The sequence below is a fragment of the Drosophila navojoa genome, chromosome 4, assembly GCF_054131105.1.
Source record: "Drosophila navojoa isolate 15081-1374.11 chromosome 4, UAZ_NAV_1.0, whole genome shotgun sequence".
NCBI lineage: Eukaryota > Metazoa > Arthropoda > Insecta > Diptera > Drosophilidae > Drosophila > Drosophila navojoa.
This window is the reverse complement of record NC_142892.1, coordinates 4,038,499-4,182,677: the sequence shown is the minus strand read 5'-3', so window position 1 is coordinate 4,182,677 and position 144,179 is coordinate 4,038,499. Positions and strand designations below refer to the sequence as shown.

The 144,179-nt window shown below is 39.9% G+C and overlaps 3 protein-coding genes across 3 annotated transcripts; all 3 read left to right on the top strand.

Moving 5' to 3' along the window:
• The first annotated feature begins 56,231 nt into the window (after positions 1-56,231).
• Positions 56,232-59,458, top strand: t-Grip128 (testis-specific gamma-tubulin ring protein 128). The gene has a single exon (XM_018102429.3). The coding sequence runs from the start codon at positions 56,346-56,348 to the stop codon at positions 59,043-59,045; it is 2,700 nt and encodes an 899-aa protein (XP_017957918.1). The 5' UTR covers positions 56,232-56,345; the 3' UTR covers positions 59,046-59,458.
• A 16,758-nt stretch (positions 59,459-76,216) lies between these two features.
• Positions 76,217-76,963, top strand: LOC108652284 (ubiquitin-conjugating enzyme E2-18 kDa). The gene has a single exon (XM_018102428.3). It carries the CDS (start codon positions 76,376-76,378, stop codon positions 76,913-76,915), a length of 540 nt encoding a protein of 179 aa, XP_017957917.1. The 5' UTR covers positions 76,217-76,375; the 3' UTR covers positions 76,916-76,963.
• A 3,614-nt stretch (positions 76,964-80,577) lies between these two features.
• Positions 80,578-134,887, top strand: Con (leucine rich repeat protein connectin). The gene is made up of 5 exons (XM_018102427.3): positions 80,578-81,033; positions 98,626-98,709; positions 107,715-108,734; positions 112,751-112,967; positions 133,285-134,887. Exons 3-5 carry the CDS (start codon positions 107,748-107,750, stop codon positions 134,169-134,171), a joined length of 2,091 nt encoding a protein of 696 aa, XP_017957916.1. The 5' UTR covers positions 80,578-81,033; positions 98,626-98,709; positions 107,715-107,747; the 3' UTR covers positions 134,172-134,887.
• The last annotated feature ends 9,292 nt before the right edge of the window (positions 134,888-144,179 follow it).

Below are 144,179 nucleotides of genomic sequence, written 5' to 3'. Positions count from 1 at the left end.
AAGCTTAGCAAAGCTTGTCATATGTAATATTTGTAAGATGCATAATTTATTTGTTTTATAATTGATTTTTTTTAAATTCTTTTTTCTTTTAATTTATATGAATGCTAACAAAACTAACCTATGAATTTAGTATTCAATTTGTATATGTAATAGCTAGCAATAGTTGGCCTATGCGATAAAATAATTCTTGTTGAGTCATTTGAATATTATATATTTATGGGTTACCCATTTATATAAGACCTCGATGTGCCTGCCGTTAGAGCTGTAAGAGTGGATAAGTCGGCCTCTATTTATTCACTTTCCTTATGTTTGCTTGCACTTACTAAATAAACACATTATTAAATAGAAATTCAGCATTTAACGCCTGCTGTTGAAAAATTGATAAACATAGGCTTAACACTAAGTTTTGTTATCCTTATGAACTGCGCTGGGCATAGAAACTCAATTAAATTGTTTACACTTCAGTCATTCATTCCTGGAAACTAAAAATTTAAATGGCAAAGAAATGTTTTCCAAACAATGCCAGCCAGCTCAAAGCTCTCCTGTATAAGCCAATACCTTTCAGCAACTCGAAATGTTTCACACATCAAACAATCAGGCCGACAACAACAACAGCAACGGCAGCAAAAACAAATGGAAATAAAGTTTCATTATTGTTTCAATCAAAGTACACTAAGCGGATCAAGACGTAAATGAGTGTATCGAATATCGAGTGAATATTCATGCGCTCCCTCACTCTTAGTTGTCTACATTACATTTTACATTACACAAAAGCTGTGTAATTGTTGCTCTTACCTTAGCTAAGCACCTTGCCTTAACTTCAGTTACGCCTGCACTCAAACAACTAACCTCCGCTCTTCATTCAGCTACTTTGTAGTATTTGTTCAAGTATCGTATTGGTTGCGGCTGTGGCTTAGCCTCTGTTGCTGCCTGTGTGTGTGTGTGTGTGTGTGTGTGAGTGTGCTGTGGTTTACAAAAAGGGCGAAAAAAGAACGGCAATTCAATTAATTTCCATTGCTGTTTAAAGCCGTAATGAGCATTTAAATTGCTTCTGAATGGGGCTTTTGCGGTGCCGACAATTGAACAAAAGGCGCATTTCGCATGCGGAAGCGTTGTACAAGTCTTTAGCTTAAGTATATTGAAAGTTATTTACAAATTAACTTGATATTATCAGTGAAACATATTCAATTTGTTAAGCGTGAATATTAAGAGAGTTGAATGAATATAATGTGGCGAATTAAAGCAAAGCAACTGCTACGCATTTGATATGATTAATCATGGTATTATTTGATATTATAAATCATGTTTAGTAACTAAAAATATTCATATAATTATAAAAATATTTTATTTATTATATTATATTTAATTTTCTCTACTCTTAGCTTCACTTTATATCCAGCCTCAAAATATCTTTTAGGCTCCTGCAACAGCTCTGCTCAATTAGGCCTGCTGACAAATGAGCTGAAGTCGAAATCTTTGACACAAATCAAGCCATGGACCCATTTCATTTCTTACTTAAGAATCAACAGCCAACTATAATTGTCAATGGCAAACTGTTGATCAGCCTGAGCTCGAGTTGGGGGCTGAAGGGACACCTGTCAAGGTGTAAGAAGTTGGCTTGACCAAATAAGATTTATGGGCGTCAAAGCGAATTCCATTAAGTCAAAAGGCTGCTGGACAATGCGTGCGTAACCTTTTCACGTTTTATTGAAGTTTATTGAGGCACAGCAGGCACAGGCGACCGCAAGCGCAGATCCTGGTCGCCATTATTCAATAGTCAAAGAGATAAACGTGTGTGTGTGTGCGTCGGCGTTTGCCTGGGTGTATTGTCAACAAATTAATCAATGTTTATTTGCTAAGTAAGTTTGCCCTCAAGGCTGGCATCTATCCTGGGAGCGAGAGACGGACAGACAGACAGACAGACAGACAGCAAGGGCCGACAGCGCGGCGCGTCGGGGCTAATGTTTTGTTTCCTTTTGCCATTTCCTAGTTCCGGTTTGTGTGCGTGTGTGTGTGTGCGTTGTGTGCTGCTTTGTTCCTTTGAATTTGTGTAACTAATCGTGTTAATAGAGTGGATAATACGCCTCAGGTATGCGAGAGTCGCCGTTGACTATTCAAATGCCGTTGGCAAAGCGCAAACCATGCCAAAACCTCATGCAAGTGTCAGACAGCCTGAGTGTGTGTGTGTGTGTGTGTGTGTTTGCGGGTATGTGTGTTTGCGCTGTGTGTGTGTGTGTGTGGGCCTGTATCTGATTAGTAAAGAGGCGTAACAGCTTTAAGTGCTGTCCCTGGTCTAGATGTTAACACGGCGTATGCGTAATATTCAATTTATACAAATTACAGGGCACGCAAAACAATTTCAATTCCATTTTCTTATTTTATTTCATTTTATTTTTTTTTTTTTGTACTCTACTGAGCTGCGTTGAAAGGTAATTGCATGCGATTAACACAATTGATTGTTATCGATTGGTTTCACACAAACTGGGTCAGTGAAGCAAACAACTAGTAGAAAATTTAATAACAGCCTTGCGATAATTGAGTTATAAGCAAACGGCAAATGGGCATTGCCTCCGCAGTTAGCTAGGAAGCATAGTTTGAATTATCATGTGATATCGATATAAAAGCCAGAGTCAGAGCTTTCTTTGACCTCGCCTTACATCCCTAACCCCTGCACTTTCTAGTCGTTTGGGTTTCGAGGCAGCTTGGCAAATGATGCAGCAACATTGTCAAAGCAATCGTAACAAATGAAGTCAACAGCAAAAACGACAACGACAACGACATCAATGTCGATATCTATGCCATCATTGTCCTTTGGCCTCACATTTACTCGATTTCCCTCCCTCAGGGTTTTTCTGTTTGCTGCTGTCCATTTTATGCAAGTCTTCCTGCTGCCTGTCGTACACCTCAAGCATGCTCGAGTCATAGAGATGGTTTGTTTGCTTAATATATATTTTTACAACAGGTTTTATAATATTACAGTTGCGTATATGCAGTTTCACTTGAGATTTTCTCATGTGGTTAATCAATTTTACTCCTGACTTTTATTATAAGATATGGGAGAGAACTGTTAGTAAATTTTAAGAGAATCACGGATTCTGGGTATCAGTTTTATTAAGCTTCAATTGAGTACTTTTTATATACCTAATCAATTTTAGTTCTTACTCTTATCCAACTCTGAGGGTATTCAAGCTACACCTACTCCAGCTCCCACAGTCGCATTATTAATATGACGCTTAGCTTTAGCTACTCTGGCATCGGTTTTCACTCTACGCCCACACGACATATGCACGGAATTGTTGTCCGACCTGGCTTCTGGCTCAGCCTTCAAGTCTGAATTTATGGCTAAAACGGATATGCGAGCCGCCTGCCAATGACGCCTTCAATGGCAGCAGGCAATGCATGCACTGATTATGAAATGCGCCTCATTAAAAAAAGGCAACGAAAAAATAACATCCACAGCTGGAGAGCTGTGCAGCTGGTGCCACTGGTGTCGTCGATGCCACACTCTGACCTAATTCGCTGCGGCACCTAAAAGAAGAAGAAAAAAAAAACTTTGTCGCATGTTATTCAGGCTGCGGTAAAAACATCATCAACACTCGCAATTTGTTCCAATCTCCAAGTGGGCGACTGTCACACGCCTCACAAATATTTTGATATGCAGCTACTGCTGTCTCTCTCTCCCTCTCTCCCTATCTCTCACTCGTTCTCTCGCACTGTTCAGTCTACTTGCTGTAGCAAACCCAAAAAACACACACAAATTGGCAGCACAACATTTTTGCCACAATATTTTTACAGCTGCGTCCGAGACTCCAAATATTTGGCTGGCCCACATAATTGGCAGCCCGTGCGCTATCAACTAATTTGGACCTAGGGCGCAAATCATAACTGGGTTGAGCAAAGAATTGCATATGAATGAATTATATATGTATGTATATATCTGTATATACATATATATATACGATATTTAGTAAATTCGATTGTTCAAGATTCAAGTATCGACATTTTGCAGTTCAATTCAACTGACCCAAATCTGTCTGCCAAATATCAGAGCGAAGCAGTCATAGGCAAAGGACATGCTACTCCATGCCAGGGCCAAGGGCCACTCACAAGCTGCCACTTGCCACATGGCGCATGGCACATGGCACAGTGTGTCGCCCACTCCCATGGCTATTTAACACTTTCATATTTCGTCGTCAGCTTGTTTGCTGCCTTGGGCTAGACTTTAACTTTACTTTACGTTACCTAAACAGTACATATGTACGTACATTTATGTATGTATATATGTATATAGTTACCTGGGCGCGTTTATAAATTTTGTCTGACGGCGTCTGGCAAAGCCGCTGCCATATTTGTGACTCCCCGGGCGGCCATTTTGGGGAATGACAACGGCACAGTTAGGGTTTGCTATAGGGAATGGGCAAAGCACTCACAGCAGTAACAGCAGAAAGATACCCTGTATCAATTTAATGGAGCTGAGCAGCAGCAACAGGCACAAAGAGTTAAGTATAGGAATTTGTGGGCAGCAAAGCTTCATTGAATTTGTTGCAGAAAGATATATATATATATATATATATATATATATATATATATATATATATATATATATATATATATATATATATATATATATATATATATATATATCTTTCTGCAACAAATTTAATGAAGCTTTGCTGCCCACAAATTCCATATATATATATATATATATATATATATATATATATATATATATATATATATATATATGAATGATAGATAGATAGCTATAAGTCAGGGCTGGTAATAGCATGTTGCAGAAAACTTAGTGGGCACATCAATGGCAAAGGTGTGGGCATAGATCTAGGGTATATATTCTAGTTGAGCAAGTTTATGCAAGGAGCAGAAACAGAACAAGGAAAGAGAGCTTAGTTGTCTGAAGCTATACAAGCTCAGAGATAGCTTCAATCAGGAGCTATATATTATGATATACAAGCCAATAATTGATTAAGCAATAGCATAGCACATAAAGCTGCATAAGCAAGAGAACTAAAACTCTAAACTCTAAGTTTGACTGCTAGCTACAGGGTATCTATTCGTTGGTGCCACTCTTTAGCTGCGCTTCTGCTAGACGCGGCTTGGAACGCGGCAAACAATTTATCAAACAAAATATGCACTTGAAATACACGTAGCTAGGAGCACAACATGGCGACCAGCACATTGCACGCTGAGTGCAAATTTTTTTTTTGTATTTCTTTTTTTTTTTTGCTATTTTTAGTTTAACTCTTTTGCACCACCCCCCATACGTACGGCCCATTCCCTGGTGATAAAGAATGGCAGTGAAATGAATTCGTAAGTGTCAGAAAACTTGGAATGTGGCCCAGTTGCGTCAACGAATTTACTGTCAGCGATATTTAAAGAGATTTAGCTAAGGCCACGGATAGATATATATTTGAGCTAAGCCAAATTGAAGCAGGTGCAAATGGTTTGGCTGAGGGTGCAGGCTATACATATATACATATACATACCATACTATATTCTGATGCATAAATATTCAATTGAAAGTTTTGTGTGCAGCCGCAACAAGTTTAATTAACAATTTTTTGTATATTCCATAAAATTTGTTATTAACTGAAGTTTGTTGACACATTTTAGTTGAGGAGCAGCGGTTTGAGGTATTTATTTTGCAAAAACATTTTGCCCTGTTTGGCAACAAAAGCGTCAACTTGCAGCTCAACGCCAATTAAAAGTTAAATTATTCTAAGTATTTTGATTTTGTCAAATGGCTGCTTGACATGCAAAGTGCACGGGCGGGCGCGCCCACCTAGCGTCAGGTAGCGGAAACAGCAACAAGCAGTTATGTGCACATTTTTCATGTTGCATGCTGCGTTTGCTTAATGTATTAAGCGAGAGTGCAGTGATCAGCCAACAGATACCCTGAATTGGATTGAGAGATAAGCAACAACAACTGTGTTGCTTTCTGTTTTGTTTGTAGGTGAAATTTTTAGCTTAAAATGTGGAATTAAAGCAGAGGCAAACAGAAGTAAAGTATAGCCAAGTATATAAAGTAGGTTAAACTGTTGATATTGATCAAGAACAAGTATATTTTATGAGCTATACATCTATATTCAACATTGAATTCCTTCAAGTCAAGTTAAACTTCAGCTCGAGATACATTTGTATCTTTAAGATACACACATCCAAGCCGAACACACTGCGAGCATTTTATTGATTTGCGCTGCTCTAATGCATGCCAATAAATCTACCGAATGAGTCGATTTGCAGGAGTACCAACAATTTGGGCCTAATTTCGGGGCCGATGATAGCAATGAACTGTTGCCATTGTTTGTTATTAGTTTTTATGGTCCCATGTAATTTGTCTCCATTTTTATCATTAAAATAACAATTAAAGCTATGGCTCTTGTGTCTTGTAAATGTGTGCAGCGTTTGCGGTCTATATATCATTATGAGAGTGTGTATGGGGAGTGTCAGTGCGAGTATGTGTGTATGCCAGTGTGAATGTGTGCGTATGTCGTTTGTTTTGCTAGTTTTATTGCTTGTAAACATTTATACCTATTGTTATCCATTCACACGGACAGCTACAAAGCGCTTGTGCAATTGTAGCGCATGTTTAAGTTTTGGTCAGCCGACAAATTGTATCATAGCCGCCATAGTCAATCAATACGTTACTTAATTCATGTGTTTATGGCGCGCTGAATTATGCTAATTACATTAGCCGCACACAGGGAGAGAGCGAGTGTGTGAGAGAGAGAGAGAGAGAGAGAGAGGGAGAGAGAGAGTGAGAGTGCGAGCGCAGGCAGGGAGGGAATGGGAAGCCACCAACTGTAGCCTAATGACACCCAAGAGGCGCATTTAATTACTCGGCAACTATGGCGAGAGGCCTCGGCCTGCTTCATAAGTTCGCATGTTCAAAATGCATAAAATTGTCTATGGAGCATAACATAAATATACATATGTGAACAAGCATATCGTATTTGTTGTAGTTGCTGCTCTCTCTCCGTCTCTCTCTCTCTCTCTCTCTCTCTCTCTCTCTCTCTCTCTCTCTCTCTCTCTCTCTCTCTCTCTCTCTCTCTCTCTCTCTCTCTCTCTCTCTCTGTGTGTGAAAATGTGGACATGCTTTCAGCAACATGAAAATGCTTTATAGCCATTAAAAACGACAAAACATAAATTGTAATCTCTACCATATGAACACACACACGGCAAACAATAAAAGAGACACAAATACGTACACAAAAATAGTTCAAAATAATCAACAACAAAATAATGTTTTCAAATTTATATTTTTACATTTTCTATTTTTTTTTTTGTGCTTTGCCTCTGTATAAAGAGACAAAAACTAGTTTGAAATTGCAAATGACATGATGCCAAAGCAATTTGTATTCCATGAAACGATTTCGCCAATGAAAACAACATTCAAACTGAATCACAGGCAAACTAAAAACTCTCTTGTCGAAATTGAGCGGAAAACGCTTTGTGGAATGCGGATTTTCTATCATTTTGTGTGTGGCACAAAATGTCAATTTGTAGGTAAAGGCAATTGGAATTAAATGTCAAACGAGCACACACGCACACACACACACACACATACAATTGTTGTTGGTGTGGGAAGTGGAGAGCTCAATATGTATTTAGTATATTCGCTAGACGACAGTTAAATGCCGTAAATATCCCATGTACTTACATATGCAAAAGTATTTGTGTAATGCCAACGATAAGCTCATGTATTGATCCACTCGCACTCTGGGTGGCTGAGTGGTTGAGTGGTTTTGGCGGTGTAGTCGTACTTGCGAAGCGCACACTCTAGAGATTTGGGTAAACTTTCAGTTAGTCGCGCGACGCCATTTTGGTACATTTTCATAGACCATTGGACAGAGTCTAAACAAATGAAGCGACAGTGGGCAATGTGTGAAGGAAACTAACTATGTCTGGCTGTATCTGTACATGTGTGTGTGTGTGTGAATTGTATAAACAGCAATGCGCTTCAATGCCAATAATGTGCACAGAAGCCAGGTGTGTGCAGGGGTAAACGAGCTACTTGACAGCTGCAAACAGGGCAACAATCGTATGGGAAATACTTTGCATAATTTGACTAACAATTAAGCTCAAGTGGACACACACAAAGTAAAGGCACGTACGTACTAAGCATACAGAGACACTGCAAACACAAGCACTCACATACAGACAGGCAAGCACACACACATACATGCGAATAGGTGAGTTAATGAAGCACTGCAACTTTGTTAATTTCTGTTGCCCACTTTCGAGCGCCGGCGTCAAAGCAAACTAAAACTTTTTCCTTTTGGTAATTTGATAGCTCATTAGAGCGTCGAGCAAATATTACTGCAAAAGGCAAAAATGGAATAGAAAATATTTCCAGTAATTTATTAGAGTTTTATATGGCTGTTTGAGTTCTTTAATATTTTATTTTATTTATAAATAAATTTATTTCTTTTGCAGGTTTGCGCAAGAAGGTGAACGACTGAGCAGTCTATAAAAGAACAGGTAAATAGTTGTTGATTGTAGCTCATCTTAAGCTATATTAAAAATGGGGGAAATTATATTAAATATACTCATTAAAATGTGGTGGAGCTTTAGGGTATATGCTACTCAAAATGGAATACGATATACTATGTAATAAATTGCTAAGTGATAAATGAAATGCGATTTTATTTTACTTCTTGTTACATACAATTTAATATATTTATTACATAAAAACCTTTTTTCACCAAGTATTTCAATTTTTTCATTGCTTCCTGTTCACACTTCTTCATATACTCTCTCGCTCATAAATTCCTTTAAATAGACTCCAGGCGATCTAATGGCCGACAACTAGCCAATCGATTTATTTATGTTCATAAAAATGAATTTCTTTGATTTTGTGGCCTTCCACTGCTTTGAGAAAGTCCTTTGCAGTGCCCGCAGAGTTCGTGTGTGTTTGTGTATGCACAGACCCCTGCTGTGCTTGCAATTTGACAAGAGCAGTTTCAAATATGCATTTCATATTCAATAAATCACACTCGAAATGAAGCCTTTTTGTTTTTACATATTTGTTTAGTGAAATATTTGCTAGGCTGTACCAGATGAAAAGCTACTTGCTGCTCTGTTTGCCTTTTGCCGCCTGCAGTTGCAATTGATTTTACAAATTGCAAATATATTTGCCGAACAAAGCAAATAGAGCACTAAATTGCTGTCTACCATTGCAAGCATGCCATCAAAAAGATTTTTCATAAATATTTTTCATATATACATGTGTGTGTGTGTAAGTGCAAGGCCCATATTCAAATTAATTGAAATTCCAAATTCCCAACTACGTTTCATTTCAAGTCGTCTCCGAAAAAACTTTACACAAATTGCCAGCTCTGTCAGTTATCTCGTAGCTTATTAAGAATGCCTTTTCGTCTTTTATTTTGATTTTTTGTTAATTAGCTGCCCAATATTCGTGTGGGAGTGGCACTAGATTTTGTATAGCAATGGGAAACATTAAAAAAAGAACAAAATTCATATTGCTTTTGCTTTGTAATGCAAATCGTACGCAAATGTTGGCCAAAGAAAATATGAAATAAAGTCATCCCCCGTCTAAGAGACTCGAACATCCACTCAGACTTACTTTGAGAGCTGATACGCATGCCAGGCAAGGGGTTATGCAAAGTCAAGCAACCTGAAAAAGACACATTTGGGATGCAAATTTGTAAGAGACGCTCGAAAGGATGTGTGTGGGAGAGAGAGAGAGAGCGAGAGAGAGAGAGAGGCACATTCTGGCAGGCACCCATTGGTTGCTTCTCTATGGCAACGTGTAAATCAGGCTAAGTACGTGGCCTTTTTGGTCTTTTAGCTGCCACGCTGCAGTGCTTGATAGCTGCGTCCTTGTGAGCCAACCCGAAGCCCAAGCCAAAACCAAAACAAAAAATATGCAACAATTTTTACCTTCGCACCGGAGTGTTTGCCCAACTTTGCAAACGGGTTTTTAATATGTGCCTTGGCAAGCAGCAGCAGCAGGAGCAGCAGCAGGAGGAGGAGGAGAAGCAGTGCCGGCTGCAGCAGCAGGTGAATCGCAGTCAAAGCTTGTTTGCCTGGCGCAAACATTTTGGCCGACATATGCTCGGCGAATCGCTTTGCTAGCCATGGAATAATTACATATGCATGACATGACAGACAGTCAAAGCCAAAGTGTGGGCGTTGCCAATATCCAGTGAATAACTCGATATACATGTATATAAATAAACCTCTATATATATATATATATATAGTATATATCTGCATATATATATATATATGGTGGGATCACTATTGATATGTATTGTGTATTCGCTCTGGCTGCTCGCTTCCCTGAAGCGTTTACTGTCTGCTCGCATCGCGTCGCGCGAAAGGCGAAAGGGCGGGTGGGCGCGGTTGCCAGCCAATTGTTGTTTTAAATTAATTAATTTCGTTTTCATTAGCAGCAACAGCTAAAGACAACAACAATAGCAAACAAAACAACGGCAGCCGCGCAAATAATAATAATAATAAAAGTAAAAAGCTTTTGTTTTTAATTTTATATTTTCATTTGCCATTATTTTTACGCTATTTGGCAATTTGGCGGCGTTGTTCCATTTAAAGCGATTTTCGCGCCGCTAATTATTATTTAAATTTTTGATATGCAACGGACCGACAAATGGGATTATTTTAATAAATAAATGCATGCAGGAAAATCAAGAAGTTAGCGATGGGCGCATAAAAAGCATTGCGCCCAATTAACGGCTTACAATGGCGCCCAATATTGATGGAACATAGCAAACGGTGTCGATCAAATAGTGCAGGCAGTTGGTAACGGTATGATTGATAAGGGTACATATATATATATTTATATTTATATTTAATTTTCTATATGATAAAAAGTTATTAAATTGAGTTGGAAATTTAATAGGGAATATCATAAAGCTTTAAACTTTTGTCTCCATTTTTAAATATAAAGAAATTAGTTTCGAAAAATTATATATATTAATTTACTTTTCAGCTCTTCAAGGTAATAATACTCCAGTACTCCTTAGATCTATATGTTGTATACCTTTATTTCGCTTTACACCCTGCTCTATTTGCTGTCCGCATTTAGTGTATATTCGCTTCGGCTTTGCGCAATAATCATGCAAAAAATGTGGGATTTTTTTTTTTTTTTTTGGTTGTGCTGTGCCCAGTCAATTGCAATTATTTTTTATCTCTTTTCCAATTGGCGTTGTCAGCCTGGGCATTGTTTATAAACTCATTTCGCATTGTAATCCGCCCAATTGGCAAAAGGCCCTTTGCCCCGGCAGCTCGTGCCCCTTAACTTGACTGCTTGCTAGCATTACAATGTAATTACAGTAAATGCAACTTTGTCTGCGTGGCACACTGCATGGGAAATTGCAACCAAAAATGCGCAAAGTTGCACAAAGAGTGTGGAAGGGAGAGAGAGAGGGAGAGAGAGATGGAGTAAAGGGTTGCTGCTGCGTAGGCGAAAATGTGCGCTGAGCGTTGATTTTTAAAGCGTTGGCCCAAACAACAAAGTGAAATTTTAATGCAAACTAATGCAAAATCTTTCGATACAAAACAACAAACAAAAAGCAACAGCAGCAGCAGCAGCAGCAACAGCACAACAGACAGAGGCAGGCAGGCGGCAGGCCGACAAGCGGGGGCATCAACAAAATAAATTGAAAAGCAAAATGCAAAGTGCGCGCTCGCACGCCTTCTGGGCCACGCCCCTGTGACGCTCGCCTCCGCTGGCATCCTGTTCGCCTCGCAACGCACCCGCGCACGTCCTTGGCGCAGCAAGACAAATGAGTCTGCATCAATCTTAATTAATTATTTAAACGCAGCGGGCATGGAAATGGCTGCCACGGCATTAAAGTAGTGTCTACGGCCAACTCGTGGCTCTCGTCTCTCGTCTCCCGGCTCTGACTCTGACTATGACTTCGGCTCTTGGCTCTGACTTGGTAGCCGCAGCCTTTGCTGTTGCTTGCCTTTTCCATTTAGTGTTTGTGCTTTTGTGTGTGTGTGTGTGTGTGTGTAAGTGTGTTGCGCGTAATTAAAACGAAAGCCTTTTGATATTTAAATTATTTTTCATAAATTGCATTGCAACAGCTAAGACAACAAGCGACAGCGACAGCCGCAGCGCAAGCAACAGGAAACCCTTCAACAAGATCGAATGTCATGTACACTAACTGAAGCGAGAGTTAATTCTGATTCTGCATGAATAATAAACAAGTTTGGAATTTATTTGAAAATATATGTATATATTTTGGAATAAAAGCTGGCATTGTCTTTGCTTTGTTTGGTTTCTTTTTATTTTATTTATTCTGTCAAACTTTAAGGATAAGCTCCAGCATGAAATAGATATCATTTATTTACAATTTTTCATACTATAGATACTTTTGTATCTTAAACTAGCTTGCGTACTTCAATCTTCAGTTCTTACTTTTGTATTCCTACTCTCTTTTAGTCAAATAAAAGACTTTGTTTTTTAATTCTATCTGCTGTTCTTCAGATTTCATTTAATTTAAGCTGCGACCTTTGAATTATGTTTGTGTATCTCATAGATACATTTGTATCTTCAGCACACTTGAGTCGAATCTCCACACTGTATGTCTCTTCTTCTACTTTGTGCTCTGCTCAACTGCTCATTTCAACTGAAAGCAAGGTATCTCTTATACTTTCAGCTTCTTTCCACACGCCTCTTTAATCTTTGCAGAAATTCCACGTACAATTCAGAAAAACTATACCCGAAACACTCCTTTGCTAAGTACATTTCACTTTAGTTTAACTACATTTGTAATGACGGCATGTTTAAGGCACCCTTTAAGCACGTATGCTCTCTCTAGATGAAGGGTACATAAAGCCATGTCAAGTTGAGTGCCGACACTCGCTGTGTTTGCTCGCCTCATTTTAATTCAGCTGTTGGGTCTCAGCACAAACATTAGTTTAATTTGCTGTGGCTTGCGTTTAAATTAACTCTCACTTGCAGTCAAACTGAGGTCAGAGGCGCAGCACTTGTGTGTGTGTGAGTGTGTGTGTATATATATGTGTGTAACCAAGTGTCAATCACGGCCACGAAAAACCTCATACGCCAACAAGCCCAAGCCCAAGCTAAACTGTCACAAAAATGCATGACATAAAAGAGAAGTAGACCCCACACTGCTCGCTGTTTCTTTGCTGCCTGGTGCTTGGTAATTATGATTAATCTCATTTAAATTAAATGGCTTAATTGTGTGGTGCGCGTCTTGTCATTAAGTGATTTTTATCAGCACCACAAAATATGATTGGCTGGTGTGTGGGTGGGCGGTCGTCTACTCTTTGTCTAGTTCATTTCGTGATTACCTGCTTTTTTATGTAAGTTCTAGTCCGATCTCATTTACAGTTTATCAGTCAAGCTGCAACAGTTGCTATTTTTACGACTTAAACTAAGACAAAATGACATTTGTGGCGATTAAATGCATGCTTTTAGCGCTTAATCCTTTAAACACTGGTCAACAAAATGTGCGGCTGGCACCGGAAAACTGGTCTAACTGCTGACTGCATTGTTGTTCTTTTGATACCCTGTACTTTGTTTGAGATGAATAAATTGGTTTAAAGTATGTGCATTATTTAATTATTATTTTAATTTGGAAGTATCTTATATACTTTTAATGTATTGATATGTTATTTCTTCTCTTTGGCTTAAAGCTATCTCTCTTTCCCTATATCAGTCAGAAATATTTGCTCTTGATTAAGTTAAGTTGACCTTGCATAATTTTAAGCAATTTGTCAAGCAATATAGAAGACGGCAGCTGTCGAGCAGCATCTGATGCTTCAACTTATATCTGTAGACATTTAATTCTAATAAATACATCAATATAGATCATTGTCCATGGTTGTCCATGGCACTGCAATGGAAATAGTTCTTAAAGCAGGTCTGTCTTGATAAAGCAAATCGGCAACAATATCTGGCGATTGTCAAGCACACTTAAGCTACTTACGAGGTATCTATCAGTCCAATTAGTACTGCACTCAGTTCACTTGGCGCTTTGTTTTAGTTGCTATGGCTGGCACGACTAAAGCCGCATGAAGCGCATGCAAGCACGACGAATAAGTAAATCCGATTTGCGAGTGCTCGCGTTTTACACTAAAACGTGCATTGTCATTGCCTCAGCCAACGCTGCTGGCTGGAGGTGGCTGGGCTCCTCGTTAGCTGGGTTGGGTTGTTGGTGCTAGTGAAATGAAGCCATTAGCATGGCAAATATTATTTTATCAAAATTAAAATGCAAAAGTTTGCGGTGCGTCACGTAGCCGTAGTCGTAGTAGTCGTTGCTGTTGCTGCTGCTGCTGCTTGCCAAAAATCTGTTGCATATTTTCAGGGGCAGCCCACAACTGCTCTTTTGGCCTGTTAATAGAGCAATTTGCTTATGCATACATTAAATGTGTCATGCCGCCTCGTTTTTGTGCGCTTAATTTAATGCAATTGTGACAGACAGACAACAACAACAACAGCAACAGCAACAAAAAATACAAATAATAAACAAAATGGAAATAATCGTTGCGCTCGGTGCCAAAAAAATAAATTTCATACTTGATGCGAAGTGCAAACACTCTGCACTATTGTTAATGGAATATATTATATCAATATTTCTGATTGCATTAATTAACTCTTAGCTGGAAATCTGACTTGCTAAGAGTCTAATCGGCTGCCAGCTGTCCGCACTGGGCATTATGTGGACAATGAATTGTTCGACCATGTCTAGACCCATTGATGATGTTGTCTGAGCAGTTACCATTCATACACACACACACACGCACACTCTCTCAATTTATGACGCGTCGCAAATCTGCTGGAAATACCTCGTAATTGCAAAATGCGATGACATTGGGCTTGGGGTGGTGGCACTTGGCTAGGGAGTTGGCCGACAACAAAAGTGGATAATATGTGGATATTTTTGGTCACGTTTGAATTTATTTGATTGCTAGCACTTTTAGCACATTGTGTTGTAGCTGACGTTTTATTTAATGCCTTGCCAGCAGCAGCAGCAGCAGCAGCAGCGACAACAAGGACATAGAACTATACAATGCCAACTGTGGCCAGTTGCCAGTTGAATGTGGAGCAGGAGCAGGAGCAGGACCGGGAGGAGTAGGAGCAGCATGGGCATAGCGAGTGCATGGAAATTGCTCAGGAAACGTACAATTTATTTGAGTTCATTTCTTTTTGCCACCGTTTTTGGGCGAAACGCCCACAATTGATGTTGATGTTGCCTACTTTCGATTTTGGCATGTCGCGACGCTCACGTTTCACAATTGTCCGTGTCCGTGTCCGTGTTTGTGTCCGTGTCCATGCATGTGTTGAAGTCCGTGTGTTTTGTTTGCCTTGGCTGCCATTTGACGGTCGTCGTCCTCGGCATAATTTGAACAGCTCCAAAAACAAAGCAAAAAAATTAGAAAATAGAAAATACCGTAGCTGTAAAACAACGGCAACGAAAAAGAAATGGAGAAAACAACAGAATTGTAAAACACGCAGACAAACACAAGTTTGCCAAGTTATCAGCCAGACAGCCAACGATCCACCTGGCCGAACCAATGGCAGACGGTCGAAAGGCAGCGACAGCCACAGCGAAAGCGGCAATGGCAAAGGGAAACCCAGAGCTAAAGCCAAACAAGCCATTTGATGTTTTCATTTGGTTGGCCCCATCAACTTTGTGGTCGCTCCCCCATTGCTGCCAAAGACCCTTTTGTTTTTACCAAATGGCTGCCAAAAGCGCCCAAAACACGGGGGCGCCGCCAAGCATACCGACACATAGATGCTCTTTGCACAAATGGAAAATGATTGCTGCTCACTCACTAAGTTCCAAAGCTCTTCATATCTCGTAGTTAAGCGGATTAACTTTAAATAACTTAAAAGCAAATAATTGCTAGATGCTAGCAACAACAAATTTATTGAAACTTTGAATTCAACTAGAGCATCAAATCAAGAATTATTTATTAGTAAATATGATTTTTTTAAATATTGATATTCATAATATTTATTTATTCAAAATTATAATAAAGCTCTTTAATTTCTACCTTCAAGGTAACTTTATTTCTTACAAGTTTTTATGTAAACTTATTTATTTTTTTTTTTATTTTAATTCCTAGGTTTTCCTATAGCTACATGTATTTATTTTCTTTATTTTTATTACATATATTTTTTTTAAATATATTTTTAAGCAATCTTTGCATTACTCTCTCATTTTAAGTTTCTCCCAGTTTTTCAAAAACTCTATCAAAATCACATCAACTCTAAATAGTCGAGTGTATGCTGCTAGGCAGATATAATAAGGTTTGTTAATAATTTCCGACCGGTCTGAGTCTGAGTCTGATTCGCTAAGCCTCACTCTCGCAAACTTTGCGCTCACTCTGGCTCATATCTTTGGGACTCCATTCGTGACAAAAGCAAATAAATTGCAGCGTTATTTGCATAAAAATGCGGCAAGCCGTAGTGCGAGTGACAATGAAATTTAAATATTTATGCTATACGCTTAATATTATTAGAGTTGCTCAAAACTTTGTTGTTCGGGGTGGCTCCTTTCGAACACAAATTTTTGGCTGACGGCAGTTTACGCTACATGCCTGAACCAAAAAGAAGAGGAACAAGAGAAAAAAAAAAAAAACACCAAACTTATATTAAAACATATTTCACGGATTTTTGTGTTGTGCGTGACGAGACTTTGTCTTTGTTGCTGTTGTTGTTGTTGTTGTTTTGGCTGGCTTTTCACAATGGCGCATTCGAAGCATGAAACGAGCATAAAATTACCAAGAAATTGAGTCATAATTTGGCTGTGAGGATGTTGCAAATGCAACTTTAAAACCAAAATTGAGTGCGACGTGTCCTATTAATGAGCAGCAGTTGGAGCAAGAAGTGAAAGCAGTAACAGCAGCAGCAACAGCAGCAGCAGCATGCACTGAAAACGAAAGCAAAAAAATGGCACGCAACTGGGACAGACACACGCTTCGCTATTTTACACTACACACAGGACATGCAGGAGCAGAGTGTGAGAGTGCGAGGGAGAGGCAAAGAGAGTGCGGGAGACAGATAGAGTGTGTAACAACTAAGCGCATAAAAGTCAAAGCGTCAAAGCAATGAATCACCAAGCAACCCACTAGCCAGGCGGCAGCCAGTCCGCCAGTCCGCCAGTCCGACAGTGGGGCAAACGCTGCGGTGCCCCACTTGGCCCCAGCAAACAAATTCAACTTGAAGTGAACTCGACTTCGAGTTGACTTTTGACCGTCAAACAAGCGCTGAAACTCCGGCGGAAAAGTGGAAAGTGAGCAAAGTGCATGCAAGCGAAAGTCGAGCTGCAAGACGCCAACTGACCTCCAGTTTGATACCTAAGACCCCATCGACCCTGCCTCAAAAGCGAAGCGCGTCGTTTTAGTTTAGTTTTACCAAAAGTTACGAAAAGTATTTTTCAGCGCAAAACTGGAAACTGATAGCAGCCAGTTAATAAATGGACTCGATGCTACACCACGAGAAAGAGCGAGAGAGAGAAAGAGAGGCGTGGCAGACATACGGAAAATGAAATGGAATCTATGGACTGTCGATGATTGCCTTGAGTTTGATTGAAGGCTAGTTAAACTGAGCACATGAAATATGTTTGCATTCTGATGAAGCTGCAGAGAGTAAACGCAGAAGAAGATAAAGAAATAGAGAGAGAGAGAAAAGAAATTGAATCAGCTTCGTATGCTACGAATTGAAATCTTGTCTCATGTGCTCGCCAAAATGTTCGGCAATTAATTTTTGGGTTGCTAATTGCTTGCAATATCGAAGAGTTTCAGCAGTTGGGCTCTTAAAGTTTATTGAAGCAATGAATTTAAACCGATTTGCTTCAATTGAAAGCTTGGGTAGCTATGAATATGGTGTAGAACAAAGGATTTCAATTAACTGAACTTGAATTGAAAATGGCAATACAATAATATTATTTCCTAATGTTTTTGTTAACCTTAGTATAGAGGCATGAGTAGAAGTAGCTTTATAACTACTAATTTAACTAATAGTAGTAGAAATAGTACTTTCATAAGGAGTAGTAACAATAAAAAATGTAGTATTTATATATTGTCTATATTTATGTATATTTATTTACATTATGCCTTTCGCATTCCACTTTCATTCGCCCCACTCCATTATATTTAAGTTCGCTCCATCAATATACGCTGAGATTCAATTATATTTGAGGTAATTTAATATAGATAATGTGCTCCATTTAACACAATTGCCTAACTGTGCTAATGCGACAAATATAATTATTATTATTTGCCTAAATAATGGAAATTTGAATTGAAATTGAAGCCGTATTAACAATTTGCGTCTCTCGCATTTCTGCGGTTGGCTTTCGAAAACACAAAACTCGCGCTACTTTGTGGTTGAGAGCATCTATTGCTGTTCGGTTACCATGAGCAACCGCTGGGGATAGATGGCTGGTGTTTAATTAATTAAAAAATAAAGTGCTCATGTGTAATTATGCTTATGACAATTAATTCTGATCACATGAAATATGCGCATTATAAAAATATTATAATAAACAGGCATTTTTTTCTTTTCGTTTTTTTTTTTTTTTTGCATTTTGTTTTTGTTTTGCTTGCTGTTGAAAAATTGACTGTTAATGTAGCTCGTCATCAAGTTACGGCGTGAGGTTGTTGTTTTTCTATTTTTGTTTTTTTCTACGACTCCTTTGCCAACTAGTTTTCATAATTAACAGGAAAATAAACAGCTATTAAATGGTTTAAATAACTGCAAGCAAAACAAAAAAGTAAACAGAAGGCAAACAAAATAGGAAAAAAAAAAAACGAAAGTAAAAATGGAGTTATGAACGAATGGGATATATTTTGTATACAAACAGGAGCATTGAGAGCTCCCTTTGACATATATACCTGGTCGCTCACTCCATTATAGGGTATCAAAAAGGGCAAACGTTTAGGCAAAGGCAAATTTCATAAATGCTAAAAAAAAGGTTTGCTGTTGCAGCTCAACTTTGAGAACGGGCAAACCATTCAGAGTCACATTCACACACACACACACACATACACAGAAGAGTACACACACACACACACTTCGGTACACACAATTGCAAGCCGCAAAAGTCGCTTACATAAAAATGCTTTTAAAATGTCAAAGCGCGTAAAAGAAAGCCTAAAGAGCGACAGAGACAGCCTACGCGACGGCGGTGCGCTGGGGGAGCGTCCTTAACGAACGTCGGGCAAAGGATTGATGGCGGCGCTTAAATAAGCTCGGCTTGAGGGCAAAAGTTCACATTGCGTATACGCCGCATAGGCTTTGTTTGTGCGGCGCTGCACAGTCGGCGCCTAATCAAAAATGCTTTGCGTGCCGTTTGAAGTCGTTGCATACAACGCACACCAATAAGCGAACACGCACGCACACACACATACACAGGCATACATCTAGTTTGGTTCAGCTTTGAGTTGCGCGTGCATATCAAGTATACGCCACGTTGACTGCGCTTTATTTGCGTTTTAATAATGCTAAACGCTGCAGCTGCACAGCTCACAATGGCTTAACAACTCCATTGATGAGCCGCACTTCATGAAAAATATAGGAACTCTTTCCGCTTGTTTATGACGGACGAAGTTTACGAACAGAGTTGAGGAGCAAAGATTTGCTTGCATACGCTACGTCGCGACGCTGCTGCGACTTTACGACGAGCTGTCAGAAACAACGCGCAAAAAATTATTTATACAATGTGAACGCTGAGCTGCTGACATAGCTGCCATCAACTCATCAAGCCATTATTTTACCCCTGTCCTGACCCTATTCCCATTGCCCAAGCGCCTCGTCGTGAATAATTTGGGTCACTTGGCGGCAGTTAGTCAGTCAGCTGCATTGTTGCTTCTGCTTCTGCTGCTGCTGCTGCTGCTGCTTCTGGTGCTTCTGTGGCTGCGGCTGTTGCTGCTGGCGCTGCGGTCGCGTTTTTCATTGTCGGCATGCGGCAATGGCATTTTTCAAGAGTATCAACCCCCCCGCTGTTGCCGCCCAGTCTTAAACGCCTTTAAAGCCCAAAGACGACATAATTAATTAAGCAAGTCGGCCTGACTGATGTCCCAGCGTCCGCTGCCTGGCGCTCGCATTGTTATGCGTGTTGCGAAAGGGTCGCACATTTAGCCGGGCGCCTTCTCAAAAATATGCGAACGGTCAGTGTCGCAGTCACTACACAGAGAGAAATCTTGGATACTTGGGAAAAATTTAAATTGCTGCTAAAAATATTTTGCTTATAATTAGTTAAGTGAAGCTGAACTTAAATTTATACGAACAAATATGAGGAAATCAAAGTTAAAAAAATTAATTAATAAATTAATAATTAATAAATTTGTTATATTTTTCAGTATTTTTTTTATAAATTAAATATGGTAAATAATTTTTTTATATATATTAAAAAATATTTTCCAGTTCTTACAAAAGAAAATTCAGCTTCAATCTTTTCAATTTGGATACATTTGTCGATTTGACACTTACTCCAGTCTTTCGCTCAGTGCACGCTGACCCGTAGCTAGTGACGCGCGTAGCTCATTTACAGTCGTAGCTCTGTAGCACAAAAATTTATGCTGCCCAACTGGCCAAAACTGGAGGCGGCTTATGACCCGCCATACAAAAGTTTCAGAGCTGCGAGTGTGTAATAATTTAATAAAACGCTCTAACAGCAGCACTGGATGTAAATGTGAAAAGTTTTCAAATGTTTGCTCAGCCAGCAGCCAAAAAAAATTTAAAAATAAAAGCCGAAACGACGAAGAGGCAGAGCTGAATGCAGCTACAAAAACGTCCAGTCCGGAAGTGCTTCCAGCGCTCTCGCTGTGATTGCCAACATGTTGTTGCTCTTCATTTCTATACACACGAGCGCGTGTGTGTGTGTGTGCGTGCGTGTGTAAGTGTTACTCTTGTTGTGTGTTAATTTTTAAAAACTGCCCAACAGCACCAAAAACTGCAAAAAACTTTCCACTGCAAATGAAATAACACAAAAGCCATGGCTGTGATTACTTTCCTAGTACCGCTCGCTCCGCTCCCAGTCGAGCACTGAGAGCGCAGCACAACTGAATAGCGCCCAATTTTGTAGCTGGCAGTGATTCTACAAAAATAACTGGACATGAACTGTTGCAATTTTAATGCATTTCCCGGCTACTTAGCTTTTATGCTGCTGGTGCACTGAACTCGAACTGCAACTTGAACTCGAACTCGAGCTCGCATTCGCACTCGATCTCTCACTTGAGTTCTTTTAACATCAGCTCAGCAGTTTAACATCTCAAAATGTTTGTTATTATGTTTGCATTATATGGGGTAATTTGTTTTCAAATTTAATAATTTATAGAAAAACTACAATGCTGAAGAAATGAAGTAAGAAAATTGGTTGGGCGCTGCTTGCAGTTGGAAGTTAAAATTACTGTATAGTTTGAGGAAAGCGCCTTAAAGTGGATACATATTAAAACAGAAAAGATAGTTCATGTTGTAGTTATAGAAAAGTCTGAGGTAATGCTCTTTCCTATATATATATGTTAAGCTAAAGGAAGTCATTTTTTAACTCCCTTTCTTAACTCTTTAGCAACTTAGTAGTTTTCTTTTGTGAACAATAGCTAAGTGATCAAGCATTTGCTTTTAAAAAGTGAGTTTTATTTCGATGAGTGAGTCTCACCTTAAGCACTAGCAGAAAGAGGAAAAAGATTCATCAATTTTTTTTGTCTATTATTTGGCTAATTTTAAGCTACTGCTCAGACTTTCTTTCCAGCTAAACTCTTTTTTCTCTTCCCTCTCCGCATTTGTTGTTAGTAAAATGCACTTTTAAATATCTAAGAGTAGCAAAAGCTTATGACTATATTGTTCAGGCCAGAATAGTGTTTATCTAAAGCAATTCTAAGGCTCTCTCTCGCTCTCTCCTTCACTCTCCTTTTTCTTTTCCTCAATATTTAGTTTAAAGACCTTTTCCTTTTTGCTCGTCTCTCAGCTTTGTTCCTTCTTTATGCCAAGTTTACCATCTATCATCTTCACTTTTCTCCAAGTTTAACTCAAAGTTAAATCATTTTGTTGCTCCTTTTCTCATTATTTCATTCAACTTGCCTTTGTTGCGCTTAATGCGCATACAATTCGCAGTCACCGTTATAATTTCTTTTGCACTTAACATTTGCATATTTAACACCGCGGAAATTTGTGTTAATGACAAAGGTAATCAAATATGTTGAAGCTGTCATCTTTTGTTTATTGGCTGCTTGCCGCAGACGACAACTTCAAATGCCAGGCCGTGCAGTTAACACCACAGTCAATAAGAAGTTTAATTGTATTTATTTAATGCACGCTCGTTTCTCTCATTATTATTGTTGATGTTGTTGTAGTTATTGTTGTTGTTACTGCGGCTGTCAGCAGCCATTGAAGCATTCCCCCAAGTATTGTTGTTGCTGGCTCTGGTCAATGCGATTACGAGTACTGTTTGCATTGATTGCAGCCCTGACAGCCCTTGTCATGGCTCGGCGGCTCTTCTCTTTCATACTCGATTTTCGATTTTCAATTTTTGATTTTCGGCTTTATGGACAGATATCTGTATATTTATTTTAAGTTGATAATACGCTGACAGCCAGCGCGCACTGTGCCACTCATTCAGCGATATGGTTAAGTGTAAATTAATTGCATAAATTAAGCAAATGAAAGGTAGCACAAAAAAAGAACTGAATGTCGATCCGGCGTATGCGTAATGTAATGGGAATACATTGCCAGGTGCAGCATCTTTTCCTGCTGCTGCCGCTGTTTGTCCCACTTGTAAATGTGCAAATAATTATCTAAATAATTGAAAAGGGATACCCTTAAAGGGCAGCAAACGAAGCGAAAACGCAAACAAGCCATCAAACAGACGAGCGATGAAGACGACGATGACGACCACGACGAGGGGAAGAGCGCAGAGCAGGCCAAGAAGCGTGCTAAAAACATCTTGAGCGTAATGCTAATGCGGCACTTTGGCCCTTTGCACTCGACTGTCAGTCCCTGCCAGTCCTGCTGTTGTTTCCTTTTTAATTATATATAGCTATATGTATATGTGTGTACAACCAGAGGTCGGCTATGGTGAAGGATCTCGCTGCTGTTCTTGGCATTTTTTTATGCATATTCGGATACTCTATAAAAATGTTGCGAATGAGAGTTGAAGGTAGATAAACGATGCTATGGACGATAACCTATAGACTATATGTGAGGATATGGTTTGCCTTTCATGCAAATGGCCGCAAGTCAGAGTATCTCTTAGTCAGTCATTGCCTTGCACTTTTTTATGCACGTTGATGTTAGCTCACACCTCTTTGATTTCTTGGTGGAACAATTCATTTCGGCGTGTGATCTCTGCCAAGGATGCGGCAAAGTTTAAAGTGAAAGCGGCTTTTGAGTTGCACGCAGCGTTCCCTGTCTCACTCTCTCTCCCCCTCTCTTCGTCTCTCGTCTTTTAATGGCTGCTTTAGGTTCTGTAAGCCAATTAGTTCTTAATTTGCAATTTGTTTTGCTGCAGTTACCAAAAAAGGAAGAGAGCAAAAAAAAGTGAACGTTGAAGAAATACGAGCAGCGCCAAAGGAGTTAAAGGCAAAGCCAACAAGCAAACGAGCATATTTAAAAAGTTTTCCCTCAAACTTTGCCACTCGCTCTTTTTTGTGCCCCCCATTGTTGTTTCACATTTATTTTCTGCTCTTTTTTTTTGTGCGCTCTGTGTTTTAATGCGAAACTTTTAACTAAATTAATTCCTTTTGGGCTGAGACGCTGCTTATCTACGGCAACAAAAGAGCAGCGAGCCGTTTCGTTTAATCTTTTCAATTTCATTTCACGTTTTTCTTTACTTTTTCCCTTTTTTTCACTTCCAGTTTCATTGTTTAGATGGGAGGGAAAAGGCCTAATTGCACCGGCTGATAAATACCTCTTCAATCAATGTATATAAGTATGTATTTCTAACATAAATTATTTGTTTGTTTGTTTAAAAATTTTTGTACTTTGCTGTCATAAATCATGCAGCGCAACATGCGGCGTATACGCAATAAAATTGCAAATTAATATTTCAGTGGGCTTTCACGCTTGCACAAGAAAAGGGCCCAGAACACAAATATCCGCCATAAAAGTAAATGTCATAAAACGACGTGTGGGCGTCTAATACGATGCAAGCAACGGGGTGTGGCAGGTGTTGGCACCAAAAAAAAAAAACAACAACAACAACAACAGTACAAAGTGTGAGACATTGTGCTCGTCTTGTTGCTCTGAAGTTGATCAGAGTGCGGAGGCGAAATGTCAGTGTAAGTGAAATATTTCCAAACAAATAAAAAGGAAAATGCGCCACAAAGCAAACGAAGGCAAACAAAAGGCAAAAGTGAAATAAAGCACAAATAAAAAGAAAGAGCACGAAATGAAAAAAAAAGCGAACGAATAAGAGAAGGTAACATGACATAAACATGACATTTGACTTTTGTTTTGCGCCTTTTGGCTTGCCTGCAGCCTAGCTGCTGGTCTGACAGTTCCTGGAAAACCCGAAGAGAGAATGAGAAAGACAGTGGGAGAGAACGGCAGAGAGTGGTAGAGTCAAAGCTGAAGCTGAACTCAAAGCTTTGGAGCCCGTCCCGTCTGGCACGTGACTGGCCGCGCTTAGCGGCTAAAAGCTCTGCAAATTATATGCACCTTTGTCAAGAAATTATAAGCCCGTCACCGCCAACTTGGCACGCGAATCAAAAATGCACGAAACAAACGCACACTAACTCTGGCGTAAGGCATATTTCATTAGGTACTTAGGAGGCGAATGATGAAGTAACTTATGGTAATAAATTAATTAAATTAAACAAAATATATATATTACAAAAAATTGAATATAAAGGAAAACATTTATATTTACTTAATATTAAATAAATGTAACACATAAATATTAATTAGGAGGTTAGAAATATAGAAATTCAAGAAATTCATGATCAAAATATAAAACAAAATATTTTAAAAATATTTAAAAAATTAAAAACATAATTAAATTAATTTTTTAATTACATTAAAAAATAAAAATAAAATTCTAAAATGATTTTAAAGTTAGAGAACTTAGCAAATCATTATCAACGCTGCCTTTTTTACCTACAGTGTATTTAATTGCTTGACTATTTTATGGCATAAGTTTTGGAGATTATCTTAATAGCGACTACGTCTTAACAAGTTTCTTAATCATGCCTTGCCATTAATATAAAAGCATTTAGTCAATAAAAACATGGGACTTATGGCTGCAGTCCCCTGCTTAAGTAAACTCTCTATAGTTTAATTTACTAAATTCTAAAGCGAATGATAAATTTAAAAAATATATATGCATATCTAAGTGCATTGCTTCATCTTCATAAATGATAAATTCTATTGACCAATGCAAACAATTTACTCTGTAAATTAGTCAATATATTGAAAATTAGTTTTATACAGCTGAGTAACTCGATTGGCGTTGTTGATGGTAAATGATAAATGCATTTATTTATATTGTATAAATCAAACTCGCATTATTTGCTATCTAAATATATATTTGATATTCGAGAGCATCAATATGTTCATTATACATACAAATATTAATTTCATTGGTAATTTGGTAAATTGTTTGCACAGGGCAAGAAAAAATAGGCAAATTATATTAGAATTTGCTGATATTTATGTGCTTGACAACGGCAGCGCATGGAGTGGATGGGTCGATGGGTTTTAGGTAAATGAGCCGATGAAAAAACCATAACAATAAGCAAAGCCGGCCAAAATCGAAGAAGCCAATCAATGTGGCTCTGCAAAGCAATGTCCATTCAAGTTGAATGCATTTCGATAAGCAACAAACTCCGTACTTCTCCTCACAAACCAGATGAAGTCCACACTCAACTTGTCCTTCTCGACCGTTCAAAATGCGAAACTTTGCCGACATTTGGCAATCGACAGTTGCCATAATAATTTGCCACATCATTAACAGCTCAGTGCATAAAAAGCGATGGCAATGGCAATTTGACATGGAAACGTTGGGGCTGGCGGGCGCCAAATCCCAGTAGACGGGGCTCAAGATCAAAGCGGCCAGCGACTTTATTAAGCCAGCCAAACAGTCAGTGTGAATGAGACAGGGAGAGAGAGTCGAAGTCTATGAAGTAAGTTTTATACATTTTTGAGTACAAATTAAAATGACGTTAAGTGTAAGTGAACTGGATTTGCGAGACGAGAGTTGGCACACAAGTTGGTGGAAAGCGAAAGTCGACGCTAGGGACATTAGCATTTTTAATTTCCAATAAAAATGCAAAAAATAGCCGCACAAGTAGGCGATAAAAAATTAATAAAGCTGCGATTATACAGAGACTACACAGGCTAAAGAGCCGTGAGATAGTCAGATAACGGGAGAAAGAGACAGAGAGAGAGAGAGAGAGAGAGAGGGAAAGAGAGAGAGCGAGAGCGAGAGATAGAACAAGTCTAGGGGCGTGGCAAGTCAAGTAGAGAGCTGTGAAAATAATTTGAAATTCAATTTTCGACAATGGCACACAAAGGAATCGCTGCCGAGCGTTTTTTTCTTCGAGGAAGAAGGCGACGGGCAACGGGCAACGGACACGGCCACGGCTCGTTAGAAAGTGGCAAACGGGGCTAGCTTGCAACAGGATGAGGCACCTGTGGCAATAGCGCAAGATAGCGAACCAAAGCTGGAGTAGATAAAGACAGAGGCTGAGGCTGAAGCTGAAGCATTTTTGCGAACGCTTGTTGAATGGCCAACAATTGCAATGCCCCAAGGCAAGTGGGCAAAGCTAAAGAAGAGGCGGGGGCAAAGGAGCGGGTTGTGGCAACGTGGCAGCGTTTCAGCGCATTCACTTGTAACGTGGCACGGAAAATTTACGATTTTATTACTCAATAAATGCAAAAAACTCGCCACTCGTAAAAATCGTGTTGCTGCTGCTGCTGCTGCTGCTGCCACTGCTGCCGTTTGTGCTGCTGCATTTGCTGGCAAGGCAAAAGGAATGGCACTCGCCCTTGGCGCTATCTTTAAGTCTCGAATTTCTACGAATTTAATTCGGCAAAGAGACAGCGCCAGCTCTTTTCACCCTCACCCGCTTACACGCCGTTAATGTTGGCAGGTGAAAATTTCGAAATCCCTGGCGGTTACCTGGGCGTGCCGTCACTCCTCCACTTACTCTTGGTCATGCATAATTTAAAATTAATTTCAGTTTTTGGGGTCGAGCTGTACAAAAACAATGGCAAATGCCGTGAAATATTATATACATATACATAGTATATATATGTATGTAGGTATATACCTCCCTGTATATTTGTGGGCCAGAACAAAAACGTTCTTGGCATTGTGTCTTATTAATAGGCAAGAAATTGAAATTTTATGGCCAGAATTCTTGATGGCGATATACAGATGGGAGGATAGCTGTTTGATTTTTGATTTGGCCCCTCCCCAAAAACTCTGGCATGGTGTTTGCCCTTTGAGGCCATTCATCAAACGCCAAGTGCCAAATACCGAAATGCCAAAGTTCACAGTTCGCATTATTAAAGCGGCCATTTAACCTATACCCCGCTCAAGGTGTCTCTCGGCTACCAAAGTTTCGGCAAATATTTGCAGGGCTGCCAAAATTTTCGAGCTGCGGCAGGCGAACCCACATATGCGCGGAAATAATTATGAAGTTTGCCCAAAAAGTTTGCGCTCAAAAATTGCGGATCGTAAGTTTTGTGCCAGCTCCTTCTGCTTCTTCTTCTCAATATACTTTTTTTTTGTGTTTGTTTGTTTGCTTGGCTCCATTGCCAATGAAATTTTACGACTTAGTTGGCAAAGAAATGCAAGTGTAATAGGATCGCAGTCGAGTGAGTGTCAAGACTTTTAATTGCAACAAAATAATTATGGCGCCCCTTGGCAAATTCCAAATTGCAAATTGCAGATTGCCAGTTGCAAGTTGCCAGTTGCCAGTTGCATAGTCTGAGATGCTAAACAGACGCCCGATGCTGCACTTAAAAACTTGTGAAAAGCAAAATTAAAAGCAAATAAAACAATAGAAACTATAACAAAGCAGGCAAAAGCCAAAAATAAAAGAAAAATTAAAAAAAAAAGTAATAATAAAAATGGATAAGAAAGGATGTAATCATAAATGCTAAAACTGAGCTGTGCAAATACCCAGTAATCGCTTGTTAAAAATAGAAAAAAAAAAAAAATCATTAGACAACAAGCTTATATTAGATACAATTACAAGGAAAAGTCTTTTATTATATTAAAACTGTTGAAATCTCCATAATTATCTTTTCCCAAAATATTTATTAAAACATCCTTAATTTTTTTATTTTTATTTTTGTTTAGTATACATGACAGAAATACTCTATAAATACCAAAAATATTTAGTAAATCATCCTTAATTTTTTATCCTTATTATTTATTTGTGTTCGTGACAGAAATACTTTATAAATACCAAGAATATTTAGTAAAACATCCTTAATTTTGTATCCTTATTTTTTTTTACATTCATGACAGAAATACTCTATAAATTACAAAAATATTTATTAAAAGAGTTTTTAAATAAAGCTAACAATTTTTCGCAGTGTAATGTGCCCAAGTGCTATAACAAACTTATTCAACCATTACCTTTAAATACCTTAACAGCTTTACCTGCAGCTAAAACTAGAACGAGTTTAATTTTTGGCAGTCACAAATGCAATAGAATACCACAGAAGATTACATCTAAAGCCTGCTCCAAAAAAATTATTTTCAAAAGCTTCTTCCAGCTGAATTACATTCGAGCGAACTTAGCTACCCTGAGTTCAGTCTCTGCTAGGGTATAACCGCTCAAGACTGCAAACAATGGCCCCAATGTGGCCAAAAAAGGGTCGCAATCAATAGCTGCTATTCCTTTGTGTGCGTGAATGTATGTGTGTGTGTGAGTGTGTGTGTTGAGCAGAAGTTGAGCTACTGCGAACAGCTTGGCGAGATCTTAAAGTAAACTCAAGGCCAGACAATTTATTAGCCAAAAGTGTGGGCCAAGCGTTTCGACTGGGTCGACGGGCTCAAATGTTGCGTACGAATATTTAGTAATTTTTAGTGCGCATTTGGGAAACTGAAAAGTGGAAAGTGCAGCGGGGCGAGGCGGGCCAAACCATTTTGCAGTTAGTTTAGTTTTGGTTTTAGTTTGGGTTTAGATTTGGGTTAGCAGTTTTTTTTTTATTATTTTATTTTAGATTTGTTGCTGCGCACATAGTTTTACTTATTTTTTTTATGACTGCGCAAAGTGCGGCCAAAGTTTGCACTTGCCTTGAATTTTTAAGGCACTTTCGTGCAGCGGGTCGGCCGGGCTCGGTTCGAGTAAAACAAAGGGCAAGTGCTGAAAACGATTTGGCATTCGGTCTGCTGCCATTTCATTGTGCGTGACGCATGTTGCCAGCTGCCATGCACTTCAAAACTTTTCACAATTCCCGAGCACTGCATACATACTACAACACTATTGTTTATCTATGGCCGAGCTGCCAAGTGTTGTAGAAAGTTTCAGCTGCACACATTGTTGACTCGCCACTGCTGGCCGAAATGTGTGCTTAACTGTTGTCGCCCATACACACACGCACACACACACACACACACACACACACACACACACACACACATGTACACATGCAGGGAAACATGCAGAAAACTATATGCAGAGATTTGTTTATAGTATTTTATACTTAGTTGCAGAAAGTTAAATAATTTATCATCTGAAGCAGCTACAAATTATTATTGTGTCAGTGGAAAATTACTCAGCTTTGTTCGACTGAAAGTATTTTATTTTATTTGGTTTTATTATTTAGATAAATTTACTTTCTAGTTCTTTTCCTTTGCAGTTAGTCGATCAATGAATGCACTTTGTAAATAATTCAGACTAAGCTAAAATATACAAAAAAATTTAAATATAGTTAAAACAAATTTAAATTCGGTCAATTAAATTAAAAAATTAAATTAAGATTTATTCATCATTTAAAAAATATTTCAATTAATTTTTCACTTTCAATAGTTCTATATAGAGGATATGAAAATCAACTATCTTTTCACCTGTATGCCTAAATACTACATAGACTTTCAATCAGCAAGTCCCTCAGTCAACTCAGAGAGCTTTCGGCCTGTGCTTAGTTTGCCCACATGATTTAACTATAATGGTAACAAATGGCAACGCTTAACGCTTTATTGCCTAATACCTCTATTTCTACTCCAACAGGCACTATTATGGCCATGAATATGCTCGAATGGAATAAATTACGTGATCTTATTAACTGTTGTTGAAGCTGCGGCCATAGGTATAGCTGTAACTGTAACTGTGGCTGAGGCATAGACACGCACGTCGTACTCCCTAAATATAAGTTTATTTGGCCTGACTAATCGCAACTAAGATTAACTGTTGCGCGGCATATATAAATGCTGCACCTTTTCGAACTCCGTCCCAGTGTGGATGAGCGGGCCGAAGGGTCGACTAAAATTAAGTGCCCGGTCGGTAGCTTGAAATTTATATCAAAAAGTTAACGCAAGCAAAGGCCCAAAAATCGAGGGTTGGGGAGGAGAAAGAGAGAGAAAGAGAGAGAGAGCCACCCTCTTCCCGCACACAGACCAAACAGACAGAGAGATAGAGACAGACGGACAGACAGACAACTTAGCTCAGCTGCTTTGTTCTAGTCCATTTGAAAGTTGGCCAGATGCAGGAGCTGGATGCCTGCTTCCTCTCGGCTTTAGCTGCTGCGGCTATGGCTGTTGGTCTGGGCGCGTGTATAAATCTTGTGCCGGTTTTATTTGGCTTAATGACCAGACGTGCACGGCTCCATAATTTACGGGGCGGCATGTAGATGAGTGCCAGACAAAGTAGGCGATGTCTATGTCTGAGCCCAGTTTGGCCCATTCGCTACGCTACTTGAGGCAACATGTTGCGCTTTTAGTGCCACAGCCAGAGTTCCGTTCACTACTTTGTCTTACTTTGCGGTACTTTGTTGCGGCTTTTAATAGAAATCCTTTGCGTAGCTCAGCGCAAAGCACCTGAACGGACGCGAGGGGGCACGCACTCTGATTATCCCACAGTGGAACCGTAATGCCACGCGAGGGGCTTATGCAAAAAGAAGAGGAAAGCAGAAGAGAAGAAAAAAAATTATAAAAGATGCGTCGTCCGAGTAAATCTCATAATTTATTTAATTGTATTTTAGTATGTTCAATAAATTTCTATTAGTGTCCGTGTCACCAACTGGCCAAGTAGCAGGCCCTCCTGCCGCTGCCTTTGCCCGCTTAAGTCCGTGCCCGACCCGCATGCAGGCAGCAAACCGCAGGCAAACGAATATAAAGAAAAACCAGAACCAGCACAGGGGGTGTCAACTGGGCGACAGGCAAACAGGGAAGAGTACAGAAATGAGGACACCAAGCGTAACAATATAATAAAGGAGATTTGGTCAATGGGCAGGGGCTCGCTCAACTGCATGCGCGAATGCGATGCCGAGTGTGAGTGCGAACAATGACTGACCAAATATTGACATAAATGTCAAACTCAAATTAGAGCTCAGGGTCAAGGGTCGGCCGGAGCAGCCAGAGAGAAAGGCGAACCAACCAACTAACCAGCCAGCCAGTGCGCCCAACCAAAGCAACCACCAATTTCTTTTACTTAGAGTTGGAGTTCGAGTTCGTACCCATTTTTTTTTTTGTATTTTTGCGGACAGGGGTTGCCGGCATAACCAAAAGGCAAACATACGAGTTAAACTTGTGGACGTGCAACCCAACTAATCCTAAATAAACAGACCCACGCACAACGCACCCAAACACTTGAGCCATTATGCAATAAAACAATGAGACAGCTAAACAGATACCAACAGACAAAGAAAGAGAGCGAGAGCGAGCGAAATAGAGTGAGAAATAGGCGGGGAGTGGGACAAAGAGATTATGCAGCAGAAGAGTGGAAGAGTGAGTGAGAGAGGGAGAGGTAGAGATTATGCAGGAAAAGCATATTGAAATTGTTTGAAAAATAAATGCAACGCGGCAATGCGAAAGAACAGACAACGCGCGCATTGGATTAATGCAACACTGAGAGAAATTCATGGAAAATAATAATAATAATAATAATAATAAAAATAAAAAATAAATAAAAAATTTAATGAGGAAAAATATGAAAAATAAAAAAAAATATATATGAAAAAAATATATATAAAATTATATAAATGAATTAACAATTATTATTTTATATAAAATTAAATAACATTTTTTCTTATATATTTTTCATTACAAGTAATTTAAAAATATAAATTAAATTAATAATAATTAGTTTCATGAAAAATTTAAATAATTTAAAGGATTAAAGTTGTACTCAAAATTAATTTTATATATTTATAAATATATTTTATGAAGAAAACATAACTCAAATATTTTTTTTTTGTTGCAACACTTAAAATAAATTAATAAATAAATTAGTTATAATATCTTCAGTAGTTTCTGTCAGTGTAATTGACTGCGTGCCTGGTGGCACTCAGTGGTTGCTGCTGCTGGCATCGAGGGTGGGCGACTGTGTGGCAGCCGTAAACTAGCTGCCAGCAAATGAGCAAATTGTACACTAATGCAGGGCATTATTCGAGCAGCGGATCGGTCTGAGTATTGCTTTGGCCTTGCCGTGCGCCAAGCGACTGAACGGCGGGTGGTGCAATTGGGTGGGGTTTTAGTGGGTGAGCTGAGTACTGCGTTATTTCACCTTTAATCCGCACTTAGCCCAAGCAGCCACACACACACACACACACACACACATACAGCTGGCATCAACAGCAGTAGCAATAGCAGCAACCAAATGCATTCATTCCATATGCGTGGCACTAAGTTCGCGCTAAGTCGATTTCAGTACCACATGGCTCTATAGCATTGTGAAATATACGACTGCAGCACATCCGGCAGCAATAAACTTATAATTTATTGCATTATATACATATATGTATTTATCTGAAACAGTTTAGCCTCTAATTAATTTTTGGCCAGATAGCCAACTAGCTTCGAACTGGCTCGATTGCAGACACTGATTGAAATTGAATAAGCCTCAAGGTAACGGACGGACTGACAGCCGTACAGATTGTTGAGCTGTGCTCCTAATCACAATTGGGCATTGCAAATTAATTGAGTTGTATTATGTGAGCTATCCCCTAATATACATAACGCAAAACCTCAACTATCAATAGCAGCAACAAAATATTTCATATCACTGAATGCAGCAATACAATAGAGCTCAATGACTGGCTTACAGATATACATATATACAGATGCAGCTAAAGTTACACTCATACAGATACATTTGCAGTTACAGAGCTGCTAAATATTGCAAACATGCGTACATTGTGTCCATGTGCCATATAATTATGGCATTAATATTCCAATGCAAATATATGCACATTGCACTGTAACACGAGCCACACACACTTTAACCCTTTGGCTATGCTTGGCTGTGTGTGTGTGAGTGTGGGTGCGAATGTGTGCCTATATGTATCTGTGTTCATTAATATAATTATAAGCCTGGCGAAACGCTGCTTACTTCTCATTAAGTCTTATTAATTTAGATCAATTTCCATTGTTGAAGTGTTAAACAAATTTATTTTCGATTTTAGCTTGAGGTGCTGTAAATACGATTTTACGTAATTTACGCCGGATATATAATAAATGTGATTGACTGTCTACATTGTATATAGATGTTAGAGTGGATCAAAAGATTTTATAGGCAATCGGAATAAGAATGAGAAAACTCAGACAATAATATATCATTTTCATTTTCAATGGATTTATGATTGTATATATTTTAGTAGGTCTATTCTATATAGGCTAATATAAGGCAAATTTTAGCAAATTCTCGTGCCTCAACCTTCAGTTCGAATATACTTGGAGCTGCTCCGCCTGCACTGCAGTTGAGTTTTGAATTCTGATTGAATGCAATTTGGGCATTCAAAATGAATTCTACTGACCCAGGCTTTTATTTCGAATTTACTGTTTACCTTTGGGTTTTTGCGGCATTTGCTGATGGATCTGCATCACACTCCCAGCTGTCAGCTGGGAGTTGGCCCCAGCTGCCGCCTTCTTCAGCTCATGTTGTAATTAACCATGTGTCCGTTGCTGTGGTCGTTGCCAACAATTAGTGATAGATATTTGGCAAGTTAACAATGCATTGCTGGCAGACACAGCAACGGCCGATACAGTGGGGGTGGGCGGTGGAGTTGGGAGTTGCGCTTTGGTTATGGATATTGTTACACGAGCATTATGTGCCTGCTAATAGGACTTGGTTTCTCTTGCTGTTGCTGCTGCTGCTGCTGCCTTTCTTGTTGCCTATCCTACATGCTGAAATTAGTTGCCTGCGGTAGCTGATGGGCTTTAATTGGAATACAAATACGCGAATGTGAGCAGCTGTAGCTGCAGCCAAATGAAAATGCATTCAACAATTCGCATTTTCAAAAAAGCCGGGCCCAATTAGAAGCCTATTAAACGGGGCATCCTTTTATTAGCTGCTGCTGCTGCTGCTGCTGCTGCTGCTCCGATTGTAAGCGCCGCTAATTTCGCTGCCTGCCCCAGAGCGAGGCAACAAATTATTGCGCCGACTAATGAATAAATATATACATAAGCTTCGCTCCGAGCTGCACATAATTAAATGCATTTTTGTAGCCAGCCAAACTCTGTCGGCAAGCTCTCTCTGTTATCTGAAAGGATACTCTATTATTATAAGCTGCTTGCTGGATTAGCAAATGGGGTATATTAAGTTGCTGAAGTGAATTTTCCTATAAGAGATGAAGTATTTCAGCCATGATTATCAGAATACGTTGATAATTTAGCTGAGCCTCTCTTAATCATATGGAAACTTTCTTCTATAAGTTTAACTCTCTTTCTATCTCTCTCTCTCTCTCTCTTCACACGCTTGACAGCTACAGTGCATTGCGCAGTCCTTGATACCCGTTCCAAACGTTTTTAGTGCTTTCAGTAAGCGCTCTGCGTGGATGTGTGCATTAGGTTCGATATATCTCGATATTAAATTAAGTTTTCCTCTCGTATTACCCACTAATGTTGTTGCTGTTGTTGCTATTTTTGTGGTGTTGCTGGCGTTGAAGCTGAACTAATAAGAATGAGCACACACGCAGCAAACACTCGCCAAATTTATAGCTAAAAGGCGGTTATGTGTGTGTGTGTGTGTGTGGGCGTGGTGAGAGTTTGAGGCGTGCCACATAAACTTGCTGCTATTATTGCAGTTGTTGCCGCTGTTGCTGTTGCTGCTGTCTGATATTTAAGCACGTTGCAGTTGCGTTTGTCTGCTGACTGCGATATTTAAATCCATGTCGATGTTGTGGGTGTGTTTGACGATATGCCAAACAGGAGCACAACCAGAGAGAGAGAGAGAGAGAGAGCGAGGGAGACAATGACAAAGACAGAGAGAGCGAGAGAGAGAGGAAGAGTGAGATGGGTTGGGAATTGCGCTGTTGGCTTTTGTATGCGCATTAATGCAACGACTCTCATGTTTATTCACACACAAATTTGCAGCAAATGCAACGCACACTAACTGCGGGCGATAGTAAGCGGATGCGGATACATTTGCACACAGATAGACGCACACGCACACCCACACACACACACTCTCACATTGACAAGCTGCTTTCGCCCCTGTTGTGGCTGCTGCTGCTTCAGCTTCAGCTTCAACTGGCAATGCGCTTTACATTTTGCACACGCTAATACAATTTAATGGTCGCATTAATTTGGCGCATCTGTTGCATTTTAAAATACACACACATGCACACCCTGTCTCTACAAGATCTAACCGCAATTGTGCGACCTGCCTTGTCGTTGGGTGCTTAAAACATTTGCCAACTACAAATAAAGTTAAATGCATTGAAAAATACAACTAAATATTAATACTGGCATTGGGTACAAGCACACTACGCCGTAATCTAATAGACGTGGCCGCGGGCATGGCAGGCCCACCCCAGCAATTTTAACAGCAGCTACAAATTGTTTTGCTAATAGCTGCTGGCTTTACCAACACATAAACGAGGACAACTTTTATTGGCATTAATTACACGAGTTTTAGCTGGAAGAAACCTTAAACTACTTGATCTCTATAGCTACAAGCTAACAATTGTTCATTATGATTGACGGATTGAACGATTGATGCGCGAAAATTGCATCGCACATTGAAGTGCTTCGAGCGGATTTTTTGACAGGAGTTAGAGTTAGAGCTTAGATTATGAAATTTATATATATAGTCTATAACATAGTAAATATTAAGTTACATAATGTTTGATTGATTGATTGATGGTTGATAGACAATCTTAACTTGATGATTTCATAATTATATATGTCTAATAATCTATATGGCATTTGTTTCATGTATAAAACTTTCTCTTCTAATGGATTGCCTTTGTGATTGACGCTGATTGATGAACGTATATGAGCTACGGAGCCATCATATTTGATTAAATCCTAAAAGTTAACAACTTTTAATAAATATCCAATAAGAAGTGACTCGCTTCGCTGCTCAAGTCATATCAGCTTGAGTGACTGACTGATTGAAGATGAACGCACGCCCCAAACTCTAATTACCTGGCTCTGATTGATTGACTAATTAACTAATTAACGATGCACAAACACTAGGCCAGCTCAAAGGCTTACATTTTCACATTATTACCTAATTTAAAATGATCTCAATGCTAAGCATTAAATTTGATCCAAATGTCACGCGGCCCTAATCAAAATTTGTATTATGATTTAATGACGCTGCCGCGCGACAGGTGCTGCATGCGTTGTTGGCACACACAAATATTATAATTTCAACTGTGACTGCTGCCAATTAGGCCGCTTTCACATTTTTACTGTTAATGCTGGCATATTATTTCTGCCCAATTGCGTGTTGATGCAATATTTTGGTATGTATGTATATATTGTTACTTCCCCGCTTCCCTCTCTCATTTGTTGTGTAGCTTCGTAAATGTCAAAATTAAAATATTAGAAGTGGCTGGCAACGGGCAACGAAATCAACTCCAACCAGACTCCATTGTTGCACCGCCCCGCCCCGCCTCTGTGGCATGCCAGGCGTGTTGCACTAAGCGGATAAGCGCTTGTTAAATTTTTAATGCGTAAAACTTGAAACTGTTTTACGCGCATATTTGCCATAAAATATTTTAATACAAATTGTTGCTGTCCGCGTGTGTGTGTGTGTGTGAGTGTAGCATATGCAAAGTGCAGCTGCTTTCGGAAATAAGCTTTATGCATGCCACATGTCACTTCAGTTGCCATGCTAAGTTTTGCCTCACTTCGGTTAATGCGTCAATGATGCATTTATTTGCTGATGGCGAGAAATCAAATAAGAAACTGAATTTATATTTATTTTATTTATAGCCCGTATTGCAAGTGGGTAGGATTAAAATGTATATTGTTGCTGTTGCTGTTGTGGACGAGCATGCTGGAGTAAAGCTGGAAAGTTTGATCTGCAGCATTTAAATGAGAAATTGTATTTATATGCATTTAATTTGTATACCCTATTGGGAGAGAATGGCGATGATGGTGATATGATGAAAGGTTGTTCTTTTTAGCCCTAGGCTAGCAATAATTATTATATTATTAATAAATTGAATTGAATTTGTTCATAATGAGATTCTAGCATGGGTAGCTCCACTTGCTGCTGCCTGATTATAGAGTATTTTCCACTCTATAAACTTCCAACTCTCTCTCTCTCTCTTCGACATTTTCTTTCTTTCTTTTCCTCATGCTTTCTCTATCTATCTCTCTCACTCTTTCTCCCGTCAGTTGTTCAGTGCATGTTGCTGCCTGCGCTGTGCATTGTGCATTTTAATCATAAAGTCCTTGATAAACATTTTTCAATTAATTTTTATTTGCTGCTGACGACATATCTTCCTGCACAGACACACTCTCTCACATACTTCCCAATGCACTAATACACACACACATGCAGTTGAGCCTCTCGTCGTGTTGTTGTCGTCGTTGTGTGGCTGCAGCAACTCGCTCCTTTATCTGTTTTACGTATTTCTTTAACGAATTTCCACTTGTCTCGCTTTTTGAGGCAACTTGTCATGCTGACGTACGCATTGTCAAGCACACTCGCACACACATTCGCACGCACTGCCTCTCTCTCTCTGACTGTGTGAGAGAGTAACACATGAGCAGGCATGCATGAATATATACTTGTTCATATACTATATATACATATGTATATGTCCATGTTTGCAGCACTTGAAAACTATTTGGCAACTCTTTGTTAAATCTATCTTGAAATGAATGAATTTTATATTTATTTTTAATTTTCTACTATAGTAAAATTGTTATAATTAGCGTAAATAATTTTCTAAAAATTAAAATTTATGAAATTAATTTTTTTTGTAAGCTTTTATGTACTTTAAAAATTATACAAAAAATTCTCCACAACTTTGCGCTTGCTTTCCCAAACTTGGTGTTTCTCTCAGTGTACTATTATGAGTTCGATACACATACTCACTCACGCAAGCACACACTCACACACACACACGCGCGCACATTTAACATTTTAAGTAATACCTTAAACAACAGGTCGCCATTGCCAGCAAAGTCCTTGCATTATCCTCTGCCTCATGTTGCTGTAACTGACGCTGAGTGGCACTCAGGCGCGCGCACACACACACGTATACACATGTAAATTGAATATAATGTCGTATGCCAAAAAAAAAAGAAAAGGAAAACAGAATTGAGAAGAAAATGAAGAAAACGTCGAGAAATGTGCGACGCACAAATAAATGTACAGAAGTACATAAATTTAAATTATTTTTTCGTGGTTTCATTTGTTGGTCCGCCTGCGTCTTTTATTTATGCTTCTTATTTTATTATGCCTGTTGCCCAGCCTCTGTCTGATCCTTGCTGCTCGTCGCTGCTCGTCGCTGCCCGCCGCCATGCTTCGCCTCGCATGCAATTCAACGCGTCTGGAGGCGAGGCCAAAGACGTGGTGCCCGCATCTGCAGCATGGCAAATGTATCTGTAGCTGTATCTTCAGCAGTAGCTGTATCTTTTAGCTGTAACTGTATCTGTATCTGCGGCTGTCTCTTAGCCAACTATGCGACCGCAGCTACAAGCACACACACGCACATACACACTCACTTGCATATCCTATGTGTGCCTCCTGCTCGTCGTTTGCATAAAGCATGTTAACTGGGATTTGACAGCTCGTAAATAATATTTCGCTTGTTTGTTGCGCTGCTCTGTGAGAGCAACGACTTGCACAAGGACAGCTGCGTACAGTGGTACCAAAAGCTAGCACGATTTTGGTTATATTTAAATGACAAACAGGTGTAAAGCTTTATATGCATTGTATCTCTGTTGGTATAGTATATATGCATAAGCTTATGGTCTCTTTGTCTCTTGACTGGACCACAAATTCTCGATTCAGTCCGTCATCCACCATCCATCACTAAAAATTGAGTTTGGTCATTGCTCAATACACTTAACATTTAATCTATGCATTAAAATCGTAGCGCATTCATGACTCTGCATTTAGTTTCAACATTTTAATTCAATTATAAAATTTTCGATTAAAACTCTTATACTTGGCCCACTGTGCGCCTGCCGCCCACACCTGACAGTCAAAAGCATGAAACGCATTTTATTTTTAAGTTTGTTGTTTTTTATTTATTTTATTTTTTTTTTTTTGCGTTGCGTTTTCTTGGTTCTTGTTTAAGAATCTTTTTACATGACACATGTGAGCTCAGGGGATGGGGTGCCGCTGCTGCTGCTGCTGTTGCTCTGAATGTCTTGACATGTGCCTGGTCTGTGAGTCCCTCTCTCATCATCGGCAGCAGCAGAAGCAGCAGCAGCAGCAGCAACCACCCACTCGCATATCCACATCCATTTTCACATCGAGTCGCTATAATGGCGTGCTGCTTATTAAATTTTCATGAGGATGTCGCGTGGGTATCTCATTTGGTCGTTTCTTATTGCTGAAGTGGATTAAAATTAAAGGCGCAATTGGTGGGAAACTTCAAACGCGACTTTAATTGGATCCAACGAAATGGCATGAAAACTGGCCAACAATTCGATTGCCAAACTGAATTAAAACGTGGCCAAGACAAAACGAAAATCTAAAGCACAGCTCAAATGGAAAATGTTGGAAACCAAAAAACCGATAGACAGAGAATGGCAGTGAGAGAATGTGAGGGCGAATGCGATTGCCAGACGGACGATGGCAAGACCAAAAAACCCGCAGACGCGCTCAGCTGGAAGAAGCAGAAGACGAGCATGTTGAAGACGACGATGAGGCAGATAGATATCGAAGGTCGTCCCGTCAGGGGCATGGGCGTGGCCATTCGAAAGTCCATGACATGAGGCAGAGGCTTGTGCAGCAAACGAAACGTGGACGATAAAAATAATACGAGAGGCAATTTCGATTTATTGACAGGTGCTCGACTTTATTGAAACGTTTAACTTGAAAGCCCAACCGAGTCGAAGACACACACACACACACACACACACGAACACACTCCCCACACACAGATAGCTAGCAGCGACATATGCAAACCAAATTGTGCAAATCGATAAAAATTATGCGAATCTGTTATGATTTATCAAAAAGGTAACGGTATTCGCATAAATCGGAGGCTCTGTTTACCCGACTAAGCAGGAAACTGCCAGAGGCGTGGTAGAGTAAAGAGTCATCTTCCTGGGCTTCAATTTAATTACAATTTTTGCTTAGGACACGCACTATTTGACAGCGCCAAGGAGTCGTGGCGTGGATACGTGAACAGTGCGGCACGTGCCACACACACTAACATAGCGCTAGAAATAGTTGTTGTTGTCGGATTGCTTTTATCAATTCGCCGGCATTATTTAATAATCAAAATTGAATAGTCCTAATTCGAGCCGATGACAGGGTGCAGCAAAGGCAGCAAGGACAGCTAGGACAGCAAAGGCATAGACAGCGGCAGCAGGTGAGCAATCAATAGGCAGTCACATATGCGAGCGCCACGTGTCATCCATACACACACACACAGAAGTAGTGGAGTCTCATATAAGAGTATACTTCACACACACACACACACACACAGAATTGTGGTTTTCCTTTTGTCGCTTCCGTTTCCGCATAATTTTTGCAAACGGAAGACTTGAGAGCGTCGCGCTAACAAAACATTTGTTAAAACGGATGACGACAAACGCAGACAAAAGCACCAGAAAGAGATGGAAAGCAATGAAAAGAAAACAGGAGCGAAAGAGAGCGGAAGAGCGGTAGAGGTAAAACACTTGCTTAATACACTCAGAAAAAGTTATGAAATTCAATGTAATAAGACAAAGTTGCTAAGAGGTAATATGTACAGCAGAAATACCTCTCACTAATCTAAGAATATTTCCCTTAAATTTGCCTTGATCTTTCCCTATGAAAATTCTCCTTCATTTAAAACTCTAACAATTCATCTGCGAAGTTTCTCTCGCTTACATTCTCCAGCTTTCTTCTTAGTTTTCATGCAACTCGCTGGCAATTTCTTCGAGTGTATGCGACGCACACTAATTCCGCCTTAAAGCTTACATAATTTTGTACCTTACGCAACCTTGGGCCAGCTCATGACCCGCACCTGTCCAATGCGGGCACGTACGAGCACCAAAAATGCGACCCCCATCTGCGTCGACTTCTCTGGCGGGTTGACTGGTTGGTTGGTTGGTTGGAGGAAAAGGTTGCATGTGATTTGTGTCAGCCGGGCTGAGCGAACGAAGCGATATGTAGCCATGGATGCCAGGATGTGGCACAGACTATATATTATGGGCGCCGGGCGACAGTTACAACAATAAAACATTACGGATGTCTTGTCGCTCGTCTTGTTGGCCGACGCGTCGCTGGCACACGAGCCGTGCCCGGGCCAGGACACGGTAATGAAGGATGCCAGGCATTTTCTTGTTATTTTCGTTTCTTTTCTTTTCTTTTCTTCGCTCTCTTTTTTTTTTTTTTTTTTACTTTTTGTCATGCCAGTCGCGGCGGAATTATCCATATAGTTAATGCGTGTTGGCCGCATCGCATCAGCTTACAAGCCTTTTGGCGCACACACGCACAGTGTGACGAAATGCATTTACAGTGATCGCTGCCCGTACTGTTAGTGCGGGTAAGCGAGCATTCAACCACTGTAACTGTTCGGGCTGGGCAGATAAATAATGCCTTTTGTCGGCTTGGCTTGTCGGTTGACTTGCAAATATCACGTTACGCATACGCCACGTACGGCGCACACCACACCGGCAGCTGGCTACAGCTACAATGACAATGCATTTAAAATTCATTAATTGAGCACATTTTCAGCATGACAAAGACTATCAAAGAGGGAAAAAAGGCAAGTGTGGCCATCGGAATACTCAACGAAATTTCAGATAAATTTCATATAAATTTCACTGAAATTTCAGCTCAATTTTTGCTGCACTTCATTTGGTGAAAAGTGCGACGCCACAAAGTTGACTTCACGCCGCATAAATTAATTGAGCGCTCAAACAGCAGACTGTCTGCGTGCCCGTCTAGCCATGCTCAAAGCCGCACTATCAAAAACTTGTGTGTCACATGGCCGACCGAAGTTCCAGTTGGAGTTCGAGTTTTGGGCCTTGGGCCTTGGGCTTGGCTTGGCTTGGCTTGCCGTCTAATGCATTTTTCATGGTGCACGCTCGTCGAGCCGTGCATCGCACTCAATTTGTGTACGTGTGTGTGTGTGTGTGCGGGTGGGCTTACTGATGCAATCGAATTAAAATTTATGACGAAACCATTAACAAAGTTGCAGCCAGTCAACCATTTGCCAGCCTGATAGATAGAGAGAGAGAGAGAGAGAGAGTTTCTCCAGCCAACGAGGTCACATGCAAAACTTTGCCCTTTTCATTATGGCTCTGGAAGATCTGAAAACTCAAAGTGCTGGGGATCGCCTTCAGTTGCTGTTGTTGCTCAACTTTGTAAGTAAATCAAAGTCGCGCAACGATTTAAATGTCGACTGCAATTAGCTTTGGTGAGCTCAGTGGGTGTTGCTCGCAAGCTATTTAGATACTCTATAGAAATATGTAGGGTATATGGCACTTGTAACAGGTGGTTGATAATAAAAAGGGAAGAGCACTTAAAAAGTCTCTCAAATCTAATCAAAGCAACTCTGACAACCGATCTGAAGATCTCAACTTAGTGTTTCAGCAAGATTTCTAAGGTTCTCTCAGCCCTTTGCTGCCTATAAAGACTCAAATTGTTAAACGATTTAAATGTACGCTCTTCTATTTGTGCATACCTCAAATAGCTTACGACTTGGTCGGAGACCAAAGAAAAACTGCCCGCGTGCGCTGGCATCTCAGACATCTCGGCCAGGCGTTGCTCCCAGTCTGGCCGGGACTTGGGAGGTCTCTATCGTCTGGCAATTGCGATAAAATGCTTCAATGTTCACTCTTATTGGCTGAGCGTGAGGAATTTTTATATTAATTTATTGCTGCGACTCGGCGCTGTTCACGTTCAGCGGGCGGGGGAGGGGGGCGGCAAAGGTGGGCCGCCAAGGCGTAGACTGGGCAATCGGCTCTGGCTTTTAAATTATGAATTGAATTGGCAGCGGCACTTGGTGCCAGGTTCATGGCAGCCTTTGCGGCCTGTTTCCTGTGTGCCGCCTGAACACAGTTTTTTTTCTTTTTTTTTTCTCATAATATTTTTTTTTTTTATTATTACGTTTGTCGGATTCAGTTTTAATGGCTTTTTAAATGCCAGCTGATAAATGGCCAGCTGCATGACAAATGAGATTTCCGCTGCAAAGTGTTTGCTGTTGCCTACTTCTTGATGCAGTTTGTTCAACTGCTGAATGCCGCAGCAAGCTCAAGCTTATTAATAATTTTGTTTGACTACTTGTTTCAATTGCGAGAGTGTGGCACAGGTGATGTAATATATAAAAAATTACTAGCTGGCTATCATATTGCGCACACACACACACAGATAGCAGAACTCACAAACGTTTTGGCATCAAAATTAAATGGCATTTGTTTCGGGACAACGGCAGCTAACAAGCTGCCAGCCAGGCAGCCGAGCGAGAATCGGGCAAGACACACAATACCATTTGCAACGGCTCCCTTTCAGTCCCAAAGGCTTTGGCCGGCGCTCGAGTTGCCTTTGGCGTCGCCTTGACGTCAAATTCTTGAGCACTGACGGCCCGGGGGCGACCGGGGGACGCTCACAGAGACAGAGACAGAGAGAGAGAGAGTCAGACAGTCAGCCAACTTTTCGCGTAATTTCACGTATTTTGTGCAAATACACTCAAATATGCCACAACAACAACAACAACAACGACAACAACAACTTTGAGCAAACAAAACAAGCAATTTTTTGCGCATTTGCCTTTAGTTGTTTCTAGTTGTCGCACACACAGACATACACATACACATACATATACAGATACAGATGCGGAGGGAAAGAGACTTTGACTGGGGACTGCTTTGTCAGTTTTTACGTAAAATTAAATTTTATTTATTCATACATTATATTATTTTATTAATGCGTCTGCTAGGCAATTTGCAAATCAAGCAAAAAAAAAAAAAAATAATAATAAAAATAAAATAAATAAATAAGAGTTCTCGCAGATCAACAAGAGAGCGAAAAGGCTTGCTAAAAGTACTTTACGAGCATTGTTTAAATATTTGCACAAATAATATTGATTGCTTGGGAAATGCACAGCGTGCGTGTGTGCTTGTGTGAGTGTGTGTGTGTGTGGCGACTGAGCTTTTAAACTAATTGGGTCACTGCTTGGAGCTGACTCACTCGGACCCAGGACAATCACATCCTTCCGTCTGCTTGGCCTTAAAAGGCAAACAGCAAATTGTCTGCGCTTGAGCAAAAAGCGCAACTTCATGCGTATTTGTTGTCCTTCATCGAGCAAACGTTGTTTGCTTTGAGCAACAATGACGCTGCACTTTCTCAAAGCAAACATCATACAGCCAGATAGCCAGCCAGTGACTGCCCTCATTCAATATTGATAATTCCAAAAAGGGAACGAAAGAAAAAACTAAAGAACTTTTTAATGAACTCTAGAAGATATTAAAAATAAGACAAACACTATCTATGCTCAGCTAGCATCTAATATGTATTTATTTATGTCTTAAATAAGTCATTTCTGTTCTGCTGTTGGCTTTAAGAGCAACGACAACAAACAACAACAAAAACTAGAAAGAGTTTCAATTTCGTTGCGGAATTGTGACGCTGTTTGGATGGACTCTAAGCTGAAAGTGATTTGCCGTAACGATTGTGGCTCTCAATTTACTCGTAAAATTGTTGACAGCAGACCGAAAAGAAACAAAAACAAGGAAGTAAACACTAGAGGAAAGTGACAGACTAAGAAATACCCAGCGCAGTGAAATATGCATAAGCTCCATTTAGGCTGAATAATGAAATTAAAAAAGTAAAATATGTAGAGCAAACTTTTGTAGTTTATCTAATAAATCTAGATCAGTCATGTGATCAGCGGTCACTCCTTCTATTTATAGGCCAGAGCAATCTTGCCACCTCTAATGGGTTGAGGGTATCAAAGCAGGGCCGAGGACAAAACACTGTAGCATAAATCCAGGCGCTGCGGCATGCGCTTAAACTGATTTTTATGTGAGGAAAGGGACAGGCAGAGGGTTAGCGCAGCAGCAGCATCAACTGGTCAGGACAATAGTGCGTAAAGCAGGGGCAAATTGTCTATTTAGAGAAAAAAAAAAGGGATACAAGGTCAGCCACACAGGAATAACAACAGCAGCAACAACAGCTACAACAGCAAAAATAGACAGTTGCGACTTAACGACCCTCAACATTTTATAGTCTATAGACGAAGTCTGAATAATTTATACGCCATAAAAATGAAATCGAATTGCTGCTGCTGATGCTGCTGCTGTTGCTCTTGACTGGACTGGGGCTGGAGCTGGAGCTGGGGCTGGAGCTGGAACTGGATTGGTTGCTCTTTTTAAAAGGGAGTCATCAGGAGGCAATTTATTGCGAAACGCTTGGACATATGTGAGATTGGGCCACAGGTAATCAAAAATGCGTAGCGACTCACTTTATGCAAATTAGTTTTAAATGACAACGGCGGCAAAAGGCGAAAGTTTTTGCAGCTACATAAATTTCTGGGCCAACTCGGCTCACTGAAAAATAAATTAAATTAAATTAAATTAAATGATGTTGAAAAAGCACCGGACCCAACAAACCTCGACCGAAAATCTCCAAACCGAAAATTGTACGGGCTTGACAACGCGATAAATTTCATTATTGGGCCCCTGACCCAACAAATATTTGTTTATTGCTTTTGTTTTGCTCTGTTGCTGTCATTGTTGGTGTTGCTGCTCCTGCTGCTCCTGCTGCTGTTGTGGCGCAGCACAAAATATATGCAAAATAGCTTAAAATGATAGGAAATTGCAGTGAAAATATTTGCACTGCAATTTTGTAATCAAATTAGGCTTAACAAAAACTTTGTTTGGTTTATTAATTTATCAACAACTTTTGCCAAGTGCCATCGCAGTTTTTACCTCATGCGAGCCGAATTGAAATTGAAGCGTCACGATATGGAATTTAATTGAAAGATAGTTTTCCGATACGCAAGGCACATGAAATTGCAAAAATCTCGCGGCACATTACGTGATCTTGTTACCCAATGCGTTTCTATACCCTCAGGAAAAGGCAATGTGTGAGCGGGGCATATTAGCTTTAAGGGTATATTTGTAAATGGCAAGAGTTGGCTTATAGCACAGGCTGAGTGAGTTCACCCTTTGCTGCATATAAATAGCATTGTCTTGCCTTATTCTGCAGCTCAGCTTGCTGCAGTAGTGCTGCACTGTCAACTGCAAAAGTTTGACTTGCGCCCGTTGCCAATGTCTTGGTTGGCATGGTCGTGGCCTGGTTTTGGTTTGTTCTTCGTCGCAATCGCAGCCGCAGACGCAGCCAAAGGTGACGTGACTCGACTTGAACGTGCGCCCCATAAGTGACATCTAACGTGGTTTCTTTTTTGAGTAGAGTGTGGCAGGGGGCAGGGGCAGCGGGGGCACAGCGTAAACATGATCATCATGCATGCCGCGCGCGCCATTCACGTTGCCGCACGAAAAGTGGAAAATCGGGTTAACAGTGCCAAAAACCCAGACAATGGCAACAACAGCAGCAGCAACAGCAGCAGCAGCAGCAGCGACGTCGATAAATCAGCAACAAAACACGCCCCCCCGATTCTCACTCTGGCAACCCCTGCATCTATTCTTTGTATCATTTGCTGCGTGGCATGCCACAAAACGCAGCACGCAGGTCGTTGGGCTAAAATAGATTTAAAATTTATAAATTATGAGCATTTGTTGCAGCAAATTGAAATGTTACATTCACAGCGCGCTGATATTTCTATTCAATGCGATTTGCCACCTCTCACTCGTGGCAGCTCGTGGCCAAAATAATATGATGGCAGCATATTACCGAGCACAATGGCATGATTGAAGTCTCTATGGATGGCTCATGGCAGGCTCAGGGCGGAGAAAAATAACAGAAAGTCGTTTTAATACTCTTATATGCCCTGTAATATGGGTGTGGCATGGCAACGGAACAGAAGTGTGTATGTATGTGTGTGTGTGTGAGTGTGTGTTTTCTATATTTTATGAATTTCTTACATCAATTCTTACTTCCCATAGCTAAGCTTTTGTGTAATATATATTGATATCAGATATATTGATTTCATATTTGGCTTATGCATGCTAAAACTATTGAAACCTATATTAAGTACTGCTTCTTAGCTCCCTCAGCTAGTATCTTAGTACAACATCTTTAAGATCTAGGCCTCCCAAAGGACATTTAAATATATTTTCATTAGCCAAAACATCTTTTGACATTTTAAGCTGACATTTGAGTTTTATCTTCAACTTCCTCTCTGGAAGCTAATAAATTATTACATCAATCACATCAAGTACAATGTATATGGAAATATCTAAGATTCAAATCAATTTGTAAACAGGAAACATATACATATATATATATTCTTCATAAATGAGCTTGAATAAATAATTTCCTGAAAATTAATTAGAGCTCAAGAGAATCCTAATCTTCATCAACAACGATTTTAAAGCAGTTACATGGTATTTTAGCTTAAGTGCACTTCAATTAAGACCTCACTCAATAAAGTTCTATTTTACAATTAATATTAAATACACGTACTGCCATAGAAACTGAAAGCAAAGCAATTGTTTAGAAAGTAAATACAAATATATGTATACCCAAAGAGACTTAAATCCAGCTTGACCTTTCCACAGCGGCCTTCATTTTAGCACCTGTTTTATGGCCGTCGCTCATTAGACCTTCTTACATCAAGTAATGTGTATCTATGTAAAAATAAAATAAAATAAAAGGAAAGCCAAAATACAACAGACGAAGTACTTTCATCATTCGATGGCCTGCGGTCTGTTAGCTGGGGTCGCCCACCATCAAAGCTGGCCACATCGATTGCCCTTCTGCCTGCCGCCTGCCGACTGACGGATTGTAATCTGCTGTCAGGCATATGCAAATATGGCAGAAGAACATGTTGTCAAGTCTCAACAGGCTCGCCTCGCTTACATGCACGCATTATGCTGTCCGAATAACCAAAAAGGCCAACGGCACAAATGAATATGCGGCATGGACATAGGTAAAACGCTTACGCTTTGTTGGCCAGCTCACAGAGAGAGAGAGAGAGAGGGAGAGTGCGGGCCAGAGGCCTGAGAAGACCGTAAAAATTCTTAAGATGCCTGCAAGGTGAATGCTGCCTCAGCAGCGCTTAACTTAACTTCAAGTTTGTGCCCCCCGCCACAGCCGCAGTGCTAGGCACGTGTTATGAGCGTTTCGCTCCACCTGCTCCACCGCGCTCCAAGACAAGCGGCAGCAGGCAGCAGGTGTCGCATACACACCAAATATTTCAATAGAGCTGCGAAAGTTTCATTGACTTGACAGGTGGGGTGAGTGAGTGTGTGTGTGTGTGTGTGTGTGTGTGTGTGTGTGCGGGGTATATATATTTTACAATAAGTTGGCCCAAGTGTAATTGTTACCGTTTAAATTTCCATTAAAGGACGCGCCTAGGCAAATGGGGCCTGAGGGTTGCCGGCAGAAGTTGAAGAAGCCGCTACACACAAAATATGTCACATTTAAGCTGCGCTTTAGACAACCACAACAATAACAACAGCAATACCCTCCACAATAACAGCAGCAGCAACAACAACAACAACAATGTAAGCGGAAACAATGGCGACGTTTACAACAAAAGCCGAACGCTTTGAATAGGCCGCCCGCTATTAACAAACCATAAAGTAATTTCTTGCTTTCCTGCACGGAAATTAGACATTTTGTCAAGGGAACACTCAACTTGGACGCTGACGCCAAAGCCAAAGCCAACGTCAGCGCCAACGCCAACGTCGACTGCGATGTTAGCGTCAAGGATAACAATAACAGGAACAATAACAAGCTAAACAGGCCGGCAGGACACTCGGCTGCCAAGTTAAAAGTGAAAATATTATAATGAAGTATGTTGTTAGCTGTTTCGAGATTTTCCAAATGTATCCATCAGATATGCTGCAGAGGCTCAGCACAACACAAGAAAAAAAAGGAGGAAGAAGCAGAAAACATTTTATAAGTAAACAAGCAGCGGCAACAAAAAGTTTGTCTATTTAAAAAGTTTTTGCGCAAAAGTTATAAAACATGAAAATATTTCTTAATTATTTTTATAAACAACGGCAGCTACGACTCGCCGAAGCCGCCCCAGGGACTGGGCTCGATTCTTTTTGGCCACCTACCCGTGGACCGCCCTCGGTTGTCTGGTCGGGCAGGCGGCTCGATTTGCGTCTTCGAGTGCTGTTTGTCTTGCCTCAATTTTTTGGTTCTCTTTTTTTTTTGCCTGAGGTCAGGATTCTGTTTGATTAACATAAATACACGACGACGAGTACAAGCAAAAAGGGAAAAATAACAGTTTCAGTGTTCCCTTTCATGCTCGCTCATCAAACGAGAAGGGTATACAAGGCCTCGTCTATCGAATCACTGTATCTAGACTAGGCAATATTGAACAAATTACGCTTTTCGCACCCTAAACGAGTATTCTAAAGTCGCTTACACACGCCCACAACAATTTGAGGAGTTCTTTTTTTTTTCTGGCTCATGCAAATGTTAAAAAAATTAATTAGCTAAACACAAAAAATTTAGAGAAATTACAAACTTGAGGCTGCAGGATGTATTCCGGAAAAGGTCCTGCCACTCACCTGCAAAGACAAGAGGAAAAGTGTGGCAAGGCGTTTAAGATATTTTCATAATTAATTGAATAATATATTTTCGGGCAAAAATTGAAATATGTACATTTTAAATATGTACAAATGTATATATGTATGTGTATGTGTATGTGTATATGTGTTGTCTGGCAGTAATTTTGATTGCCGTTATCTGCATTTTATGATGCTTCTGTTGCCGCAGAAAATTTCCAAATGGTTTTTGATATATGTACGCTTGTGTTTTGGCCATGGCCATAAAATGTGGCGAATGGATAAACGGAATTTTCGGCGGTTGAATTTGTATTTTGTACTCTCGCTCAGCTGCAACTTTGATGATTTATGCCCAACCAGAGAGAATTTCAAAACACCAAATAGCAGAGTGTCAACAAAATATTTAAGCACAATTGTCAAACCTTAAAGTGTTTTCCACTATAGCTCTCCACACTTGGAGCCATCCTTGCTATGCATATTAAATAATTAATTAGTTATATATACATATATTTCATAAATAATTGGACAAGGCTAAATGTGCCTATTGATGCCAATTAATAATGTAAAATGTATTAAGCGTGGAGAGCAGCTTAGAATGCCCTCCAGGCGAGCAGGTCTATCAAAAAAGGGACTTATTTTCCCTTTGTATTTTGGTATTTAAGTAGGGTCCGATTTTCTGTTGCTGCTGCTGCTGCTGCCTTACAAAGCTAAACAATTTATTTGCAAAACAATTTTTGTATGTGGCACAACTTATTAACCCGCCATCATCTGGACCCACGCTCCGAGCCCCGGCTCCCACTTCAATTATGCCCAAACCAATTCCTTTGTTTATGTGGATTTCTTTCCTTTTTTTGCTACACATTTAATTTTTGTTCCTTTAATTTGTTTTTTTTTTTTTTTTGGTCTTTCTTGAAGCTCTTGTTATCTGCGAGTGTTTGTGGCCTGCATATTTGTGCCATACGACTTGCCATTTTTTCCACACACACACACAACAAAAACAAAAAATGTGTTTGTTTTTTTTTTCAGGCATTTTCCGGAGCCTAATGCAGAGCTCTTTACCCTCTGTTTTCTGTGTGTTTGTGTGCGTGTGTGTGTGCTTGTGTGTTTGCATTCGTCCTCCTTTGCCAGCTTTGCACCCGCAACAACAACAACAACAGCAACTAGGACAACGCTCGCAAGAGAAACTAATTTCTTGCCGTTTTCTCCTGTTTTGTGTTTTCGTGTTTAGCTCGCGGCTGTTAAGTTTTTCCCATTGTTGCTCTTGTTGCTGCTGCTGCTGCTGTTGTTGTTGTTGCAGTTGCTGCTGCTGTTTAGCTCCCTTTTTTTCCTGCAGTTTTGCGATAGCACGCATTTCGCTGTTCGCTGCGAGTTGTTCAGATACCCTGGACAACTGTGGGAGAGGGGTAGATTGAAATCGAAGTAAATGTATTTTTTATCATGCCCAAATCTCATTTTCCAACATTACAAGAGACTGATTTGATTGATTTATTTTTAAAATAAACTAAAAAAGTCATTCAGAATATATATTAAGTATTTAATTTCCCAGTTTCTCTATGCAGAAATCACTTTAGTTAGGGAATCACAATAGACTATAGTTTTACATTTCCCACCTTAACTTCTCACACACATTCACAACTATTTCAAGATCATCGCCAAGTCGATCATACCCCACTGTAAGCGGCTCGCTTGCTGTTGCCAGCTTGTTAGCATGCCATAGCTGAAATGGCATTTCCTGTTGTTGTGGCTCGACTTTGGCTTCTGCCCAGCCAAAGTCCGCCGGCTAAGATATTTAAATTATTATTCGGCGTAGACAGAATGAATTTGATTGGGGGAAAAACTAAGTGAATGCAGCCCGAGGGACTTCACGTGTCTGCCCCATGCGGCCTTTGTGCGTTTCACCTGACAGGGGTCGCTTGAATCGCGCTAGCAGGAGGCGAATGCCACCTGGTTTGCATTTGAGTGAGCGAGATGGCGGACTGAGGAAAAGAGACAGACAGAGGGGAGATATAACAATTCGTTGCATTCAATTTTCGAGAGAATTTCTTTTCTTAATTAGTTGCAGTCTGTTTAATTTATGGCATCTGCTGCCTGCCCCGAAACCAAAGTTCACCGAGGCATGCAGCATGGCCCTGACTGTGAATCTGTTATGAATGTTCAATATAATTCACATTCAATTGCCATGGGTTGGAGGCGCCACATGTCGTTCGCGTTGTTGCTGCATCCACGCAGGCATAAAACTGATGGACAGCCAGCGGGCAAGCACACGACTGCGGCATGCAAACCCCTTGTCAGCGTACGCAACCGTAAACAAAACATTCATCAACATTTTATACACTCAACATGTGCCCGAATCACAGTCTCCCGATCTCACTCCCACTCTCCCTCTCTCCATCTCTTTCACTTTCGCTTGCTCCATTTATTTGTTTGTATATGCGACCGGCTACTCCCCCGCTCGTCTTTCTTTCAATTTGAATGTTCTTTGAAAAATCACAACTAATTAACTTTGCCTATGGCTCCGAACGGGAAAATTATGACGAATCAGTTTCGGTTTAGCTGGGAAAACTGCATGTGTCGCTGGTCGATCTGTTTGCTGTGTTTGCGGTTGGGCGTACCAGATGCGTTGCATTGTCGACTATAAATAGAGAACAGATTTTCCCGAAACAGTTTCCGGTTCTTGCTAATGTTCTAGTTTATGGTTAAAAAGAGCGACGACTCAGCTAAATGAGGCACAGCCGTGAACGAGATGTGTGTGTGTGGGTGTTTGTGTCAAAGGTCAAAGACAGCAAAGTAGCTCAAAGAAATTTCAATGTCACTTTCAAGCATAATTCATGTACATAAACATCTAGACAGTAAAAATGTTATTTATGATAAATTTACATATTTATTTTACTTTAAATCATCTTTGATATTTTCTTTTTCTATTTACTTGAATCTTCTCAGCGCTCAAACCCTACTCACTGAAATTGTCAAAGATATTTCTTATTTATTTTCGAAAATATTTTGGCCGTTCAATAAATCATTGTCAGATAAAACTTAAAAAATTACAAAACAAATGTGACACTTGTCAAACAATGAAACAGAGCTTAAAGAAAATACATGGAAAATTCATATACTTTAAGCTCTTTACTTTGGCAAGGCTCAGCAAACACTAAGTAAATGTAAAGTAGTTCTCATTTCAATAAATAAAATAAGTAAATAATATATATATAAATATAAATGCTTATTCCATTCCATTTTCATTAAATATCTTATTAAATTCTTATAAAAATGCTCCTTTATTTATAATGTTTGTTCACTTCAACTATAACTAAAACTATTTGGGAAATTATTTCCCACGGACTATACAATACTTTGCTATCATATTTAACTCAGTTTTACAATACGCAAACATCACTTCACAGTTGTTTTCCACTAAATACAAGAATTCTTTTCAACTGAAGACAACATATTTAACTAGAACGAATTCCTCATTTTAGAATTCTCCAATTCCTTTGTTGCCTGTCAAATTCTTACAGCACGGCAGATTATGTTGGGCAAGACAATGGGCCAAACTATTGGCCCGACTCAAAAGATTTTTTAGTGGCGTCCTAATTGAAATATATATGTATGTATATGCAGGTATTTAATTGCCAGCTGCTGGAGCTAGAGAAGTTGGCGAAGTTCGTCGTAATTGCAACAACTCTGAAATGCCAAAGTTCATAAAAACTGAGTAATTTTTGCATTTGCCGTCTGTTGCGGCTGTTGATTGTTTCCCGGCAGCCGCAGCCATTGTTCGGAGCGTCTGTGTCCAACTTCGCCTCGGAATGTCGATGAGCGGGTAAATTCTTAAGAAACTTTGCCATCATCAACAGTGACAGGATCTGCGCCAGCCAGCCCTTGGCTGACTCGCAGGGCAGGTGAGGTGTCTGCTCGCTGCATACACAATGAAAGTATTTATTAAAACAAACTTCGTTCTCTGTCTCCATCTCTCGCTCTCCCTCTCTATCTGCACTATCTATCGGTCTCTCTTTCGTTCTTTGGTTTTTAAAACGCTCTGCACTATGGGCACATGCAATGCTTGTACAGCACAAAGAAATGTTATGTTAACCTAACAGCTGTTAAGCCTAACAGTTCAACGGTTGAATATGCGAGCCATTCAAGTACGTTAAACCTTATCCATTGGCCTAGTTCGAAATGAACTTTAGCATTGTTCATAGTTAGTGACTTTTCAGCTAGCGATTCGCCCCACTGTCCACTGTGATAGGGCAAAGTTTGGCGCAGTTTGAAGCGATTGTGCTGCAGTGGAGCGACTGAGGCCGTCGCCCAGGCGCATAAATGTCACTTAGACGCTCCTTGACGCTGGCCATGCGGCACAGACGCAAGCGCCCGGCAGCTATTGTGCTCGCAATTGCCACATCGCCGCACCCGCTGAGCAAATTGCGAAAGTGACAATTTCGACAGCCTCACAGTTGCTCGCAAATGCATCGTCGTCGGCATCGACGCCCTGCCAAAGTGTAAGTGCAAATTCAGTTTGGTTTAATTTCGACAGTCTGTGTGGTCTATGGCCGGAGACGCTGCCACTGACCAAACGCTGTCAAGTGAGAGTTCTAGCGTGCTGGCGTCCTTGCATCGCCGTCGACCTGCAACTGACGTCGGCTGCGGCGTCAGCTGCGATCTTTATTAAGTTTTCGCTTACTTTTCGCCGAGTGCGACAAAAAGTTTTGCCAGCCAAGTTTTGCCTTCAAACAATTTTCCCTTGTTTTTCTACATTTCGGCTTTTGTTTTCTGGTAAAGATTTCACTTGCTGTTTTCCCAACACTCTTTCTAACCAGTCACACCAGACAGACGAGCAGATGGACAGACGGACGGAACCTCGAGGAACTTTCATTTTGCTAAGAGTCCTTACCGAATTTCTTCTGTGTAGACCGCCCACCCCCCCGCCATAAAAATATCTGTGCCACTGCACACTGAGCTGAAACCAACTTGTTCAGAGTTTGCCGAAGTTTGCAAATATTATTGTAATTAGCCAATCGAGTACAGTGAACACTCACAATAAGGTTTCAGCTGCTGAGCTTGATTGGAGTTTATAGAATTTTTCTTAAGCATTGCATTTTTCATATATTTTGCTCCACTGTAGCACATTTGTATATTTAAGTTGTTGTTGTTGTTGTGAATGCCGGTAACTGGGTTTATTTGTTCTCTGCAGCAAATATGCTCGATTGCATTTGAGTTATTGTTTGTGGCGCAGTTGACAGGCTCCTTCCAGGACAAAGTCCGGATGCTGGACGTTCACTGGCGCCTTCATACTCCCGCCCCTTTACTGCTCTGACTCTCTCCCTCTCTCTCTCTCTCCCTCTCTCTCTTCCTCTGGCAGACACACTCTGGTCTCTGGTGGCATCGCACGTTGCTTTGGTTCTCCCTTTGGCTGCCCGTGCATATTCAATATTTTGGTATTTATCTTGTCAGACAATAAAATAAAGCAAAGTACGCACATTGTAGATAGCTATTGGACATGGAGACCAGCATGCATGCACACATCTACCCACACATACACACACATACGCACAGCCATACAGAGATTGGAGCTGATGCAGTCTCGAAATAGGTCAGTAGTGTCAAAGTTCTTGTCGCTGTTAGGTTCTCCGCATGCCAATGCCGGGCCACAGGAATTTACATTTTCGAATTTTCCTTAAGCGTACATAAGCTGCCAAGCAGTGACTACACTCAAAGAAAAAGCTGTTCTTTAAGTTTAACCGTTATAATAAAACGAAAGTCTTTTAAGGAATAGAATTAAGGTTTTTCTGCTGATTAAGTTTGATTGAGGGTATACGTATATGAAATTATATTGTGAGAGAAGAGATTTCGCAGATCTAGCTCTGCTCTACAAACAACACTAGGTAGAAGTCCATAAAAGATATGACAATCGAGTATATAGAAGTATATTCTCATGAATAGAGAAACTTGGAAGATATTGCTAGCTTTAAAGATTACACTGACAGAAAGAAACAACTTTTAATGTCTTGAGATGTATGAAGGAAGCTTCTAAGCAGTCTGAAATTATGTTTATCTAATAGGAAAATATAAAAACATTTTTTATTTTTAGATATTAGTAGGCCTTACCTAAATTTTTTATTAAATTTTTAACCGATGATATTTTCTATATTTTGTATAATATTTATAATAATAAGAGATATATTTTATATATAAGACAACATGATACTGGAGGAATGTCGAGAGCTTGTGGACCGTCAAATGCCAAAGTTGGTCAAGCTATTGCTGGAATCGGAGGTGGAGGATGATACCTATACGAATTGCTTAAACTCTGCGCTCTACTGCTTGGAGAGCTACGCCAAGCCCTTAAATACTGCGGAGAGTATCTCCCAAAATTTAGGCGACTTCTTGGATCGATATGTGTGCGAACGTCTGGAAATTATGGCGCAAACTATTAAAAAGCTCTGCAATGTGATACTCGACGATATCATTATAACGGATGGCTTTAAGTTGGCGCTGCTGGATTTTATGCTATCTGTTAACTTTAAAGCCTTTCGCTCCGCTCGCATTCACTACGACGACTATATGGCTCGAGGAAGGAATGTACTCAAAGCTCTGGCTGCGGCACAGAGCACCACCGCTTTATATGGCAGAAGGGAAAACAAATTGGATTCATATAGGGAAACGTTGAGTTCGAAAAACAAGTCAACGTCAACATCTGAGGAGGAAGTTCTGAGCGAGTCCACAGCCAGTTTACATACGATACGCTCGCAGGATATTTCCGATAATATAGAAACACTGGCCATAGGCTCTAGCTCGGACGAGCTCTATCCAAATCAGGAGGAGGAAGCGATTGATATGCCTCCTAAGTTGAATCGTTGCAGTCGCCGCTTCATTGTTGCGTTTGGCAGCTATTTGCGTAGCAAGTTCAACAATGCGCCGCAGTGCTTGATGGAGTACGGCGAGGAGGGTTTCGTCTTACGTGAGATACTCTGCATGTTCTTTCTGCCAGGCGATTGTCACTTCTTTCACATGGTCAATCATATGATAGACCTGCGTCCCGACGTCATCAGCAATAAGGAGACTAGGCTATATATAGTGGAGAAGTTTCTGCGGCCCTTGCATCACATGCAAATGATGCAGCTGTATATTAACTGTAGTGAAACATCCAAAGATAATACCGAACGAACGGAGACGTTGGTCTGCCTATCGGCGGCATTCCGGCGCTTGCTCAAGCCAATTGTGGAGGTGCTCACATATTTTGAGCGCAGTCTGTCCAATGATTTTGAGTTGTTGAGCCTGCGTGACTTGCGTCGCGCCACAAAGACAAGATTCGAGACTCTTGAGCGCTTGTGGAGCCTGGCGGCCGCCACATACATGTCCTATCCGGCTGAATTCGGCAACGAGCCGCACTCACGCAGTCAGCACATCATTTGCAGTCTGGTCGAGCTGACGCTGCAGACACTCACCGCAAGGGACCCAGAGAAACGCGCCTATGCGGCTGCCTTGCTCTTGAATGAGCTGCAGGTGATATGCCGTTTCCTTGACTCTTGGTGGCAGACGGGCGAGTTCAATGACTGGTACGAAGAATTCGCTTTTAAGAAATCGGAGAGAAATTGTAGAACAGAGTATACGATGCGCCCGCTCGACTATGGGCAGCCGTATATGAAAATCTGTAGGATCCATAGGATTATAAGGCGACATATCGAGTCGGCTGGACCAGCACTCGCCGCTTTATACGATTCGCGGCGATTGGCAGACTTTGTCAACGAGCATCAAGAGTTGCTGACGAGAAAACTGCATCAAGCAGTGGTGCATTCTATGTACGAGGAGCTCAGATTCTATCAAGTGCATGCGCAGATGCCTGTCCAAGCAGGCCGTGATATATTTTGGCAGCTCAGAACAACCAACGATCAGCAGTTGCGCAGCCTTTACTATGCCTATTACGTGGAGACAATGTCAGACTTAAAGCAGGCCGAATTCTGCAACATCGATGAGCTGCTGAGGCGCTGCCAAAACTGTGTGATCTATACGCCGCTCGCAGAGCTCATCTTCCAGACATTCGAGCGTCATTTGGAGCAGCGTGCTCTGCTCGTAAACCGATATGTGAATTGTCTTATCCAGAATCGACTTCACTTGGCCAAAGTGTTTGAGAAATTGCGTGCGGTCTATTTGCTTTTCAATTTCAACGAGTTTGATAAAGAGTATTCACTAGCATATGGTTATCTGGAAAATGGATTGATTGTCAAAGGTGCTGAGCAGCTGCAGGTCATTATGAATAGGTATAATTCCATGGCAATGCTCCGAAATGATCCATTCTATGTGGCGCTGCCCATTACCAATATCGAGCAGCTTTCACTGGCCTACAGCTGCAATAAAATGTTGAACGGCATAATTACAGAGCAGCAGATCAAAAGCTACAACGAGGCATTTCGCATGCGTTTGCCGCTGTATGTGACGGTGTATCGCGTGAAGCAGCTGCCACCGCTCAACAGTGATAATGCGGTGGCCGAGTCTCTGTCTGAACTGCAGGACACAGTGGTGCAAGCTCTGGAGAAGCACTTCCAAATTGAGGCCCTGCAACGGGCTGTGGATCAACTAGATGAGATTTTGCCACGCAGCGAGAAACTGTCGCATCTGCAGATAGCGCATCAGGAGTTCGTAAGCCTGATGGTATCTAGCCTAAAGCTAGGCGTCTATCGCTCGCAGCACGAGCAGCAAGAGCTGCTGACAATGGCACGCATCGTCATCTGCCTGTGGCGACGCGTTGAATACATACTCCTCTACAACATCACAGAGGAGGACACGGGCTGTGATTTTGCTGATAAATATGATGATCATAATATGGCCTATTTCTTGTCTGTAATGACTGCTACGAAGGCCATGCGCTCCCTGCATCCGTTAAAGGATATTGTCAAATAGATACTGATACAAAAAAAAAATCAGCTTAAATCTCTTCAACTGCATCAGCAAATCCGCAAATAAGTTTTTATCAATTTTCGGTGTGCGTCGCGCTTTTGTGACAAAAACCGCAAATTAAATCGTTTTGGGCTGCCTCCACGCAATTTATTTGTAGCGTGTAGCCAAAGCCGCAAGCGCCACGCCCACTCGCTTAAATGAAAAAAACAAAACTCGTAGAAATTAGAGCTGGCAGCTGGGCAAGCTCGACTATACCAAATCACATGCAGCAACCAAAATGATTCAACGGATTCTGCGGCCGCAGCGGTCGCTGCTACACACACACACACACTCACACACACACTCCAATAAATAAAATATATGTATGTATTTAAATTGCCAGCGCCTTGTTGGTCAATAAATAAAAAATAAATATATATATGTGCATGCAAATAATTTCATTGAATGGCACCAAGTGTCATAAATTATTAGCTCAAAAGGCTGGATCTGGCTCATTTTTGGTTTTTGAATCGCTAATTACAGTTGAAGTGAAAATATTTTATTTGTAATGAATTTGGAAGGCGTATACGATAAATAAGAGGGTAGTTTAAGCAAAAGATACCAATATACAAAATATAATATAAAAATAGTAAATTTATTAATAAAAAAATTAAATAAAAAACATTATTTTTTTATTATTAGATATTTAAAAAATCTTAACAAAAACAAAATTATAAAAATAAAAAAAAAATCATTAAAATAATATTTTACATTATGTTTACTTAGTAAAAATTTTCTAAAAATTTAATATTTAATTCAACTTAATAGATCTCTTCTACCAAATATTTTATTTTATAGCTGAATTTCGTTAGCTCTTCAATCCACCCTCGCGTATATATGTATATCAGCTTGTCTGTGATTCGTTTGCCTGTTTTTTACGATTTGAACGCCTCAGAGATCGCCTGCTTTATGCGTCTGTCTGGCAAATAGAAAGCAGCTCGTAAAATTTGTTGGGTATACGCGTGGCTGTGTGGCTGTGTGGGTGTGCGGCCGTGTGGGTGGGTAAGGGGAGTTGGACAGGTTTATGTGTCGGAACTAGACGTCGTTTAATGCGTATATGCATTTTTCTCATTAACTTGGCCGCCATCTAACAAATAGATAAGCGCCCCGTAGCGCTCGTTAAATAACAGGAATAAAGCTTCGCATTTCAAGTGCCAACAAAATGTTGGGCTTTAAACTACAGTGAAACTGAGAGCTAAACTGAGATTGCAGACAAATTTTTATGCTGTTCTATGAAGTAAAAGTAAATTTCTTGAAGACGCTTCCGCATGATTCATTCATGAATGCAAAACGGAGTCTAAACGCTAAAGGAGTATAAAAATACTTGAAGAAAAATACTTTTTGTACATACTGTAAAGGCGGCGTAGTGAAAGTGTAAGAAATAATTCTATATTCCTTGTCAGCGTCCATTAACTTTATTATTTTAGGGCGAAAATAAGTAATACATTTACACGAAGCTTTATCTCAGATCATTTTAAGTAGAAAAAAAAACCTAAAATAAATAATAAATATAAATAATAAAATACATATTTATGTTTTCAACAAAAAATTTATACATTTCATTTGAATGTGAAAATGAAAATTCTACATGCCATTTAATATATTTTAAATTCTATCTGAGCGTATTTTTCAATACCTTCTCTTGTGCATAAGCTCTACAATTATTCAAAAAATAAACAAAAGCCGGCGTTCACATCTATTAGCAGGATTTATAATGCCCTTTTAATGTTCAGCCATAAACAAATTGTTTGAACGAATCTTTTTTCATTTGATGTCTGACCAGAAAACAATTTTTCCTTTCTCTTGCCATTCTTTTTTTTTTCACCCAATTTTCAACTTATTTGTATTATGTATTTGATAGTTGGAAAAAAGAAGAGGTAGTTTCGAGTCCGTGTAATGCGTGAAAATATTTTCATTTACTTTGTGCCCACATTTCGACCACTGCAACCGCATTCGCAAACATTTTAAATACCTTTTTGCATTTTTGCTATTAGTTTTCATTTGATTGTTAGCAATGGTTTTATTATATTTTTATTTTTATTTGCGTTTGATTTTTTATTTTGCAACATTTTTGGCATTGTTGTGTGTTAAACTTGGTAGAGATTTCGTTTGTCTAGATTTATTTGATTTCATTTGCACACTAAAAGAACTTTTTCAATTTCAGAGAGCTGAGCGCTTCCATATCCAGCTCTATATTCAAATTTCAATTTGGTTTTCACTGCTTTTTTATTTTTTTATTTTTACCTTTTTGTGCTATGAGTTGGTTTTGTATTGTCTGCTGTCGGATATGCGTTCTGTTTGGTGGCATTTTATTAAATAATAAAAATTCTAATTACATTTTTTATTGGAAATACGAAAAATCATGCGGTTCATTGAGCGCTAGGAAAGAATTTTCCCAGCTATCATTTCCTGTACGCTGATTTAATGATTTTTCTCACAGCCAGCTGTTAAGTAAATAGTAAATAGTAAATATTTACTCTTAACATCTGCCCTGTCGCCTTCGACGCGTGGCTCGTGCTGCATTTCAATAAAACAATCAACTGTCAAAAAATATAAACATCGGACAGCACGGCCGGAATCGGATGAAGCTTGGCTTCGACTGCCGCAGGCCGGGCCCCAACGACCACCAAAGTTGATTTGCATGTCATTAACAGGCAGCAGTCAAAATGGAATCACATCGAAACCGAACTGCAGACAACTAAAAATAAATCCCTGTTGATGCGGTGGTTGTTGTTGCTGTTGTTGTTGTTGTTGCTGCTGCTGCTGTTGCTGCAGTGACTGCTGCTGTGGTTCTGTAAACAAGTCGGCACTAAAAATATCACATGTCGGTCCCCCCAACTAATTAGTAGCTGTGCATGATACCCCAGTCAGGCCTAGCCGGCTGGGATCTATCTCAATATTTGATTCCACACACACACACACATTTTGTGGGAAACTTTTTGGACACGCCCCATAAAGAGCAAAAAGACAAATGATTTTCTGCATTTGGTTTGATTTCAGATTTTCCCATGAACTATCGAGTGATGCTAATTATGAATTTCGTCATGTCGTTTGTTTGTGTGAAACACAATACAAATTGTGAGGCAAACTAAGGCATTAAATTGAAAATAATAGCAGCTGAAGTTAGTGAGAGAATGTGTAAAGAAATGAATATCATAAAATGGAATCAATTGGAATTAAATACACGTCCTAGCATACTCTGAGGATGGATGAAAATTATAGCAACTAAAGGCTTTTCTTTGTGGTATATTATAGTACTATAAATATACCATATGACTTTGTTAGGAATTGCTAGAGCAATTCGATATTGAATCGTAAGAAAACTGCCAACATTTTTTTTCTGGAGAATAAAGTTTAGATTTTATCTCGAAGTTTTACGTTACAATGGATGAAGCAACATCATAAAATAATTTCACATGCCAAGTACTTGAGCCTTCAATATAATATAAACCATGAGCTGGCATTTAAAACGCCCCTCGTCATACACATAGCTAGTGCTGCCAAAATCAAAATTACAAAAATTGTTTAACTATATGTACTACAAGAATCCTTGGGCTTTATATTGGCTACGGACTGTGAATTCTTTTTTCAATTTTACCAAAAAAATTCATCAAAACGTGCCCCAGAGTCAGGTTGATAATCATGTAAAATCAAAGTTCACCCAATAAGCAACGGACAAAAACAAGAAGGTGCATCTGCATAGTAGATGGAGGGGATAGCCTTTGAAATTTATGGATTTGCATCAGTTTTTGGTTTGCATTGCAAATGTAAACAGTGCTGTAAATGGCAGATAGAGAGAGAGAGAGGGAGGGAAGAGAGACTTAGATAGCGGCAGACATGGCAAGGAGGCAAGTGTAACCAAGGATTACTCATAGACTCTGGCTGCATGTGGACGCATCCCGAATCTGGAGTAAATGTTTGGTTGTAACGCCAGCTGCAACTCAACTGCAAGTTGTTGCGGTTGCGGCCCAACGACAGCCAGCCTCAAAATCCCAACCAAAATTATTAATATGACTTTAGGTGCTGAGTTCAGACGCGTCTCCACCTACTACCACTACTACTACTACTACTACTCCTGCTTTCGGTTCTTAAGGAGGCGCACTAGCTGCTGCTGCTCTGCTGTGGTTGCCAAGGCAGCCGACAATGCAGCCGACAGAACTCAATGCATGTCTGTTGGATGCATTTACAGTGAGCCCCAACCCGCTCTCTCTCTCTCGCTCCTTCTATCTGCCATTCTTTCTCTCCCTCTCTTTCAGTGCCTGTTAGACTTGGGCTTATGCCTTTGCCAGCTACTGGGCAAATTATGCCTAAGCCTTGCCTCCTCGCCCACCTTTATGCCTGGGCTCTTTTAAATAACTGTGTGCCGCCCATGTGTATATGTGTGTGTGTTGCTCGACGAAAAATTATCTTAGCTAGCTGCCATTGCCATGTGCACTTGCTGCCTGTTGTCTGCTAGCTACTAGTTACACTCAGAGAAAAAGAGAGTAAAGTACTCTATTTTGATTTAGCTTTGAGTTCATTTGCCATAATTATATTATAGAACTGAGCCACTCGTTCAGCAGTTAATGAACAATTTATTGATAAAGGCTGAACGGTGGCTATTCACTCGCCTATAATCGAGAGCTGAAGAGCTTACTCAATGCTCAACAACTAAGCAGCTCAGTCTTAGGCATCATCACACACGCACACTTTTCTTGCAGTGCATTTGCACAGCCTTCGTTTTGAGCACTAAATTCTCTGCACATTATTTAGTTGTTAGGGCGGGCGGCATCTTTGTCTGTGCAACGATTTGGTTATCTGGTTGTGGTCTTAGGATTAGGCAACAAAAACACAAACACAAACACAAACACACACACACAACAAACAATATTCACTCACACACACGCCCACACAGCACACACACACCCACTCGTGCAGGTGCATAGAACTAGCTGTGTTTGTCGTTCTTCGGGTCACCTAGGTGAACTGGCATAGTGCTTCTTCTATCTGGGCGAACCTGCTTGCTCTACGCATTGTGCTGCGCATTTCTTTTACTTTTTTAGCCATTTATATTTACTTTTATTTTCTTTTTGGCTGCTCTTCACCCTCAACAAGTTTATCGCAGACACCAACTCCAACTCTAATTTACATAACCACGCAAATTAGTTTTGCGTCTGCTGCTGCAGTTTTTATCAGTGAGTAACAGGAACTGCAACAAAAACAACAACAAGAACAACAGCTAGGAGAACTAGCCCCCAACTTTGTCACGACTGTTAGCCGCCTGCTGCTTCGCCTGCAACCAGCTTTCCATTGCCTTTGATTCTACTCTAACCCCGAAGTCGACCCCCACACAACTCCCTTTATGCTTTCTACTTAAATTTAGTTGCCAAAGTTGTTTTAACTTTTTTTTTAGCCGCCACAATTTTTTCTATTTTTTTTTTTCACTCTACCTTATTTTGCAGTTTTCAAAAAATGAATTTCACTAACTTTTTGGCCAGCATCTGTAGAGCAACACACACACACACACACACACGCATGGACACTTATGTACACATATACATATGTATATATGGTATATAGATAGCGGAGGACCCTTACCCTTCGAGCAGTTGAGACAACAATTCATTTAACATTGAAGCGCAGCTTTTGATTATTTTTATTTTTATTTTTTTCGCTATAAAGTTTTTGCTAATGGCTCAGACGCACAGTGGTACAAAATATTTGGCAAATGAAGTAAAATAGAAATACAGCTGTAGTATATTGAATGAGTTGGAGTTATGCATTTCAAGCTGAACAGAAGCCAAGGAATTTAACTTCAATTAAAAGCTTTTTTGTGACAAAAAAAATATGTATATATAATAATAATAATAAATGAATAAATAAATATAATATAAAAAAATATGTATATATAATAATAATAATAAATGAATAAATAAATATAATTAAAAAATAGCTTTTTTGACAAGAAATAGAACTGGTATTTATAAACAACATACCAACTATATCGAGAAGTCAGTACAAAATTCAGGAAATATTTATAGAGAATTAAAAAGTAACATTTGTCAAAATATTTCAGTAGTTAACCAAGAATCTAAAATAAATAATTAGTTAACATTACTTTCATTCCTTAAAAGCTCAAAAGTTTCTAAACAAATTCAAGTATTTACTTGCTCATAGAAAATCCCTATATGATTTTCCAATTACTATCTAATCAGCTGCCCCACTGTGTTTACATTCAGCTAGCATTGTTGTAATTTTTGCCATGTTTTATATGGGTTTATTAAAGGTTTCCGTTAACTGGCGGGCTGGCAGACCGTGTGCGAGTGGCTCAGCGACTGACCGTTTGGGCCGGGCTTCCCCCCCCCCCCCGCATGATTGGCAGATGAGAAGAGAAAGTTTATTTTGTTAATGGGGGTAACAGCGGTGGGAGCGGCGGTGGCGGCATTAAGGCAAACTATTGGCTATGTTGGGGCTTCTGTTTTGGACAGCGCGGCTAATTGAATTTTTTATAAATTATACAAGTTCAAATAGATACAAAGTGGGTAAAGGATAAAGGCAGGGAGAGCAAGAGAGAGAGAGATAGAGAGAGAGCAAAATATATTTGATATACTGCAATAGTTGCAGCGTTTTGTCGCTTAACCTTAACCGAGTTTCCGCGGTCGCTGCTTTATTTTAGTTTTTAGTTTTTATTTAGTATTTCCATTTTTTTTTTCGCTTTTTTGCTGGGAGTGGGGGACTTTGGCAACTTTAAATAGAATCGCTTCCTGCAATTTCGCAGCGAGTTGACTAAGGCGGAAAAAAATCAGGCGGCGACGTCGGAAGTTATTTTTGGGGTACGTGCAACGTGCAACAGAAAATGTTGCAAATTGAAAGAAAAGCCCGGCACTCGACAGACGACAGTCGACAGTTGGCGCTGGAGATGGAGCTGGAGCCTTCACTTGACTCCCATATGCTTTTGTTCGTGGCTCTTTCAAATTTTCTCTCTCATTTTTTCCCTCTTCTTTTTTTTGCAACATTTTTTTCTTTGCGGCGCACTGCATTCTAAGCGATTTTCTGCGATTCGCTGCAAGTTTTTGTTGGATTCATATGTGTGTGTTGCTGTGTGTGTGTGTGTGTGTGTGTGTGTGTGTAAACGGGGTTTGTACTTAAAGTTGTCTATTTGCTAGTTGTTGTTAGTGTCCTGATTCTGATTCCGATTCTGTTTCTGGGTCTGTTTCTGCTACCCTTCCTCTTGAGCGACCATCCCTTCGCCTCTGCCCGCACTCTCTCCCGCTCTCTCGCTCTGTTTGTATGCCAAGAGCTGCATTGAAAATGAAAATGTTCGCACAGTTTTCCGCACAGTTGCATTTTCACTATGCAGCTCGGCGCGGCTCAGTTACTTGATACAGTTTCTGCTCGGCAGCCTTCGAACCGCCTCTACCCGCCCTCTACCCCTCTGGGTGCTTACTTTTGGCTTGTTTTTTAGCTTCGTTTTTGTTTGTTTGTTTGTATGTCGCCTTTTGCAATGTTTTGCTACCATTCATGCTGTTGTTGTTGTTGTTGTTGTTTTCCTCTTCCACTCAGTCGTGCGCTTTTGTGCTTTCTACTTATTTTAAATGCGTTATCTGATTTTTGTTTTTGTCGTGCGCCTCATGCATTCAAAAGCTCGAAGAAGCAGAGTTAAAAGTTGAGATTTTCAGATTCCGCATGATTTGGATGTCTATGGAACCCACAAGCATAACCACACACACACACACATACGCTAGGTACATGCAGGCAAACAGCAGCGAACAGCTCAACAAGCAGTAGACAAATTTCGACAGCTATCGAATAATTAAGAGAAGATTACGAACCGAATAGCATTAGCGAGTAATGCAATAAGTACATTACAGTTAAGCTCTTGGGAACTCTCCTGCACTTGAAAAATTCTACTTCAAATGTCTGCTCCCCCCTCTGGCTGGACAGCAATTAGCCCACAAAAACATCAAGCTGCATCAATCACATAAAAGAAACCTTTCCGTCCGAAACTACCGTGGCTGCAGTAGCACTTGCCATGCCCACGCCCCTTAGAGCTGTGCGCCCACTCTTATCTCTGCCAGCCTGCCTTCCCCCAGTTAATCCGGCCAGCGCATTTGCCAGCGTCATTCATGCAGCTAATTTGATTTTTCCCTCTTCAGACGTAGTCGGGCGCTGTATATCCGCTTCGTAGGAAATATTTTCATTAGACATTTTGTAAATATGAGCAGCTTATGCTGTGCTCTCAGTTCGCCAGCTCTGTCAATGAGAAATCAAGCCAAGGAGTTGCCACACCCATTTTGACTTGACGATGACAAGACTCTGACTAGACTTGATTCCGAAATGAGTATTGAATGAGTACGAGTTTCAGTTTGAGTGCAGTTTAAATGACACGGGAAGTGAATATATTGAAGCATGAATACTCTCACTTTAAATAATAAATGTCTGAGAGTACATATGTATATATCTATCTAGCTTTTCATTCATTTTGATTAGAAAACGCAATTTTCCTGAAACCAAAAATCAACTTTCTGGCTCTTGCTTTTTAGGTTTTACCTTTATCATCAATCAGTCGATCAATTAATCAATTAATGGTTACTTGAGATCAACTTGAGTAGGGGAAATATTTCAAATTGAATCAGTCAATCAATCAATCCTCAATAATATTTATTTTTTTTATTTCATTTATTTAAATTTCTTTATCAAAGCAAAAGCTTAATAAATATTTATAGCCTATATTTGTTTTTATTTCGGATGCAATTCAATATTCATTTAATTAGTTAGTCGGTCTATCATTTTTTACCATACTCATGATTCTTACAACTCTCTAGGTCTATACTGCATTCTATATATATTGCATTTCCCCTTATATCTATATGCCATAGAGCATCCGTCTAGCCTTAACATCCTCACACAATTGCAACAAACTAATTGAAGTACATCAAATGTTTATTTCATTGCAGCTCTAACGACACCCAGGCGTCTCACTCTCCCTCTCACTCTTCCTCGCTCTGTGAGCGTGTGAAGAAAAAGAAAAAAGGGTAAGTCCCGAGTGTAAAGATACAATTGCGATTATGGCTCAAGGTTTGCTGGCATTGGTTAAACATTGGCTGGGTTGGGCAAAACGAACTTTTGGCCAGTTTGCCGAGCAGTCTGACAACTTTTGCCTTTGCTTTTAATTAGCACGTGGAATGGCTGTCAAATAATCAACTTTGGCAGCTGAGCACACGGACGAGTTTCGGCTCTGGCTACGTATTTTCATAATTAAATGAAAATTTTCTGTAATTTTTCGAGCGTAAATACAAAAGGCAATCTTTACTCTACCCCACACACACACATACACACACAAGCACACATACACTCTGTCTCTCTATCTACTGCTTTTCACATTCAGTTGAGGGAATGTGTGTGGGAATATTTGTGAGATTTTGCACGTGTTTTGCACTTTGACGTTGTTCTTACGAATTCGTAAATATTCATTACATTTGTGTATTGTTCCATGCTTTTCATTTTTCTTTTCGCTTTAATTTCAATTTTCGTTACGCGCTACGCACTTCAAGATATTTGCATAAGGTTGGCTGCGAGAGCAACTCGTGCAATAACTTGTTTTTTTTTTTTTATCGTTCATTTTTTTTTTCGCTGGCATTTGTTTACTTTTTAAACGGCGGCTATTGCATTTTTAATTAGGCCACGATTGACCTTCGGGCCACACAGCTGAGTGGGTGGGTGTGTGGCTTCAGTGTAAGTTTCATGAAAATTATTTGCCCGCTGCTGCAGCGCGCAGCTGGGAATGCAGCAGCTGCTTTAGCGCCTCAACTATTGACTCAGCCGCTTAGCTCAAATCTGTGCTCTCTGCAACAAAGTCCCATAGAAAGCAAGCATTACGGACACTCGCCCTGAGTGTAGCAAGAGCTGAAATGGAAGAAGCTGCTGCTGCTGCTGCTGCTGCTGCTGCTCCTTCGGCTGTGCTTGGCTATGGTCTTTGGCACGCTCATCAATGATATTAAGCGAACTTAATCCTTTTACATGCTCCAGCTGGGCGCTTTTTTCTGCACTCGACAGCGACGACGACGATGTAGGCGAGGCGGCCGCCATCAAAGCCAGTTGCCGTTAGCAGCGGTTACACTGCGAGAAACTATGTGAATACTCTTGTATATACTCCAGCTTATATGAGATAATTATGCAGCAAAAGACCTATATAGAGTACTCAAGCAATCAATTATTGTTCAAATTACGGTATTTGATACAGTTATTCAAAAGTATTTCTCAGTCTATTAACTGCACTTTCCACATTTTCTTCAAGTGTTGCTCCTTACTTTATTTTCCCTGGGCTTTGCAATGGAGCCGCGACAAGCTTACATATTTCTTTGTACGAGAGTGTAAATGTGCATGTGCGCATGTGTGTGTGTGTGTGCGTGTGTGTGATCCACAGCCACTCATAACTTTTTCCTGCGTCGCCTTTGGTGACTGGCGAATGCGCTTGAAAAACTTTGTACAACTTTAAGCCGCTTACAAGCTTTGCGCTCTTAGCACGCGCCACGCCCACCAAACCGCTCGCACCCTGGCTTTGCTTTGACGGCCCCCCCCCCTACCCCAACTGGTCTGCATCTTGGGCAGACGGACGACGACTGCCACGGCTCGCCTCACGATTGCATTGGTCGAATTCTTACTCATAGATTTCTGACACTTCCTTTGCCCCAAGCCGTGCATGTGCGAGAGTGTGTGTGTGAGTGTGTGCGTGTATGCGTGTATGTGTTTTTCCATTAATTTTATTGAATTGTGAGTTTTTGCCTTCGCTTTGCGTTCGCTTGGTTTATGCACGTGACCATGGCCGCGACGCAAAGAAATGTGCAAAAAATGCAATTAACCAACTCGAACGACGAAACCGCAAAAACGACAAAAATTCATTCGGTCTGAGTTTTAGTTATTTTTGGCTTTAATTGAAATATTTGTAAACAATTAGAAAATTGAAGGGGCTCTCAAGTGAAATGCACATAGGAGTAACTATATTATAGAGAGAAGGTTGTGATTTTTTGTTGTTGGACTGAAGCTATAAGAAATGCATTTGATTGCAGTATATGTCAAATTTTTAGAAACTGTAAAATGTTGTTAGGAGATGTACATGTATGTATGTGTGTTGAGACAAGCTTTGGTGTGTTTTAAAAATTATGAAAAAATATTTCAGCAGAAATTCTTTGATGGAATGCTTCTGAATTTGTGGAAACTAAATATGTTTATAAAGTTTCCATTTCAATCAAGTTTTATTCAAGGAAAAGTGTGTCACAACGACTAATTTTCCTGGTTTTACGTAATTTTATGCAGAAAAGATTTCTGGTTTGACATCATGTCTAAGTAGCAAATATATATAACATACGAGAGAACAATCTATGCAAAACTTTCGCTAAACTTGACTAAAAATGAGGCTGAAACAAAAAATCTACAATTGAGGCAAAGCCTAAATTGTTATAAAATGGAAAATGAAATACGAAAAGAGAATTTTCTTTAATACGTTCTCGGCTCCTCGTTTCGATTTTTAAGCGCTTCAATCAATTTGTTTAATTGTTTTCATGCCAGATGACACTTAAAGACAAATTGAAGCTGAAACCCAAACTCAATATTTTTCACACTCGCTAAATGTGCCCCAGGAGCGCATAACTCTTTGAACGTGTGCATGTGTGTAGGTGTGAGTGGGTCTGTAATTCTCTGTGTATATGTGTGTGTGTGTGGTCCAAAAGCAAATTCTACACATGCCGCACATTGTTCGGCAACCTTTTTTCCGCTTTGATTTATTGGCATCCTTAGGCCAACCGCCTTAAATATTTTGCCCAGTTTTAAGGCGCAGCAAGCAGAAGAGAAGAGGTGTAGAGATAGAGGAGAGAGAGAGAGAGAGAGGGAGAAATGGTAGGGCGATAGACAGTGTTGACCGTTGGCTGTTCAAATCACGCTTATTGAATTTCGTTTTAGACTTGTGTTTTTTTCGTTTCTTCTTCTTATTATTAATAGCCGCATTTAAAGCAAGATTTTGGCATGTGGCTGTCAAAAGGAAAAATATATTTTAAATCATTTCCACTGCTTGCCCATTTCAAATGGCCAAATCCCGCTGTGGCTCATATATAATAATATTCCTGTAAGGGCGGCAGGCAGATGTGTTTTATTAAACATTTTATGATAAGCGCACAAACTTTTATATAAATATATATGTTTGTATATATAGATAAACAAGTGTATGTGTGTGTGTGTTTGGGCTTTGTAGCTGCCCTTCGATTTGGCTGCCAGCGATTTATTTTATGCTCTTTCTTTCTTTGAAGATAGCTTTGAAGTTATTTCGTTTTATTCTCCTTTTTGCTCCAGAGAAATATGAGCTTTACTTAAGAGCACTTACTTATGAAGCGGCTAAGCCGCAGCCCAGAAGCCAAAGTGGACCATAATGTTGGCTTGCGGCCCACATGACTTTTTTCTCTGCGAACGAAGGCCTCGCCCCTGTTTCTATTCAAGCACTCAAATTGTCATCACCAGCAGCCGCAAGTTCATGCAAACTTGTTTTGCAATTAAATGCAGCAGGCAGCAGTCAGCAGCCAACCGGCAACAGGTAAAAACAGGTGGCAGAGCCAACAACCAAAAAAGCCTCAAGAAAATGTCAGCGCACGCACATAACGTGAAAAAGTCATTAAGTACGAACACGCCAGGCATGGCCGACACGAGCTGGCTCGAGCTGGCACTAGCTGGCAGGAGCTGTCAGTACCTGACGTAGTTTTGCAGTAATTGCACCACGTTTGAGCGCAGCTAACTGCATATTGAGCCACCGAGCAGCAGCGCCAGCCAAACTCCCCCCTCTACGGCAACTCTGAATGCCGTCGCAGCGTTTGGTTTGCATTATTTATGACAAAGTGAGCCCGATTAATCCGCACTCAATAGCAAGACACAAGGCACACCAAAGCGAGGCTCGGTTCGCTCAATGCGAACTAGTTCCGCAAAGCACACTACGATGTATATGCTCTTAAAGGCAGAGCCAGTGTAGAGTAGACTGGCTGATAGAGTAGTCTAAGCAAGGAATGAATTATCGATAAAAATGATGACCTTGTGCTGCTCTAGAAGAGTGTTACGTATTTCTTATGAGTAGATGAATATGCTTTTATATCAACTTTACCAAAACTAATATTCCCTAAAATGTTGGAGCAGAAAGAAAAGAAGGAAAATCTAAAAAGCTAAAGCTCTCTGGCCACATTACCAACTCATCTTTAACATATCATATTATTAGTAGTTCAGCAACACACCCTCTTCAACTAGACAATAAATTCCACATTTTCATTCTCTAAACGTAGCCGTAATACTCGTTACACTGGTTCATAGAGTATGTAACAACGTTTCATATTCCTATGATAGAGTATATAAGAGCAGCTCATATTCCTGCAGCTCGCAGCTTATAGCTCATTCTGCTTTCAAAGTGATTCCATTAACAGCTGCTTTTGTAGCCCTGAACCAAATTTTAAGCTGCCTGCCGTCGGTATAGGCACAAGACACACTCTCCCCGACTGAGTGTGTGTGTGTGTGTGTACTTTACTCTTATTTACTTCATGCAATTTAATATTGTACGAGCTCTGTGGCAAGCAGCGTCGCGTACAGCTCCCTTTATCGTTGTCGTCCTCGTCGGTGTGGTATATGCGTTCACTGAAGGCATAAATAATCTGTTGCTGTTGCAGCTGCATGCGTGTGTTGGTGTGTGTGTGTGTGTGTGTGTGTGTGTGGGCGTTGGCTATGTGTCCTTGTATGCCGCCATTTACTTGATGATAAACCATATATAATTAATTTAAATTTAAGCAACACACGAGCGATAATTTCTTAATGAAAATTTATTTTGACTGCCCCTTCGGCTCGGCTTAAGCTCTCCAGTCCACTCCGCCCCCAGCTCCAGCTGGTCTTTGGTCGAATCAATTAGGCACCTTTAATGTTAATCGCTTCATATATCACGACTTCAACAGCCCAGAAAGCAACAGGCCGACAAAGGGTCGTTGACAGCCCGCAAATGGAAATGGCAATGGAAATACGGAAGGGCACAGCAACCAAAACAGAAAAAAACCAACAACCAACAAACAAATAAAAGGCAAAGGAAAGGAAAAGTCGCACGCGACGATTTTCGCGCTAATAAAGGGCGCCACAGTGGAGCAAGCGGCGCTAAAGCCAGCCCAAAAACTGAGCTGCTGAAGTGTTGGAGTGCGATAAAAAGATTAAAGTGCACACATGCAGACGTGACAAGGGAGGAGTTGGAGTTGTTTGGAGCCGCAGCAAAGCAGCGATAACTCACACACACACACAGCCAGACAAGACAAGACACACACAGACATCCCACTTCAGCTGCCAATTGGTAATAGAAAATCGGATCAGATTAGATTTAATGCGGCGACTGCTAATTTTTGCCTGATTTTTCATTTGGTTTCGTTTCGGGTAGGGGGGGGCCCGCCTTGGTGCCAATGCCGGGATTGGTATCGGAATCGTCATCACAATCGCCATCCCAATCGCCACTGTCAGCGTCAGCATCAGCCTTCCAGCTCCCAACGAGCTGTCAGCGGCAATACGCCCGCAATGACAGCTAAACAAATGACAGAAATGCCAACGGAAGCGGCGTAGTGCCGGGAGGAGGAAGGGAGGTGGGAGAGTAAGGTAGAGCCGGGTGGCCAAAAAGGAATTGGGCTGCGAATTGAGATTGGGAATGGCACTGACAGCAGGCGCAGCTGAAGCTGCAGGCGCTCCAAAGGCACATACATATGCTAACAACTACACTGAAAGAAAAAGAGGGGTAGAAGATATTATAAAACAGAAGCTGAAAAAGAGGGAACGAAATGGCTAATTATTGAACTTTTATAATATTTAAATTATTTCTATTCTGATTTTATTTTTATTACTTCCCCACAGTCAAAAAAAAACTGTTCTTTCAGCTTCTCGCACTTTTTCTCTCAGTGTACACACGCATGTATCTATGAGTGGGAGCTCAGCGTCATCTACATTTCCGCTTCCGGCTATTTATGCTAAAAGTATGGCGGATACGTTGATGCCAGCCATAGCAAAGGCATTAACTGACAACAACAACAACAGCAGCAGCTGCCAGCGGCCAACCCCTCGCAGCTACACACGCAGTCACAGTCACAGTCACCGTCATCGTCACAGTCGCAGTCACAGTGATTGGCCAGCAAACGCCTTTGCATCCCGCAGCGCTGTCAGACGCCTTGGCAGACATATTCTCCCCACTCTCATTTCTATTTTCTTACTTTTTTTTTGCGTGACGCGCATTTATCTTGGCGCTGCTTTTGAGGTTAGGCATTTGGGCACTGACATGTTATCGATAACACTGATTAATCGCAGTTTTTCAGTGTTGCGAAATGTAGATGGTTTTCTGAAGCAGAGGTGGCGGAGGACTTAAAGAGAGAAATAGATATTTTTACCAAGGACTAAATAGTTAACTAAGTGAGGATAACCGAAACTTTTGGTAAATTATTTTGTTTAAGCTATGAACAGGTTCTTTAAGCTTCTATATATCTCTCAAACTGCTTTAGCTTAGTCTATTAACCATTGTATAATGTTTGATAAGTACTAAGAAGGGAGTATATACAACACTTCTCTTCTGTTTCTATGCAGAAATTACCTACAAAAAAAATAAATAAATAAACTAGACATATACGACATCTACTATATATTGATCATTTTATACTTTCTTAACCAATCTTGAACTTGAATATAAAATCTACATATAGCAACATTTTTCACATCTCCCATAAGAGTATTTAAGTTTCGACTACCCAACAACAGCAGCTTTTACTTATTTTCATCACAGAACCAACTCTCTCTCTCACACACACACACACCCACATGCATACATATCCTAATTATACCAGAGACGCCCCGTTACGCACGTCATGCTGCGTTCCCGGCCAACTTTCCATGGCCTTCATCTTAACTCACCTCGCACACCCCCTCGCTCATTCCCTCTCTCACTCTCTCTCTGTCTGTCTTTGCACTCTTCGCCTGGGTTTCATTTACATGATGATGACATATAACATAAATAATTACACACACGCACAAAGAAGCAGCAGCAGCTTGTTGTTGTTGTTGCTGTTTCGTTTGCGTCGCATATTTTTGATATTTAATTTTCATGTTTTTGTTATCAAGCTTCCCATCGGAGCGAAGCAGAGCAACCTCTAAGTCGACGATGTCGCAAGGAAGTGACAGAGACGTAGCGAGGAGAGGATGAGGCTGAGATTCTGTGTGAAAGCTTTGCTTTCCTTTTGAGTGGGTTTTATTATGCTTTTTCGGGAATCTTAACATATTTATGAATGCGGAATACGCTAGAAATTGCGGTAGTCCCAGTGACAGAGAGAGAGAGAGAGTGAGGGAGAGGGAGAGGGAGAGCACAGAGAAAGTATCCTCTGTCCATTTTCGGATGTTCACCTAATTGAAAACTATAATGTCAATGGTAATCACATCACATGGCCAGTCACAGGCATGCCAATAGCTTGTTCATGGAATCACAGCCAGAAATCTCGAATGTGCCACTGGACCCTACTATGTGCATAATTCAATGCACAGATTGAAAATACCAAAGGAGACAGAGAGAATGAGAGAGAGAGGGAGGGAGGGAGAGGGAGAGTAATTCGGACAGAGCAGCAACATTGGCGCCTTACATAAAAATTGCTTTGGTAACACAGGCAAGCAAGCAAAGGAGGAGCAAGTGAAAGGCTGTAGCAGCTGTAGCTGGAGTCGCGGCATATATGAGCCGTTAGAGAACCTTTCATCCTTTTCAATGTGCCATTGCTTTTTCCCAGTTGATCCTAATGTGCTGCTGTCAGAGCCTGTCGACGTCAGGCGGTCTTTTTAAGCGGCTATTTCGGGGATTAATGTCAATGTGAAAGGATTTCTGTATTCAATTTTTTTTCTCTCTCTCTCTCACACACTCTATGCTTTTTCCCATTCTCCTCTCTTTTGCAAATGGTTAGCCAAAGGGTATATTGCAGTTGGCCAAATGAATGCGAATGAAGCGGCAGAAGAGGCAGAAGAGGCAGACAAAGATTCCATTGGGTTCAATTACCAAGAGATGAGTGCACTCCGTTTGCTTTAACCGACTCTTTAAAGCTAACAGCCTATACTAGAGGACAATAAGTAGTAGTAGGCATATATAACTAACTCTGCGTGAGTCAAGTCAATTTAAACATTATCCATTCATTAATACACAATTTCCCACACTCTCAGTACACTGAGAGAAATACGAAAGGCAAAATTATATAATCGCTTATTGAAATCGGGCAAAACGAGGCGAACACCAAGCTGCAGCCATGAAGAAGGACGAGCCCATCATGGATGGGCCGAAGCGCATGCAGAACGAGCTGATGATGATGATGAGCTATAAGAATCTCGAGCAGCTAAAACTGCTAGAGCCTGAGAAAGATAATATATACAAGTGGAATGCGCTGCTGTTGCCCAGCAGTCCGCCCTATAACAAGGGCGCCTTTAATCTGGAAATCGATTTTCCCAAAGAATATCCCTTTCGGCCACCAACCCTGCACATCAATACGAAGATCTATCATCCGAATATCAATGAACGGGGACAAATTTGTTTGCCCATACTCGAGGCGGAGCACTGGAAGCCCACATCGCGCATCGATACGGTGCTGCAGGTGCTCATTGCGACAATTAATGATCCACAGCCAGAGAATCCGTATATCATTGAGATCAGTAATCAGTTTGTTAACGATCCCAAGAAGTTCTATAGAATGGCCGATGCGTGGGTGACGCGCTACAGCGAATATCGGCCAACGGATGCGGAGCTGGCCAAGATTGCAAAGCGTCGCAAGAAGGCACTCATGAATAAATGAAAGTAAGCTCAATAAATTTTTGCACATTTCGCTCAGTGTATCAGCATACCAATTGGCATTTCACTTCTGGCTAATTGGCGCGCACCAAAATAAGCGAATGAACCGAGTCCCAGTCCCTCTGCTTCCTCTGTAAGATAAATCATTCGACTTGGAAAAACGTTTTCGCTGGCGTCCTGCCGTGCTCAGCATGCGGATGGATTAGCTCCATCGTCATTGTCATTGTCATCATCAGCAGCAGCAGGAGCGGGAGCAGCAGCAGCAGGAGCAGGAGTAGCAGCAATCGCAGCAGCTTTCGCCTCGGCGGCAGCAGAAGGCCGCTGTAGTTAGTTTTAGTTGTTTTGATACCCTAAAGACATTGAAAAGGTTTCAAGAAGGGTCGTTTAGACCCCACAGAGGCGGCTTGTAGTACCTGAGGTACTTTTACTATCGGAAACTGAGCTTAGTTCTTTAAAGCATAGAGAAAGCTCTAAACAAATTTCCCACATTTTTTCCTCACAATTGCTCACTTTATCTACAGGGTAGCCGCATTCGTTCATTCAGCTGCTTTGTAACTTTGTTTTATAGTTTTGCGCTTAGATGGCGCCTTAGCAGGGCTAGCCGGCATGGCGTTGCTGGCCTAGCTCGTCCTGGCCTGCCCTGGCTGGCAGTAGATGCACGCGTCATGACCATATAAATTTCTCTGCCATGAATGAATCAACTTTACGAACTTGGACACATGCGGATCCGCTTTTATGGCCCACCCACTGGTCGAATCTCTGTTGTGGCACTGCGTGCGTTTTATGGTGGTTTACTAATATGTGTCTGCGTGTGTGTGTGTGAGGCAAGTTGTGTTGTCTGTAAGCGAGAGATGAGTGAGACACTGGCCCAACTTGAGCTTGTCAACGACATGTCCTGTGGATGCCACCATAATTACACTAAAGGCCACACACACACACATACATACATATACTCACACACACACACACACACACATGCATACATTTCACATTCAGTGCCAAAGATATTTGTATCTAGTTTCATTTTTTGTTTGTGGCGGGTGGGGGGCTTTAGTGCTTAGCTGCCACGCCCTCACCCCAACCGGCTGTGGGCACTGAGCAACCATTGTCAAGGCAAAAGATGGATTACTATGCTGACCACCCAGCAAGCGTATAAAGCTTTGGTTGGGGCGTTTCTCTTGTTAAAACGGCCTGTCTGATTATTATCACCTTTTGGCAACAAGAGTAGATGCGTTTGCAGCCGGACATTGACACCGAGAGCCACGCCCATCAGAAGAGGCTGTCGCTAACAGGCAGACAGGCATTCAGAGAGAGAGGGAGAGAGAGAGGCAGGGAGGGCGACAAACTGCTTCCATTCAAATGAATCGCAGTTTTTGATTAGCAGCAACTACAGCTACGAGTAGAAGTTGGAGTTTTTTTTTTTTTATTTCAACTAGTTTCGACTGCCTGAATAGAGAGCGAGAGAGGGAGAGGGAGAGCAAGCGAGAGGGCGAGCGAGAATTCTGTGGATGCTGCGGTGCTGTTGTCCTGTGGTCGTTGCCTTGGCTACTCTCGCTGTGGCCTGTTTTTGGGGCATAACTCATTAGCGCCTAATTACAGTTGGCGGCTGTTTTAAATTAGTTTCACGCAGTTCGTCGAAAAATCTTTTCGCATTTTCACTGATTAGATTTTGCCAGACTCACGTTTTGCAAGCCCGATTTAAAGTACATTTTCCCAAAATCTTAAATAGTATTTTTTATATATAAATATTTAATATTATATTACATTTTGAATCGGCAATTCAATAATAATATTTATACTAGTAAGCTGGTTGAATGCTGCTTGAATGAAAGTTAAGTTCCCTGACAAAAGGATAACTGTTCCTTACATATATTTTGATATATAAGTAAACTTATTGATGCATTGAATAATATAACTATTGAGGCGCATCAGTTGATAAATGTTGAATATTTAGTATATTATATAGTATAAAAATTTAAAATAACAATATATTTTTAGCTATTTGCATTCACTAAAAATTATATACCACTTTCCTCTTCAATAATATTATTAAATTAAAATATGTAAGCATTCGAAATCTCTTCAACTTCCGCACTTCTCAGTCCAGCATTAGTGGCACTCTAGCGATAAATTAATTTGAAATTGCGCATAACTTGGAGCTCATCTATAGTTGCTTATGGTCAAGTGCAGTGTCCACTCTCTCCAATAAACTCTAGGTGCGATGGCCCCAACACATTATAATCCCGCAATTAGTCTTGAAATTTGCCTTCAGTCACGCTCGATGCACTTGCCCATAATCCCTTAATACTCTGCTCAAAATTCGAATGCCAGATTTTTAGCACATTAAGCCACAATATCGATTTTCACTTATGCATTATATATGTATGTATATTTTGTGAGCTGCGAACAATTTACGACCTACATTAAACATGCAGCTCATAGGCTGCATAATTTATACATACTTATTCATACTCGATATGTACTTACGTATGTATGTATGTGCATATATAAGGAGGCGTATAAATTGTACATTTATATCAAATTTGGGTTGCTGGCAAGTAAATAAAATAAGCTTGGCCAACAGAGATAGCTCACGCGATAAAATGAGAAATTGTGGTGAAATTTGTTGCCATTGCTGCTGTTGTTGTTGTTATTGTAGCAAGCCAATAAAATCAATTAAAAGGCACTCAACATGCAAACAATTATATGCAAATTCACACACACACACAGACACACAGACAGTCAGACACACACACACACTCACACACATACACATGCGCTCAAGTCAAAGTCAAAGCGTGCAGAAAACGATTTTGTGCTGTTATTTGCATAAAAGGAATACAAGAAAGAAAAAAAATCAACAAAAATAAACAAGCAAAAACTGCAAATAAATATATAAATACACAAGAAGTGGGCGAGCGGCGGTTGTGTGGGTGAGGCGTGAGGGGTGACCCAAAAGAAGCCACCCAAAGTCCTGCCAGAAAGGCCAATGAAAAGCCATAGACGACGAATGTGCGTCAAAGGCAACGGAACGGTGCTGTTGAGCGGCGGGGGGGAAACAATGGAACTGAACCTGTTGCGCGCGAAACAAACAACAACAATGCGAACACACAACAACAATGCGGCAGACATACAAAGTTTCAGCAACTGCTTTAAAGCATCAGACGGACCCAGAATGGCAACGGAATGAAACGAAACGAAAAAGTTCTCTCACAACTTGACACATTCAATGCAAGCCGGTGCAGCAGTTGCAGATGATTTGATTGAAAGCAACGTTCAACAATTGAATGAAAGAGCGCAGCGCCGAAGAGCAAATGAACGCGGCTGGCGCAGGCGCACGGACCAACAGGAAAACGAAACACTGCACAGCGGGAATGTGGAAAGTGGAATAAGGCAACCGAAACCGAAACCGAAATGTAAGAGCAGGCGACAGTGTGAATTGAAACGTATCTTTCTAGCTCAATTGTGCAGCGGGGGTGGGTGGGCAGCGCTAAGGCGCTCTCTATGCCCGCTGCCCGTCGCAGTCGTACTCTTAATTTCACTGTTGCTGCCTGCTGCATCTTCGTGCGTTCGTGTGCCGCTCGGCTCGTACGCCACGAACGGCAGGCAAATACTTGGACACTGGCTGACAATCAGTTCGTATTTAACCCTCGTCGTGCACGCAACGTGGGCGAACAGCAGCAGCAGCAGCAGCGGCAGCAGCAATAGCAGTTGCGTTATTTCCAATTTTGGAGCCTTGGCGAAACGAATGAGACGCGAATGAGAAGCGCTATCATTAGTCTTCGTTAGGCGGTCTTTGTGTCAACAACGTGTTGCTCCACATTTTGTAGCCCACCCAGTGTGCGTTAGTGTTGTGGCCGTGCGTGCGCGTTTACAAAATAACGGTACTCTGCTCATTTATCACGGCGAAAACCAGAAACAAAGTGTTGCATACTCTAAAGAGCTTGCGACTTAAGTCGTTTGTGCCACACTGTGCAACAAGTTTGTTCAACTTTAAAGTGTTTGTGCCAAATACAAGTGCAAGTGCAAATAAACACAATACTTTATATATTAAATATAAAATAATATATATACTATATATTTACACTCATATACACTCGCCTACAAAGAGAATAACGGCAAGTAAGTGCAAGTTAAATATAATTTTGCTGCAGCCTACTTTCTGACGCATTTTATGGGTCAATGGATGAGCAAATAATATGAAAAAGACGAACTTTATATAGCTCTCTATGGAACGCGCTAGTCTCTCAGCTACATCAAAGTAAACAAGTCGAAATTCTTGCTAAATGGCTGTCGGCTATGCGCGCGCTCATTGTGTTTGTCAAAGTTCTTTGCAAATTAACTTTGACTCAATTTAATTTGACAATTCATGAAATAGAAATCCTAATAAAAACGGAAATAGAACCTAAATGTAATTTAATGTGAATGTTTCTACAGTCTCTGCCCCTGCCTCTGCCTCTGCCACTGACAAATTACACTTAAATTCCGCATTAAGCTTTCGCTTCTAATAGACTGCGTGTGCGAAATGTGTGCTGCAAGCCAAAAACTAAATCACTGTCAATGCGGTTCCAGATTCAAAAGCCACACACAGACGTGGCCAGAGAGCGTGGCTTTCGAATCACTGCGTTCGCATTGGTGGACTCGTAACTCTCGCTCTGCTTCTTCTCGCCAGAGCTGGAACTATTGTTAGGCAATGATTTGCAATTTGTTTGAAAAATGCATTTACAACCGCAAAGACAAACAGCAGAGCAGACCAGACCAAACTGTTTGCCTCGCAACAACTCAGCACACACATAGGGGGAGGGAGGGGTGGAGGGACAAATTCAGTGCTTAGCCGTTTGCAAATAAAAAGCATAAGCAGCAGCTACAACAGCCGCAGCAGCAGCAGCGGCAGAGGCAGCGGCAGCGGCAGCGGCAGCGGCAGAAATACAGTGGCAACTTTATTAAGGAACAGCTTAATGTCAAATTGTCAGATGTAGCTTAGCTTTGTTTTTGGAGAGTGCTGTGATATATTTATTGTGCTCTAAATTATATAAACAAAGCAATAACAAATAGATGTGATTGTAGCTACATCAAAAATGCTAAGCTTGCTTAAATTTTCTGAATTTTTGCACTGTGTATTTTTGTATGCAGTGCAAAAATAACTGAGAATTTTATTTATGTGCACAAAGAAAAAAATATAATAAATAAATAAATAATAAAAATAATAACAATAAAATAGAAATAAATAAAAAATATAAAATTTTATATTTATTTATGCCATTATTTTTAATTGTTTTTATATTCAAGTATTTACTTTTTTATGAAGTATTTGAAGCGTAAAGTTTCTAAGGAAATATTAACATTTAAAGGCATTATTTATTTGAAAAAATTCATTTAGTTTTATGTTAACTTTTATATATATTCTTTTACTTCATTACTAAAAAAAAAGAATTTAATTTTACTCAATTTCTTTAATTTTTATTTCCCTTTTAGTGTGCTTCACTAACAAGCATGCCCTCTTGTCAGGCCTGCCTTTTTTTAATTTAATTTTTTAATTTAATTTAATTTTAATTTTAATTTTTTTAAATTTAATTTTACTCAATTTCCTTAATTTTTATTTCCTTTTTATTTATATATTTTTTTTTAATTTTATATTTTTATATATGTATGTATATTCTTTTGCTTTATTATTAAAAAAAAAATAAAAGAATTTAATTTTACTCGATTTCCTTAATTTTATTTCTTTTTTACTTATATTACTTGCACAGCTGTTCACTTTAGCGCGCATTCACTGTACTCACACGCACACTAACTAAATTACTTTAGTACTATATTACAATTGAGATGAAAGCGAAAGCGTACAGCTGGAATATACATATATACATATATATATGTATCAACATTTATTCCAACTAGATCTTCAATTGCAGCTCCAATTGGAAATGCAAATGCAGCCGCAACGTCTATTTGCTGGGCAAATGGGCACGCCCACCACGCCCTCCATAATGAAAAGTCGCGACAATTCTTGGCAGCTGCTTTTAGTGTGCTTCACTAAGAAGCATGCCCTCTTGTCAGGCCCGCCTTCTCCCCCGCCCTCGCCCTTACCCGGCATTCCGCTCTGCCTGTTGTTTTTGCGTATTTGCTTTGCTGAATGAGACTCCATCGCTTCAGCTCAGCCCCAGAGCGCCACATTTCCTACGCCCCAACGTCCGCCTCCTGCGTTGCGGTGAATTGCGAGCAATTACAAATAAAATGCAAAATGTGTGCCAAAGTATCTGACAGATACATTAAAAGCAGCTGCAGCAGCAAATTTTATGCCAATTTAGGCAGCGCCAGAGAGAGAGAGAGAGAGTGGGAAAATTGGAGAGAAATATAATAAGCTGCAAAAGGAATTTCTAAAAATCAAGCAATTTAGTTTTTAGCTCAACGATGCAGAATTTAGTTTGTAAAACATTTCAATGGCTCAAAGTGAAAAGTGAAAATAAATTTAAAGATATAATTCATATTCAGAATACTTTTATGAAACTTCAAAGAAAACATATTTTTTTGTTTGTGTGGAAAATTATTTGTTAAAGGAAATGAATAAATAAACAGCTTAAAAACATTCGAAAACATTTTTATTTATGTTATTTGATTTAATGAAAAATATAGAAATAAGTTGAAGAAATATGAATTTTCTTATTGGCCATTTATAGAAAATTTATTAAATATATAACCCAGGAGTATAACCTATAAAATAAAACTTGGGCGAAAAGTTAAACAGAAATAAATATCCATTGAGCTATTTAAATGTTGATTAAACAAAATTTATATATATATCAAAAAATATTACTCAAAAAAATATATTAATATTTTTCAAAATAGAATAAAATTAACTGTAATTTAATTCTCGAAATATTTCTACTAAATGCTCAATAGAAAAGTGCAAGTATATTTCAATATTTCATCGCAGTTTTCGCTTTTGCTTTAATCTCTGCATTGGAGCATTTCACTATTTGAATAGTCAATTAATATGCATAAGTGGAAAAGCATTTTCTTCAAGTATTCAATTATGGCAATCACATTTTCCACTTGATTTATAAGCAGTTCGCCAAGTCGCGTCAACTTTTCTTTTTATTGAACTAGAAAGTTCTAGCGAACTAAATGAATGAATAATTTTAATGAAAATGTGTAAGGCAACGAGTAAAAGTGAAAACTGTGATTGAAGGACAAACTCAAGTTGACTTAGAATTCATTTAAAATTATGCATTATTTAAATGACAAAAATTAAAATATATTCATGACTATATATTTATCAATTATTATTTGGTTTTTACATTTAAAAATTTAAAATATATTCAGTAGATATTTATCAATTTTTTTTTTTTTTTTTTTTTTTTTACATTATTTATTAATTAAATTTTTGAAATAGTTATTTTGGGGGAAAAAAAAATATTTTTATTTATATTATGTGTTAAGCATTTACTTTAATTTTTGAATATTTTTTTTGCTTATATTTTCATTTTTAATTTTAAAGAAAATACCCCAAATAAAAATTTGACTGCTTTGCTCTGTTTTCTGATGTTGAAACAGAAAATTACTCACAATTGCGATAGGTCTTGGTCTCTCATATCTTAACTCAATCAAAGAACCGTTTTCGTGCACATTTCCCCTTTTAGCACAATTTGTCTTCTTCTGCCAGTTTTAGTGAGAACTAAATACAAATATTGTCTTAACTTCTGACAGCAGTTTAGCTAAAAGGCGACGAAAAAATAGAAAAGAAAAGTGGCCAATCAATCGAAGTTTCGGCCAGGGATAGGTTCGCTCCGGCGCTACCTGACTGTTCGTCTGTCTGTCTGTCAATTAACATGTCAGTCGATTGTAATTGCCGATAAGTCGAGTGGCGGAAGTTTTTTTTTTGGTCGCATTCGCGAAAGCAACAAAGTTTTCCGCTGCAATGAAGCAAAGTTTCTTGGCCACGCGAGCCTCGCCTTTCCAAATCAATTAAAGTCCGAGCCGACTGACTGGACTATCTTGACCGAGCAATTACAAGAGCGAGAATTTGTAATTCAGTATTCGAGCAATGGCTGTATATGCATATGCATATATCTCAAATCTGAGCGAAATGAAATGTCACGCAAGCAATGAAATGTGAGACAAGTACGAAACGAGAAAATCCGCCAGGAGGAAGCTATTAAATCTACATAAAATTGCACAAAACTTGGCATGTTCAGCAATTACAACCGAATGCCACAAGAGTGGAGCAGCAAGAGGGCAGGGCGGAGCAGCAGATAGAGTCACACAGAGTAGTAGAAGTGTGAGAGAGGGAGGGAGAGAGTGCGGGCAGAAATAGGAAGGAAGCTTGGCGCACCTTTCGACTGACATGCTCATCTGAATGCGAATGCCACTGCGATTGCGATTGCGAATGCACAGCCAAGCGAGCGTGTTGTTATATACCCTGTAGGCTGTGGGCCTAGGGAAATATGGGCATTTGGATTTTGATGAATGGAAGGATTAACTAACTGGAATAACCTTTTATTGAGAATCATTTCTACTCAAAAGCTTTGCTTAGCCTTTCTATAGGGTATTTTTAAGTCGAGCACTGGCTGGCTGAAGCTCTCTTACTTGTTGAAGTTGTAGTGCCTGCCACACGGATTTGTTGGGTTGTTGTTTTTGCTGTTGTTGTTGTTGTTGCTGTTGCTGTTGCGGTGGCACAACTTAAGAGCCGTTAGAAAATTGCACTTGCCATGCACCTGAGTCACCTTCGGGCCGCCCTCTGTCGCACTCACTCTTCGCATGCCCCCCTCCCCCTCCCCCACTCGCACTCGCACTCCCACTCTCTCACCAGCCGGCCGCGAAGTGGGCGTGTGAAAAAAGAATTAAAGTCAAGTGAGCGCACTGAGACTGAATACATAAAACGAGGCAGTGAAAAAGCCAGCCAAGCGGGCAGTCAATGGGGCGACTGCGGTGGGCGTGGTTGCATATACAACAACAACAACAACAACGACAACAGCGACAACTACAACAGCGACATTCACAACGTCAACGTGAAGAAAAGCCGGAAAAAATGGCCAAGTTGTTTGGCTGGCCAGCACACAATGAATCAGAGAGGGAGAGGGAGAGCGAGAGAGAGAGAGAGAGAGAGAGAGAGTGAAAGAGGGGCTGAGTAAGGAGCAGGTTGCAGAGAATGTTGGACTTGTGTACACTGTTATTTGCCATTTTTTCCAGAGGTATAATTTTCGGCGCGACATTTGACGCGACAGCCAGCGGCTGTAGAAGAGTGAGAGAGAGAGAGAGAGAGAGAGAAAGCAATAGTAGGTAGCGCCAGGTGCACTGAAAAGAGCCTTCAGCTGAAAATGCCAAGAATTTTAGCTAAAAAATATTTGAAAACTCGAGAGTCGGAGCTGGAGAAATATGTGAGGCGCAATTAATTTAGCAGCCCTCGAGCAGCAACTAGAAGAAGAAGAAGAGGAAGCAGCATATGAGAGCACAAATTATTGCGTTAATGTGACCTATATGAAGATATAAATCATGTAATAAATATAAGATATATGCAGATAAACAAATATGTTTAAGAGTTGAAGCTTTATATACATAAAATGTATTTTATAATATAGATTATATTTTACCAAAGACAATTCCAAACAGAGTTAATCTATTTTTCTACATCAACCATCAACTAAATTAAAATCAAGTGTCCAGCTTAGCTGCTCTTACAGTAGAATACTCTTTGGAAAGGTTCCTCTTAACTGCTTCAGATTTTACTATACAACACTGAGCTTAGAGCTATACTCCAGTTATCTCCCTTCCCCCTGCCCATTCGATTTAACTAGAAACTAGCTAGTTGAGCTAGTTTTCGGAATTATACTTCATGTGAGAGCTACTCGTATGTGCTTCAAGCTAACTCGACTCATCATCGCATGACTAAACACCATATTACATTTATTTACATTTCGTTCATATATCCTTTCCAGATTCCAGTTGGGGTCCAGCTCGTAAATATAAATTATTTCTCTGGAATTATGCTTAATTCAAGTGCCACTTGGGCATAAATCTCAGCTTAAGTGGAAAACTCTTTCGTTCTGCTCGGCCACATCAAAGCGTAATTTCTTTTGCCAATTTATTTACCTTCAATAATAGCAGGGAATGCAAAAAGTTAAAGTCGTTTCTATTCTTAGAGCAGACACGCGGCTTCAGGCTAAAAGTACGCATTTAGGCTCGCTTAGTAAACCCAATCAAAATTAATTAACATTAAATACACAGCAGTCTATTCTATTTGCAAAAACGTTGGGCAAATGTCAAAAGGAAATGGAAAAGCAGCCGGGTCAAAGGGTCAGGATGCGAAATGGATACGAATTGATAAGAAATCAGCTAGTTGATTAAATGAGCAAAGCAAGCAATAGAGATTCCCATCTTCTTCTTCTTCGTATTTTTGCATTCAGCATAATTATGATTTAAATTTCAGCCAGACAATGTCCTGGCCAAATAATATTGGGAAAAAAGTGTATAGCAGACGCCCGCAGGCGAAATCCTTTCAATTTCCGCCGCCCAAACCACAGCGGAAAGCGTAACGGCAGAAGGCAGAAGCTAGCAAGGAGAGTGATCGACTGGAAGCTACCCTGTAACTAGGAATGTGAGCAATAGCTGTATGATAGGCTGGGAAATAACCAAAATATATAGCTCACTTATATAGCTATCGATAAATATAGATTGAAGCATCTAAAACAAAATCTTTAGCTAGTTTTTTAGCTTTTTTTTTTACTTGTATATACTGTATGTACATATATTGAAAAAAAGTATTCTTTATTTCTGTAAATAAAAGCCTAATAATAAATACTTTATTTTCCATACGCCACATTTGCTTCATCATCCCCCTAAATACCCCATTCAAAAATCTCGTTAATTGGCTACAGGGTATGGCAAGTCCTTTTCGGCATTTGTGCTGCACAGAGCTAACCGTTAGTTTAATTTGTTAGATTAGTAAACAAATGAAAATTAATTGAAGCAAACGAAAAACTTAACCTCAGGCACAGCCCCAGTTGCGAAAAGTTTTGTGAGCCATAGATAAACGGTTGTCGTCGACAACCTGTCTAAGTGTGTGTGTGTGTGTGTGTGTGTGTGTGTATGCTAAAGGTAACTGGAAATTTCTGTTCAAGAACTTTGCTTGTGCGCCCAAAAACTAAAAGAGAGTGGGCGACATTTCTTCGTGCCTCTTTACCCTCTGTTTTACTGTACCTTTCTGTAGATTGGTTAGGCGCGATAGCAGAGCGTATGCGCAATGTCTTCATTGCTTTCATTTTGAAGAGGCCGTCAAATTAATGCAAAACAGATGTGATTAACTTAATTGTTTGAGCGTAATCTTCGATTTGTGGTGGCTCAGACTAGGTGACTACAGTAGAGCATGCCTAGGGTGAACAGCAGTGTTGTAGAAGTATTTTTCCCAGTTTCCTGTTTAGTTCTTCTTGTTAAATTTATTTTTTAAGCTTAAATTTAAATAAGAAAATTTTTAGAATTTCTCTTTTAGTAGTCCATTTTCACTTTCACTAAATTTCTTTGGCCTCTTAGCCTCTTTATATACAATTAGCCAATGCTTCACTATAGTTTCATGACTTCTAGCTTCTTAGCCGCAGCGACAGTAAAGCCTCCATAGAGAGCAGCTCTTCTGGCGGGGCTTATAAAAATAATTCTTTCCTCTTTATTTTCGTGCACGTCTCTCCCGCTCTACTGCTGCTCAAACTATTTGTGTGCACTCCAGGGATGTTTCACTGTAGCTGGCACACGCTGGCTGTCCATTGTGCCAGCCACAATAAATAATGATTAACGGCGCTAGTTGAAGGTCTAAGCGCATTTTAATGGGGCCACGTCCTGTCAAATGCGGGCACAATGTGGGTGGGCGGATGAGCAAAGAAAAGGCAAAAGCAGATAGAGAGAAAGAGAGAGAGAGAGAGAGAGAGAGAGAGAGAGGGAGAGAAGAAAAGACGGACAAACAAAAGCGCAATGTCAGCTGCTAAGAGAAGCGGCATTATAAAAGTAATCACAACAACAATAGCAACAACAACAACAACAACAATAGCGAACGCTGCAAAGCAAAACAAAACAATCGAAAATTATAAAATAACAAAAGGCGCTTGCCAATCGATTGCATAAAATCTTTTTATGCATGCAAGGATCCTCAGGCAGACGCGACAAATACATGTAGATATATATTCATTTATATACTTATATATATGTACATATATAGAGCATTTGTCCTTTTTGGCGTACGCGTCACGTATTGTCAATAAAAAAATAATAATAAGACACAATAAATTTTTACCTTTAACGAGTGGCGGCTGTGTCTGGGCTACGAGGGCTGCTGGAAGGGTTCACCGAATGAAGGACGACGGACGTAGGGCGCAGGACACAGGACACAGGACGCAGGACTCAGCAGTCGGGTCACAGAACGCACAACATGCGTGTCCGTGCTCTTTGCGCCCGCTTTCGCTTTTGTGTAACTGTAACGCTCGCCATGCTCAAAATATATATGTATGAAAAAAAAAGAGAAGAAAATAAACACGAAACCGTGATAGGGAAAAAGTCAGCAGATACACTGCCAGAAAATAGACCAGCTTGCTAGAGAGAATATTAAATGAATAGAAAACATGGCATAGATAGAAAGTAAAAAATAATAGAAAATGTGGAATGTAGAATCTATATAATATATATGTATGTAAACCAAAAAAAATTAGATTTAATTCATAAGAAAAAACTTTGACTAATATCTCACTTCATAAAATTATTTAAAAATATAAAAAAAAAAAAAAAATAAAAAAACTAAAAATAATAAAATAAATATTTAGGAAACTGTAAAAATGTATTTAATAATTTAAATTGTAAGCCCTTTAAAAGTAAATGTAATCATTATAAAAAAAGCATATTTTTTAGCTTTTTAAAAAGCTGAATTCAGCATTAAATTGATATTTATTAAATATTAATGTATATATACCTATTGTATAACATTATTTCCAAATTCATTTATTCATTTCAATTCAAACTCTTTGATAATTAGCTCAGATAATGAGATTATTTAGAATTAGAATTTCACACAGTTTCCCTCCCGCGCTCAGTGTAGGCCCAGAGTAGACTGAGGCAAACGGTTGCAAAGCAAACAAAGGCAATGACACGAAACGACGACACGAGCAAAAACAGCAGCAGCAACAACAGCAGCAACAACAACAACAACAACAACAGCAAAAATAACAAGCAAAACATCAGCAGAAAGCAAACAAATAAAAGGCGCAACAATTGCAGAGGAAACATTATAGAAGGAGCTGGAAGCGAGGCAATGCGCTGGAACTGGCGGGATAAAGCGTCTACTAGGAGGGGCCATACTTTATGCGCAACGCCCCCTTTAGATGCCCCGCTCTCGGAGCAGACGTTAAGACATTTGCCAAGTGCGTGTGTAATTGAAACTGAGCGTTCCTCCCACCAGCTGGATCGACATATTTGCAAGTCGTTGGATTGTAGGATTCATTTCCAGTTGCGAGACGGGGCAGTGAACCGGAGAGGGAGCAAGAGAGAGGGAGGAGGGCAGGAAGGTGGCGAGAGAGAATGAGATATGCCCATTAGTTGGGCAGCAGATCGGAAAACGGAAGTCTTTCGAGCAGAAGTGCATATGGGCGGAAGGGGAAAATATTATAGTAGAGTTGTAAGAGAAGTAGCGATAAGGAAGATTGAGAGAGGGAAAGAGAGAGAGAGAGATAGTAGTCGAGAGCAAAAGCAGAAGGTAGATGGTTAGACTGTAAGAGATATATGAGTCAGAGATAGATATAGAGAGAGAAAGAGAGATTGAGAGAGATAGAAAGGTAGAAAGAAAGATAGATAGATAGATAGATAGAGAGAGAGAGAGAGAGAAAGAGAGAGAGAGAATGGCAGATTGAGAGAGAGAAAGAGAGAGAGAGAGAATGGAAGATTGAGAGAGAGAGAGAGATAAGGTAGGCCAGACAGAGAAAAAGGAAATAGGGAGGTAGAGATAATTCTAAGAGAGGGAGCGAGAGGGAGAGATAGATAGATAGAGAGAGTGGCGGAGAAAAGCGAGGGAGCACGAGAAATTGAAGAGATTTACATAAAAGACAACTGCCAATGCAAACTAAGATTATCGCTCAATCATCAGTTCATCAATCAATCAATCACTTCAACAAGCAATCAATACATCACACTAAATTACTGCCTCATCCATCAATTGCAGTCCTTGTCAGTCAACCTCAAGCGAGTCTAGCAAACGAGTCATTCAGTCAGCCTGTCAATCATTTACTCAATACTCTCAACCAGCTTAACTAGCTCGTAATTAGCCTTGCAATACAGCAGTTGCATCCGCATTGCGCACTTAACATCGGACAAGTGCTGCAATTGCCAGAAGAGCTAAATGCAATCCACTAAAACAAATATAACCACTCGAAATAAAATGGAGCTCCAAATTTATCCACACCGACTCGACCCGCATAATGGTGGAGCCATAAAAAAAGAAAGCAGTTGCTGCTCTGCAGGTCAGCGCACTTGGCTCCGATGCTAATTCAAGCGAGCGGACTCTAAGTGTATGGCCGGCTCTGCCCAGGAGGAGTGGGCGTGGCTATGCATTTTCAGTTGAGCTAAAGCGAGTACTAATTCCACAATGTCTAGACTAGAGGCCAGATCGCAGTTTTCACATTTTAGCGGAGGTTGGTGGGTGAGGGGGCAAAGCGGAAGGCGGAGCATTTGGTACGCCAGCTAAATATGCAAAAACAAAAAAATAATAGAAATAAAAAAATAAACAGAAAGAGCAAGAGCAAGAGAAAGGAAGAAACACAATATTTGTTAAAAGGACTACAGACAATTTGCCTGTAAATAGAGCGTGGCACTTCAAACAAGCGACGAGCTGAGAGGGGGCGGGCAGCAAAACAACAACAACAACAACCAGAGAAAGAAAATTGTAAAAAAAATGAGGAAAGAAAAACATGATAAAAGCCGAGCGAGAGGAATGACAAAAAGCGAAATGAAAATCAAGAAAATGAAAAGAAAATAATATAACGAGCGCATATTAAAGTGGGTTTATTTATTTTGCGCTCGACGCTTTCACCACTCGCTGAGCACGCGGATCAGAAGCCGCCGCCTACACCAGCAACCACCCAAGCCAGCCAGCCAGCGAACCACTCAACCACCTAACTGTAAATCCTGCAACAGTCCAGGCGAATGGGAATGCGAATGCGTTGCCCTTTGTGTTTATTAAAAAATAATTTCCATGCTCAACTTGGCGCACAGCCTAAGCCCCTTCTTATGCGAATTGTGCGGGTGTTTAGATGTGCGTGTGTGTGTTTGCTTGAGTGTGCGTGTAAGGGCTATCAACAGTTTACATTCTTGAGATTGCGTTGGGTAGCATTTGAAACAATAAGCCTCGAAGTCTGTCGACGGAATCTCAACTCAAATTCAAATTCAAATTCAAATTCAATAATGCGAATACTTTAAACCGTATAAAAAGGGGGACAAACAGGAAAAGCACGGCTGGCAGGAGTCGTGACACAGGCGACAACACTAAATAAATAATTCAGGAGCCCAGCAGAGAATAAAAAAATAACAATATATGTATGTATATATATATGTATATATGTATTTGTATGTGTATAATGTAAATCTGTGATTTTAATGCGTTTGCCAACTGTAAACATAAAACCGAAATATTACAAAACTTGCGCAAACAGGCGAAAGGGCGAGCCATAAAAAAGTATAAACAAGCAAAAGAAAGTGAAGCAAAGAAAAGCCGAAACTAAGATACACTGTAGATACTACTGGATTTACTAAACTAAGATCTATGAAATATTTTCTTTATCTATAATAAACAAAATTAACTTGAAGTTACTGTTACTTCCACTTCACTTTCTACTCACAAAACTATATATGATTCATATTAGACAACAAAGGATGTATATCAATAATAGTTAGGGTATACGTGCCATACGGGAAAAGGAAATGAATGCGAATGCGAATGCGCGTATGTCAATTTAATGGGCGGAAATATTCAGACTGCAAAGTGAAATGTGCCGATGGGCGTGGCAGCGCAAGCTGCTACAACAATTGCGTTGACGGCGACGGCGACTTGTTGTCATTTTGTGGGTGGTTTTTGTGTTAAAATATGAAATATTTATATGAGCATTTTCATTTATGATGCGTATCAAATGTGCAGAAAGCAGAAGGCAGAGAAAAGTGAAAAACACAACAACAACAACAACAACAGCAAAGGCAAAGGTGAAGGACATGCCAGAGCTGGCAGATTGTTGCCGGATCTGCTGGCAGGTGCGTGCAGAGTGGCCATCATTATGAACATCATATAGCCTTAAGGCACGCCACCCGCCCGGCCATTGCCAAACTTTCATCATAAATACATTCACAGGGCAACGCGTTTCTTTTTTATTTTTTTTTTTGTATTTTCTTGAGCTTCTTTGTTTTGTTCGGGAAAATTATTATATTTTAATTACATATGGCAGAGCTCTGGTTCCGGAGTCAAGGCAAAAGCAAACAAGAATAGCAGAAAATGTAACAAAAGCAACAACAGCGGGAGTAGCAGCAGCAACAACAACAGTAGTGACTAACAGCAGAGAGAATGTAAACGAGAATGGCGTGAAAAATCAGTTTCATGGCTTTTATGCTGCTGTTTATTGTTGTAAATGAGAAACCAAACTAGGGTGGGGCACACACGCACACAACACACGTTTATGTATGTGTGTGTGTGTGCGTGTGTCACACGGAAATTGTTATGGCCATTTAGCATAGCAAAAATGTAAACAGAGCTTCTGCTTATGTTATTGTTGTTGTTGTCGCTGCTGTTGGCTAATTAATATTAGCGGCTGTTGAACGTTTTTTTTTCTTTTTGGAGCAGGAAATAGGCCAACTGCCGCAACAGCTGCACCTCAACCATTAACGCTGCTTTATTACATAATTACATTAGCGCCAATTGACATATCCATCCAAAAAAAAGCAACAAATTTAAATGAAAATGGAGAGGCAGTAGCAACTGCTGAATTTAGTCCAAATGTGCAGTATTTTAAAACTTTAGTATTTTATAAAGCTGAATTGGTAATTTGTATACAGTATTTTAGCGATCGCAGCAACTGGTTACACGCTTAACAGAGAAGAATTTATGTAAACTTTACAGTATAAGACTTACCATTGCAGAGTAAATGTTATGCTGCATAAAAATAGGATGATAGAGCCATATTTTATTTGTTGTTTGAATGAGCACTTTATGCACTTGCACTGTAAATAGATATCAAATGTTGAAGAGCATGATAAATAAGTAAAATCATATATAAAAGGATAAATGTGCACTGCATAGCATACATTTGAGCATAAACTTACCTAACTAAAAAAAAAAAATTCTATGTAGCATATTTATATATATTCAGGGATTATGCATATGCATTTCACTTCCACACACTTCCATTAGATGCACTGCAAATAAAGAAAAAAATAAAATTTACATACATACCAAATGCAAATTAGGTAATCACATATTCCAAATTTTCTTTCCACTTACCAAAAAAAAAAAAGCAAAAAGTTGTCACAGCATTTTTCATATAATGCATTTATTCACTCTCACATGCGGCACTAACCACTACAATTAGAAATTAAAACACTGTAAATATATAATCAAAATGTAAGTTAAAATTCCAATTTGCAAAGTGCTCAAAAGTAAATTTAACTAGGTGTTCGGCATTTTGCCGCCAAAAGTAGCAAAAAACGCGCCAAGCAAATAATTACATGCAATTTCTAGAGTGTGGCATAGAACTTACCAAATTAAACAAAATAACACGGTTACTTATAATCTACACCTAATGATGATATTTAATACACATTACTTTCACCAGCTATTATATTAATATTTATTTTTTGACACACTTGTTGCACTCACTCACTCCACTTAGATTGACCGTTCCAACTAGACTAATTGCAGCTGTAAGGACAAATTAGCATAGCCATGCTAATGCCGACTTACAGAGTCCAATTACTCAAAAGGAAATTTTCTTATTGATCGAGTCCTGTTGACAACAGTGCGGCTGCCATTTTGCTGCCAATAAGAAAATATGAATATTAGCATATGAGATAGGTGAATAAAATAAATTTAATTTTTTATTTTTTGTGAAAGTTTTGTACAAGTTAAATTTCAAGTGAAAGTGATCTGTAATGTAGCAGTTGAGCAACATTTTAATTGTTGAAACAGCGCCAATCAGCCTGCCAGGTACGTTTCGACAAAGACTTTTCCCATTTCCTTTTCCAATCAAATAAAAGTTTATAGCTTACCTGCTGAAGCGTAGCAAATGATCTGATTACATTGGCAGGAAGAGCAGCCGCAGCTGAGCCTGTCAAAGGTTAAGTCGAATGACATATGCTTGCTGCCAGCAAATGCTCTTGGCAGATGTTGCTGGCAGAGGCTGCTTACAGAGGCTATTGGCAAAGGCTGCAGGCAGAGGCTGTCAACAGTGGTGACTAGCAGAGACTGCAGAGGCTGTTAAGATTGGTTTTTAGCAGAAGCTGTTAGCAGTGGTTGCTAACAGACTTCTAGCTTCTAGCAGAGGCGTTTAGCATTGGTGCTCCTAGCAGAGAAGCTGGCAGCGCAGCTGACCGACTAGCCGTACTCAATATTAAGAAATAACAACTACGCTGGGGGCAAATGTGTGGAGCAAAATGTACGACAGATTCGCTGGAGCTCGCTCTCGACTTTGCTTTGGGGCTTTCAATGTAAACAAGCGCAGCAGAAACAACTGAGCGTGCCACAGATGAGTGTGCGAGTGAGAGAGTCAGACTAGTAGATACCCTGTTAAAGGGTTTTCAAAAGAAATTTGCAGAGTGTGATAAGTTGATAAATAGGTGTAATGTACATAGAAATATGGATATGTATTTAATATTGATAATATATATAAGTGATAACTGATAAATTCAGTGAACATCTTTTGGCCTTCTTACGCATAGCCTCTTTAAGACACTTAGTTGCATTACAGGGTATAACAAATATTTAACTCGCAAGCGATACGCGGTGTATTCCCGGTATCCAGCCTGTGTGGGTGTGTGTGTGTGCATATGTGTTTGTGTTTGTGTGTATTTGTGTGTGCTTGTCTGTGTAGCAGCCACAACACTTGTCCCCGCCCCCTTTCACTTTGCGGGCATCCTCCGCCCTGGCGGCAACTTGTAAACTTTTCCGCAACGCTTTATTGTCGACTTGCAGGCAGCTTCGAGGTTTGCCCCTCCGCCCCCTTGGCCCAGGGTTTTGCGTCTGTCGCTTATTTGTCGCAGCCGTTGAGCTCAAAGCTTTGGCTTGTTACACTTTATGAAATCAGCTGCAACCTCCACTGCGGATACCCTGGGAAATCCTCCCTCCACTCGCAAGTGTTTATGTTTGTCTTGGCTAGGAGAAAGGCGAAAGGCGAATGGCGAAAGGACCCTAACGCTGTCAAAAGTCACATCAAGTCCTGCTCCTGGCAATGCATAAGTGTCTCTTCTTCTCCCTGCTTGTCTGTGTGTGTGTGTGTGTGTTTGTTTGTGCTTCACATAAACTTCAACTGGAAATTGTGCGTAATTATATTAAATTTTTATTGCCGCACATGAAATGGAAACGTTTTGCTGCAATTTTCGTAAAACTTCTTGAAGCTTGAAGTTCTCTTCTTTATTCACTTGCAAATAAGAGATTAAATCTCAAGGGAAGAGGGCATGGCTTTGAGCTGCGACAGCATAATACTCCTAACGTTTGCTGCCATGGAAAATGGCTTTGCCTAACTGCAATATTATAATACCCTGTACGAAAGGATATGGGGTGGGTAGAGAAGTTTATTGTTTTTGTTTATGTGAGTGAAATTTTGGGCTGTTTGTATTAGTTTTATGCGGTATCGATATATATATTGATAAACCATTAACTTATAAAGCATGTATCTAACTAGATTTTTGAATTGGAATCACTAATTCTCAATTAGGAAAGGTTAAAAAAAAACTCGTTTTGCTTATTAACAATTTAAAGGGTATCTGTTAGTCTGTCCTTGGCATGGATAACTACAGCTTAAGACCTAGAACTGGCTATCGACTACCTCGATTCTTATGTCAAAACTGTTTTATGATAAAGTAACTGTCATTTCTCACTTAATGAGTATCATCTAGTCTATCAATCTCAAACTATATAACTGCTCATTCGTATTATTCTATATACATGCCGTGCCCACTTGATAGTAAATTGTCATGGATTTTGAGCTTTGGTTCACATTTCTGTCGGTTGCCCTTAGCAGCCGCCGCGCATTGGACTTGTTTGACATTTAGTGGGGCATAGTGGGACATAATGTGGCATAGTGGGGCATAGTGGCGCGTAGTGGGGTCCCAGCAATCAGTTAGATTTGAATGCCACGATATGGCAATAGAGTCGACTATTAAAGAGAATAGGAGGCGAGTCGGAGCCAATCCCCAGAGTATTTTTTGTGCCTACATCAATATAAACATAAAGCTTATAAAATTCCAACTCCGCACAGAAGTCAGAGTTAGCTCCATTCAAATAATGCGGGCATAATTAACAACAATGGGTAAAAAAACTAAACATGATGTGGGCGATAGCCAAACGATTACGATTGCCGACTAGGCAAAAGAAAAAACCAACTACACTGAGAGAAAATTTTGTTGAAATTTTCTGCAAAGAGTGGAAATTTTAATTTATTATCATTTTTTTGAGGTTAAGAAAATATATAACAAAAATATTTTGAATGTAATAAAATATTGAATATAACAAAACATTGACGCGCATTTTTTTCAGTGTACAAAAATCGTATTCCGCGTTTGGCGACTCCTAAACAAGTAATTCGAATGAAAGTAGTATAACTTCTAAGTAGGTGTGAGAAGGCAACTGTTGTATGTATGCATGTGTGTATATGTATGTGTGCGTATCACGTGTGTGTGTGTGTGTGTGATTGTTCAGTCATGTGCTTGTGCTTTTCGACTTTTTTTTCGTAGGCGCAGCAAATGCAATTATTTCGTTTTATACCACAAACACAACAAGAGAATGTTGTGTGTGTGTGTGTGTGTGTCGACCGTGACAATTAAGCTCAGGCTAGGGAATTGCTTCCACCACTCGTCATCGTCGTTGTCGTCCGAATCGTGGACAATGGACACGCAGTAAGCAATGAGCGGCGCGTGGTAAATAAAAACTATTTGAATAACGCGCAATGACCCACGCCCATGCCTACACGCCCCCTCCCGCAGGTGGACACCCACATGTGGGTGCTCTGCTCGGCTCTGCTCAGCTGCGTGGTAATAGTTTTTACGTAGTCGCATGTCCTGGCTCCTCTAACAACTGGCCATGGGCTACAATTACCTGGAAATTAACGCAATTAGATTTGTGCTGTACGCAAACACAACTCACCTGACCACGCCCTCATCCCACAAAAAACCAACCACAGCTGACAATGCGACTAATAATATTATTATCTACCAAATGAGATGTGAGATTAAAGTTGTCAGCATAGACTAGCCCAAAGTTTAGTATTACCTAATGGAACTATTTATGGCTGAGTACTGTGGGCTTAAAGCTAGCTTTAGTCGGAGCTTAAAACAAGCCACAAAGCTCAAATAATTTGTCGTACTTATTTGATTATCTTATAAGAGCATGAATATCTACATATGTACATAAATAAATATATATATGACTGTATATACAGCTGAATTTATCACATTAATTCATGTTTATCTTTCTTTTTTTTTTTTGTTTTCTTGCAGAGCAGCGCATTAGTCAGCGGAAAAATATACTGCTTTACAGAGGACCGTACGTGACGCGGCCCTTTTTATACACTTAATCAAAAGGTGAGCAAGACAGAAGAGCAAATAGTCTGAGATATATACAAATATATGTATGTATGTATGTATATGTGTACGAGTGGGAGAGCAAACAATGGAATGTACTAAATGGAAAACTTTAAGGACTTAGTTAATTAAGTGGTAAAGAGATGAAAGGTAGGGTTAAAATTGAAGCAGATGTGAGGAAGAGAAAGACAGAAAGAGAGAGTGAAAGGCAGATATAATGAAATATGGAATATGGAGAGAGATAGGCAGGCTGGCAAAGAAAACGAGAGAGAGAGAGGGAATGAGTGAGAGAGAGGGAGAGAGAGAGAGAGAGAGAGAGAGAGAGAGAGAGAGCGAGACAGAAAGTAGGGAAGACAGCGATGGAGAATGAGAGAGTAAGAGAGAAGATAAAAGAAATGGACAGAAAGGGAAAGAACGAATTACAGAAAGACTGACAGAGTAAGAGAGAGAGAGAGAGAGAGAGAGAGAGAGAGAGAGAGAGAGAGAGAGAGAGAGAGAGAGAGACTGAAATTCAAAGAAAAGAGGGAGGGAGAGGCATAAAGAGATTTAAAGGAAGATGAGAGAAGAGAGATATATATAGAGCAAATACATATAGAGCGATATATAGAGAGGGAGATATAGAGAGCGAGATAGATAGATAGACAGAGTGAGGCAGAGAGAGAGAGAGAAAATGCAGATTCATAGAATCATGCAAAGAGAGAGAGAGAGAGAGAGATAACCTTATACCATTTTCGAAGTAAAAGACAGCGTAAATAAAAAAGTGAAAGTAGAGTTAGAGGTATACCTAGATAAACCCAAAAGAGAGTTAATTAAAGGCAGAGTGAAAGAGATGGATAGCCGAGCAAGGACAAACAGTCCTAGCGTAAACCGCTGCCTTGAGTAAAGCGGCAGATACTACAGTTAGCCATAGACTTAAAGCCGAGTTAAGCTCATTTCAAATTCACTTTCAAAATCATCAGCTCAGACATGTGCGATAGAGCAGAGGCTATGTGAATATGGGGTGGGTGGTGGGGCGTGGTAGCGACTGGCGGGGCCTACGCCTTTTGGCATCTTCATAATGTTTTATGCAAAATTGTTAAAATATTTGACAGTTGAGTTAAAAGTTTGTACCCAGACGACGACGGCGACGGCGACGGCGACGACGACTCATTTTCGACATAAAATTCTCTCATCAGCCAGTCCGACCGCCCCACCGCTCGCCCGTCCGTCCGCCGCAGCGCCAACGGTCTCATTGGTCTGTATTTATGTTTGTAGTGTTTGTGCTTGTGTTTGTGTTTGTGTTTATATTTTCGGTTTTATGTTTGTCTTCATGAGCATTTGAGCTAAACTGAAGAAATTTATTATATCAGACAGCAGCAGCGGATAAAGCAAGACACATACATACATACATACATACATACATACATACATACATACTTGGCCAAGCTGCTCAACGAGCATGACAAATTTTCACTTTGCGTCAGAAAGTTGCAAGAAACTTGCAGTCGACGGTGAAAATAATAATTTTTCGCTTACCTCTCTCACACCTGCAATTCGTTGTCTCCAGCCCTCTCACTCTCTCTCTCTCTCACACTTCTCTCTGCACATTCTATCTGCATTTTTCTCATTCCACTCGTTGCGTGTCAACGAAAAGGTGAAGGCAACTTGGTCAAACAACAAACTGGCTAGAAACAGAAGACGAAAAGACAAAAACCAACCAAAAAATCCAAATTTCAATGGCTTTCTTGAAAGTGTTACCAAATACCCTGTAATTGGTCAAGAAAAGCGGAGAGAGCTACTGAGCTAATAATTCTTAATGTTATAGTTCTGTGTAGCTATGATGATTAGCAGGTTAAACATATATATATATATATGTAACTAAATTTTATTTACATAAGTAAATAAATATATGAGATATACAAGTCCTTATACCCACTTCATACCAAACTGCAATAGCTATAGTATAGCCAAAGGCAAGAGCTGCAGCCGAGACCCGCTCTACTTATCTGCCGAGGGACAGTTGAGCCAGCCGCCAACGGTTTGGCCCCGCTGCTGCCAATTTGAGCATTAAACAGCTGCCAGTTGGCTTAAATAAAATCGAGGCGGGCAGGCGAGCAGGCGAGCTGACTTCGGCTGGAGCAAACAAATTGTGCATCAAAAGTTAAAGCTCTGCACTTGAGAGGAAACCAGCAAAATGCAAAATGCAAAAAAAAAAAAGGCAAATAAAAGCCAAGCTACGAATTCTAAGTGAAAAAAAAGTAAAAGAAAAAGAAAAAAAAAACTGACAGCCAAAAGTAATGGGGCTGGCTGCTTGGCTCAAGTGCAGTGGGGCGTTTGTGCTCTGTTCTTTTTTTTTATGCAGTTTGTGGGCGTGGCTGGGCGTATATAAGTTTTGCAACGAAAATATGTGTCAACAATATGGCGGCTGGCGACGATGAGCGAAAGTTTCCACTGAGAACTACTTTTCATTTTATTTTGCTGACAGGTATGCTAAAAGCCAAAAGAGGAAGAAGAATGTAACTAGAATGAGGGGGGAGGGGAGGTGCAAAGTAGTCAAAAGTGCGCAGAGAAGAAAAACCAACAGGAACTGCAACAGCAAGGAGAGACACTCGCCGGGACTCGAAGAATTTGGCATAGCTCAGCTTTTAGTTGACAACAGGAGCACATAGTAGCATATAGTATATGTATGTATGTATGTATGTATATATGTATATGTATATGATTTGCAGCGACAGCTGGCAATGACTTTTTCGTATGATAATAATAAACGAACCGGCGAAAGGGTTCACAAATGACAGTCGAAATGTCACATTCAAATGGCAAGCAATTTAATATACATATACACATACGAATACACATACATACATATATTTATGGAGTGCGACATGGCTGACAATAAATAAAGGAGAATGCGAGGGGGGCAAAAAAAAAAAAAACCCAAAACTAATATGACTAAAAGTTTATTCACAGCTGATTATCACGCCCCGCTGAGCGTGGAGCGATGCCATTTATAGCATGGCACGCAGAAGGGTTAAAGTGTAGCAAAAGTTTTTAGTGAGTTTATTTTAGTTGTGTTCTCATTGCCTGATATTTCATATTAGTAAAGTAATGAGTGCAGAAGAGGTGGGAGGGAAGCGGAAAAGGTGAAAAGGTGTAGGAGTTGGAATGAAGCGTGTGAGGAAGGTATAAGAGGAGACTTAGAGTGGAATCCTCCGAGAAGAAAGCAAGATATGAGCCAAAAGGAGGCAACGTAGAGAAGAGCCAGAGAGAGGCAGATAGAGAGAGACAGATAGAGGAAACTTAACGAAGAAACAGGAAGTGAGAGCTTAGAGAGGAGAAAATGAAAATGTAAGGAGATCAAATTCAAAGCAGGAGAAAGAAGAAGATGAAAAGAAAGTAACAGGCGAGATGTACAGACAAATGTATGAAAGCTTAAGATGGGAATTTAAAGAAGCTTTGGGAACGAAAGATAAGAACGGAATAATTAGGAAAATAAAGACAAGAAGAGAAAGGGAGTTAGAGAAAGGAAGCGTGAGAGACAAAGACAGAGAGAGAGAGAGAGAGAGAGAGAGAGATAGAGAGAGAGAGAGAGATAGAGACGAGGAGAGTATATCACATACTCTGCTCTCAGTTCTTTACTCATATAAAATATGAGAAGGCAAAAAAAAGCAAGAAGAAACGATTTACAAAGCCTAAGAGACATAGAAGCAAATATATTAAATGAACTTACAATATTTTCTAGAGACTAGTATAGTTAATAGGCACTAAATAAAGTGAGAAGGTATGAAAAATATCAGAATAAAAACCATGAATGGATGAAATGAATGAAATCTATGTTATTGCTATTTCTTTATGTTATTAATGATGTCATAACATACCATCTTTTATACTATTACCACAGTCCATAACAACTAATATCAGTTAAAAATACATACAGAATTTCAAATGCCTCTAAACTCCCTCTGTTAGTTATTGAAAAGTTTTTTATCAGATGGCAATAAGCCTTCAAAGAAACCGTTTCAACACAATAAATATTCAGATTTACCTTGCGCCCATTCTCTCTTCTATACATACTCAAGACATTTCCTTATCTTTCCACTCCTTTTGACAGATTTAAACTCTTTTTTAATCTAACAGCAGCAGCAGCAGGCAGCAGTCAATGTCTCAATGTGCCGTTGACAGGTGACAATCCATTCGCAAACAAATCAAGCCGAGACGCTCAACTAAGCAAATCAAATGTAACATTTCAATAAGAATAATATATATGTATATAAATATAAGTAATAGAAGGAGGAATACAAACAGAATAGAACAGATGAAGAGAGACAAAGTGAGCGAGCTACGTGCGAATGTCATAACTCGTTTGATTGATGGGCACTTCGCTTTGTAGGGCACTTTGGCCCCTGCCATTGCCATTTGTCAGAGTCCTCGGACTTTTGGATCGAGACATGACTGCACTTTGGTTTATATGGAATGCCGCCAACTGTCCGACGTGTCGTTTGTCCCTTTTTATTTGCGGCCAAATAAAGTAGACGACGGCTACTGGCTTGTCAGCAGTCCGGCCCGGACTGGCACAGCACTGAGCATTCAGTCAAAGTCAAGCACGTCCGCTGGCCAGGGCCAGGATGAGCAGCGTGTATGTACATGTGTGCCATGTCACAGCTTAAAGTTATTCACATGCGGGCCGGCAGTCAGAGGATGTAGCTGCTCATAATGTGAGCGCTGACGAGCAATGATGAGCAGTCGCTCGGCTTGCCGGGTGGGTGGATGGGTTGGATGCCATGCCATGTCATAAACAACAACGACTCCTCTGACGTATAAACTTATTGTTGACAAAACCGCACACATACACATACAGACACACGCGCGCGCCCCCAACTGCGACAGACATATTGTTAAAGTCCTGCTGGTGTGCACGGGCTCTGCCACAGCGGAAGTGTCACCATTTGTCAAATAACGAAAATTGAAAACAATTTCCAGCAGCAGCAGCAGGAGCAGCAGCAGGAGCACGAGCAGGAGCAGCAGCAGCCGCCAATGGGATCAGATTTTTGCCAGACTCTCGGCTTTGCCATTGTCTTCATCAGCAGCTACTCGCACAGCTTTATTTCACACTCACTCGAACAGAATATATATATAAATATACGTATATATAGTCGATGTGGCCTGATAAGCAAACTTTGCTGTGGGGCACAGCACTGCGAGCTATTGCAAAAGAATTGCCAAACGTTAAAGTGAAGAAATTTCCATTCAAGCAACAATTTATATGCTGTTGCTACTCCTGCTACTCCTGCTACTCCTGCTGCTGCTGTTGCTGCTCCTGCTACTGCAGTCAGGGCTCCCTTTTGGGCTGAGCTGACAGCTTAGCTGCGGCTTTGCTCCAATTTCCTAGTGGGTCGACGTCAACAAGTTCTCTATCGCACTTCAGCAGGGGCGGCAGGAGACCCCTTTCCCTTATTGTTAACGCACACACACACACCCACTTGAAACATATGTGTCTACTCCTGTGTGTGTGTGTGTGTGTGTGCGCGCCTCTCGCATGGAAAGTTTAATCGAAATTATAAACAAGAAGACAAATGGCTTCTTGTTGCAATTTGGCCCACTTTGCAGGGCAGCTAAAGAAATGGGTAGGATGGAGCCATGTGCTCTGCTTTTGCTTTCAATGCCTGCTGGATAATTATACCCTGCAGCAATGGAAATTATATTGTGGACAGTTTTGAAGTGGGTAGATTGTTATTGTGGCTAGACTGGTCTAATTGTATTTGTTATATTTATAGGTAGGAGTTGGAGGAGAGCTTTATAAGGAATCCATTATTATTATATTTTTAAGCACTCCCAGTTTTCCAAGGAGTCAAATGTTTCTGTATATATTTTTTTTCTGATCAAAGCCCTAGCACATATCTCATGCCAAGTTACAGGGTATTCCCGCGTCTAGTGCTTGTATTTATTTGGAATTTTCAACAACTGTTTGTCGTCAAGGTTATATTTATTGTGTTTGCTACACACACAGTCTGATTGTGGCAAAAAGTTAGATAGCTCTAGCTCCATCTCTCTCTCTCTCTCTCTCTCTGTGTCTGTGAATTCTTTTGGTTACAAATTTGATTTGCTTGACTTTCACTTGAGTTTTAAGTGTGCTCCGTCCGTCTATTTATTATGCTTACAGTGTATCTCAATTGTTATTGTCTGGCTTGTTTTGCAAAGTTTTTCTGCAATGTTGATAAATGACTTATGAATGCTGTTAGAAGTCACATAAATCACATGATTTATGCATAAACAACAAATTGATTTTTCATTTGCTGACACGCCCCAAGCCCAACGCCCAGCTCCTTGTAAAGCTATAGCAGCTTTGAGTAATTGGCTGTGGCTGTCAGCGACGATTTCCAGCTGCTGCTGTTATGTATTCACATATGGATTGCTTTACGAGTGTGTGTATGTGTGTGAAAATCTAATTACACACACATACTTGCATTGGAGCACACATACATATACATATATGTATTTTTGATTTGCTGCTTGACAGCACACTTAAAAATTTGAAGGATATATAAACGCTTTATCTCTCTGTCTCTCTCTCTCTCTCTCTTTCTCCCACCTTCGCTACCTCTCTCGCTCTGTCACTGTTCACATCGTGTTAGATTCCTCATTTGTGGTTGTGTTTGTCATTTTAGTTTGTGTGACTTTGCTTTGATATTTAAATTGAAGCCATCAAGTGCTACGGCTGCTTGTCTCTTGAGCAGTTAATCCAGCAGCAGCCAGAAACTTTGAACTCAGCACAGGACGGACTCCGTTGCTAAGCCAACTTGAGCGGCGTCACACCATGGCATCGCAGCAGCAACAATCAAAACACTTATCATCATTTTATTTAAAATTTATAACGATAATCAATGTAATGAAGCATGCCAAAGTCAATAAGTCAAATGACTGTGAGCTTTCGGCTTACAGCTAACAGCTAACAGCATACAGCTCTCAGCTTTTTGAAGCTAAGACCACGGCCCTTTCCACTAACTGGTTTTAAGCGTGAAGACAATATTTTATGCAAATCACTGGCGAAATGCCTGAATGCCTGCCTGGCTGCCTGGCTGCTAGGCTTCGATAACGATGACTCACTTGACAACTGCCAATAACTTATTTACACTTCATTATGCCAAGGCACTGAGAGAGAAGAACAAGAGACAGTGAGCTAGAGAGAGAGGGGGGCAGAGCGGGCACATCCAAAAATATGCACAATGTCAGATGTGACTTATTAATTTATTAAAAATACGATCATAATTAGAGAGCACTTTGCCAAATGACACTTAAAATGCAATTGACTAAGGACTAAGGGGGAAGGGGGAGGGTGAGGATGGAGCACCATAGCCGCTGGGCACTTCATGAAGCCGTTCACACTGAGCGAACAATCAGCGACAGTGTTGCAGTTATTTATGAGCGCAATAAATTTGTTTATGTGGGGTGTTGGGTGGATGAATTTTGTGCCCAGAGCCAGCAGAGCGTCAAATGAAGCCAGCGGGTAGGCAGCTGAAAAACAGCCTTGTCATGAACTTTTCTACAGTCGGCATTCATTGAAAAGGCCGGAAAATCAAAGAAAGGCAAGCAGAAGAAAAGAGATAGAGAAACGAAGAAAGAGAGAGAGAGAGAGAGAGTGAGTGAGGCAAAAGAGACGTAGACAAAATGCGAAATGAAATACGAGCGAAAAGTAAAAAGTTAACAACATTAATTAGCATTTTTATGGAGCGCTTTAACTTTTAAGCAGCACTGAAAGGGGTCGGAGCACAATAAATTGAAAGCCGCCTCACTTTTCAGTGTAATAAATGAAATTCGAGACGACGCAATGCCACACCCAAAATTCGAGTGGCGAACGACGTGTTTGTCCAGAATTTGCGCTTTTAATGTGGCATCAAATTTTTGATGTTTGGCAATTCAAAGTTTTTAGTGTGCGCACCAAATGGACGCAATAATATCGAGAGCAAACAGTATTTAATAGCTTTGGCAGGTTGAGCACATAAAGGAAGTGGAAGTGGGAGTGCGAGTTGTGAACAGAGAGAGAGAGAGAGAGAGAGCGAGGGTGTAAAACTAGAAGATACTATGTGGCTATTATAGATTTTGATAGTTTCGAGCGGATGTGCGCGAGTGAGAATTAAATGATTATATTGCGAAACTTTGTTGAAGAGTACAAGTGCAGAGTGTTCAATTGGAAGATATTGCGAATGGGAGTGAATTTGATGATGGATGCGAATAAAATGTGTTATACATAATAATATTTGTCGGGGAATTAATAAAAGGTGACTTAAGATTTATTATGTATTTTTGCTTATTTTATCTAGTCTGTCAACTGCTCAAGAAACTCTGTAGAAAACAAAACAAAGAGAGAGAGATAGACGGAAATTGAAATAGTCAGAGAATAAAAGCGAAAAAGAGACAATTTCCTAACATTAGTAATATTTATTCATTTACTAACATGTTAAAATTAATATATTAAAAATTAATTCTAACTAAAGATTAAACACTGGCAGAAGGGACCTTTGGCTTGAATTCGTAATATGATTCACGTAAATATTCTGTACCAATATATAAAAAATGTATGCTCTGCTGCCATAGATAGCCTAAAATTTTATTATTAATAAGTTAGCTCTTAAATAAATAAATAAATATAAAAATTAAGAGTCCCTCGAAGTCTAGTTAAAATTTCATAAATATTATATGCTTGTCATATTATTTTTTGTAATATTATTTTTTTTTTATCGATAAACGAGAAACTTTTTAACTGTATATATACCCTCTAATTGTAAACTCAACTGACATTCAGCAGTTCAGTTTCATTATCTCTATCTACCGTCTTCCATTACACCCCTTGTAAACCCCCACACCATATCGACGGCTGTTCTAGCAATTGTAGCCACAGTGAAAAATTCAGCTCTGTTCACATTTTCCATTTTATTGTATTATAGCTGGGCCACCTGCCGTCCACTTGGCGCCAGATAAACAAATTTTATTGACTGAGTCATTCGTGGTTTTTGTTTGTTTCATTTTAGCCAAGAGCGAAGTATCCGCGGCCCGCTTTCGCAATGTTGCCGCATCATCATCAGCGCCACAGAATGTGGCGGCTGCTGGGCTTGCTGCTGCTCTTGAGCAGTTGCCTTGTGGCGCCCGCTGGGGCACGCTCGCGGGATAAGGAGGAGCGACGCAGCAATCGTGGACGCAACAGCAATATGGGCGCCTCGGCTTCCGCATCGGCCGTGACCGGCAATAACAATGGCGGCTACTATACCAGCAGCTCGGCCTATGGCAGCAGCGTTGGCGGCAGCTCGTTGACAGGCATCACTGGCTACAACGGACCCATCGATACCACCGGCTTTTGTATGCGACGACGTGATATGAAGCTCATGTGCTACTGCACGCCGGACGAGAATCACATGCCCGTGCAGAAGGCCGAGTGCTGGGTGTTCTCGGAGGGCTTGCATCAGAATGATACCACCTGGACGCGTTTCTATCAGCAGAAGCGTCTGCGCGAGCTCAAGTTCGTCATCCAGAACAATGCACGCCTGGACTACATACCCACCATGATCATTGAGCCGCTGAAGAATCTGAGCAGCATTGTCATCGAGTACTCCCAGGTGGAGATCGTCAAGAGCTATGCCTTTGCCAATTTGCCCTTCCTGGAGCGCATCATTCTGAACAACAATCACATTATGGCCCTCGATCAGGATGCCTTCGCCAATCACATACGGCTGCGTGAACTGAATCTGGAGCACAATCAGATCTTTGAAATGGATCGCTATGCATTCCGCAATCTGCCGCTGTGCGAGCGCCTCTTCCTGAACAACAATAACATCAGTACGCTGCACGAAGGACTCTTTGCGGACATGGCACGGCTGACCTACCTGAATCTGGCCTACAATCAGATCAATGTCCTGACCAGCGAAATCTTTCGCGGTCTGGGCAATCTCAATCTGCTCAAATTGACGCACAATAATCTCAATTTTATTGGCGACACGGTGTTTGCTGAGCTCTGGAGCTTGACTGAGCTGGAGCTGGACGACAATCGTATTGAGGTGAGTGGAAATTGATGTATATATATATATATAGAGGGATGCAATGATTGACATATCTAAAAAATTACATTGTAGAGCAGCAATTGCTACTTGCCCTCATCAGTCAGTCAATTATTGAAGAGAATACACTGTCTACACATAGATAGATATCATTATTTATTTAATCAAAGACAGTCAATCGAACACTCAATCAGTGGGTCAATCAAATAATTCTATATAAAATTTGCTTTATTCGATTTGTTTTTTTTTTTTTTTTGTCATTTTATTTGTGCGACTTGGACTTTTTCTTCTCGGTCAAGTTGATGCCATGGCTTAGTTAAGTGGCCATAAATTGCCGGCCGACCATAAGGAACAGAGGTCAAGTGTACAACGTAGGGCAAGTTTTTGGAGCTGGGGCGCATTCAGTATATCATAAATAGCACATCCTTGGGGGAGCCTGCATAAACAACTTTGTTGTCGGGTGTCATAAATTCAATTCGAATGCCCATTTTTGTGGTGATTTAAGTGGTCAGCTGAGCGGGTGGGGCACAGCCGTCGCCTGGGGTGCAGTTCAAGTATCAGATTCCACTTGCCACACGCTTGGCATACCCGCTGTTTGCCGAATAGGCGCTAATATGATAAATAGATTGGTAAATTATGTTTTCGCCGAGCCGGCCGCACAGCTTAATTCGCAGATAGTGCTCGTCCTGCTGGCTAGCCGCACGCTGTGGCATTATCCTTTCAGCGCCTTTGGTGGCAAACAAATGTGCGGCAGGCAAGTTAATCTACTAACAAAATATTGAATAACAAATCATGGCATAATGGATTTATGGCACTCCTTTTTGGCCATCTGATATGCAAGGATCCAGCCATAAAAATGGCCACAGCCAATGTGTGTGCGAGTGTGTGTGTGTGTAAATAGAAAATGTCGCTTCGTATACTCTGTGCTAAGTCCTCTGCTTGCCTCTGTGCGTGTGTGTGTGTGTGTGGAAGCGTGGGCACAGCGATAAGCGTAAATCCTGCATATCCTGGCCAACATTGTCGTCTTCTCGTCTTTGCTTTTCATTTTGCTGCGTGTTTCATTTTTCCATTTTACAAAGTGCTCGCATATCATGTCACACCCAGACAACTCGCATATGTGTCAGGCCAGTAGGACAAACACACGCACACACACACACACACTCTGGCAGAGACCATCTCAAGTGTTGCTCAAGTGTTTTTGGCCGCCATCTTCATGCGAGGCACTGCTGCTGCTGATGCTGCTGCTGCTGATGCTGACAATCTACACTCCAACTGCGGCTTCGTTCGTTCGTTCTTGTTAGCTTCTTCCTTTATCGGGCATTGTCATAGTCATAATGATTGGCCTTGTTATCGCCTCAGTGTCGCATTGTTTTGGAGACGGGCTTCCTTCAGATTTGCTACCATATCCATATACCATACTTGTGCATATGTTTTGCTTCCTTCAAAAAATAAGAAGAAAAAAATGGAAAATGAAAAAGTAAAGGAAAGGAAAAGAAAATGCCTTTCCGTCTTGCCTTGTCCTTTTCAATAAAAGCAAATTGCGTTGCATGTTTTTGCTTGGGTTATCCATTTCATTTTTCTTTTTCTCCCAACCATGTGTGAACATGTGTGTGTGTGTGTGTGCGCGCTTGTGTACTTCATAAATCATTTGCTGTTAAAAGGTTTAGGTGCCTGGGTTTTGTCTGACACAACATAAAAAGCTAAGCAACTGAGCGGTCACCGAGTCCTCAAAGAGATAAATAGATAAACAGCTAAGCGTCTAAGCATCTGCTTTTGAGGGCCCCCCGCCCTCCCCTTACGCCCAGCATTTCAGCTTGAAATTTTCCTATAAATTTTACATATGCTACGCATTAGAGACAAACGTCTCTTTAATGCAGACAAAAGGCTCTATTAATAAACTATTTGAAAGATATTTTGAAAATAGTTAAAACAATGCTTATTTGCATATAAAGGTAAATGGAAATGCTTTTGTGATGTAGCGATAAGGTAAGCCCCTACTCCTGCTCTTGCTGCTGCTCATGCTACTCTTGTTCCTACTCCTACTCCTGCTATAGATCCTTCTCCTGCTTCTTCTCTTACTCCTGCTTCTGTTCCTACTCCTGCTTCTACTCCTACTCTTGTTCCTACTCCTTCTCCTGCTATAGGTCCTGCTCCTACTTCTACTCTTGCTTCTGCTTAATCTAAAGCTAGAATGTTATGAAGACAAGCCTGCTCCTGCTCCTACTCCTGCTTCTACTCCTGCTCCTACTCCTGCTCCTACTCCCGCTCTTACTCCTGTTCCTACTCCTGCTCCTACTCCTGCTCCTACTCCTACTCCTACTCTTGCTTAATATACAGCTAGAATGTTATGAAGACGACTCAGTCTTGGACTTATATAGGTTATTAAATCTAGCTTGGGCCAGTTTTTCATACTTTTATAGTACAAATATATACATATATATACGATGTACTTATACTCGAAATTGTTCTTTTTTATTGTATTTTATATTGTTCTTTCACCTACCAACTTGAAGCCCAAACTTAAACTTCTTATCGAAACCCTATCACATCCCCTCGCTGCTTACGTAAAATGTTGCTCGTCGAATTTCTGTTTGTTTGGAATCATAATTTTGTTTACGTACAAAATTGCCATAAATAATAATTTTTTTTTCACACAAGCCGATAAATTGGCAGCGGCGCCTTGTAAAAAAAAAAAAAATGTTGCCTCCCATCAACTAACAAAAATAACTCAATAAAAAAACATTTTTTTTTTATGTCAATCAGCGTGGCAAACAAACAAACTGCTCTGATACGATGTGATAGCGCATGATATGACTGTATCTTCATCCGTATGTATTTGTTTGTCTTTGGCGAGTAAGGCAAGTGGAAATGGGAAATGCCAAATGTATGGAAGTTGGATAAATAACGGCACATGTCTCGCTTTGGACGGCTCGCATTTAATATGCATAATTTATCCATTTCACTAGGCAAAGCATATTGAATATTAAATAATGACGAGCCATAGAAACTGAGACAGAAAAAAAGAGCAAAAGAAAGAGAGAGAGAGAGAGAAAAGCAGGGAGCATAACAGAAGTAATGGAAGCTGTGGACTACAGTCAACTTTCGCTGGCGCTTCGTTTCACGAAAATAAACACTTTTTTTTGTCGTATAATAAAATTCAAGGCAAACGAATTGGAACATAGCAGTTGAAAAAAGAAATATGCATCTACATATGTTTTATATGCGTACACACTCACATGCATAAATAAATACGCCAACAAAGACAACACAACAATGGTAAACGAGACAACGAGAGGAAAAATGTTTAAAATAAAAAGAGACAAGCAAAATATTGAAAAGAAAAACAGTGAAAATAATACGCAAAAATGCGGAAAAATGGCAGAAAATATTTGTTTGTATGCTCGGTCGGCCAGGCAAAATATAAAATATCAAGAGAAAGAGATAGCAAAGAATGAAGGGAGAACGAGGGAGGGGCAGAAAGAGAGCGAGAGTGAGTGGTTAGCGAAACGTCGCAAAAATGCTGATATAGCATAAATACAATTATATATGGATACATTTTTAACAAATGCCAATGAGACTTAAATATCATATTGAAATATCAATCGGAAAAAGGGAGCAAGAGCTACAATTTTTTAATAAAGAATATGAATTACTGTAAAGCGTTGTATGCTGATAAATCAATTTGAAGCTCAGGCTTTTGAAATATATATGCATAAATGCCAGGAAGTACAAGGAAGTCTCTAAGGCAGATAAAAAAGACATTTAAAGGCCATGAAGAGCTCGTTGTTATAATTACTTTCCTTCCATGACTCTCAACATGTTCTTTATCATCATTAGGATCATAATTTTTTACATATAAATATTATATAGTCAAGCAATGAATATTTCTTGCACCTCGCCAATCAACGTAGATTTTTTTTTTTTACTTATAAATGTTAATGAAACTTGACTAATTTCATTTTACTTACCAATCTCCCATACAAATTTAAATTGTTCAATCTCTTCTATTCTTACAGCGCATTTCGGAGCGTGCCTTGGACGGTTTGAATAATTTGAAAACGTTGAATTTACGCAATAATTTGCTAAAGAAAATTGACACCGGCTTGCTGCGTGGCACACCGGCTCTGCTGTCCATCAATGTGCAGGCAAACAAATTGGAAACACTCACGTTCTACACATTCCAGCCAATTATGGACAATTTGGTGAACAGCACCAGTGAGCTGTTGGTGTCAGGTGAGTCGATCGCATTGGCTTGACAGACTGAGAACAGAGCAGTGCAGACAAAGCTGATATGCAGGCATTTTATTATAATTACGCATACGCCACGTTGGCCTGGTTGACACGAAATGCTGAGCTCAGTTAGTTTGCAGCCGTAAAGTTTTATGACAAGCGGCCTGTGAGACATTGTCTAAGCAGACAATTAGGCAGGTCACAGAGACATACATAGGCACACTCTCACACACACACACACACTTGCAGTTGGATTGGCTTCATTAAGGAAATGTCGTATCGTCATTGCTCAAGTGTGCGCTTCCGTTCACAAAGAGACACAGTTGCCTAGCGTGTGTAGGAGAAAAGCTATACAGTCATAGTTGTTTAGCAGGCGAGAGAGAGAGAGAGAGAGAGACAGTTGTTGCTGTCTCACTCTGGCACACGGCTAATTGCCTGGGCATTGACAACTGGCAGCAGCCGTGGCCTGGACAAAAACCAAATTAGTCATTAAACTGCAATTTTGAAAGCGAGCAGCAGCGAGTCGAGCTCGGTGCACAACACACCACACATCAAACCACACCACTTGAATAGCCACATTTCCATGCCCCACTTTAATGTCGCACCACTTGACTCGGCTCGGCTCGACTCGACTGCAAAACTCATAACAATAAAATATGTCCTGCAAAATGGTCGTAGGCAGTCTCCATTCGCTCTCACTCTTTCTCTCCCTCTCTCTTAGTGTATGTGTGTGTGTTAATAGCAACAGCTATTAGCGTGTTGATTAGCTCAATTAAAAGGTAAATTAAAGTGAAATATTAAGTGCATACGTTCACATTGTTGTCACGGCCATTTCGCTAGCTGCCAGGACTTTCATATGCAGTCAAAAAAAAAAAAAAAATTAATTAATTAGTGTGAGCTGTAAGTTTTGCTCAACACATATGATTTTTCTGTAAATATGATCAGACAATTTTTTATTAGGCATGCAAGCTATGTTTAGGGCAAGGCAAATTACAACTTGGGATTTTATTTGAATATGAGCAAAACTAACTCGGACTTCGTGTAGATTTTACTTAAGCTCTCAGCTCACTGTATTTGTTTTTATCTATCTTTTTACCCTGTCAAAGTTATTTATATATCGACGTATACACAGCCGTTCATATTCTCACTCTAAATTGTCCAAAAATTATTAAATATTATTTTGACATGCTAAGAGAACGTAAGAGCAGGAATAAGGGCAACTATATAGGGTGCCAGTATCCACAACTTCTCTATTCCATGTTCTTATGAGAAAATTTGAATTCTCTCTTATTGTTATTTTTATTTGATTATCACATTATCTCTCTCTAAATAACTCTCTTTCTCCTTTCAAATCTACACACAATTGGCACACATTCAAATTAAATTGTTGGCATAGAGCTGCATGAGTAAATAGTTGTTTTTATTGGGCAATTTACAAAATATTAATATTACAAAATATAAATGAATGCAATTCCCTACAGTGAATAAACGTTTTCACTTATTGCATTCTAAATTTTGCATTTTTAAATATAACCAAGGCTAACACAAATATATGAGAATTGTTGTGTATGCATAAGAAATTTATGAACCAGAAATTACAGTTAAATAACTTGCATCTAGACCATTCTAATGGAAGGCGATTGCATAAAATGAATATAAAAAATATTTAATAAAATATAAGTTGACTCCAAATAATCGCAATGAAAATAGTAATATTTTCTTAATAATTAATACTCTACATTCTGTATTAATTATTATGAAATATTAGTCTTTTCATTGCGATTATTTAGAGTCAACTTATAGTTGCTAAGGACTTGATAAACACTTTTTCTGTCTGTATTAAATTCATAATATTATTTCTTATAAGAACTAATTGCTCTCTTGATTAATAATAATGTTATTTATGCTAATATAAGCAAAGTTATAAAGCAGAAAATAGCTAGATTTTGTATATCGGCATATACTTATACCTATATAACGTCTCTGGCAAAAGGCACTTTCAAGGCTTCTCGAACACCTTGAAAGCCATTAGCGCTTTGTAGGCAATTTCATTTGTAGCTCAGCTTGGCAATTAGCCTTTTGATGTAACCGCTATGCAATCAGTGGCAACAACAATCAAATCAACAACAACAACAACAACAATAATCGTAAAGAATAGTTAGATCGCCTTGGCCCGTGGAATACATTTAAATATTTAACAACAGCCTTCAAAATCGCATTTCTCTTTCATTTAGCAAAAGTCTCGCACACACACACACACACTAACACACATGCACACATAAAATTACTGCATATGCACAACCGAATGGCAGTTACAAATGCAACTTAATTATCGCACACACTCGCACACTCGCACACACACAGACACACGTAAAAGTGAGTGTGCGAGCGAAATTTTCGCTAATGGTTTGCCATTAGCATGACTTATTTAAGTCGCAACAAAAAACTAATCCCTAGTCAAAGCAGTTCAACAAAAAGATACTCTGTAAAATAATATGTATATATCATGCTACAGCACATAAATATATAACCATTTATTCAGATATAACATATCAAAAGTCATCAAAAGCGATAAAAATATTCATACAAACGGACTTGCATGTGTGATCAGCTCTTTGGGTGATTTATTTATGTACAGGGTATAGGATGACGCTGAACGACAGCAAAGCTGAGCGCATTGGCATACAAAAGCCAAACCCATATGTATTTGTGCGGCTGTGTGTGTATGCGGCCGTAATTGCATTTGAGAACACATACACACACACACACATACTCAAAGAGCGAGTGAGATGGAGAGAGTGAGCGGCAGACATTTGTAAATTGGCTACAAATGACTTCAAATTGCTTTAAACTGCAAAATATTTTCGCATGCCAAAAACTTTTTAATTCATGTGCAGTGATTATGTTCACACAAACACACACGAATACACACACACATACACTCCCTCTAACTTATACAATTTGCATATGCAGTAGCAAAAGGTTGATTAGAATGCTTCATCGAAGCTCGCAAAGTTAAAAAGCAAAAGAGAAATGTTTCTAAAAATATATATAAAATTGTATAATGAAATTTTTTAACTTAAAAGAGAGTTTTCGCAACATTGCTAATGAACTGAAAGAAAACTGGCTGCAGCAAATTTCTATAAAGCAAACGAATTTATCGAGCCATTAAGCTGAATGCATACTTAAAGTCGGTTCGACAGTATCTGTTGCTGCTCAAGAGTCGGCATCAATAAATAAATTAAATAAGTGCTTTTCATTTGCCGTATTAAGCTAGGCCACAACAAAAAAAGTAAATAAATAAATGAGCAGCAGCTGATGAAGAAAAACATTCACGTCTGCTGAAGAGTAGCTTAAAAATATTCTCTCTATGATAAATTTATAGGTTAAAACTTGTCGCAAGCGCCTAAAAGATGCAACACTTTCTTTTGGCTGGTGTTGAAGCATGTGTTGAAGCAGGGCCGACAGAGAGGCAAGATGAATTGCCAAGAGCAACTGCAACTAAGAGTGGTGAATGCACTGAAAGAAAATAAAGACTACGAAAGTTCAGCCTCAGTCTGCTTTAGCCTCCGTTAGAGTCTTCAGCATCCGAAATTTCAAACTAATTTTCTCCGAGTGCAACAGCACATAAAACAAGCAACAAAATTGCAGCTGAACATGTGAGAAACGTCGCCGAGATGAGAGAATGACTCGAAACAGACGTTGACGATGTCGTCTAAGGATAAAGTTGGCGCTGTGGCCATAAAACGTGCCACTTCAGTGGAAGCCTGGCTGCTCGTTTGCTCAGCTGCTCGGCTGCTCAGCTGCTGGCCACATCACATGCCATCGCTACATTCATTTTTGGGTCCAAAGTATTTGCCAACTGCTGAGCGCGTCAACTAATCGAACGTCAGCCAAAATTTCGTGCCAATGTCCCAGGACAAGCACACAGACACACACACGCACACATAGATACAGGTGCAAAGGTGTTGTAGCTGTGCACAACTATTTGACAAATGCACATCAGGCGGTAGCAGCTCTATGGGTGTTAGCCAGGGGGATTTCCATTAGCGGCAGGACAAATGATGTACATGAACTTTTACAGAATTGAAGCACATGCATCAACCATGCCCAGCTGAATCTACAGAAGAGCTGCAAAGATTGAGAGCGAGTGAGAGAGAGTGTGTGTGTGAGAGAGAGAGAGAGAGTGAAGCTCAGTGGAGCACATTGTGATTTGTGGAAGACTTGACTTTTACGTAATTGCCATTGACAGGCATCGAGCAGACGCTAAGCTGATTGACATTGCTGCTGCCGCAGTGGCTCCACGTGCAGATTTCAGCAGAGAAAATGAATTTTCCTGATTGAGGACCAGGTAGCGCATACCCTGTATTATGGGGAGTTTATAGGGTGAACTAGTTGTCTTTTACTTTTTGAAATGGGTATGAGCTAATAGATGTCATGGAGCAGCAAACTATATTTGTCGAAGGGCTTTTAACTTAAGTTTCCCTTTGAGATTGTAGAGAATTTACGTTTTATTAAACTCGACCTGCGCTCACTGTGTAGGGTATGTGCTTAAAGATTGCTTTCAATCGTATTCAAAATGGATATTCCATATTTAATGTGGAAAACAAATTAACTCTTAACATTTTGAATTTCTTTTTAATTAATTTTTATTACAAATTTTATTTACATATTAATTTACACTGAATTAATATACATATTACATTTTTAAGATAAACCATGCATTTATCCAAACAGATAACCGACTCTTATTCCTCCTCTATCATTTATTTCTTAGAGCAAAGTAAAGGCTTCGACATTTGAAGTTTTATTCAATTAAATGGTTATAGATCCGACTAGGAAACTGATATTAATTCATAATGAAATTTTAGAAACCAATTCTTTGTGAAAATCATTAAAAGATTCAGAATAAATTTACTTTGGCTCCACATGGCCAAATGAGAAAACACTGCCAAGCATTCAAATGGGACTTGTCGATATTCCAGCCAAAGACTGATGTGTTCTTGCAGTCTTAAGAGTATTCACACCTGTCATATAACCTTTCACATCAATAAAAGTTATACGCTTGCCTCCCATTCCTGTTATAATAGCATCAAATTGAAAGAGTCTTGAGGCCACTTGAAAGTTCTTCCGTAAATCGGCTTCATTCGAAATGCTTCACACTCATCAGTTGCTAATTTGGCAGGTGAACTGCATGAGTTGCAATGAGAATTGCATTTGGGGATTTCGATGGGGACATTGGACACCTGTGGTCAACTACATATACATACATCTATATGTGTGTAAGCAGAGACTAAGCCCATACAAAATTTCTTTTCTCGCTCTGTATGGGCGTGCAGACCTTTTCGGGAACACATGCTGCCAGCATTTAAATGCCATTTGATGTCTGGCAGCCAAACACAAGCACTAAACAATGCTATGGTTTGTCCTTTTCAAGAACCGTTGCCAATGTATGGCTGTTTTGTGCGTGCCCGTGCCCTCGTGTGTGTGTGAGTGTTGTTTGAACAGTGACTGTAGCTTAGGCCAGGGCTGGGCAAATGCAATGCCAGCTGCACCTATGCCCACGTATTTTGTAAAAAATTTATAGGCACGCCCAGTGCTGTAGCATTTGTTTCAATTCCGTTGGTCATCGCTCGACGTTGGTCAACAACAACAGCCATAGCGGCAGGCCTGCGCCACCCACACGTAGATGCTTGTTTATTTGTATGCGGCTCACGTTTTGTTTGTGTCGTCGCGCCTGTGGCCAGGACCTACGACCATTTCCAAATGCTTTCACTTTAAAGCCAATGCAAGTTTTTTTCACATACATACATACATACGTATTTGCCCAGCAAGCAACACTGGTAATAAATGCGACAACACTCACACCCAACCCACCACAGCCAGCTCAAAGGTTGTGGGGCTGTGGGTTTTGTGTCCTTCTCAATTGGTTCGTTATGCCGGGCGCTGGTCGCCCGGTTGCTCCCAAATCGTTAGCTCGAATTGAATGGTTATTGTTTCGAAATATAAATAGGATTTCAAAACAGAGATTTTTTTCAGCACGCTGCCTCACATACACACACGTAGCCGAGATTCGCATGACGTTGACAGCAGAAAACTGCAATTTAATTATTTTGCTAACAGCTTTTTTGTCTGCTCACTCACCTTTTTGCCAGTTAATAAAGTTTTTGTTTTAGTTTCAACTTCATAAAATTGCATACGTATAATTGTGGTGCACTGAGAGAAAGAAAGTGAATGGACGAGAGTAGAAAGGTTAAACTAAAGTTATTAAGGCCTTCAATTCAAGCAAATTCTATGAAAATCTGAGAGTAGAAAAAGGCTTTTCATCTACATAAGTTTTATGACAGTAAGATTTTCATGAAAGACTTGAATACGCCTTATATAGAATACTTAAAACTGTTGTTGAATTATTTTGATTTAGATTTTGATTTGGATTTTATTTAAAATAAATTCTCTTCTCTGCAAAATTCAGTTTGAAGAGCGATTCGAGCCTTTTTGTGTAGCTCATTTCTAATGCATGTAATGCGATTGTTTCTAGCTTAAAATTGCATTTGTACGAGCCATAAACATGGGCTGACTGAAATGGCAACAATAAACAGGTATTAGGCACTGGCGCCGGGTCCGGAAGCGAGAATTTATTGAAAGGCATAAAACAGTAGAGAGTAAGAGGGACGAACGAACAAGTGATGTTGGCCATAAACTGGACAAATGAGGATGTGACACGCAGCCGGAATTGACTAGCGATAGTCAATGTCAGCGTACCACTGATTGCATTCAATAAATCTATGGCTCAACACTGAGCGATAGTAGTATGCGCAGACTAATAAGTTTTTTTTTTTTTGGCTACGATTTGATTGCCTGTTGAGCCGTGTACATATATACATATGTTTGTATGTCGTGCAGTGACATGCATGCATAAGTAGCATTTCATTTGGTTTTTGGGTACGTTTCATTGCGTTCCATTTGCAATTTGTTGCTGAACGCTGCATAAATCACTCGACTCAATATGTATGCCAGGCTCAATTGTTTAGCCATCCGCACACACGCACACACACATACACTCATTCTATACTCTATAAATATTTTAGAATTCAATTTCCGGCAACTTGACAACTTTGCCACGTTTCTTTTGACTATTAAACCCTGATGCTCTCTCTCGCTCTCCTGGCGGCCATCAATTTAAAGGACTTGTATGTGTGCGTGTGTGTGTGTCATCGCAATTAAACACAAACACACACACACACACACACATCGCTCATTTAGCCATGTTTTTGTACTTTGGCTGTTGTCTGTGCTTGTGGCATGCGTTTAATTGTCTGCAGTTGATGCCGCGGCATCGTTTTAATTACGCACCTTTTCTATGCAAGCGGCAAAAAAAAAACATTTTCAATTGAGTAAAAGCTCAAACTGCATTCACCGATGCCATAAAAAACACACACATACATATATATAGTTGAGTGTGTGTGTGTGTGTATAATATGAAATGCAATTGCGCAATTTGTTTGTGGCCATTTTTCATGTATAATGAGAGCGTACAACAATTTCCTTTCATGTCGCCTGACAAGACCCAATGGCATTAACATCGGCAGCAACAGCAAAATGCACAAGAATGAAAGAGAGAAAGAGATAGAGAGAGCGAGAGATAGCTATCTATGAAATGGACGAAGTTTTAATGCACTTACTTCTACATAGCCTTTTAATTATAGTAAAATATATATAGAGTAATCATTGTAAGTTTGCCTAAGGGAGCTAAGCAACAATGTTTTGGATGGATGTAGGTATTACTGAGACTTTCTTAATTCTATGTCTCTCGACTTCCTCTTTCTACCACTGCTTTGTATCTCTGGCTGGTCCTTTTCCATATCTCTCTCTTTCTGTTCTAGTTCAATGTCCCATCTTTCTCTCTCCCTTCCAATCTTTATATCACACTTTCTGTCCTACTCTGTTTTGGCACTTCCATGTGTCTTTCGTCTCGTTCTTCTTCTTCTCATTTTGTCTCTCCCATCTTCTTTCTTTCTCTATCTTCAAATTGTATCTCTCTTTGGCTCTCTCTCACTCTCCCTCTCTCTTTCACATGTCGTTCACATTTTCCTCAATCTTTTTTTTCTCACTCTCTCCGCATTTTTTGCCTAGCTCCCCTCTGCTCGCTCATCCTTTCATGTTCTATCTCCCACCTCTTATTCTTCACAGTCTGTTTATTGTCTATATCCTATCTCTTTCTCTCCCTCTCTTTCACAATTCAAAGAGTATACACTCTGACATATCTTCAAGGACTTTTCACCCACCCTCCCTCATTAAGTAGTTCAATTAAAACTTAAATGCATATTATTAATGAGTTTTTATTGTTTAATGTGTAAAACTTTTGTGTGCCTCGAGGCCAGCTTTCGTTTCGCTTTGTATGCCAGCATACACATACACATACACATACAGCCATGAGCGTGTGCGGGCGTGGCCCCGACTATGTAGGAGAGTGTGTATGTATATATATATATGTTAACTTTCGCCTTCCTCGTCAAGCTGCTGCATATTTTATAACATTTTTCACCGCACGCATCAATTTTGTAGCCCAATCCGTTCGCTTACTCACGCCCCTTTCTAATTTCTGTGTCACATTTTAAATCGCTTGAAAATTAATTGATATCATTATTATGGGAAAAAGTTTGGATTGTTCCATTTCATGACTTGATTTCCGTGTCATAAAACTAGAAGCGCTGAACTAATTGCCAGCATTGAGGTTCAATAGAAAAAGGGACTATGCGAGTAGCTTATTTTGGGTAACAAAGGTAAAGATGATAGACAGAGAGATATGCTGTACTAAACATGCTAAAAGTTTGAATTGAAGCAGTTTTAATAAGTTTTAAGACTAAAAGTTGTGCTTCATTAGCAAAGTAAAATATTAAGCTAACTTCATCCTCTTGAAAGCATGATACAATATACCCCATTGGGCCTTTTTCTAGGGCATAACAAGCCAATCAAGAGCGCCCAACTAAACAGGCAACACAGTTTGCAGCGCATTGTGAAGGCTTAGCAACGCCCTGGCTATATAAGGCGTAGTAGTTGTCTCTAAAGCCGCAACCACTGACACGCCCCCCCTCCCCTCCGGCACAACTCCCAGCACGAGATGGTGTCATTTGGCACGGTCGATAATTAAAGCCGCTTCACTTTGCATATGGCGCTGAACAAAGCCAAATTGCGTGGAAGCTCAGCACGCCTGCCTCCCAGGCAACTATGCCCAAGATTTAAGCCCTTACGGCTTTTGGCTTTGTCGCACACAGCTAACTGATGGCTGATCATTAACGCGCTTTATTAGTTAAATTTATTATAATCAGCGGCAAGAACAACAGGCACAACAACGATGAGAGCTGTGGCGCTTCACTGGTTTCAATTGCTATGCAGCTTTGGCTTTAGCGGGAAAACCGCTGCACAGTTTTAGCTATCAAAAGTTTATAGCGAGGCGTACATATGTATATATCAATGTTTATGTATATGTATTTGGATGTATATAATTTATGCAAACGGAATGCATTACACGTGTAAGCTTTCATCCTTTCGATATCCTTTAACGGATTTGCCCAACTGCGCGTAACTTGAGCTTCGTCTTTGGCCGCTGTCTTGGCAGCTTTGCTTTTAATATAAATTCATGTCTGTCATTGGTGTACTTGACGCACACCTGAGTGCGTGTGTGTGTGTGTGTATTGTAATCTATCTTAATATATGCATAGGCTGGCAGCCAAGCTTCAATCTCCCCGCTGAATTAAGCGCGTCGCTGATTTTCTCGCCTGCGGTTTTTCACCTGTGCCCACAAATTACCTCATGATTATAGTTCTGTTGTTGTTGTTGTTGTTGTTGTTGTTATTGCTTACCTTAATTTGACGACGTGTGTTTTAGAGTAATTTTTGTTTGGTTTATGGCAGACGTTGGCCTGGCAACGGCCTGAAGTGCCTCATCAATATGCTTTTTGGCATTTGACATGAGGCGCAAATCGAATTATTTACATGCTTTACTTATTTTGGCATACTCTATGGATTTTTGGTGCAAAATTGTGCGTAATTCATACGAGAAAATATACGTAATCCATATGAGTGATTTACTTAGCAATAATAAATATAGGATAAAGCAACATGGCTTCAATTTCTCAAACATTAACTTGAATAAATCCTATACTTTCCCCCATATTACATTAGACAGTCAGTACAGCCTTTGTGTGCTTTACAGGGTATACCGATAGTTAGTCAAATTGTAGACTTTGCCTGTGACAGACAAAGCCAATAATCCATCTAGCCAGCTCTCGAAGAAATTTAATTTAATATTAAGAAACTAATTTATTTGAAATTTAAAATACCAAATATCACCGATTGGGGGGTATGCGGCTGTTTGGCTAAGCACCTTTTGGCCAGGTCAAAAACTCATTAGGGCAACTCATTGAACATAAATTGCAGCTGGCTGCCCGAAACGACAAACATTTAATTGAATATTTTGCGCAACTTATTGCCGCATTCAATAAATATAGAGATAGAGCAAGAGAGAGGGAGAAAGCGAGTCGCATAACTCTCTCTCTCAGTCCCTCTCTCTCTCTCTCTCTCTCTCTGTCCTAGAGTTTCTGTTTCGGTCGAGCGGCTCAATCGATTAGAGCTGTGCAGCTGGCCATAAATAAGCACAAACTTTACAATATGTAATAATCTCAATTTCAATTTTCAATGTGTCCCCCATATATAAAGTGTATGGTATATAAATATATATATGTACATATATATGGTCGCAGCATATCTTGTGTGACAGCCGATGCGGATGTAAACGTGTTGGCATTGATGGATGGGAATTGCATTGCCACCAGCTAAAGGAGTCGAGCTTCAAGCGGACATTTGAGTGCACAATTTATGTCAGTTGCTCGTTTGATATATGGCCGCTATATAAGGCACAGATATATGTATGCTTGTGTGTGTGTGTGTGTGTCTGTTTGTCTGTTAATAGACTCACATTTCAGTCAGCTACTCAACGGGGAGCAGCTTACAAGTTGCCACTTGACTTGCCAAATCGCAGCGCAATAACAAAAGCCTCATTATTTATTTATATAATTTGTTATTGTTGTTGTTGTTGTAGTTGTTCGCTTTTTGAGTTCAACCCCTGGCATAACCCTCGCGGCGAACGCTCGCATATTTTATTAAATACAATTCAATAAGAGCAAAAATCAAGAGGGCCTTTTGAAGATGATGTTGAGGGTTTCATAAGGATGTGAGCTGAGCCAGAGATAAAGCGAAATCAAAGAGGATGATGCAATGGCTATTTTGGCAAACATTAGGCAGCGAATTGGTCGACTCCCAAAAAGGGGGGTGTTAAACAGAGCTGAGAGTTGGGGGGACTCTCAACATGTTGCTCTGGCTCGAGGGTGAGCTGTTATTATAGCTGTTGTATAGTTTGCCATATCGCTTGTTATTGTTATGGGCACATATTCACATCCATACTCACATATCTATTTGTATAGCTGTATTTTTTATGCGATTTAGCATATAACAAACACATTACCCCCCTCCCCCACAAAAAGAAAAGCGAAAGAAAACAAGAAAGCAGACGAGTCGCTCCACTGCCCAACTGTGCAAATATTTTTGGCAGAGGCAGCTTAATGCTTAGCCGAAGGGCTAATATTTATGAGCGTGTGTGTGTACGTGCGTGTGTGTATGTGTGTGTATGTGTGTCTGTGTGTGTATGTGTGTCTGTGTGTACTTTAACTCGCTTGAGTGGTCATATTTGATCGGCGCGCTTGATTTTCCGTTTGCCTCGTTTTTTCCCCAATTGATTTGGAAAGTGATTTTCCTATTCTTTTTTTTTCCTCCGTTTTTTTTTTTTCTGCTGCCGTCTGTGATTCGTCTTTGATTTGTTTATGCGATTTCATAAAATATTTATCCTCGAGCGTAGTTGTTAAATCGCCTGCAATGACTTTCCCTTTTGCCAGGCACCAGCAGAGTATGAAAAGCGGAGGCGTGGCTGGCTGACTGCCGCCTCGGGGGCGGCGACATCCTGCATGCAGCTGTCTGTCGAGTGTTTGATCTTGGTTTGCTTTGGTTTGCTCTCTCGCTCCCACTCTCTTCCTGTCTCTCGCTCTCTCTCTCTCTCTCTTTTTCTGGTCTGCTTATTTGACTTTACGCTCGATTGCCAAAAATAATTTGATCTGAAAGAAATAAACTGTAATTGTTTGCTGATTGAAAGTCGTGCCACGAAAATTTGCTCACTCGATTTCGCAGCTGTCGAATTTAAAGAAATATTTAATGTTATTAAATGGACAACAACGAACGCACAAAAAAATTGTTGAGAATGCGAGTGGAGCAAAAAAAAAAAAAAAATGTGTACAAGTGATATAATTTTATGGCTTACTCGCAGTGCAAATAAGCGAGAGCACAAAACAACAACACAACAATTGTAGCTAGGGTCCAGTCGAGGAGCTCCTGCTGCTCCTGCTGCTGTTGCTCCTGCTGCTGCTGCTCCTGCTGCTGCTGCTCCTGCTGCTGCTGCTCCTGCTGCTGTTGCTCCTCCATTCATTTGGCGTAATAAAAACATTCAATGAGCTCGACTGCCCCCCAAAAACTGACCCAGCATAAAGAAAATTGGCGAGAAAAGCGACGGCCATTGAAATGGCTTTCAATGGCTATGCACAGTCGAGGGCGTGGCACATAAAAATGTATAAAAAAAAACGTAAAGTTAACACAGAAAAAAAGAAACTAAGGAGAGAAAAAACCCATTTGATTTTGAATAAATTGAGTAAAGTTGCAGGACGCTAAAAGGGACCTGAGCTGACTTTTTGGTTTCGGGCTCTGCGGTAGCAACAAGACAGGCAACAAAATTAAATATCTTTTGCTGCCACACTCTCCTGCCCATCGACATACGACGCATGGCACGTGGCGTAGCGTGCGAAATCACGCACAGCAATAACAAGCCAGAAAACAAGCTAAAAATAAATAAAGCCGTTGGAAAAATGTAGGCGCTAGTAGAGGAGCTCATTAAAAAAATTGAAGGCGGCTTAAAATAAAACTGAAGGCTGCCAGTTGAATGAGAAAGCAAACAACAGCTGAAAAGCAGGGCTAATGCATATGAAAAGCCACAGTGTAAATACCCTGTACTTGAATGAAAGCAGCAAAAACAGATGAGAGAGAATTTTCTCCAAAATGAATATACCCTGTAATTAAATGAAATAAGTAAACACGAGCAACTGTGCAGCTGCCGTATAAGTATATGCACAAGCCAGAGTAAATACCCTGTATTTGTATGAAAAACGAACCCAAGTGCATATCGAAAGCAAATAAGTGAATGCTATATACTCGAATGAAAGCTGAAAAAATAGCTGAAAGGCAGGCCAAGATATTTACAAAAGGAAAATAAAAAACATTTTATCCTGATTTCTCCTTTTTCAATGGGCTCTGGGCATAAATAGCTATAAATAAAAGTAGCTAAAGAAAATACTCTTATTATATACGCTACTTATTTTTTTAAAGAGATAACATTTGGATTTCAAGTAATTAATTTTGATTTATTAATTTTGAAATTATCTTTAAGAAAAAAATTTATTTTATATTAAAAAAAAAATGCGCAGATTTTAACTTAACTTAACTTAAATAAATAAATCATTCAGTCAGCTATAAATAATATATCCCCAGTCATAGTAAAATCTTGAATCGCTCAATAAATAATTTTATTATTATAACATAATTATTACAACTATTACAAAAATCCATATAACTAACTTCTAGACATTAAGCTAATTATTATTTCGATATAAACTAGAGTTTATAGCTACAAACTTTCCACATAAATGCCGAAAACACATCATGCTATAACATTTAACTCAAATTCATGGTTCGAACGGCGTTTGCTAATTAATCTATATGAATATCTATTAGAAGCGTAAAAAGTTGTTTAAGCAAACTTTCGCAACTATTATGAAATGAAATGCAGAAGCACTGTGACAATATTGTTGTAGCCGCTTTAAAGACACAGAGATGGAGTGAGAGTGTGAGAAATGGAGAATGAGTATGTACATGCTGTCTCTGCTTTTTACCACACACACACACACACACTTACACACACACCCACAGTTGGCGCTCCCAACTGGCCGCAACTACGGCAACTATACAAAGCGAAACTTTCGACTTCATTTGCATACATAGCGCTCTCGAGCAATGTAATAAAAAATGATAAAACTCTCCAGAGAGTCAGCGCATATACATATACATATATATATATACATATATAGGGAATGTATAGGAGCTGTGGGCTGGGCAGGGTAACTGCTAACTGTGCGTGCTGTCCCCTGGTGGCGTTAGCGGGTCACAGGCCACAAACGAACCAGCTCCCCAGTTGCCCAGCTTGGGAGCGCACTCGCCCCGCCGCTGGCTGCCCACATCTAACCGAGCTACCTAAAAACGAGGAGGAGCTGATTTCTCAGAGCAAAAGCTGCGTTGGCTGCGGCATTCATTGTGCAGCCAGGCGCTGGGTCGGGATCCGGTCAGAAACAAAGGCGGTAACTAGGCCAGCATCATCTGCGTTGATTTTCCAAGAGACGAACAGACGAGGGGGGCAGGGCGAATGGCCAGGCTCAACTTTTGGCGCCCGTGTTGATATTTCAAGCAGCTCAGTATGAAAAACAAAAAAACAAAAAAACAGAAAGAAAAAGAAAGTAAAGCACCCATTCGCGTTTTCTTTGCGCTTTTCAAACTACACGGCGAGAAAACAGGCGGTTGTTAAAAAAGAAAGGCAGCCAAAAGTAGCTGGAGAGGTAAGGGCTGGGCGGTTAGGAATCGCAGCCAAAAAAAAAGAAAAGAAAATTGTAAAAAAGAGAGCCTAAACAACGCCGCTTCAACCAATTAAAGCAACGGACCTGCAATGATTTTCTTTTTGCTTATTTTTTCCTTTTCTTTTGTGCTTTCGGTGCGCATAGCTGTGTGTGTGTGTGTGCGTAGTGTAGTGTATTAAATTTAAAATAAATGTTTTTCTTTTCATGCCGTTGGGAGAAGGCGGCAGGGCAGACCAAGCTAATGAAATGCCATTTAGAGAGCGCGCTTGATGTATGACAGCGGCCCGTTACGCTGCTCCATTAAAGCCAAACGCATCGATTCCAGTGAAAAGGAGACGATAGCTAGGGCTCTGAGGTCAGCGTGGGCATCTAAATAAAGTGTAATTTATATAAATTGTATTCGTTTTTTATGCCAAGCAAATTAAAAGTCGTGAAAATGAGAAATGCCACCAATAGCTTAGAGGAAATAAAAGTTGAAAATTAAACTTTTTTTTTACAATTTTATTTTTAAATATTTAAATCTAAAAAAAAAATATATATATAAATACAATTTAATTTGTATTTATTTATAAAATTTTATTTTATTAATTTTTTATTTTATTTATTTTTTTTTAAATTCAATTTTGTATAAATATTTTTTTTATATTATGTTAAACTCATATATTCAAATATATATTAATAAATTCCTAGTCTAAACCTTTATGTGAAAAAACTGAATTTCCTTTTTCAGTCTCCATTCATAGAGTGTTTGAGAAACACTTCAACTTTTCTACTTCCCACAGACTTGCTTTTGCTTCAGCTAAACCAAGCCAGAGATCAATTTACTTAATTGCTGGCATTGGGCTAAAAAATTCAGTTGATTTCATTTGAGGTTGAAGCACGACAGCAGAGTCTTTATCATAATATCTAGTTCTAGAATTGCAACTGCAGCAAATGGCAATGACAGCTAATTATGAATATGTTTCGACACATGAACTGCCGTGCTCGAACAGGCAGAGAAACAGGCAAATAGGTGGAGAGAGAGCGAGAGAGAGAGAGAGAGAGAGAGACAGACAGACGAAACGGACGGAACTATTTGCATTAAAACTGACCAAACAAAGTTCAGCTGAGTCTAATTTGGCTGGCTGCCTGTTGGCATAGAGCATATATGCATACACACACACACACACATACACACAAACATAAGTGAACTTATGCAAACAGTTAGTACTTGAAACTTGCTAGTCAAAGTGTAGTTGAAAAGGGGCAGCGTGGTCGCTTGGACAACGCTATGAAAATGACAATAATAAAATTTAATGTACACATATGCATGACTCCTGCTGCTTATGTGTGTGTGTGTGTGTGCGTGCATATATGTATGTAAATATCCCTTGCTAACCGTAAAAACGTTTCCGACTGTTGCAGCAGCACCAAAAACTAAAAGAAAATAGCAGAAAAAAAAAGAACGAAAAAAAAAACTAAGCTGCAATGTCATGTGGCGGGCGGCATGAGGCACAGTTGAAAGTCATCTAGTTTAGTAAGCAGACTATCAAAGTAGGGGATGAGAATTGGGGATGATGTAGAGGTGGGTGTTGTGGTGTGGGGCTGGGCACTAGCGGTACTCGAAGTTCGTTGCTTGCAAAATGAGGCGGGCGTCATTTTAGTGTGCCAGTGTATGTGTGTGCGTGTGTGAGTGTGTGTTGGAGTGTGTGCAGCAGACCAAAACACTTCCTACCGCTTTGCCCAAGTATCATTAAAAATATAAAAGTATTTTATGCACACACACACACACACACATGCACACTCACAAGGACAGTTTGGTGCACATTAAGCCAGTTCACATGACTCTACTATCTGTGTGTCACATACAGAGTGTGTGTATGTGTGTGTGTGTGTGAGTGAGTGGGTGTGTAAGTGTGCAACTCATACATATATGCCATGTGTGTATACACATGTACATGTATTTTGGGGGACATTGTCGCTGATATTTTTATGCCCTAACTAAAATGTATTAGAGCTGATGAAATGTGAGGGATCATATATGATTATATATAATATAAGGATATAATATAATATCGAATATGCTATAGTATAATATGATATATATATATGTATATCTATATCTATACAGGATAAGAGAAACTAAAGGATTGTTTCCTTAACGTTTATTAATTCACATCCTTACTAGGAAATCATTCACTTTTTGAGATCTCTGCTGCAGAGTTTCTTAGTTTGAACTAGATATACAATGACATTATTTTTAAAGTCTTTTAATACCGTTTGCTATTCGGTCTTATACATACATGCATACATGTATATCATAGGACAAAATTGATCTAAAATATTGATTTCTCTGCTATTTTATTGCTTGAAGCTCTACTATAACCTGATTTTCAGTTTTGATCACTCTCTCTCTACCTCTCTCTCTCTCTCTCTCTCTTTCGCCCCCCCTCTACAATACCCCAACTATGACAATTTCATTTTCTTGGCTCACACTATTTCGTAGATCACCGCCATATTTTTTGAGGGTATCTTATCTGCTGCAACAGTAAGATAACTCTATCTCTCTCTCACTCACGCGCCAGCACATCTCTGTCACCCTTTATTTTTATATGTGCCGGCTTGGCTGCTGGCTGCTTTTCTGGCAAGTCATTGTCATTTGGTCAGCTGCAAACAGCTGCCAGTTTTCATCTATGCAGAGCAGGCAACGGCTCGTTCCACGTCTGGCTGCCTGCTCCTGCCACAATTTGCGGCAGGGCCAGTGGCAACCAGTTCATTATCATGTTAATTTTGTTGTAATTTGCTTGCTAAATGTTGCCAAGTCGTCGTCGTCCATTTGAAACCATTTTCCGGAGTTGCTTCTCTTTGCATATTTAACTTTATTTATGCTTTTTTGCATGTTTTTCATATGGAAAATTAGAATTTTTGACTTCTCTATAGTGCCCCATCTCCTTCGTCTTCTTCTTCGACTAATTTGCCAACTATTTTCGCAACGAAAGTTTCCTTTTGTCGTTTTGTGGGCAACTTTTCGGGCGCACACACAAAGAGAATATGTCACGAATTGTCGTCCCAATCGTTGGGAATCGGAGCTGTAGTTGAAGTCACATTTCTGGTATATCTGGTCTTTGTATGCCCACAATTGGGCCCACAGACTGTTGTGGCATTGTGTGCGTTTGTGTGCTATGTGTAGAGCCTTTCATGTGTGTGCTTGTTTGTGTGCGTAGCAAGGATAATGATGTGCACAGCTCTCGACTGTGTATGTCACTCACTCAGTCACTCCCTCACTCAGTCAGTCAGTCAAAGAGTCAATATTTTGTTTGTAACGTTTATGCTAATTATGCATGTTGACATGGAAAACTGTGTCACCGTACGGCCCTAATTATACTCGAGAGATTTGCCAGCACATTAACTAGCCTGTGTCGCAGCCCACACCCAGCTCGCTATCCCTCCCTCCTCGCTAGCCTAACAGTGAAGCTATCACATATTCGTGAAACTGTTTCATTTCCCACACGATTAATTTGTGAACTTTGTGTCGATGGTAGACATAATATTGTTAGCTTTGTCAAAAATTCATTTTCCATATTTGAAAGCAATGCAGCCTGTAGTTAGCTAACAAGAGTACTTCAATATGAATCGCCTACTAGAGAATTCTCTTCATTATGCTTGAGCTTAGATACGCTTTGTGTTTTGTTTAGTTATACCCTGTGGAATACCTAAGGAGATTCTGTGCTTCTGCCTTACTCGACAAAGATTGTGGGAAAACAAGAATAATTATTTTAACGAATCCTGAGATAATTATGAATTCATATTAGCTTCTATATGTATTGATCAATTTCGAGCTGAAGCAATATAATATTCGTCTTATATACATTTTTTATGCCTGTTGCTTCTAGAATTCTAGCAACTCTCTCTTATATAAGTTGATCCAAGGTAAACAAATTATATTCAATTAGAGCAAAAATTATTTGATTTGCGGCTGCTCTGTGGCTGCGCAGACAGTTGTTAGTGCAAACTGTTGAAACACTTGAACAGAGTCTGCAAATAATTTACACACTCGACTTAATGAGCAGCTCTTGGATGGCTCCTCCTCGACGCTCGATGCTCGGTCCTCTATTTATGCGCTCAATTTGAAGCTAAACCGTTCGAACTTAACTAACCAAACAACAAATTGGTTTGCGCACGAAACGAATCAATGAAAATCGATGCAGACTTGTGTCTGTGCTCTGCCCGGTCTACTGCATGCTGCAAGCTGTAAGCTTGTTTCCTTGCAACCGGCAAGCGGCAAATGGCAACCTGCTGGCATGCTCTACCGAAGCCCCCGGGCAGCAGCAGCAGTACAAAATAATTGACAGCAACAGCAGTTGGGCGTTCAACTGAGTGACAGAGCAACAGACAGACGCAGTCAAAATCCAGCTGGGCTGATGCAATCCGTTGCCAGTCGAAACTGTGGCGTCTCCTCTAAATTGGAAATGTCATTGAGGCGTTTAACTTGCGCACCGTCAACGACATGGACAGCGAATCGAAGGCAGGCCGGCAGTCAGACTGCAAAATCATTTAAAACGCCCTGACCTCGCCTAGCCTAGCCATACGGATTCCATATCCACTTCCAATGCAAGTCTAGTCCAAATGACAGCCAATTGTTGCAGCCGGCCACTTAGCTGGCAGTCGCTGCCAACGGCCAGACGTGAACGCCCTCTGAGCCCGCTCACCTGTCTATAGATCATGCTGACAATAGGCTATGCTCGAAATACCCTGTAAAAGAAATCACGGGCTGCATATTCAGAGTGGAGCTCACATTCTGGCATGCATGTACAATATTTTAGTTTGCTGAATAAATTTGTCTTTAATCAGAGCATAGAGCACTCATGCTTGCTGTTAAAGTTCATATTGATTGTACAGGAAATACAAACGATTATTGAGTTATTTTATTTGCATATTTTGGCAGGGAGAATGGAACGGAACACTGGATAGGTGACAGTCATGCGTGGAATGGTCTTTTTGGGTTGAATGGTCTATGAATAGTTGCTGAAGGAAAGCAGTTGACTTTTTATATACCTATAAACGCTTTATGATTTCTTAAGAGTAAAAAAATAATATTGAATTCGCTTGATTGCTGAAGAGCATATATATTAAATGGTTTACTTTCGTAAGTTGGCAGGGAGTCTAGATAATTTATGATAATGGCAGAGTACATCACTTTACAGGGTATTCAACAGTCTTTCAAACTTGAGCAGTGCAGACTTTTTTGATTGCTAGCTGCAAGAGCAATGGCAGAAGGAGTTGGCTGCACAAAATCTTAACAAAAGCAATTTCAGGGCAGGCCGCACACACCCACACACGCCCGCACACACCCACACACGCCCACACACACACCTAGACACACACGTACATACCTTTGCGACTTGGCTGAGTGGAGCTGTCAATGTGCCTTTTATTTGTCTGTCTGCTTGCTGGAAGGCCATAGCCACACACACACACACATATACATATACATATATAAATACTCTATATATTTTTACTCATTTCCCACTCTTTCTCTCTCTCTTCTCTCGCATATAGACAACAAATTCATTTGCGACTGTCGTCTACAGTGGATCTTTGAATTGAGAAATCGCACACGTCACCAGCAGCTGCGCGACTCATTGGAGAATTTCATTTGTGCACTGCAGGAGCCGAAGCTGTCGCATTTCGTGGATCCGGTGCCGTCTCATATACTCGATCTGCTAAACTTTGGCGGCTTCACGGCCATTGGCAGCAACAGCGCCAGCATGGGCGGCATTGGGGGCATTGGCAGCAGCAGCAGCAGCAGCAACTACGCCAATCTGGAGGAGCTGAGCAGCAACAATGGGCTGACCATGAAAAAACATGGCTCGAGCAAGTCACGACAGGCGTTGCGCGGCCAGCGACAATTCACAGACAGTGCCGAAAATGTGGTCGAGTCGAAGCTGCGAGTGCGTCGCAAGCGTCAAGAGCAACCGGAAGCGGAGCTGGGCGGCGTCGCTGCCGTGGCGCAAACACAAAAGCGTTATGACTACTACGACGATACCAATGGCAATGCACACGCATCGAGCTTGGGCCTGACACATGGCCTGGACATGGATGACAATCTGAACTTGCATAAGCAAAGCAGTTTCTATGGCGCCACTGGCCTGGCACACAACGATGTCGAGTTGCAGCACCAGCTGCAGCCGCAAGCCGGCGATGCACTCGACACTATGGCCAATAAGAACTCCTTGAACGTTCATCTGTTCATACTGAAGCCGGATATGCTGCCCTGCCACGATGAGCTGAGCGATCCCACCGAGCTGCCACTGTCCCGTGATCTGATGGATGTGCGCAGCAATGCGGGCCAAGATCTGCTCATCAACGGCGCAAACCCCGTGCAGCTGACACTTGGACTAGTATTAAGCAGCCTCGCCCTTCTGCTGCTGCTCAGTCAAGGTTGAGCATCCATCTGGAAGGACGCTCTACAGCCCATATGAGTTTTAACTGTAAATACTCGTGAGCATTCAGTTGGTTGTTCTACAGCAAAAATTAACTAATACTAAAGATCTTTTCATATGGATACAGAGTAGAACTTTTGGAAACGAGCTTCAAAAAAACACAAAAAAAAAAAAAAGATAAAAGAGAAAGAAAACTAAAACACCTTAAAGTCTTGTATATATGTAAAAAAATGAAAATTCGATAAACCAAAAAAAGAAAATGAAACCTAAACTTAATTTAAAACCTAGCTGTTAGCTGTAGCATTAGTCTTGACTTTGACAGAAACTTTGAACCGAACTACCAGCAGCACTATATAGAAAAAAAACCCAAAAACATAAAGAAAAACCTCCGAACAAACTGGCGTTTCATTTTAACTTAAAGAACAAAAAAGAATATGAAAATAAAAAATAAAAGAAAACTTAAGCCCAGCTAAAAATGAAATCGAACCCAAAACTACAAACACTGTACGACATAGCTATAGTTTTATGGTTAGCCATACGGTTAGCATTATTTGATATTCCGTTAACTCTTCAACAAGGTACACACAGTACAGTGAAACACTTGGAAAGCGCTAAACGTCTTAGGTACACAGTCAACACAAAAGGCCAACTAGCTGCAGTTGCAGCGTCCAACAGAGGCAAGCCTGTAAAATATAATTGCAGAAAAAAAAAAAAACAAACAGACATACGACAGCTGAACGTTTAAGTAGATTATCAAACTATAACTAAAAAAAAAAAAAAAATAAATTAAAAAAAATAAAATAAAAATAAATATTAATATTAATAGATAACTTATGCTTAGTCGACCTTAGTTAGTCGGCTTCTATTTAGCAATTAAGCAATGCTTTGTTTCTAGATCTAAGCAGACACACACACACACACATCTATATTTTCCAAATTTTCCTTTCACTCTGCCACGCCCACAACTGTCACCTGCTTCAACTACAACTGAGTTTTTTTTTTTTACTTTCACTGCACTCTGAAACAAAGAAAAATAATAATTTAAATAAATTGCGAATTTATAACTCATTTTGAATAGATTTTAAATTTTTAGCAGATGAATACATATATATGAGTATGCATATATATATGTATGTACATATATACGTATATATGTATGTGGAAACAAAAGAGCAGAAATATGCATAACGATTTTTGTAGCTTAAGACTGAATAAATAAATATAAATTATGCTTAAACATATACTCTATACTATATACACTATATGTCTATGTATGTATATGTGTATGTGTATATGTATTGTACGTTTAATTGTATTGTAATAAACGCAAGCTGGGGGAAAGGGTAATGCTATTTATATAGAGCACACACACACACACACAAACAGTCACACACATACCGCATACGCACGCACATACAAACGCATATACATTTACATTTATTCATAATATGCATATATATATACATAGTTAATATACATAAGTGCATATTTCAATTTATTTAAGCTCGTCGATAAATTTTTTGCCAATTTAATTATGCACAAAATATAATTTGCATTTGCAAAAACAGAAAAAGCTGAAAACTTTACCATATTTGATGAATGTGTGTGTGTATTTTCGCCATAAGAAAATATAAATATGATTATGAAAATAAATAAATATATTAATTGAAAACAAAATACAGAGAGAAGCAAATTGCAAATTATGTATAAGTGTATAAACAGAAAACCAGAAAACTGAAACTGAAACAGAAATAGAAAGCAGAGAGAAACTTAAATGTAAACCGAACTCAAATAGAGCAGAAATAAAACTCAAAGCATTAGAAGCAAGCATAGTTTTTAGTGGACAATCAGCAGCAAAGTAAAAGGAAAATGGAAAAAGCACAGCGAAAGCGAAATAATGAGAAGCAGAACAAACTTGACAGAAAATTGAACAGCACGCAAAGCAGTTAAGTAGCCAGATATAAAAAAAAGAACTTCAACTAAAAATTTATAAAAAAAAAAACTTATTCATAAAGAAAATTAGTTTAAGCTAAATGTATCTAGAGTTTTCAATAGCGAAAAGGTAAGCGTAAGAAAGTTTAATTAAATGTGCAAAAAGAAATACAAGAAAAATAAAAGCAAACGAAAACCCCAAAGTGAAACTTGATTCTATTTTTCCCAAGCGAAGCGGCACAATTTACTGGTGCTGCTAGCTCTCTATAGGCATTCGAAATATGTTTTTCAAAATCGATTGGATGAATATATATATATACATGAATATATATGTACATTAATTTGCCAGACTCGGATTATACAATAAATTAATTGAAATTGCCTGTAAAGTAAACTTGATTAGTTTAGTGACTCGCATTAAATGCTTGTAATTAATGAAACTAAAGTATGATTTCATATATAGTTAGCCTTAAGCGTTCTTAACCAAAGAGTCTTGAGTTCCTGCTCTCAATTGAAGCTTTGCCAGTATCTTTCATTTCGCTTCAATATCTTCTGTCTATGATTTTCAATAAAAAAAAAAAAACAAAAAATATTTATAAAAAAAAAAAGAAGGCACCGAGTAACGTAATTTTAAATATTTAAACAATACAATTTAAATGTAGCTTACTTAATGATTTTCAACTTAAATGTACACAAACCAAGATACAGTGAAATATTTACCAAAACACAAGAACAAATGCATTGTAAAACAACAAAAAATAAAAAATAAATTTAAAAAAAAATGAAACTCTAATATAAAAGCAAGAAAATACTTATATAAATGTACTTTGATGTAAGAAAGTTTGCTAAACAAAGAAAACAGTAAGGAAAACGTTGGCATCTGTCGCTGCTCATATGAGCGTGGGCGCAATGAGGGCGTGGCGCAATAGCGAAACGTCAAACAAAATGAAAACCAACAAATAGAAACAGGCAAACTGACAAAAACCAAATAACACGAAAGAAAAGAAAAAAAAACATTCCAACTGCAATATTTTGTTTAACATTTTACCTAAAAAAAAAAGAAAAAAAAAAAACAAATCCTTGCGCTCATTGCGCCCCACATTTGCGTGACAAAAACAATTTTGAAATGAAAAACATCTAAATATATTTAATGTATAAAAAAACATAAAAAATTGTTGTTTTTATTCTAATTCACTTTCCGCACTCGATGCTGTATGAGTGTATTCAATGAATTCTGTTTCTTTTTATGGGAAGTTGAACATGAATATGGAGTTGAGCTAGGCATGAATACATTATACTGATTTCAGCTGGAAAAATAGCTGAATTTATTTAATAAATTTATATTAGCTGAGTTTCTGGGTATTATAGTGCCCAAATGCGTACAAATGTTGGGCTTATGTTAGGTTTATCCAGTAAGTAAGCTAACTGAGAATTAGATAGACTCTATCAGCAGCTCTTGCTGAATCTATCATCTACGCTGATATTCATTTACTCCGATTTAGATTTAGACTAACAAGTTGGAACGGACTCAATTGCTACGTCTCGAGAAGCTCTGAGGACTATATATACACATCAAATTCTACCTATATATATTCAGGTACAACAGCAACACATTGAGACCAATAGACTCCCAATTCACATGGTGAACGTAAGAAGAGCATTTCTTTGAAGGTGCTCCTGCTCCTACAGCAGCGACTGCTCCGACTGCTATCGCTACCTTTGCTGCTGCTCCTGCTCCTACAGCTGCTGCTGCTCCGACTGCTATCGCTACCTTTGCTTCTGCTCCTGCTCCTGCTGTTGAATATTTCATGCGAATGGGACACAAAAGGCTGCGACGCCACAGGATATATGTGGAGTAACGCGCCATTGTTGCCTGAGCAATATTTTTGCTAAATTTCATTATTGATCGATTGAGCGGTGCATAAGCGATTGCTGCAGGGTGTGCAAACAGAAAAAGAGCTACCCACACACATATATATATACACACATTACTCATACGCCACGTTGGGCGACATCTAATGAAGTTGTATGGCGTAGCGAAGCGTGGATAAGCCACCAATCGGCGACGCCTGTTTTGCCACTTCATAAATGGTTGATTGCCTGCGTGCAGGGGCGTGCATATGTGGGCGTGTCGCTGTCTGGTATGCATGGAAAAAAGAAGTACAAAAAATAAAAGCACGAAGTGAAAAGTCTGCAAAGTGATAAATTGGATTCAAACAGTGGAGCAGATTTATTGATTTCGTTGCAAGGCTGGGGCAGCACGTCAAATTGAATGTACGCCATAAGCGACAAAAATCAAAAACAGATATGCAAATACAGACACACACACACACACATACATACGCACAGGCACTCGCACATACAAGAAAATGGCGCTGGCAAATAAGTAAAGCGAAAAAACGAGCGCATTTTTTTCCCTCTTACCAAACGACGTGTCAAATTTTTGCAACTGATTATGCCGAAGGCTACCCTGCTGCATGTGTATATGCGTATGTATATGTGTGCGTATGTGTGTGCGGTTGCCAGACGCGTTGCTAGACAATAATATCAAACAAGACATCAACAACAACAACAGCAGCAACAGTGAAAAGTGCGCTTAGTGCGGCCTGCCAAGTGCCCGCAGCCAAAGCTGAAGTGCTCGTAAAACTCCGCAACTAGTCGCTACTCATTGGTGGGTCTGTGGTGCCAGACCATTCTTTTGCAATATGCCAGGCAACGGCCACGCTGAAGTCAACGGAGCCAAAGAACGAAAAAAGAAAATTCAATCAAGCTGACTGCACTGCAATAAAAAAGGTTGCTATAAGTAGGTGCGACATGTTGGAGATTGTGGATGTTTGAGTCCAGCTTGGATTACTCCAGTTCATACTTCGCTTTTGTAGTGCCCTCTACATGTTGTTGATTGAACTGATTTGATTGTAATATGTAGTACGGCTAGTAGCTCTTAACCTTCCATTTCTTTTCAGATTTCTTCAGTAAGGGAAAGACTTCCAGAGATAAGTTCCATTGATGTGCAAAGTAGTAGTATTATCAATTCAGCTGATCAAGGGAATATTTTTAATGGCATTTATATTTCATCTCAATGAGATGTTACTGCTGCTGCTTACTCTCCTTACCCCCTCTCTCCCTCTCCCCTTCACTATCTCTCCTTTTCTCTCTCTCTCTCTCTCCCATCTCTCTCTCTCCCTTTCTCTCAACATATGACCAGAAATTTCTCCAAGTGTAGCGAATTATTAGTTCAACACGGCAAACAGACCATGTGGTTGCTGGCGATGCATTTCTCAGGCAAAAGCATTTGATTGACATGTGTCTATGCGGCGGGTCTGGGCAACATGTGTTGCCTGCCTGCGTGGCTTTCATACATGTAACCTGATTGTTATTATATAATGCCTTCTATACACTGCTCGCCAAAAGCAGCGCTGGCAGCCACAGCCGGAGCTAGAGCTCTTCGCGCAAATTGCGAATTGCAAATTGCATTCCAGGGCCGCTGAAAGCAACTTTGCTAGCTAATCAAATACAACAGACGATGTCGTATCGATAGTATGGAATGCATTGCATGATACCATCTACCTGACCTCCGCTCCGCTCCCCAGCCAACATTGCAATCTAAGTCGAAATGGGGCGCTGGCAGCACAGTCACTAATAAAGTTAACATGGCAAACAACTTGGCAATGATGTGAACTTTATGCGCAAGCTAAATGTCCTTTGATGCCGGCAAGCCAAGGATCAAACGAGGTACGCTCCAGCGCATCTATGTCCAGCTAAAAGCTTTTTGCCAAACAAAAATAAAAGTAAAACAACTGCAACTGTAGCTGAAGAGTTGTTGCAGTTACACTTTGGTCCAACTATGACGAGGCGAAGGTGAAGCGCAACGAGCGAGCAGAAAAAAAGAAAAGAAATTGTGTGTAGCAATGCGAGGTTGGATTCAATATACCCTGTTGCTGAGATATGTAAGAGGTGTACAAAGATGGAAGACATGAAAAATGTATAAATTACATATTTCAAAACCAAAGTAACAGAACTCTATCAAACTAACTTTAAGACTTTACTATTCACTACTATTTATATCCATATTAATTATGGATTTTTTTTTTAATAATATATGATTCTAAAAAAGTCTATATATTTATTCTAAATAAAACTTATGTTGACTTCATATACATATATTCGAAATTTTACGTTGGTATATAGGAATATTTTATATAAAATCTAATATTTTTTATACACAACATATAGTCTATATATTCCCCCAAGTTAAAACTAATCTTATCCTCCACTTTCCTATCAGCTGCATCGCAAGACTGCCAACAATTTTCATATAGAAATTTCATTTTCTCGCGTTTCTTTCTAATTATACGTTTTCTCTGGTAAGCGTTCGAAATGGTTTGCTAATATCATTTGAAAATCGTCAATCTGTCAATTGCTTTGCCTCTAATGGACTTAACTGAAGTTTCAATTACTTAAAACTTTCAGCACACACACACACACACATTCGAGTGACATTAAAGGAAAACAATTTAGTGGATTTGCCAGTGACAAGTTTTAAATTATATTTCATAATTTTTTATACAAATTTGCAATAACTTTTCCTCAGCTGCCCCGAAAAACTGAAACTTTACCTGTCAATTTTTTGGCCCCCCCTGCTGATTTGTATGCCCCATGTGGTTGTTGTGGTTGTTGCAGCTTGAAACTTTACTCATTGGGATTATTTTCTAGTTGCAACTATAACCCGATTTGCTTACGACGGGTGCTCCTTGATGTCCTGCATATCCTGGATGGTCTTCGCTTTGTTTTGTATAAATAAAAACCACAAAGTGTTTGGACTCGACCTATGCCAATAAGGGCACAGAAAATGTCTCAAAAATGTAAAAACGACAAAATACAATTTAACCACAATTCGAATTGTGGCCAAGCAACAAGCCCGACGCAGACACACACACACACACACACACACACATACGCACACGCACACCCGCAGGCGGAGCAACACAAGGAGTCTAGGGATCTTTACCCAAAAGGCTGTCACATAAATAGCTAACAATGCAAACAAACTACTTAGCCACTTCTCGGCCCATATTTATGCCTTGTGGCCGAGCAAAAAACAAAAACCCAATACACTGTGCGAAATGGTGTGTGCCATTGGCTTTCCCAAACGCCACAACGTTGGCATAAGTGAATCGATTTCTGTGAGCCAAAAGAGTTTTAAAACACGTCGAGCTTTATTCAATTTCTTTTTAGATTGAATCAGAAAGAATTAATATGTTTATCATCCACAGCTAGAGCTAAATTTTAAGTGAAAATTCAAATTTTTGTTGGCTGTCAAAATTTGCCAGCGAAGCAGGCTAAAAATTGATTCAGAGGCAGTCGAAAATGTCCACAAAATTGTTAAGAATTTCTATATAAAAATATTGGGTTTTTATTTTTATTTTTTTTTTTTATTTTTATTTTTTTTTATTTTTGTTTTATTTTATTTTTTTTGCATACAAATAAATGAATTTAGAGAAATAAGATTGTTAACAATTTTCTGATTCAAATATACATATAAAATCGACAAAGAAAGAACAGCAATATGTTTATAAAAGATTTAATAGCTTAAGGTAAAATCTAAAAATATATATATGAAAAACATTTTCATTCAGTTATAGCAAGGCATCTGCGATTTGATGACTTGCAATTGGCAATATTAATGGCGTTTTTCACTTTAGTCTGCCGATGGAAATCGACTCGAATCGAATCGAAAACTGTCATCTTAATTAGGCAGCAACTGGCCCGGACAGCTGTCCAGCGCAATGGGGAGCAAATAAGCGACTGTCGTAGCTAATGTGTCTAATGAAGTTGTTGGCTGATTGATTGCCAGGCATTTCCGGCCAGACCTCGAACAAGACGCCATACGATCAATGGATGTGACTCAATATGTCAGGCCAATGGGCAGACGGGCCGATGGTGCGATGTGCCTCTGGGAGGCGCCAATTTCCGAAAACTAGTCGCTACAAGTCCACGCCTCAGTCTTAGCTCAGTTTAATGGCCAGCTCCTGCTCATCTTGATGGCCTGTCCATTGGCCAAGTTTATTACTTTAAAATCGCAAAATGCGCCATAACATTAACATGAGCCATAGATGGGGGATGGTGGGGCTTGGCGGCCATGGCAAGGTTGCCAGCTCATAAAATGGCTTTTAAAGGTCATAAATATAAATTGAAATTGCGTTGACAACGACAGCAGCAGCAACAACAACAACAACAACCACAATAAGAGCTAAATAAAAACAACAAACTTTATCAGTGGCCAATAGAGCTGCGTGTTGTGTGGTAAAAGAAAAAAATAAAAGAAAATAAAAAGAGAACATGAATCCTAAGAGCAGAGTTTTTTCCAATATTTTTTTACTGCACACTCTTTATATACTCTCATATGATGTACAAACACACACATACACTCATGTAAATACATATACAAGACAACAAACATGTTTCATATTATTAATAAGCATACTCAAATCAAGCTATAAAAGCGGTTAAGTACGCTTGAGCCGGGAGTGATGGAAGAGAAGTTACTCTGTATTGAATTGCTCTCTTTAAGGTCAGCTTCAGTAGAACTTTTTTTAGCTCTCATAAATTTGTCGAAACTATGTAAGCTGAGAATTTTAACTACGCAGATCCATATTATTTATGGCTTGTAATGTTTACATCTTTCTTCTCAAAATATGTGCTCTGAGTACACTCAATTTTCAGCAGAAGACGAGGTATATGGTAAGTTTATCTACGATTGACTAATGCATCAAATGATGATGAATGATGTATGTATGTATGTTTGGTTTACTGAAATGCTTTCCTATTGCTGTATCTTTCATTAATTTGTTTTTAAAGGTTTTTCCATGAACTTTTCTTAGAACTTTTGCAAACATTCCATTGATTTCGTCAAAGCCCCTCTTGAACATTACTTGAATATTATAATTCGAGTATTTGTTGCCTGATCCCAGATATTTATATATTTTTTTGATTCACAAGAAGCATAACTATCGCTCAGCATTCACAGCTGCAATGTGCTATAGATTCCTTTGTTGTTCGTCTAAGGCTTATCACTTGATTATTCAGTTTGTTTTTATTTACGTATACTTACGCATCTGCAACAAAAATATTTTCTCAGGCTCTCAATCTTTATCAAAACTTAACCTGAAAATAGTTTTAGCTTTAATTGTCATCGTCAGTTAGTCAGTGTGAGGCCGTTGGTGACTCTTTAAGCTCTGTTATTTTACACGCATTTGCCCATATAAGATCTCGTTGGCAGTTGGATTTTATTTTTAACAAATAAGCCTTGGCAAATAACAACAACAGGCTGGCCCAGCGGACAACCAATGACCCTTGCTGAGCTGGACTGTTGCCTGGTTACGCAGCTGGCCCTCAGCTTTGCTGCCCATTCCCCATCTGATTCGCATTCCCAGTCCACACTTTTACCGATTCGACTGGCAATCATTTCTACGGTCATTTGGCGAGCGCTGCTCAGCCTTAAAATTGGAAAAATACGTTAGAGCCAAGGCCTCAGCTCGAAGTTCTGCAGCTCGAGTTTCTGCCTTTTCCGCTCCAACTGCGACAGCATCTCCAGTTCCCGTTCCCGTTCCCGTTCCAGTTCCAGTTCTGGCTTGCGGCTCGTCGTCGTCGTCGCTTTTTATGAGTGGCGTTAAAAATGTGCAGCGCGCCCGTCGGCTCGAGTGCAATAAAAGTAAAACACATTGCCGAAGCCAGCTTGCAGCAATATTTGCGCAATATGGCAGCGATCCCAACCCAACCCAACCCATCCCAAACCATCCCATGGCCATGGCGCCCCATTCGGAAAACACTGACTGACTGACTGGCTGGGCATCCTTCGGCCGCTGCGTTCATTATTTATTTTATTTTATTAGAAATTATTTAGTGCAGCAGCAGGAGCAGCAAATGCCGCTGCCACCGCCTACTGGTTCAGTGCTTCATTTTGCTATTGCCTGGCGGGCGGGATTCCTTTTTATTGTTATCTCAGCCATTCAACATGCTACACTACTGCAGCAGCCGCCAGAGCTGCAGCGTCCAAAGTGCATTAAAGCTGATTAATTT

Coding starts and splice junctions, on each gene's coding strand:
- t-Grip128 (XM_018102429.3), top strand. CDS start 56,346: ATGATACTGGAGGAATGTCGAGAGCTTGTGGACCGTCAAATGCCAAAG.
- LOC108652284 (XM_018102428.3), top strand. CDS start 76,376: ATGAAGAAGGACGAGCCCATCATGGATGGGCCGAAGCGCATGCAGAAC.
- Con (XM_018102427.3), top strand. CDS start 107,748: ATGTTGCCGCATCATCATCAGCGCCACAGAATGTGGCGGCTGCTGGGC. Junction 108,735..112,750: donor TGGACGACAATCGTATTGAG/GTGAGTGGAAAT, acceptor CTATTCTTACAG/CGCATTTCGGAGCGTGCCTT. Junction 112,968..133,284: donor CAGTGAGCTGTTGGTGTCAG/GTGAGTCGATCG, acceptor TCTCGCATATAG/ACAACAAATTCATTTGCGAC.